Genomic DNA, 103,314 nt, shown 5'->3' on the forward strand with positions numbered 1-103,314 from the left:
AGTTCAAAACTAGCTGTCATATTTTAAGGAGAGAGGAGAAAGATTTTAAAAAAGGACAGGAGAGGCAAGGTTTTTACAGAGAGTGGCTGGTGTGTGGAATGAACTGGCAGAGAAAGTGGGGGATGCAGGTACAGTTACAGCATTTAAAAGACATTGGGGTAAGCGCATGAATAGGAAAGGTTTGGAGGGATATGGACCCAGCGCAGGCAGGTGGGACTAGCTTAGTTTGGCATTATGGTCGGCATGGACTGGTTGGATCGAAGGGTCTGTTTCCGTGCTGTATGACTCTATGACTACAGTAAGGAAAACTCCTGTACTGTTTTTCGAAGCAGTGCCATGGGCTCATTTTCATCTGAGATGTGTTTTGCTTTCAGTAAAGTATCTTCACCTGATGTGGCAGTGCTTATGTGATGAGGACTGGAATAAGGAACTACGGGTAATGTAGCATTGAAAGTTCCAAACAGTTGTTGCAACGCACTGAAATAAGCAAATACTACACTTACAGTTACTTCAATGCCTGGGCAAGCATTAAGCGATTCTGTCACAAAACAAATGTCAGTGTGTCATGCTTCATGTGGTCTGAGTTAAAATGAAGTCAGATCTTTATATCCACAGGTCAGGTGCAATGATACACTGACGATGTGATGAGCTTCGTTCTTAAAAGTGTACTATCATAACATATTACACCAACACACCAACTACACGACATAGCACAACCTTATTGTCTTATGGGACTTGACAGGATAGATGCAGAAAGGTTTCCGCACGTGGGGGAGTCTAGAGCCAGAAGACAATCTCAGAGTAAGGCATATTGAAGGCTGAGATGGGAAGGAACCTCTTCTGAGGGGAATGAACCTGTGAAATTCTTTACCATGGAGGTCTGTCAAGGCTGGATCATTTTGTATATTTCAAGGCTGAGATAGCCAGATGTTTAAGCTGTAAGAGAATTAAGAATGGGGGGAAAGGCATCAAAATGGAGCTTCAGCAAGTTTTGAGAAGATTTGTAGCTCAGGTTGAGGTTCTGGATGCAGGTTTGCTCACTGAGCTGGAAGGTTTGTTTTTAGATGTTTCATCACCATAGTAGTTAACATCATCAGTGAGCCTCTGGTGAAGCACTAGTGGTATGGCCCATTTTTTATTTGTGTTTAGGTTTCCTTGGGTTGGTGATGTCATTTCCTGTGGTGATGTAATTTCATGTTCCTTTTTTCAGGGGTGGTAAATGGGATCCAAGTCAATGTGTTTGTTGATAGAGTTCCAATTGCAATGCCATGCTTCTAGGAATTCTCAAGCATGTCCCTGTTTGGCTTGTCCTAGGATGGATATGTTGTCCCAGGCGAAGCGGTGTCCTTCCTCATTTGTATGTAAAGAGACTAGTGAGACAGGGTCATATCTTTTTGTGGATCGTTGATGTTCATGTATCCTAGTGGCTAATTTTCTGCATGTTTATCCAATGTAGTGTTTGTTACTAGTTTTGCTTGTTGTTGTCATTTACAAACTACCTTGCAAGAACTGTAATCTAGGGTGTACAGTGGTTGGCACTGCTGCCCCTAGCACCAGGAACCTGGGTTCAATTCTAGGCTCATGAGATGGTCTGTGTGGGTTTCCTCCCAGACTCCAGAGATATGCCAGTTAGGTGGATTGGCCATGTTGTTGGGATATTCTTTGGACGTTTGGTATGAGCTGAATGGCCTGCTCCAACACTGTGGGGATTCTATGATACTACTTTAACAGTGTCTCTGGATGATAATCTTTTATAACTTCTATTGTTGCTCACCGTCAGCAATTGCAAATGTTCAGTGACTCCAGTCAGACTGTAACAAATGACCCTAGAGAGCATCAAGAGGGATACCTTGGTCTTTGATAATCTGCTCATCGTGTCAAACGTAATCACCCTAGTACTAATGTTATTTCTCAGTTTAGATGCGTCTTCTTGCACTTTGACAAATAGAAGCTGCAGATGTGACAGTGCAGTCATTATCAGGTTATGCAGATTCATTTCTAACGATTTACATTCTGTTTCAATGGCGAATTCCTTAACAAACATGAAACTGCAAAAGGCCGAATACCAGAGCTAACGTTTCAAGCTCTACTTTGAAACAGTTGGCTTGCACAGGGTTGTCAAACCAAAGCTTATCATTTAGCAAAGGACACATGACTAAGCCTTTCTACATTCTACATTGCAAATACTTTGAGAATCATACCTTTTGTGGAGTCGCTGTATTGCAGGACAAAGCCTGGTTGCAAGAATCGTAGCTGTTTGAGTATAGTCTTGCCACACATGGGGAATTGTCCTTTTCCATGGGAAGGAAAGTAATGAGAATGACAAACGAGTCTAGAGAGGATCACGGCCAGGTTAAGTTAGGGGCAACATTTGGCATATGGGGAATTAACATGGGAAAATAATGTTATGTACTTTGGACAGACGTTATGCACTGTGACAGGAAGAATAGATGAACCAAATATTTTTTAAACTAAGAAAGACTGCACAAAAGCTGTAGCAGAGGAATTTAAGAGTCCTTGTGCACAAACCATGAAAGACTAGCATCCATATTCAGCAAGTGCATTGAAGGAAAGATATATTAACGTTGGAGACAGTCCAGAGATGGGTCATTGGATCAATTCTAAGTATGGAGGGATTTTCTTACAAGGAGAGTCTATATGAATGAGAAAATAAATTATTCAAACACAAGATTCTTTGGAGACTAGTGCGATGATCAGAGGTGCACACACAATCCAGCTGCAGCTTAACCAAAGATTTTACATCCCCAAGGTCTACTTTCATTGAATATTGGGATCAGAGGCCACTCAGCCCAGTAGACCTGTGCTGGCCTTTCTGGAAACCTAGAGCTGAAAATGTGTTGCTGGAAAAATGCAGCAGGTCAGGCAGCATCCAAGGAACAGGAAAATCGACGTTTTGGGCATAAGCCCTTCATCAGGAAGGGCTTATGCCCGAAACGTCGAATTTTCTGTTCCTTGGATGCTGCCTGACCTGCTGCGCTTTTCCAGCGACACATTTTCAGCTCTGATCTCCAGCATCTGCAGACCTCACTTTCTCCTTTCTGGAAACCTATCCAAATTAGTCCTCATTTCCACTCAACATCTAGCTATTCATAATTTCTAGCGATATACACAACTCACTTTGGAAAATAATTGTTGCTTTCACTAAACCTTTAAGTGAATTAGGTGTAATCTTGAAAAATAAACTGCAAAACCAGGGGAACAGGGCCAATGGAGTGGACATAACGGGATAGCTCTATAAAGGGCATGATGGGCAGCATAATCTTCTACCCTACCACATAACTGCCTTCAAGCTGACCAGGGGTTCAGTGCAATATGTAGAGAAATCCATCAAAAATAACAAAGCTGGTTTTCAAACAGTATCAACATCTTTAAGATGAGCTACTAAAAGTTTGCATACACACACGAATAGATTTAAGAACAGCTTCTTCCCTTGTTATTAGACATCTAAGTGGAACACTCAACTTTTAGGTTTAATGTTGATCTTACTCTCTGTGCACCCTCTCTGCTGCCATAACTTTGCATTCCTCATGATGTTTTATTTGTATAGTATGTCAGTACTGAATGCGCAACAAATATTTTCACTCTACCGAGGTACATGTGACAATTATTAAATCAAATCAAACCAGAGTCCCATATGTTTTGGTTGATCAATCGGTTTCATTTTTGTTAGAGAGGGAAAGCTGATGGGTTCTTCAACTACAGAAAGCAACAGGCAATGATCACTGGTGTCTGAAAAATACTGACATGTTTCTGCAGTTACTCCACAACGTTTAATTAAAACAGCCACAACAGGCAAATGATAGAAAAACAGAGAAGAGAATCCTAACTATGCTGGGATCAGTTTAATTGAGAGTTTTAATTGCACATTTCCTTTACTCCAATCAACATCCTACTCCAGTGTGTTAAGGAGCTTACATTAGTGAGGTTTGATTAGTAAGTTGTGTCTGATGACTTGTTTCTGCTCCAACTACTGCTACCAGTTACATAGGGAGGCAGCACCACTTGGTGACCACGATCTTGCTGCAACACCTTTACGGTATATTTTGCTTTTTCTTAAGAGAGCTGTCTGTTTGAATCCAATTAACAGATGGAGGCACCTTGGGTATTTTTTAAAACAAAAAGGTAGAACAATAGAAGCAGCCTGAACAGGCAGAGTCAAACTTGCACAGATCCAAGATTTTTAGTTTTAGTTTCTCAGTAGCAGTTGTTGCTGGGGTTTTGAAGCTGGGTTTGGAAGCTGCAGTACATCTCTCACTGCTATTCTCTCAGTTTTCTCAATGTATTTCCTCCCGGACTGGAGAGCTGCCTGTGGGAAAACCTAGGTTACTGAATTTGCCTTTGCCAAGGTTGTGTTTATGGGGTGTTACAATATTGAAACAGTTACTGTTTAGTAGTTAAATAATCTGTTATACTGTTACGTTTCCAACAGATTTAAAGGTATTCTAATTTCTTTTCTTCTGTTCTGTTCTATCTATTGTCTAAGAATTAAAGTGTATTTTGCTTAACGTCAAGTAGTTTGACCATTCAAATTGCATCTGGAACACAATTTTTGACATTTGCCTTTATAGTAAGAAAAACGCAAGTCCAGGCTACCTTCTTTAGTATATTTTGAGATAGTTAGCTCTGGTACATAACACACCCACTCCTCCAACTACACCCCTGACCATCCCACTGAACTGACCAAACTACCCACTCATTCGTTAAAAAGACAGGACCTTTAAATGATTATTAGCATACTGCAGTCACTGTCATAATGAGTAGGTATGTCATCTCCCTCAATCAATTTTATTGTGGTCTGCTGGGCTTAGCCAGGAAAAGTTAGCATCCTTCTACTATATTGAAGTGCTGCTCAAAACACACTTCGATGAACTGTCCAAATGGCCAATTTGTGTCTCTCACTTAAATATTAGTCTGATAAAGTTCCTTTTAAAACACCTTGGAAGGTCTTTATTTAAAAGGCAAGCTGTGAATGAAAAGGTGCAAACTAATATACCAACATGACATAAGATAGATTCCTTTTCTTCACAGCAAGTTTTTATTTGTACATCCAAACAAAGATCATTTATCACACTATATACAGATATTACATACAGTGTTTATACACATATTACATAGTCTGTACACAGAAAAATATACATAAAAATGTAAACTTTTGTATACAAAAAATACCTTAAACAAATTAAACAAGGACAATAACAAAAGGTGACTAATTTAATTATTAGCTCGCCTTATTTAAAAAACAGAAATACAGTACATTCATTGAGTATAAGAAATTTGAGCCACCTTTCCTGTTTCTCAATGTTGAAGCAGTTTATAGGACTATTGTGTTTTTTTCCACGGGCTCCTTTCTCTTTTTTTGCCATAAAGTCCCTGATACACTCAAACCAACTGCACGGCTGGGGTGAGAACACAATGATGTTTGTGTTGGATGGTGGAGGAGGAGGAGGAGGAGAAATTTAAATCTGGGCAATTCCAGACTAAAGCCAGTTAGAGTCAGGAAGGGAGGTGGGGGGGGGTAAAGACTGAAGAAGGGGCTTGGGCAGGGGATAGGACGAGGCAACCTCTTGGGAATTTCCCAGATAAACGTCTCCTGGACTTCAGGCATTTTTAAAATTACATTTAATGACTCTGACTTTGTGAAAGTTTAGCGATTGTTTTAAGATCTCCCCACCCAAAACTGTGTCTAGGGGCCTCATGAGTGCTTTGAAAGCTCACTGATCTAATAATATGCATAAAAGGAACATCACGCATGAAATGTAGCCTGAAACCACTGATCCCTACTACCAAAAATCATTTACAATATAGTTCCTCCAGAAAAACGTGAGTGAGAGAGTGAGAATGAGAGAGAGAGACAGACAGAGAGAAGAGATATATAGCCCAGCAGCACTTTTAGTACAACTCCCTACCTTCCTCTCCCCAACCACCCTGACTAGGACCTTTCTTAAAAAATAAACTTCAAGTGCTACAGCCTCTGGAAAGAATCAAACATTTTCGTTTCCTGGATCTATGGCAGAAGGGGATCTGACGAAAGGTACAGAGGAGATGCAGGCCACAGTTGGTTTGGGTTGCTTGCAGGAGCGTAACTGTTGTTCTGGTGGTTATACAGAGCAGTTTCCCCAATAGCTTCTGATATCGGAAAGTTCAGAGGCATCTTGGAATGAAAGAACCTTTGTGAAATTTTTAACAAACGGACAAGGATAGATACAAATGACAATTCTGTACATTTTCTTCGACTAGAAAATTAGTCTCCTTGCAAGGAAAGCTGCTTTTTTTTTGGAGATTCATGAAAGAGTTATGGATAGGAGTGAGCTCTTGTCAAGGCACCAAGAGGATCATGCAGCCCACCTCAATACATGTTCTTAAAAACAAAGCACTCTTAATCGGAGGTGGGTAGGGGCCTCATTGTCAAATTGCATTAAAAACTGGAAGCATTTTAGCTGCTATCTTAAATAATGTAATAAAGGCCTTACTGTTGCCTTTGTTGCCTGTCTGGCTTATCTTAAAAACCACATGACCAGCATGAGTCATATTCACAAGCTGTGTCTTCATTCCTCCCCTTGTGTATTGCTCTATATAGTACTGAAACCTTACAGAAACAGGACCTCCAATCCAGGGGGTCAAGTGACATTCCTTCAGTTTAGGAGAGGACCCAAGTGAGCAATTAGTTTGAGGGCAAGGCTCGTTATTACAAACTGAAGAGAATCTTTTGTACACATACACATCGCACTGTGATGCCAAGGTTACACTATCATACTACCTGGGGGACTGGCAGGAATACATTATTCATTAAAATCCCTCTGAACAGAAAACGTTGCAGCGCCAAACGAGATCTCAGACAAACAGAATATTTTAATTGCCTTTGTAATTCTACCAGACATTGGGAGTTAATGGAGGCAAGAGCCAAAGGCCAAAAAATCCAACCCTATCCTCCTGTAATGAAGCTGTTTCTCCTGCTCACGCACACACCTCCCTCTTCTACAGCTCGAGTCTGCTTCTAATCAAGTCTTACAAAAAAAAGTTGTGCACAGACTTTATAAAATAAAGCTTGTGCTTCCGGTCACCAACTCTTATCACAAATTCACTAAGTGTTAGGGCGTTGTATACCTACAGCATGCCCAGATCTCTGACTTATCAATCAACCAGAACAGCAGCACAAGTGCACAGATTACACGTACAGTTACAGCAGGGAAAGGAGCATACCAGGCCTCTTTATTCTTCCAACATTAAGTACCTCTACCCTTTTTTCTTATCCTCACATTGCAGATTAGGATTTCCAAACAAATGAACTGAAGCTGGCATCTGACATGGCAACAATTCATCACATAGCAGAAAAAGTCAAACAACTCCATGTATCCCGCTGCTGAAAAGATGACTGCTTTCTATTCCTGTTTCTGCTTGGTCCTCCTATTCTCTTTGAATGCTAGGCAATTCCACAGAGTTACATGAAGATGGAAAAGATACTTCACATGACAAACTTACTCATCTCCCCAGTTAGGAGGAACCTGGGAACTAGAGGGGTTAAAGGATATCTGGGAGGCTAGATGTTTCTACTGAAGCATGCCCTTCAGACTTACCTTCTATTCACCTCTCCCCTTTTAAAAAGAAAGATTTTATAATTGTTTTATATAAACAAAAATTATGTAACTGCCATTATCTAACTGTCATCATGTCTCAATCTTTGTAAAAATTAATAAAGGATTTCATCAGAAAGTAATAAATATGTAATTAGAGAAACAACTGGCTTCCTTTCGTCAATTAAAAAGAGATATCCAATCAGCAAGGGTGAAAAGGTAGCCTACGTGCAAAACTGATGCCAAAACGGTTGCCTCATTATTGCATACAACTTCAAATGTGCAAGACAAAATAGATTCATAGAATCCCTACAGTGTGCAAGTCTATACTGACCCTTCGCAGAACACCCCTTCCAGCAGTACTCCGTCCCTGTAACCCTCAATTTCCCACGGCTAACCCCTCTAGCCTGCACATCCTTGGAAACTATAGGCAATGTAGCATAGCCCAATCCATCTGACCTGCACATCTTTGGACTGTGCGAGGAAACTATAATACCCGGAGGAAACCCACACAGACACGGGGAAAACATGGCCGTGGAGCTCCTGTACTGTCTAAAATGGAGATTATTAGGTAAAATCCCTCAGCAAGCATATCTGGAGACAGCATTGCTTTAACTGACTAGAAATGATATTATGCACACGTACAATATACAAACTTAGTTAGAGACAAAAAAACTGCAGATGCTGGAATCCAAAGTAGATATGCAGGAGGTTGGGAGAACACAGCAAGCCAGGCAGCATAAGGTGGTGGAGAAGTCGGCATTTTGGGTATAATCCTTCTGCAGACATTGACTTCTCCAGCTCTTGGTGCTGCCTGGTTTGCTGTGTTTTTTCAGCACCACATTTTTCAACTCTGGTACTCCAGCACCTGCAGTCCTCACTTTTTCCCGGTTTTTTCAGCCTCCTGCTTGTTGACTTATGCACAATACACAGCAATCCTCCACTCGCTGCATTTGCTGAAGAAATAATCCAGCTATTACCAGGAGACTTTACTATACTATACTTTCAGCAATGAGTTTGCTTTGTATAGCTGATACACTATTTAAATAAACTGTTTGCCGCCTGTTCTATCTCATCTTCAAATGATTTGCTTTGCCTCTCATTGTGGATGTCCACAGGAAGAAAGGGTATGATTTGCTTTGGATAAAATACTAATTGTGGCCATCACAACAAATAAACAATTGTTTGCAACAGCTGAAGAGGACTAACAATAAAGGATGCGAGCAACTGGAAATGAATTATGTCGCTAAGCTGGGTACAACAGTTTTTATTACATCTCCTCCCACCATAAGCTACATGCTACAGATGTGTTAAAAAGCAGTTACCAGTTTATACTCATCTACACCAGCACAACACATTAAATGTGGAGAAAACAGGGATTTCTCCGGTACCTGTGGTATAGCCGTACATGCATTTCCTTCACTTTACACTCCAGGGCAAAGCTACCTTCTATATTGCTCCTCTGAATGACTCAAAGTCAGGTTTAGATGCTGGGAAAGGCTTACGGTCACCCTGACTGAGCAAACATCTTGAGTTCAATTATAGCATATGGCTGAAATGGTGTCCAAGTAATGATTCCCACAGCTAGCATGGCAAAGGTGGCTTTGTCAGACTTTGCAGAGCAGAGTAAACTACAGGAGGCCCACAAGCTCACTTTCCAAACCAGCCTTCAATGAGGACTCCCTTTATTCTGCTGTTATTTCACTTAGATGTCTAACAGTTGCCCATTAACAGGAGTTCTGTCTTAAAGGGGAGATAATTTTAGAAGCACATTGCAGCATGAACCTGCCAGATTTCAAGGTGATCGGTAACTGCTTAACGTTCTGGCTCCCTTTATTCTAGTCCAGGGTCTCATGTCATTCATTCACAGAATGTACCGCACATGGTTGGAAATAGGTTAACAAAGTTTTCTGATAAGATCCATCCTGGATACTGATTCAACGTGTGATCAAAAGAACAATACTCAAGAGACGAAAGCACTCCGTTAATTAAACCTAGCAGTACTTTCTAACTGAATGATAGATGACAAAAGCTTTTATTTTTTGGTCGAATGACTACTTAGTTTGAGTTTGGTTTGTTTTCCTCTTTAGTTCTCCAACATATGCCCTGGACTGACAATGCACCAAGGAACACAGTTGCACCATTTCACTTTGAAAAGTGGTGTATCCAATCTAACCCAAACCTTTACTTGACCTTCAAACAACCTAAATTAATCACTAATGCCATCAATGATCATACACTATTGTGCACAGCTCTGCAAAAACAAGAACAGGCACGTTTGACAGACAAAGTATTATATGTATCACAGTATTATCTATCCCACCGTTACAGGGTCTTGCTCAAGACTGCCCATGGTAAATGGTCTACCTAATGTTCTGTATTGTTTGAATGTTACCTCTTAGAGTGTAAGTTTCATCACTATAAAGAATGGTTGAATGTTCTAAATTAGAAAAAATTCTAGTAATCCCTATAGAAGAGTCAAAGGAGAGGGGGCATATTGCAGTTTATGCCATCAGCACACAAGACATCATAATAATCCTCTCTCAAGTTCAATCACTCAACGTGTACTCAAGCTTCCCTGATGGCAAAACCTCCTCTAGTTAATTTAATATGTTGACTACAACACACAAAGTATTTGGGAGTATCAAGTTACTCTAGATTTTTAGACAGCACTCAAAAACATTTAACACTAGCCAAGGGGTAATTTAAATAACACGATCAACACTAAAATATCCAAATATTCAAAGCCGCAACCAAGTGAAATAGCAACGGTAAATGCACAGCATAATTGTAAGGTAAATCACAGTCTCCAGATCAAGGCCATGGATTGGTGAGGGTCAAAGGCAATAGTGTTCTTGCCTACCCAAAGAGGGATTACAACAGTGGGGCCGGGGGGTGGGGGGGGGGGGGGGGTTTGTGGTGGTGGTGATGCAGGCAAACTCTCCAGTGTCAGTCAGATATGTAATTCAGGTGCTGTGGATTTTCAAGGGAGGTAGACTTAGCCGTATTTACCTTTATACTTCTGCATTTTTACACAATGCGTTCTACTTAACCTCCTTGCAAATGCTATGTGCCAATTCAATTAATATACAAAGACAGTATATTGTGAAACATGAGTAGGCACATGTTGATGTGGTGCTGTGTTGACAGTTTTGGTGAGTTTGGATACATTTTGTGAGCCGATTACTCAAATCAGGAATGGACACACTGGGCCTATCAAACTGCTGTTGGTCTGGTGTCTGACTCATGCAAATGACAGGAGAAACCAAAAGGACTAAAGAATGCTAATCTATTGAGGAAGTCAATATACAGGTGACAAGAATGGACTGCGCTTAGGATACTGTAGCAGCATCAAACCTTGGTGACAAAGGTTTTAAAATTGCCATCATTTTGTTATTAAATATATCTCAATAAAATCTCTTGTTAAAAGAAAGTAGACACCGTCCATTCCTCTACTTTGGTATAAAATCTGAAGGTAGTCAGATCACGGTTTCAAGCAAAGTGGTGCACTGCCATTGTGCTTATGTTGACAGAGGATAATGTCTGGAGAAGTGTGGGCTTCTCTCAGCCACATGCACAAAGATCACAATTGCACTCTGCAAGTAAACATTTTGCTCATATAGTCTGAGTTCACCCCAAGACAGCTGCAGCTCTATTCAAAGGTCTCAAAGAATGACTTGAGGCTATGCCCTCAGTTTTCAACATGACCAGGCCTGTACAAATAGTTGTGCTGTCGAAGTGTATGAAAATACACACACGGCAGAACATATCCTAACTGTAAAAGTTGGCACCAGCTCCTTGGTACTCATGGTTCATCACTTTAGGTAGCCTGGTAAGCATTCCACTTAAACCAGACAATACCAGTAAATGGTTCCTTCCTGGCCAAGAAATTAGCTAAATCAATGTAATGAAGAGAACTACATAACACAGGAACTGTATACACATACACGCTCTAAAACTCTGAGTGAACCAGAAGCAAGAATAGTTTCTAATATAATGTTTACCTGGATAAAGGCATAATGATGAGCCACTATTTCACTTTCAGACTTTGAATGCAGTTGATTTATTGGAACGGAGGGCCCAGAGAAACAGGGCAAGTGCTGTATATAATTTACAAATTAGGACTTTTCCAGAAACTATCCACATCAATTCCAATTAGCCACATGATCCAAAATGGTTTACAGACTCTCAGCGCAACACAAAAACTAATTGGGATCCTCGTTCACTGCAAGTATTCCATTTCATCAATACTTCTAAATCTGTAAATGGTGCATGTAGAGAAGAAAAACAGGGGCTCACTGCAGTAAGAAACTGCTCTTAACATTCAAGAAACCTGAATCTGAGATCCAAATTTCAATAGAATGAAATAACAAATCAATGAGATGAAGACTTTCCCAGGAAGAGAGGTAGTGAAGTTGCAGTATCTACTTGCTATCGATCGACTGCATGGGCAGCATTCAAAATGCATTTAGACCGCTTCTAGAAATCAGTATGGAGTTAACTTCAGTGCACCTACAGACAAGGGTGAACTGGCACTTGACAAGTTGTGACATTTGACCTATTGAGTTGAAGTCACATTTCACTGACAGAAAGTTGGAATCATAGTCTTCTCTTCCCAAGGGCTCTGCAGAGGTTTCTGATCAAAGATCTCCCACAGAAAACTGAAAATATGCCCACAACTAGCACCACTTCCCTCCATGCAGCAGGAAGTCAAAAAGGGTGATTTAAAACCAGAACTTAAGATCACACTAATTCTGTAGCCCCATGGTGGTTCATCCAAAATATCTAATGTTCAAGGGTAGCCCTAACTTAAGGTACTGCACTGAAATTTCTCACACTGTTATCTAAATTTTTCTTTTCACCATCATCCTGCAACAACCTGTTCAATATACTTCAGTATATACTTCTCCATACATGCCAGTCATCAAAGCAAAACCAATCCAATTAAAGGTACTGGAACATTTTCAAATGTAATCAGCACTGGGATCACTGATATAAACATGACAGGGATATTTAATAAGGAGGAAACTTCTTTGAACTCAGTCACATTTCACTAACTTGGAGGAAACATATCTGTAAAAAAATTATGATGCATCTTTTGGCAAAGCAGGAGCAGTGAGGTCAGTAGGCTGGAGCAAATCAATGCAAAGATGACTGGCTCAGGATGGAGGAGTTTGTAGAGCCAGAACATGTTGCACATGACTTAGTCAGGGATCAAAGAACGAAGTATCAGATGGAAGGAATCTGGCCAAACATCAAGGGATGAAGCAATATACACATCACAGGTTCAAGTGGAAGAATACTTGTACCGAAGATGTTATGGAGAGACAGATATTAATTTTTTTTGGAGGTTGGGGGGGGTTTAGGCTTGGAAGCTCGCAAGTTTTATTTTTCCAACCAGTATAACTGAGGTGGTTTCTTGGAAAATCTAGCCAAGTTTTGTGATAACACAAAAGATAGCCTCTCATCACCAAATGTACAGAGACTAACACAGTACAGTTTCACATTAGGAAGGAGCATCCAGTATTGAAACAAAGTGAACACCATCAACGAGAACAGTAAGAAGTGAAATGCAGCATCTTCCCCTCCCGTATTTCAAACATGATTCTCTCCTTCACACTGTCCCTCTCATAGAAGTCGAAAGGGACTCCCTCCTTCAGCCAGAAGTTATAAAGAGCAACTGGGCTACCTGGTCAGAGCTCCTTACCCATACGCTAAATGCCAGAGATCTACTGCTGCCCTTGCTTCAATGCAAATCCGACAGTGCACTATTTAAATCAACACACAATATTGAAGCACTTCATTATGGTCATCAATCAAGCAAACCATCAATATATTAAGTAGATTGTATATTCCATGATGAAGGAATATCAGACCTACCAAGCTATGGGTATTCATATAAAAATGGGAGAATGGGAATGCATGATACGTGTTCTCTTTCAAAAAGGATGCAGCATGTACAAGACACTGCAACTGGCCTTCCACAAAACATGTCTACAAAACAAGAGCCTGTCCTATACTTGATATGAAGCAAGCTCACTTGGGAGTCCTACGCAATGTTTTTTTGAGATACATCGGAGGGTGGTTCGCCATTGGTGACGGCAGCTGTTGCTCATCACACACTGGGGTCCCAAGAAATTGACAAAGTTTCATAGTATCTGCTGGCCCATCTGACAATTTTTGCCTTATGTTATTGTGAGAAAGCACAGGAGAGCAGAAAAGTTCCAAGGACATAGCGCTTTGGAATTGGACCAAGTGTGTATTGTAGGGACTCAAATTCCCAGCAGTACTGTCATCACAAAAAAGAGTTTGCAGAGATTCTCAGATGTAAATAGATAAATTTTGTGCATTATATACATTATGTAGGTGTCTCTGAGGCAGGATATGAAATTACAACGTTAAAATTGGGGCAACCTCATTGAAGCATATCATTTAAAAACTCTACAAGGTGGCACAAAAGTACACACTGTAGAATACATTTTATACACATTCAGACCTTTTCTGTCATAAATAAAGTTTACTCTCTAAAAATCGAACATATTTGGCATTTTAAGACACAGGGTGCACTGCAGTAAACACCACTGTGGTGCAATATAAAGGCAGTGTGCCTGTTGGTGTTGCAGGTCTTAGTAATATAATAAACCGTTATTGGAAGCCAGGGAGGAGCAGTCTCAGGCTGTATATGAACCAACCATCAAAGTGTCAGCTGTCAAAAGTGCCACACCAGTACACCAGTTTGAGGGGGGGTGGGGGGGTGTGAAACCACTGGGACTCCCCATGTTTAAGGCGGTTTGATGCAGATTAGGATCACAAGATTCCTGCTTCACAAAGGTTCCGAGTGTACCTGTCACAGAGTCAGAAGAAAAATTAGGCCTCCCTTCCCTAACAGCCCTCGAATGGTTCAGAGCATCTCTTAACACCAGAAATAAGGGGAGGCCGTCCTTTTCCCTCCACGCCCAAATGAAAATGAAACAAAAGATTCAGCGACCAACCTGTAAACCAAATGACTGTTTATATCTAAGACAGGTGCTAAGCTTGTGACTTTGCTAAATTGAGTAGCGTCTCATGGAAACTGGTTCAAGCTTGAAGAAGATTGGATTTGAGGGTATTAACAATCAGGTGCTGCTCACTCAACAAACACATCTCTGCTGGTGCTGTGGGCTAGAATAGCAGCCCAGGGATTGAAGGGGAGGGTGAGTATGGGAAGAGAAGGCAGGGAAAGGGTAAGAGAAATAAAGTTGTGATGCTTGGATAGTGGACAGGATAATGTCCAAGCATCACTTTGAACCTAGAAGCCTGTGTAATTGTTACATCTTTAAAAAGTGCCCTGAACTGGCCTCTCAGGCTGAAGTGATTCCCATGTTAGTAGTTCACACATAGAAGACTTTAGAATAAATTTCAGGATTGTATTTTAGCAAATTTTGTAATTATTTCTGCCACCTCGCTCAAGAATCTCTCAGCAACTTTGGGGGATGTATGTGCAGAGATCGTGGGATCTAATCCAGAATGTATGTGTGTGCGTGTGCGTGCACACGCGCGTGTATACATGTATGTGTTTTTTTTTAAATATGAAAAGCCTCAATGAGCCAAACATCTACCTTTGAGTCTGATATTTAACAGTGCGCCATTAATGGTTTTATAGATAAGTAATGTTGTCATAAAATGTACTAATGTATTTACATAAAAAATATACTCAAACTGAATGTATTACGCTCTTTTAGCCCTGAAAAGGAAGGGGGAAGAGTGTCACCAATTCCCCTTTTCAAAAAAGCACACAAGGCCCTGGCATCATTGAAAGGAAGTCACCTGAACTCTTCGCGGCTGCTTGGCAAAGTACCTGGATGAGCAACAACATTGTCTGTAAAGGGTTGGCAGCGTCTACTCGCAATATTTCCCCCCCCACCCAAGGTTTCAAATTCAATTCAGTTGGAAAAGTTGACCGTGACAGAGATGCCAGCGAAGGAGAGGTATTTGTAAATTTTTTTTTGGGGGGGGGGGTGAGTGGGGAAAATGCATGCATATGTGTGCATGCAGAGGGGGTGAGCAGGGAGTGAGGAATTCAGACTGGAAAAAGCCCGCTAAATCCAAGTTGCTGGGTTCACTATGTGACCTGGATCTGTTGGTTGAAAGAAATTTCAGGACAATTGTTATAAAAGACAGATCGTAATGTTTGAAGATGCAAGGTGAATGAGTAGGCTGGGGATCAAGGAAGTTTCAAGTCAATGAGTGAAATGACCTAATAACAGTAAGGAGCAAAAATTAGTAAGGGTAGAGGAAACACTGACATCTCTGCCCAGCCACGTGTTAACTTTCATCTCTCAGCCAGCTTCCTGAACGGATTGCACCCGTTAGGCAGGTAGAAAAAAGAAACTGGACGATAGCCCTAAAACTCTCAAGACACCGCAGAAGAAAGGTGTGGCTGTTGCTCACAAGCCGAAGAACAGGCGCCTCGTCGTAAAGCAATCCCGAGGAGACTCACTGCGGAGCGCTAAACGGAACTGTGACATTGTTCGTGATCGCGGCAGCAGCCGCAGTTACTGAGAAGCCCGTCGGGGGCGCTATTGAGCTGTGGGTCGGCTGAACGTCCTTGGGGATGCCACTGTGGGAGGTGAGCTGCGGGCCGAAGGCGGCGCTGAACTGAGGGAGCTGCTGCTTGGCGGGACTGGAGGCTGGCAAATCAGGGGGCGAGGAAGGTCCCACTGTGGTGACGACGCCACTGCCATCGCCGAAGCTGGCCTGCGTCAGGCCCGGCAGCAGGACGGCGCTACCCGGTGTGGCGCTGGAGAAGGCCGTGTGTGTGGAGGGCGAATGAGGCGTGGACAGAGGAGTGGAGAGGGAGGTGGAGAGCAAGTGGCCCTCAGCCCCAGAGGAAATCAGGCCACTGAAGGTGGCGGGGTCACTCAGGCTGATGGTACCCCACTGGGGCCGGGGGCTGACCAGCTGGGCTGGCAGGACATGGGCAGGGAGCAGCGTCACATCTGGGGGGTACGGGGCAGGGGCGACTGTGGTGGTGGCAGGGACGTTGAGACTATCCCCAGGGTAGGGCAGGGGCCGGGGTGGAGGAGTGGCATTGTCACTGTAGGGTGATGGCACGTGCTCACTGCTGTACGGAGACGAGCGAGAGTGCTCGCTGCCGTAGTGAGGCCGGGGTGAGATCAGATCGTCGGCTTTGCCCAGCAGGTGGCCCCTGGGCGAGCTGTGGCTGGCATCACCCCGGAGGCTGGAGAAGTGTGACTGGTGGCTTCGCTCGGTCAGCCCTCCGCTCTGGTTGACCAAAGTGGCAGAGGAGAGGCCCACATCGGAAGGGGAAGGGTAGGTGCCCTGGGCCTGACTCCCTAGGGAGCCAGCCGGGCTGGACAGTGCAGACGGGTGATGGAGGAGGTTCTCATCCAGCTCCAGGCTGGAGAAGTTCTCCGTGGAGATGCGGCCGTTGAGGAGGTCTCCCAGTTCATTGTTGACCGCTCTGCTGAGGGCTGGCATCCCTGCTGCGGCTGCGGCAGCAAACACGCCCATCCCTCTGCCCGTAAGCTCCTGGTCACCGTCTCCATCTGTGTGCGCCAGGTCACCAATGGAGCTCAGGCATTCCAACGAGGCAGCATATGAGGTCACCGCCTCCAGCGCCCGCTCCAGCTCCTCTGCTTCCTCTGTAGTTGGCAGCAGTTCACCATTCTTACCTAAAGGACGGCAGCAAAAGCAAAAAAAGGCGTCACTTCACTGCACAAATGGCACAGAACAATGGGAAGAGATTTCCTTTGCAAGTTGGACAGGATGTCAGAGGTTACTGGCTGATAGATTCTCCCTTGTAATTCACTGAAATGATTCCCTGTTCCCTCTCCTAAATTAACCACGTAGTCCTGCATATTTCTCACATCCCACCTAAATGTTAAACAGTCAGTCCGTACTCACGATCATGTCATAACCTAGTGTGATAGTAACAGACCTTCACCTTTCATAGCACTTTAGGGTTGAACAGTGACCTATGTGCAGCCATCACATTACCCCAGTGTTATTTCTGCAATACATGTAAACTTGAGACATACAAATTGCTGTTCCTCTATTGCTATCAAATAAATCACCCTGCTCACTCATCTCATGGTCACTACTACACGAGTGCTCTGACTGGAACAACGAAGATTTCTACTTATTGAAATCCTTTTATAGCTTTGCTTTCCCTTTATCAAAGGCTTAGCCCAACCCCCGCCCCCCCCCACCCCACCCACCACCCCCCCGTATTTGTGCACAGCCCTCTAGAACTTCCCGAAACCTCCATCCTCCTCGCCAGTTACCTGTGTGTTGAAGAACCTCCTTAAATTCAGCCCACTTGATCAAGTTTGTGGTCACCCTCTAATTTCTGCTATTTGGTTTGGCAACTGCGTGGAACAAGAGACCTGAGAGATTTTAACTCAATCACATTATTTGGCTCTGAACTGGGAACATTCCCACTCAAAAGGTGAGAGTGTCAGCAACTGAAAATACTTCGGGGCACCAAGGGGTTGAGAAAGGTGCTACTGAGATGCAAGTTTGCCTTTTCTCGACTCATGAAGTTAGAGGGATCTTGTTGTGCACAAACAGGTTGTCAAGTCTGCCGTTTTTGCTTCACCGCTCCAACCCAGACTGAGGAGGAATAATGTCATGGCATCCTGTTAGTATGTCAAAGTTGGTGCTGATTTGGGAATGTATTGGGAGGTGTGGCATCAGGTCCCTGATCCTGATTAAATTCAATCCCCCTCTTTCGAGGCAAGCTCCCTGCCCAAATTTAGTCAAGTAAAAATGATGGGCTTGGAGCACAAGGCAGGATTCAGCCTTTATTTCAAAGGGAATGGAGTAAGAAAATAAGGAAGTCTGGCTAAAACTATGAAAGGCACTAATCAAGTCACACCCAGGGAACAGCAACCAGCTTTAGTCTCCTGAAACGAGGAAAGAAATGCTGACATTGAAGGCAGCTCAAAAAGTATAGGCTGATCTTAGCTATGGAGAGATTTTGACAGAGTTTTGAGTTGGTTGACCTTGTACTCTTTGGAGTTCAGAAGAATGAGACCTTACAGAAACATCAGAGATCTCGGGGGACTTGAACAGGGCAGATGCAGAAAACTTACTTCCGCTTCTGGGAAAGCCTACATGTTGTAGTGAGGGATCACCCACTTAAGGCAGAAATAAGAAGGAATTTCTTCTCTTATTCAGTTGCAAATCTGGAAATCTTTACTGCAGAGGGCTGTTGAGGCTGGGTTATTAAGTTTATTCAAGGCTGAGAAAGACAGATTTTTAATCAGCAAGGGAATCGAAAGGTGGACAAAAAGGCAGGGAAGTAGAATGGAAAATTATCAGATTAGATGTGATCGCAGAGGGCTGAGCAGACTCGATAAGCCGAATGGCCAACTTTCTACTCCTGTGGCTTAGGATGTGGGGCTTGCCATAAAACCATAACTGCATCACTCATTCATACTGTCACAGAGAGCCAAGGAATGGGTTTACCATCACTTTTTTTGTAAGCTTTAAAGGGACCTCCCTTTTACACTGACAAACATGGAACCATCTCATCTGCAACCACCAAGACCAAAACAAGTTCAGCTGAATTGGAACAAGGTAACCCTCATGAGAATGAAAAGAAAACTGTACACAGCAGAGGACATGACTGTTCAGCCTATTACAAAGAGTCACCCACTTAGTCTCACGCACCTGGCTCTTGGTCCCTAGATCTTCCCACAGTAAATGTTAATTCTGAATGTATTCAACCATTCTAAGTCTATTTACCTCTGAGATGAGGTCCAGGCCTAGCCTACATTTACAGCTTGCTTATGCTGTATAAAATGGCCATTTTAAACCATATGCCATACATCTCATATTTCAGAGATGTTCAAAGCTGAAAAGCAATAGAGACGTGGAGGGAAAAACTAAATGAAAAAAATCAGAGCAGTGTAAGAGGGTCCCAATTTGGGAAGTGGGGTCAACAGAGTGGTCACAAAGTGGTTGGTTTAGAAAAGCATAAACCCAGGAAATAATTTTATAAAGAGAGAACTCTGGTGAGGTCACCTTCAAAGAGGTCGAAGTCCTGCAGATCATCAGGCAATCGTTGAAGAACCTCTGCCAACTCCTCCTGATTCAGTTCCAGGTCATTTGGCATATCGGTGATCTCATTGGTGATGTCGTCAGGAATTTCATCAGCACTGAGTTCTGGAGTCGAGGAGTTCCTGCATTTGGAAAGGGAAGGGATTAGGGGTCAGTTTAAATGTAGCGCCTTCTGCCGGCATGACCAAACTGGTGCGACAGATGCTCTAACTCACAAGGAGTTAAAGAGAAAAAAAATTAGATTTGAAAATCTCAGTTTAGACCTAACTGCTTCACACCCTTGAGTGTGTCTAGGAAGTCATGTTGTAGGCTTCAGTGAATCAAGAAAAACAACAACCTATGCTTATGCAGGCCGTTTAATGTAACAAAATATCCTAAAATATGATCACCAAACCAATGAGGAGATATTAGTCAGAGGTATGTTTCAAGGAGGAAAGAGGGGTAGAGGAAGGGAAATCCAGTGCTAAAGCGTGGAGAGAGACAGCTGAAGGCACAGCCACCAATGTTGGAGCAATTAAAGTTGGGGATGAAGAATTCGCTAAGTGCAGATATTGACAAGGATTGTAGTGCTGGAGAAGATTACAGTGATGAGGGTTCTGACCATGGAGAAGAATTTTAAAAACTAGACACAGCTTGAAGAAGAATCAATGCATGCCAGCAAGCACAGGTTTGACAGGTGGATGGCACTTGCTTACTGCAAATTAGTACACAAGGAGCAGAGCTTTGGATAGCCTCAAGTTTATGGAGGGCACCATGTGGGAGACCAGCCAGGATTGCAATGGAAGAGTCAGAGAGAGGTAACAGCCATGGGTAATTATTTCAGCAATCTCACACACATGCACATATCCCTACACTTGGCCCATATTCTTCTAAATCTTTTCTATTCACGTATGTCTCCAAATGTCTCTTAAAAGTTGCAGCTACACCTGCGCCCGCCACTTTCTCTGGCAGTTCAGTCCATCTACACACCACCCTCTGCATGAAAAACGTTCCCTCGGGTCCCTTTTAAATCTTTCTCCTTTCACCTTAAAATATGCTCTTTAGTTTTGAACTCCCCCACCACAGGCAAAAGACCTTTGCTATTCTCCTTTTCTGGGCACCTCATGATTTTATAAACCTGCTCGCCGAGCTGGGAGTTTTTGTTGCAAACGTTTCGTCCCCTTTCTAGGTGACATCTTCAGTGCTTGGGAGCTTCACAGGAGGCTCCCAAGCTCTGAAGATGTCTCCTAGAAAGGGGACGAAACGTTTGCAACAAAAACTCCCAGCTCGGCGAACAGAACCAAAACAACGAGCACCCGAGCTACAAATCTTCTCACAAACTTTGAAATTTTATAAACCGCTACAAGGTCACTCCTCAATCTCCTATGCTCCAGTGAAAAAAGTCCCTATTGATAACGATTCTCTGGCTCTGATAACCAACAAAAGAATGAGACGAGAGCAGTCCCAGCCAACTAGGGGTGACAGTGGAGAGATACAGGAGGGGAATCACTGGGTGGTAAGGGTAGGGGGGGAAAGTGACTTGAATGCCACACCGTCAGTCACTCCAACCCACCATCAGAGCCACGCTTTAAGTCAGCTAGTGCCAAAACTCTGGAATTCTCCTTTTATCTTTCTGCCTCTTGCTCCTACTTCAAGATGCTCAAGGACACCTAGCTCTTTGACCTTTACCACTATCCCAAGTGGTTCAGGGTCAACATGAGTCAGAGTACACTCCTCAAAAGCACATCAGGACGTTTAAGTAACTTGAAAAGACCTTCACGGGAGCATCATTAGAACATCGATATATAACTGAAAAAAACCTCAACTCTATGTCTTCAAAGAACTTATTGCAGCCATAGGGTAATTCTAAACTATTATTCTTCCTAATGGTCCACATGAAAAAAGGCCTTCAACCACAATGCATCTGACCAACTTCTCATACCTTACCCATGTGATCATAATTAGTAAGCTTGGTTGTGAAGATATCCCTTATAAGCAGCCAGTAGATTCCGATTAGGTTTGAACTTCAAAAGCCACTTGAAGTGCCGAGCATGTCAGTCGGCTCTGAAAATGGACCAGTGCCTAGCTTGCATTTATGTTCCGCTACATCTTCAGAATGGCTGACCACCTCCTGGAGCATCAGGGACGCTGCATATTTTTGGCTGTTAGTGCTAGTTTGGTGGGTGCTGCTCTCACCCAAGCCTACACGTTGAGTGTATATGCTCCATCTGACCAACTGAAAGGAAGGCATGTGTTATGTTGGACTGTTCACATGCAGTAAACTCCCACATCAGCAAGATGATAATAATCAGATAAACAATTCGAGTGCTGTTATTTGATGGATAAATACTGGCCAAGACACAAGAGTGAGAACTCATTTTATCTTCCCAAAAGAGAGCTTGAAAACGGAATCAGATGAGGCAGATGGCATCCAACAGTGCTGCACTCCCTCGATGTCTTATTGAATTAGGTGTTAAAGTCTCTGGCATGGGGCATACACTCACAACCTGCTAACTCAGAGTTGAGAGCAGCACCCACCAAATTATCATTAATAGCCAAAAAATATTCACCATCCCCAATGCACCAGGTGGTGGACAGCCATTCTGAAGATGTAGCTGAATTTAAATGCAAGCTAGACTCAGGTCCAGTTTCTCAAATGGCTTTGAGGTTCAGTCCTAAGAGGAATCTATGGACTGCTTGTAAGTGGTACCTTCACAACCAATGAGCTTGCTAAGTATGACCACATGGGTTAAGATAGGAGATAAACTAACACCCATCAAATCATCTCTCCAAGTCCTTGCATTGTCAGTCAGAGTAGGCCAAAAATTAATAAAAGACAGGGAAACAATTTCATATTAGTTTTCTGAATAAAGTGCAGGTGGTGAGACACTATAGAATTCCTCCTTTAACTCAAACTAGGGCTACTTTGTCAACATCAACCAGCTCTGAATCTCTGGTGAGCTTCTTTCTTTCACCTTGAGAATTATCTACCTCAATATGCTGAGATAATTCTTTCATTCCTACTTTCAAATCTGTTTATCTGTAAACAATACACCTCAAAACCTGATGGACAGATTCCGATGATATTTGATGCATGGATAGGGCACACTAAATTAAGTACTGATTAGTTTTTTTTGGTGAAGATGTAAATCGAGATCTTGGAATGTCTTAAAAAAAGAGAAACCACAAACATTGAGAGACGAGGTAAAGTGTAGTCACTGCAGTTGTTTAAGTGTCATCTCTGTTTGGTTTACAATTTTTAGAAAAAGAGATATGTCTCAACTCTTATGGTCCGATTGGTCACAGCTGTCAAAATCAGATCAGTTTTCGAAGCAGATTGTTAGAACTTTAGCAGCTGGTAGCTTCCAAAATTCAAGATCTCAAGATTTTGCTTTCCAGCTCTGAAGTTACAGAGCATCATTTAGACAGAAAAAAACCCCTTAATGTTACTGCTTCCAAAAGGAACATGAGGAAAAATCTACGAACCACCATCTCTTTCTCTCTCTCCCAGACACACTGTGACAAGGCAGCCTACTTTAATATTTGTACTTACCGCACATGGGAGGCTGAGACTGACACTCCCAGACTAGCAGGCATAGAAAGATTGCCTTGGGGCACTGCTGGAGGAATGGGTTTCTGAGGCCGCCGTGGGCCTCTCCGCCGCTTCTTCTTGTGTTTTTTGGTAAGTGCTGGAGGCTTAGTTTTCTTCCTGGGTTTCCGCTGTTGCTGGACTTTCCGATTGTTGTCCCCTCGCAAGAAATTATCCTGAGACAAAACAAAGCTGTGAAGCAAGGTCGGACACAAGAATGGCACAAAGAGCACTGACAAAACACTGAAATGGTCATGATCCACACAAATAAGTCATACCTGGAGTGGTGGAGGAAGAGGTTTACGGAGGAACAGGAGAGCTCAAGACTAAGGCAGAAACTGTTATAACAACAAATTCTGATATGCTTCCATAAAAGGTCATGACAATGATAGGGAACTGCCCGGGTGGAGTTGCATTTGGTCCAGCCCACAGTCACTGGACTATAAAATGAGCAATGCTCGCAGAATGGATGGGCATCATGTCAGGTTTTTCTGCTTTGTACACAAGCGTCTGTGATGAAGATGAGTTAGTAGTACCTCTTTGTAACCCAATGAGGGAAAAAAAAACACATTTGCAAACTGTATGGGTCTGTGTCATCAAAATTAACGTTCCAGATTTTGTTTGGGTGGGGGATGGAGGTGCAGGTTAGAATTTGGGAAGAATGTTGGGCAACAGAACTCACAACTGTTTCAAATACAGAAAGTGGGTCTCCAATCATCTTACACGAGCTTGGCTTCGCATTCATCGAAGTTGGCACTTCACACCAAAATCCTTTATAATTGTGCTGATATAAGCCCTTGTTAAATGCTCCTGTGTCAAGCCAAAACAAATAGTAAAAAGGTCATTTTGATACTGATGGGATCATAGTGTTCAATTTGAAGGGTCTCTCAAAACAATACAGAACCAGACAGGGTGGCACGGTGGCTCAGAGATTAGCACTGCTGCCACACAGCATCAGGATCCCAGGTTCAATTCCAGCCTCGGGTGACTGCATGTGGAGTTTGCACATTCTCCCCGTGTCTGTGTGGGTTTCCTCTGGGTGCTCGGGTTTCCTCCCACAGTCCAAAGATGTGCAGGTTAAGTGAATTGGCCATGCTAAATTGCCCGTAGTGTTAGGTGCATTAATCAGGGGTAAGTGTAGGGGACGGGATTTGGGTGAGTTGCTCTTCAGAGGATTGGTGTGGACCTGTTGGGCCGGACCTGTTGGGCCGAAGGGTTCGTTTCCACACTGTAGGAATTCTAATCAATCTAATGTACTATGAAAACATTAGTGACAGCTAAGGTCTCAATGGTGCCACCAACTGGCAACAATTAGCACCACAAGCAGAAATTAATCATCCAAATCCAAAGCATGCAAACCACATGATAATGAGATCAAGCTTTTAATACACCTACGTGACTAAGATGTGAATTCAGCCTAGACTAATGAGAAGTCTGGCTTCACTAAGATCTATAAAAGCTCTTGACAAACTATGTTTGTACAGATTAACATCACATCCTCAAAATAAAGCATCAGGTCTCATGGCACAGTGATACTAAAGAGAGATCTGCTACTGGATCCTGCATCGAGTTTGTGACAACTCATTGCTGAACAACATCGGTAACTTTCTGCACTTGATATTACCCCAGAACAGCTACAGACGTTTTCAGGCAAATGTCTGCATCATTTTGTTTGTAGAGCAATTCAAAACTATTCCCAACACCCTGCCCATTGCTTGGAGTCCCTGCCTCATTGCTTCTTCCTGCTCTTTCCTTAAAATATTCAAGAATATTTGCCTCCAACTTCTTGTGACAAAACAGCTCAAACTCCAAAAGTTCTGTGGGCAAATTTCTCCTATCAAGCATCTCAGAGTTTCTGCAAAGCTGCTGATGAATGACTTTAAGAGGAAACTTCTCTTTATAGCATTTTTCCAAGACCTCAGAATTACCAGAAGTGTTTCAGAGCAAATTAAATATATGTACAGTATCCCAACTGCTAACTTCAGGATGGAGTCCGTGCCAGATTTTAGATCTTGCCAGTTTTTGGTGTGGACAGTTCCAGCCAGGTTGGATCTGGTGGGATCAAGGGCCACGCTGACCACAATGAAGAATGATAAGTAAAGTAAATGGGCACATGCCATTGCAGCACCAATCAAGCAAGCAGCTAAATTATATTATTCATTTAGAGTCATACAGTTAGAGATGCCCAACATGGAAACAGACCCTAGGGTCCATTTCATCTGCGCCAACCAGATATTCGAAATTAATCTAGTCCTATTTGCCAGCATTTAGCTCATTCATTTACCCATCCAGACGCCTTTTAAATGCTGTAATTGTACCAGCCTCCTCCACCACTTCCTCTGGCAGCTCATTCTCTACATGCACCACCCTCTGTGTGAAAAAGTTGTCCCTTAGATCCCTTTTAAATCTTTCCCCCCTCACTTTAACCCTATGCCCTCTAATTTTGGACTACACCCACCCCAGGGAAAAGACCTAGTCTATTTACCCTACCCATGTTGCTCATGATTTTATAAACCTCAATAAAGATTAGTGATTTTTGGTTACCCCTCAGCCTCGGAAGCTCCAGGGAAAATAGCCCCAGCCAATTTAGCCTGTCTCCATAGCTCAAAACCTCCAACCCTGACAATATCCTTATAAATATTTTGTGAACCCTTTCAAGTTTCACAACTTTAATAATTTAATACGTATAAAATTCAGCCATGGCAACTTTAAAAATTGTAGCTTTTGGATAGCTATATTTGCTATCTGAATCTGTACTTATTATATTAAATAATAGTCACTGTTGTCTGATACAGCTTTTATCTACTTAGTATTGGAGCCTTTTATCACTTTAAAAATCTCCCCTTTGTGTTCTCTGCTGATGTATTTTCCTTGAAAAGTATGGTGCTGGAAAAGCACAGCCAGTCAGGCAGCATCCGAGGGGAAGGACAGTCAACGTATACAACAGGAGGTCATCAGGAATCTACAGTCCTCACTTTCCCCTCCCGGATGCACTCTGCTGCTGTCTCAAATGTGAAGCTTCCTGTGGTAACTCATAATTGCCAACGTGGACCCCCTTCTAAGACAATCACCACCCGAACTTGGAAATATATTGCGATTTTTACACTGTCACTGAGACTAAATCCTGGTTTTCCCTCTCTAATGGAACTAGGGGTGTATATATACCAGATGGACTCCAATAGCTCAAAGAACACAGCTCACTACCAGTTTGTCAAGAGTAACTAGGAATGGGCAATAAATGCTGACCCAGTGACAGCAGTGTCTGTGACTGAATTTAAAAAACAAAATTATTGAGAGCAGGTGTAAGTACTAGAGGTTTTTAGCTGTCTTGCACCAATGCTAATGACCAGAAGTCGACCACCATTTTTCTTTTTTATAATACACACACATATATCATGAGGTTTTCCAGTTATTTACCATTTTCTTTGCATGTTCTTCACAAAGTGGCGTCTGGTGCGTGATATCAAACACTGGTACAGAGCACTGCTGCCCATCTGCGAACTTGGCCGTGCAGCTTGAGAATAGCTGTTGGGAGCGACTCAACAGGATATCTGAATCACTCAAGGTCAAGGAAACAAATCAGCCTCAGGCTGAAATACAGTGAACTTGGCTTCAATATGGCAAAGCAACTCTTTTCATGCAAAGACTACTCAATGTCAGATTCACACGATAAACAAGCTTTCGGAAAGGTCATCTGAACAGAAATCAGTCCTAAATGGTGTCATTTAATTAAATGGCAACACTGTGAAGTGATCACCTTGGGGTTGACAGCCTTTGAACAATTACCAATTACTTTCTGGATTTTCCATGTGGCGACTCCAAAACACACTGCAGAGGAGGCTACACATGATCAAGGTGTTCTCTGGTTAGGAAAGCATAACTTCAAGTAAAGAGCAGGGAAGATGATCCAGAAAGAATATTATGGCCCTATTCCACTGCAACACAAGGTGCAGAGCAGTGGCTACATCACAAACTTACATCATGATAGATCTGAACACTAACTACATGTATGAACCTTAATACTTTTGGCAAGCAAAAGTTTATTTCTCGCAATTTAAAGTGATTAATTTACAGTATTTCTTTTGCGAGATTTAGACCTTCCGAACATTTCCTTGGCTGGAGAAGTGCACCCCAAATCTGTCCGGAATGGCCTTTCTCCAAGGTTCGTCCATTTGTCCTCATGTAGCATGAAAGAAAATCCACCTCTCTTGACTCCCTTGCGTCCATTCAAAGCCTCAATAACCTCAACCAATGGGAAAGAACAAGGCAGATGAAATACAATGAGACAAGGGCTAAGTTATCCACCTTGGTCTTAAAAAAAAACAGAATATTTTCTTATATAGAAAAAGACAGGAAAAAAAAGTGACCTGGACATCCCTGTCCTCAAACCGCAAAGTTAATTTGCAGGTATAGTAAACACCTCAAAAGGCAAAAGGAACAATAACTTTGTGACAAAGGGATTTAAATTTAAGAATTAATCAGTCTAATTTCAACTATATTAACCCTAAAAACCACAAGACATTAGGGATCAGAATGGGAGAATGATTAACCTTAAGATTCTAATAACTAGCTGGGTGTGCTCTGCTTATCCAAGGAAGGAAATACTTGCTGTGAAGACAGAACCAATTTTGCAATGACAGCATTGTTCTATTAGAAGAGATGGAGTAGATGAGCTTACATTCCCCGGAAACGTAGCAAAATGAGAGGCCAAGAAGCTTGGTCAAGCATGAGGCAGGACAGCTTGCGCACTATGGCGAAAACAAAAGGGCGAGAGTATCTTGGCTACTGGGCACCGATTTCAGAATTCAGCACATGCCAAAAGCACACAACTTACGCCAAAATAAAATGGTGATACATACAAACAAACAACTGGCCCAAAGAAATAAAAGACATTAAAACAAAATAACATTAAGTGAAGCAATGTAAAATGAAAACTACCTGCACATGCTCCAAAATGGCATGCAATAATCCAGATGCAGTCTCAACAATGCCTGTACAATTGTAGCAAGACTGCCCTACATTCACTCCCTTGCAAGGGCTACTCTCCATTCACATTGCTAATTACTTGCTATACTCAAACTAGCTTGTTGTGATCCATGTGCAAAGGCACCCCGATCACCTTGTGATGTAGCATTCTACAGGCTTCCTCCATTTAAATAACTTTCTGCTTTCATATTCTTCCTGCTCAAAAATTAACCTTACATTTTCCAAACACTGGCCAAATTTCGGTCCATTCACGAAACAGATCTGCATCCCTTTGCCATCTCTTCATCTCCCCCTTGTGGCTTGCTTCTGTAACTATTTTTGTCTCATAAGCAAACTTGGCAAGAAAATTTTTGGTGCCTTCCTCCAAGTCCTCAATATATCATGCAAGTAGTTGAGGTTCCAGCACTCATCTCCATGGCAATCTATGGTTACACTGCCAAGTTTTAAATTACCCATTTATGTTAACCAAGTTTCCTATTAGTTGCCCAATTCTGATTAAAAACTAAAAGAGCTGCAATTGTTGTAAATAGAAACAAAAACAGAAGTTGCTGGAAAAGTTCAAAAAGTCTGGTAGCATCTGTGAAAATAAATCAGAGTTAACGTTTTGGGTCCACTGACCTTTCCCGAGAACTGATGGTAGCTAGGAAATGCCAGCTGAGATACAGAAGGTAGGGTGGGACAGGGGATAAGGAGTAAATGACTGGTAGGCATACAGCCCAAAGAGAAAGATGAACAGTTGGACAGACAAAGGAGTCAGTAACAATCTGGCTGGGAGAGTGAACAGACGTTAATGGCTAACAAAAGGTAGTCATAATGACAAACTATGTGAAAACAAGGCCTGATGTGTGTAGTCAGGGGCTATGACGTGGGGGAGTTCAGACCCTAAAATTATCGAACTCTAAACAGAGATTGGAAAGCTGCAGGGTCCCCAAGCTGAAGATGAGGTGTTGTTCTTCCAGCTTGCACTGAACTTTGCTGGAGCACTGCAGCAAGCCTGAGACAGATGTTGGTCAGGGAACAGGGTGGTGTGTTAAAGTCGAGTGTGTGTAGTGCTGGAAAAGCACAGCAGGTCAGGCAGCATCTGAGGAGCTGGAGAACTGACATTTCGGGCATAAGCCCTTCATAAGGAGTGCTTGAAATGTCGATTCTCCTGCTCCTCAGATGCTGCCAGACCTGCTGTGATTTTCCAGCACCACACTATCGACTCTAATCTCCAGCACCCATAGTCCTCACTTTCTCCTGGTGTATTGAAATAGCAAGCAACTGGAAGTTGAAGTTCTTTTTTACAGGCAGAGCGTAAATGTTCTGTGAAGCAGTCGCCTAGTGGACGCTTTGTTTCCCCAGTGTAGAGGGGACCACACTGTGAGCAGCAAATGCAGTAGACTAGCTTGTGAGGAGTGCTGCTCTACCTGGAACCTACATTTGGGCCCTTGGATACTGAGCAGAGAGGAGGTAAATGGGCAGGTGTTACACCTTGGGTGGTTGCAGGAGGTGCCATGGGTCTGTGTAAGAGGAAAGGTGGGAGTGAAGGATGTACCAGGGTATCCCGGGGAGAACACTGCTGGCTGAAGTCAGGGAGGGGAACGTGTCTGGTGGTGGCATGTTGCTGGAGGTAGCGGAAATGGCGGCTGTTGATGCTGGTGGGATGGTAGGTAAGGACAAGGGGAACCCTATCGTTGTGGCAGGAGGGAAGAGAAGGGTTGAGGACGGAATTGCAGGAGATGGGTCAGACCTGGCTGAGGGTCCTCAGTTGAGAAAGAAGGTGGACATTTAGGAAGTTCCCTTGATGAAGTTGGCTTCATCGGGACATATGCGAAAGATATGGAAGAACTGGGAGAACGGAATGGAGTCTTTACAGGAAACAGGGTGCGAGGATGTATAGTCCAGGTAACTGTGAAAGTCGGTGCATTTGCAGTGGATATTATTGGCCAGTCGATCCCCAGAAATGGAACCCAGATGTTGAGAAAGGGAAGGGAGGAGTCAGAGATAGACCAGCTGAAAGTGAGGGCGGGCTGGAAACTGGAAGTGAAATCAATTAACTTTTCCAATTCCAGAAGTGGGGGGGGGAAGCAGCACAGATGATATCATTGCTATATCGCAGAAAGAGTTGTGTTTGGGGGCCAGAATAAGATTGGAGCAACTAATGTACCATGTACCACAAGAAGAAACAGGCATAATTGGGGCCAATGCAAGTACCCATGGCCACCCGTCTGACCTGAAGGAAATGAGAGGAGTTAAAAGAAAAGTTGTTGAGGGCGATGACGAGCTTGGCCAAGCGGAGGGTGGTGGTGGTGGGTGGGGATGGTTCAGCCTTTGCTCCAGGAAGGTGTGGAGAGCCCTGAAGGGGGTGGACGTGTAAAATGATTACAAGTCCATGGTAAAGAGGTGGTGGCTAGAGCCTGCGAACCAGAAATTCGAAACTGGCATGAAGCTTCAGAGGAATCATGGGTGAATGTGGGCAGGGATAGTACCACGGGAGAAGAAAACTGAGTTAAGGTAGGAAGAGGTGAGTTCTGTGGGGCAGGAGCAGGCAAAAACAATGGGTCTGCCTGTTTGTGGATCTTTGGAAGGAGGTAGAAGCGAGCTGTACTACTATCAGCTTGGAGGCAGTGCGGGAGGGTTCATGAGATGAAATGAGCTTAGTGACCGTTGTTGATATGATGGCCTGATGTGCTATGGTGGGTCATGAACAGAGGAAGAAGGAAGTCTTTTGAGAGCTGGCGCTCCGCCTCTACATTGTCAAGGTCAGTACACCAGACTACAACACCACCCAACCACCAAGAACTTATGCCTTGTGTGGCAAAGACCTCATCTGTCACCTTGTCCAATGCCTTTTGGAAATCCAAATGTACTATACTTACTGGTTCCCCTTTATCCAATCTGATTGACACATTCTCGAAGAACTCAAAGACATCCGTCAAATACAGGTTCCCTTTCACAAAACCATGTTGACTTTGCACAATTCTGTAGATATTTCATGACTACCCCCTTCATAATCCTTTGCAGAAACTTTATTTTATCAGTTTATCAACGATTCTCAATGGCATTACACCTTCAAATCAAAGACAAAAAAGATCTTGGAGATCAGTCAGCAATCATTACAAGTGGTTCTGCCAAGAAATACTGTTGATACTGATTTGTTCGATAAACTTTGTGTCTAGATATTTGAAAAGCGTCAGAATTAAGGATACGTTGAAAACAGTGCCTGGTGTATGGAAGAGACATGTTGGGGCAATGTTGGCCCTTGATGGTTCCTGTACACAGTGCTGGTTCCACTACTCGGTGATCTGGCTGCTTCGTGCTGAAAAGAACAACAGTGAAATTAGTTAGCCCGAGAACCACCAAGATCTAACTAGCCCTGATGCCAGGTCACACAAAGATTTCCGTGTACTTTAGCACAGCAGATCTTTCCTACTTCAGCTCGCTACATCAGTATCATTGGGGATGGGCACTGGCAGCCATTTCCAACAGGGAGTTGCAATTACTACCAGAGTCCTTTGCAACTCCACAGGCAGTCAGTTACATGGCAGTGGCAGGTGCCAATGCCTACCTCTGTGTTGCTTCATGGATGGTAGGGGTAAACTTGAACATGGGGATGGGGGTCACTCAAGAAGAAAAATCCCTTTGCATCAATGAACATAAATAAACCCCTCGAAAACAAATAATTATTTAAAGCTATTAAGCATTAAGAGCTGTTTAAACTCAAAGGCCACAAGGTACCACAAAGAATTTCTCTCCCAACCCCAACATCAAGAAAACTACCCACGATACTTGAAGTCTCAAAAGCACATATATAAGCAATGAATTATATTTGCAGTGCAGTGATGGTTGCAGTAGGTAAACTCTGCAACCGGTTCACAGACAGCAGGGGCCGACTTCAAAATACAGCCTGTTCTCACACAGCAAGACCCGAAAAGCAAGGTACTAATTCACAATTGCAGTGGTTTTGATCTTGAATTAGGATGCTGGGAGAGGCCCTAGCTCTCCTTCAAAACATGCTAGCAGATCTTTAAGAGCCATCTGAGCAAGCACAAGACTCCCCCCTCCTGCAGTTCGGTTCTCTCTCTTCTGATGCACTCTCCATTTTCACTCTTGCTTCTATGATTGTATTATTCTCTGCACTCTATGCTGATTCTTTGCTGGAATCATCCAATACCAAGTGTGCTTGTGTTTACCCTTTTAAAGGCTTTATCCAATTAACACCACTTTCCTGTGAACTCATGTAGCCTTGTAAATTTTCCCCTTTATTTATCCACCCAGTTTCTTTTCCTTAGTTGGTCTCTAAATCTGAATAAAATCGGTCTCTACCACCTCTTCAGAAAGTGTATTTCAGGTCAGAACTTTGTTTGAAAAATAATCAATTCAGCTTGTCTTTGGTTATTTTGTTAACCTGACCCCTGGTTAACTACCCTTCTATCACTGGAGAGTTTCTTTTCATTCAGTCTGATTAAAATTCATGATTTTGAACACCTCGGGTGTTCTCTGCTCTAAAGAGAGGCTCATCACTTCCATGATTGAAGTACCCATCCCTAACATCATGGTAATTTTTTCCACATTCTCCAGAAGACCTTGACATATTTCCCAAAGTGCGATGTATAGAAGCAGACAATATTGTAGTTGTTTTAAATGTATATCAATTCTTGCTCCTCCTCTCCCCTTCCTGCCTTCCCCCTCTCTCCACCATTCCCACTGTCCTCGACCACCGACTTTGCCCTTTACTTCTCCTCCCTCCACCTGATCAGCGCTTTCTCTCAACTTCCCCAGCAACAACTTTCCATCGACAAAACCTGCCTCAACGGTTGAAATTTGTCTTGCCAGTTCGGAATTGATTGAGCTGCAACCTCTAGCCAGCCTCACCTCTTCCACTGCCATGGCAAAATCTGATTTCCATTCCACATCGCCTTGACATCATGGTTTGAGGAGTGCCTCACACCCAGTTCTCATGTGTACAGCATCACGTGCCTTTGCAAACTGAATGTGGACTCTTCAGATATTAATCAGCAGACTGCAAATCTTCAACGCGAGTGATACTGGTATTATGAAAATGCTAAAAATTCAAATGAGCCCTTTTTACACATCTTTTGTTGCACAGATGCAAAGGGAAGTTCCTATGAATCAAAGCATTTGTCTCTCAAAAATGACTACATAGATATGATGTCTTTACTGGTTTCAACTTGCTCTTCAGTTATCAACTCAAACTATTTCTGCGTCTAACTTTTGCAGCACCTTACCTTTGAAAAATTTGATCTGTTCACTCAACTGCCACTTTTGAGAAAGCATCCCATGATCTAATTTCTTTTTTTATCCTTCTAGCCCACACGGTTACAGAATTATCAAATTTCACGATTTACCATCTCAAGACTTTCCAAACTTTTGACAAGCTTTTATTAGATTCTCCCTAAACACACTCTTTGAAACATGAACTAATATTTTCCCAGACTTTAACGATCAGAACTGCTTTAGGGCTTTACTTTTTAAAATCCATATCCTTTGTTATGGCTCCAACACACTTGTAATACTGAGGTGTTCGTAGCCTCATACAGTACTCAGACAGAGGCCTAATTATCCTGCATTAATGCATCAGTTCCTTGCTGTTATACTAGTGTTCCTATGTGGACTTAGAGAATTTCTGCTTGTGAATGCCACAATACACAAAGCACCTGTGTCAACGAATGCTTCAGTAACTGACAAACAGAAAACAGCACAAGCTGAACCACTCATGTCAGAGCCCCTTGTTGGGATTGAATTAATCAGGTTGGATTAAATGGTTGAGGTACAAATATTTGCATTTTTCAAAGTCTGTCATGCTCCTGGTTCAATATAATCTTGAACCAGACACTTGCTGTTAAGTCGAATTAATTTAGACCCTCAAGAACTGGTCCTTTAGGAATCAATGAACAACAATGCTGCATTACTCTCATACATTCCTGAGATAATATTAAGCCGATGCACTTTCAAATGGTTTAACACTGCAGACTGAGCAAATCTCTCAGCATTACTATGCCAACAACCTTATCTTTAGACTCCTTCCTTGGTATGTTAAGGCTAAAATAAAAGTAGAGACTAAAATAAAAACAAATAATTGGAAGTTTGGTGAGCCCTAGTACTCAGGCAATTGGCTGCACAAAAGATATAAGCATTAAACTCCTCCCAATCTTATCAATTAAAATAATTTGGGTGGGTCAATGGATTCTGTAAAATATTTGCAGTGCCTTGAGGTGACCCAATGATTACTGTTTCTGCTATGTGTAATGTTAAGCGATGTTTTCATGGCCAAGCACCACTCTTGATGGGTCATGAACCCAAAACACTCTACACCCAACCATGTGTACAACCTCCAAGTAAGAGGGCTGAAAACTCTGAGGACTAATCAATTTTGAGAAAGAAACAGTTTTGGTAAAGTACATTTAACATTGTTAACCCATGCAAGCAACCCCTTGCATGTGTGGTGACTCATCGAGTTTCCTCACAAATGCTGCTGAGCATGCTTATACATTCCTCCAATCCGACTTCTCTGGTCCTCTTCCTCCCTACCCACTATTTCCTTTTGCCTTGGTCCAAATATCCCTGGCCTTTAACTCAACTGACCTGAATATCACAGTAGTTCTCCACTCCATAGATCAATTGGCCCCAAAAACAAAGACTGCAGCTGTGAACACAAAGGTAGAGAACAAGCATCATCTTGAGAAGCCTGCTCCATGTTCTCAGCACCTGACTGCCAGAGAACATGCAAATTCTAAGCAGCCTGTAATGTTTGAAATTAAAAAAGTCTCCATTGGGAGACGCGAAAGAAGAAAGTATTAACTTGTTTGAATGTAGAGCACTGAAAACCCTTTGTAGGAAGCATCACGAATGACTTGCTCTGTTGAACAGAGAAGGAGCTTAACTTTAATCATCATTAAACAGGAATGCTTTAAACATAAAATAAGATTTAATCCAGCTTCCTGTGCTTTCAAGCTGAATAGTCTCTTGAGAATGATTAAGTCTCTTCAGCAATTATTGTTTAAAAAGATAAATACTCCAGCCAAAAAAAATTAAATAGATATTAAAGCAAAAAAAAATTGTTTTTTTTAAAGTAAGCCTCCACAGAACACTATCTCCTCTCATGTACACCACCTAGCCCTCACCCCTTAATCTCATTTTCACCCCATTGTCTTCTGAAAGCATTAGAGTGTAAACCCACAAGTGTTGACACCATTCAACAGGCAAGTAACAACTCTCGACGAGATCAGACAATCAACTGGCTGCAAGCCAGCTGACCACGAAAAGCATCACATGGAGGTATGAAGCTGCTCTTTTCCCAAAGTTGATGCTCATTCAGTTGCTCACAGGAGCTACAAGGCAGTAACCAGCAGCCATTTGAACGTGAATGATATGGTAATTGTTGCTGGACTAGTAACCCACACCATTAGCCTAATAATAAAGCGTGTAACAGTTGAAATTATAGCATGATAAATTGGAGAATCTGAATCTGGACCACAAGAATACCTAAATATTGAAACAAATGGTATTAGTCAAGTTGGTAGGAGACAAGCTGCTGAAAAACCCAACGATTTCACCAATATCCTTTGGCCTGATCTGGCCTAAATGCGACTCCTTAACGACGCAGAAGTAATTCATTCATAGCTGACCTCTAAAATGGCCTCAAACATACCAATCCTCTCGCCACCTTCCATGACAGCTAAAGTTGGGTAGAAAAATATCTAGTCAGCAGTGTCCATACCCTGGGAATGAAGGCAAACAACAAATAAAAATCAGAAAAGCTGTCTGATTTACCCCATCCCTCGCTTGTCTGGGACACCAAGTTCAATCAATCAGTCAAATCAATGCAGGACAAAAAAAAAGACTAGCATTTCATCAATGGATAAGCATTCAGGCAGCAGTGCAGTTTTACACTTTCCACACATGCAGTGGGTTTAAACACCTATTGGGAAAACAGGAGCTCCTGAGTTCAAATTCTAGCCCTCTTGTGGCATGGTGGTAGAGTCCTGACCCCCTGGACTGAAAGGCCTGCGTTCAAGTCATCTCTGAACAGGCTGATTAGAAAAACAGATTAAAAATAGACAACAAAGGTGATCTTGTTAGTGGAAAATTTGTTTGAGGGAGGAACGTTGGCCAGGGCAATGAATTAAACATAGAATTTACAAAACTACGTCCTTAACTTTGGGAGCAGTGAAGATATTAGACCTTTTGTTTTTTTAAAGACACAGGACCAATAAGAATGACAAAAGATGGCAGGGACAAGGCCATACCACCATCCCTTTTAACAAAAATGTACCATACAGATTGATATACCAGATTGCGGATGTTGGAATCTCAAAACCCCTCTCACCAAGGGCCCTAAACAGAACAGCAGTCATTTCAAAGAGGATGAAGGTATTAAAATATTATATTTTTAGTGCTCTAATAAGTCTTCATTATGAATGTTTGAAATTCAAGACTGACAATAATCACAAATGCTGTATTTGACGAAATGTCCAAAACCAGCAAACTTCTCCACTCAAAGGTTGTGTTGATCCAAGATTATCGAAGAGGTTGGTTTCCCTTGACCAATCCCTCCATTAAGTGATACCTGGCAATGCCAGCGCACAGCAGCTGACCTGGTCTGCGTGGGGGCTGCCGCTCGGAGTTCCCAAAGCAACTGCCCGGCGGAGTCTGGCTCCTTGCTGGCTGCTTGCAGTAGTGCTTTCCGAAAGGCATGCCGACACCTCTGCTGGCGGGCCGCTGCTCGCTCCACTCGACAGAGCTGCACATATCTGTGCTGCAGATAAGTGCAGAGGCGTGTCATTCTCAAACTCCTTGTACTCGGCCCCTCATCTTCCAAGCTGCACAAAAGAATGGAATCAAAGTTTAACCCTCTTGCCATTAGAGAAATCAGTGTTTGTGTGCGCATTCATAACAAATATGCATGCACTATATACTTTTGAGTTAATGTAAGCGACAATGTAAAGAACTTCAATGCTATAACATTTGGCCTGATGTGATGACTGCAACAAATGACATATCAATTTGTACCAGCAATATAATTAAGCACAACCTTTACTTTATGCTTGCTTTGCTCACATGATCTTCTGCCACTGTCTGTCTCCCCCCTAAAGTTAAAAATCACAACACCAGGTGATAGTCCAACAATTTTAAAGTATAAGTTTTCAGAGCACTGCTCCTTCGTCAGGTCACTAGAGGGGCAGGAACCAGCCTGACTCAAGGTTGGTATACAGACAGACTCTAACTTCACACCTTTAATGCATTCTCTGAGCTGAGATGTCATTTTTTATGAAACCTTAAGTTAACTTGGGAATGTGACTTGAAGAAAGTTTTAGGATAGACATATTAATGAATCAAAACCTGCACCCCAATTTTAAGTGATGAACTTAACAGCAATCTAGGTTTGTTCAATTCATTGCATAAGTTGTATGACATTTTGATTTCACAAGTCTCTTGCTGCATTATAGAAAATGGAGCAACATTACACAGCATAGGGACCAGTGAATTTGGCTATGGAAGGGAAAAGTCTAAGGAAACACATCCAGCTTTATTCACCACTTGAACAGCAATTTTGTGACCAACAATGTGACAGCCAAGGACAAAGCACAGCACACAACTGCAGGAAGGGCAAATCAACAATCTATAGGAGATCCTACAGTCAGCATTTTCAAATTCCTGAAACATACAATAGGTGAGGTGGGGATAAGACAGAATGAAAGGGAACTGGAATGGAAGGGACAAAGGATAAGGAAAGGGCAGGTAATATTGAATGAATGACAACATGAAGAGAGAGAGAAAAAAAATTGTTCAGGAAGAACTGTTAAGAGAATTGAAAAGGGAAAGAATGGGCCCAAAGTATTTTAATAAATAAAGGGAAAGGATATGCTTTTAAGTTTGGGATTCGGGCTGGATTGGATTTTATTTCACAAAATGGCATTCCTTCAATTACTCAAATAGGTTCCATTTGCTGATAGGTAAGAGCAGTGAAATTTCTGAAATTAACTGAATGATTAAAAGCCTAACACTAAAAAATTTTTTAAAAACTGAAGTATACAGGTGACCAGAAAAAAAAATTGTCAACTCAGCAGACTTATGTTCAAATAAAAAAAATGACAGCCATATTTATAGTGTGTTTTGACAACATTCAGCTGCCCCTCTGCATTTCCAGCCTTCTAATTTAGTAGTTTTTGCACTACTGCTACTGTTGTATGACATTTAGCAGCCAATTTGTGAAAGCAAGCTCCCATAAAAAAACGAAGCTAATGACCAGATAGTTGTCAGAGGTGTTGTTGAAGGGGTAAAGAGAACTTCCATGCTCCTCTTCAAATCTTGGCATGGGGGCCTTTTATATTTACGTCAGAGGACAGATGGGTCTGGCATTAAAGTTTCTATCAAATAAATGGTCATGGCAATGCAGCACCCACAGCAGAAGATTGCATGCTTAAGTCTCTCATGGAGGACCTGAGCCCAAAACTTTCCATGAAAGAGGCAACTGTACAATCCAGGAAGCCAGAGTCAACATCCTGAATAGCATATAAAGGAGAACCAAAGGAGAGAGAGCCAGATGTCTGCTTTTGGCTTCACAGCTCGAAAAGAAAGTTATCCAAAAAAATGAAGAAATAGTCTGTACATTCGTAACAGCTTTCATCTCGTCAAATGTCACACTATGTCAAACAAGCTTTGGAAGAAAATAAATGGACACAGGAGGTGAAAATTTACGACAAAATGTGTGGTTTAAGTAGAAGGCTTGGCAAAGTTCGTCAAGGAAAAACAATAGAAAGGCAAAGTGATTTATAGAAGGGAATTTCAGAGATGAGAACTGATGTGACAGGAGGCATGACTGTCTTTGATGGAATGAACAAAACTGGGGCTGCTCAGAGGCCAAAACTGGAGGAATGCATATCTTTCACACAATCTTAAAAGATCAAACAGAAACGGATTTAATACTGCCTTTCAGGACCACCAGATGTCTCAAAAGTTCTTTCCAGTCAATTAAGCGTTTAGCGCAGGACCTGTGGCAGCCAATTTGCATGCAGCAAGCTCCCACAAACAGTAATGTATTAATGGCCAAATAATTTGTTTCTGTGGGACTGATCAAGGGATAAACATATGCCAGATTTTGTATACCCATCTAACAGGGGAAGGAGGATCTCAATATTATTTAACATAACTTAACAAAACATCACCGATTGCAACACTCCTTCAGGAATGTATTGCAATGTCTGCCTTAATTTTGTGCTCATGTCTTACAATGGGACACAAGCCCAAAATTTGCTGACCTGAGAGCTTCAACTCAGCTTTAGATAGCACCTAATTCAGAGGTCAGGATATGCAAGGTCAGGAGGATTTGAAGTTAAGCACCAGAAAGCATTTAAAAATCAAGGTGTTCTCAAATTGGGAGCCATCATATACTGAAGAATGGGTCTTGTTGCATGTTAGTATATGGGCAGCAGTCTTAGATGAGCTAACATTTACGAAAATGAGAGATGGAAGTATACTTCTGAAATAAAAACACATGGTTTGAGAAACTCAGCAGATCTGGTACAATCTATGAAGAGAGAAACAGCTTTTTGATTCTTATAAGCTCTGAAGAAGAGTCCTTCATGCACACATATCTATCATGGTTCCTTGATTTTTGCAGACTTATGACTTTGCTGAATTTTTGCAACCTGCCTTTCTAATTGGCTACTTTGTTGTGCCAAGTTCTTTGAGGATTGTTTTCCTGCAAGTGGCCTGTGGGAAATAAACGCTTAAGATGTAGGAGCAGAAGTAGACCATTCAGCCCATCGAGGCTGGACCACCATTCATTAAGATCATGGCAGCCTTTCCTCCATCAACCTCAATTCTCTTACTGATTAAAAAGTTTATCACAGCCTTAAATGTACTTAATAAGCCAGCCTAAATAGGCCTCTATGGTAAAGAACTCCACAGATTCACTGTCCCCAGAAGAATTCCTCCTCGTCGGTGTTTCAAATATGCAACCACTTATTCCGAGAGTATGCTTTCTGGTTTGAGGTGCTTTCACAAGGGAAACAACCTCTCAGCATCCACCCTGTCAAGTCCTTGAAGAATTTTGTCTATTTCAAGAAGGTTGTGGCTTTTTGATATTCAAGTAGTTACAGGCCCAATATACTCAGCCTCTCATAAGATAGTCCATGGAATGACAGCCAACTGCAGACATGCTAACTATCGATCAAGCTGTATGACGAATGGGAAAGTGCTGCCAAAAAGCTGGAATCCAATAAAGCCACAAAAAAAAGTGGCTGCCATTTGTCACAAATTCTCTAAACCTGAAATGAGTATATGGAGTGAGTACTAACACTACTGTGTCAACCAACAAATTGATGACTGAGCAAGACTCATTGGAAATGGCAAAGAAAACAGAAGTCGCTGGAAAGGCTCAGCAGGTCTGGCAGTCTCTGTGAAGATGCTGTCATACCTGCTGAGCTTTTCCAGCAACTTCTGTTCTCGTTTCCTATTTACAGTATCGGTTCTTCTGGCTTTTATCATCGGAAAAGGAGTCTATTTACTCAGCAAATTAAGTCTATTTAAGTTGTTTCAACAAAATTTAGCAAATAGAACTCCTATCCAAACCTATAACAAAGTCTTCTTATAAATCAAGGATTATTTTCCAGCAAATTGTGAGTGTCAGTGCGTCCCAGACCAATCTCAGTTATCCGAACATCAATTATTTGAACAAGATCTCAAGATCCCGTAAATGCTTCCTTTGTTTGGATAACTGATCTGATCGTAAACAATCAGTTATCTGAACAAAATACTCCCACCTTTCTCATTCGGATAATCCAGGTTGTTCTGTATACACAACTTCAAGCCTCAAGCTATGTGTACTGATTGAGTACTGACAGGGGAATTTACGCATCAGCTTCATTCCGGCAGGGATAAGTAGCGTCACTGTATACAACCACACTTACAGTATCAACAGGAAGCCATATCCTTATTCGCTCTTAAATAAAAACAAAGTGCAGAACACTCAGGTCCAATTGGGTGTTATGGGATTTGAAATGCCAACTCTATTATTGTCTCCACAGATGTTGCCAGACCGACACAGTTGTGCAGCAATTCATTTCTTTCTCAAATGTCCAGCATCCACAGTATTTTGCTTTCATTTACTTGATTCTATATTCTCCTGATTCTGTTCTCAGAGTGTCTGCGTGTAAAAAGGTAATGATGCAGAACATATTCTGGATCTTATGCCAATATCTAATACCATTGTCTCTCATTTTCTTCAACTGGAAAATCTGGACATCTCCAGCTGCTCTGTGTTTTCTCAGTTTGTGCGTAAGAAAATTGGAATGGGGTAGGCCATTCGGCCCTTTGTGCTTTGTCTATTCAATTAGATCACAGCTTACCTGCAATTCAACTGCAACTACAATTTCAGTCTTTATTGCTTAAGTCTCTTTGCTGACAAAAATCTGACATTTTCACTCTTGAAAGCTAATCAGCTTTGCACCCCCAGCCTGTTCACTAAGAAAATTCCTGATTTTTACTTCCCTTTGTGCAACACAATGTCTGGTTCTAATGATAAAATACATAAAAAGCAATGTAGAAGACTAAACTCCTCCATTCTAATTCCATCACAAGAGGATGTCATTTCTATTTATTCCATTGAATCATTTCAATATCCGACAACAGTTCAAACCTGCTGCACCGCCTCCCCAAATTTCCTAAACCCCAATACATTGTGCAATCATTCCTCAGTTTAATTTTCAAGCACCAATTCCATTCTGGTGAATTGAAGACCAATAGATCCTTATTACACAGATAGGCGGCCGTGACTGACAAATCATAGAGAATACTTTTAGGAGGTAACAAGCAAGTAAGACAAAGGAAAGCCAGTAGATAGGATTCATTTGGATTTCCAGAAGGCCTTTCACAAGATGCTGCACAGGACGCTGCTAAATGAGATAAGAGCACAAGGCATTTGGGACAAGGTACAGGCAATGACAGAGGAAGGAGGGAAAAAGAGTGCTCAGAATGGCACTCAGTATTAGCGGAATTTTTATTCCATTAAAACTAACAAAATAGGATCCAAGGGCACAGCCTCAGAGTTAAACCATGGCCCTTTAGAACTGAGATGAGGAAGAATTTCTTCAGCCATAGGGTGGTGAATCTGAATAACTGACTGTTAGAGAAGGCGGTGGAAGCCAAGTCAATGAGTGCATTTACGACAGAGATAGATTGATTAGCTAGGGGATCAATGGTTAGAGGGAGAAGCTAGAAGATTGGGGTTGAGAAATATATCAGCTATGATTGAATAACAGAGCAAACATGAGTTAAATAGCTAATTCTGCTCCTACATCTTACCTTACTGTTTAATGTCTAAACTGAAAACAGCACTCCAAATGGGAGCCAACCAAACCTCTGTACAATTTACATGACTTCCTCTCCTTCATAATTCAACTTCAAACAAAAGCCAACAATTACATCAGCCTCTCGGTTATGTTGGAAAACTCTTCTAAATCTAATGAGTTATAACTTGTGAATTCCAAATATCTTTGCTCCTATGCAATTCCTAAGTTATTCAATTTGTCTTGTAGTGAGTCCAGTGTGGACTATCAAAGTTTAACTTCAGGCATGGGCTTTACCAAGTTCTTTGCTATTTCATATCACAGGAGTTTCATAAACACAGCTGCTAAGATGGAATTCTCTTTTGCTTAGGGATTGCTTGGAGTCTGTGTATATTTTGAACAAAACATTCCTTGAGTATTCAATGCATGCATTACTGATTCTAGCTCAACTGTGGTCAAGTTTGCCACACACACCTTGCAGTATTCTCGTCAACAGTTTCAATGTTGGATGCACAACCAGAGTTACAAAAGCAACCTGGTGTAGAAGATCATGTCACCCAACAAGATGTTTAAAAAGATGGAAGATAACGCTGACGCAACTTGCAAGGTTTGGTTCATGAGTAATGATGGAAAAGCAAAGGCCCTCCAGGCAGTCTCTCACAATCACTTGCATGTGCATTTAAATGAACATGTTCCACATGCCAGCCAAAAACCATATATGATTCCCCATACAAATTAGAAATCCAGATATTATCAGTCAAATGCGGGGAGAGCAATCTTAGGAATTCCTCTCCAGCTCCCCACAGCAATCAAAACTTAGCCAGGACATCTTCCTGGATTTGATTGCTTCCAGAAATTAGTCACTATGGGAAGAAGTGATCTCCACCAGGTTATCACCTGCAAGCTTGCATGTGGTCCTGTAGCCATCCTCGAGGGAAAGGCCACACTCTGGCATCTAATCTAGGTCTAACCTCCCAATTCAAAGCAGTGATCCCTCATCTTCTCTAATCTACTGTTTAGGAACAAGGTGTCAAAAGGAACACAATTCTCCCTTTCAATATCTTATAAACCTTGATCAGAACATACAGTACACTCAAACAATTCAAAGCAAAGTTAGCAGGAAACAGACACTGTTGAGGGGGAAAAGAAATCACCCGAGATGGAGTTGATGGGAGCAAGCCTAGACAGCTCTGTATTCTTCCTGAATCATGAATATAAAAAATCCCATTTGTTTTACAAGGTGCTCCAGTGTAACAGCAATTAATACCACAATATTGGAGGAAGACTTTTCCTTTCCCAAATCACCAATGAATACACTGACAGGTAACAAAACCATGCATTAAAATGTGAAACAGCACAAATTGGAGAAGAAAACTCCAGAATCATGTTTTTTACAGAACAACTTTCCAGTCAGCCATTCAAACTCATTCTTCTCTTCAATTATATAATGGCTGATTTGTATTTGCTTAATCTCCTTAACACCATATCAATTCTCATCTTGCTTAACAAAGAAGGAAGGCATCTCAGTTTTGAAACTTTCTGTTGACACTTGCCCTCAGTGTCTTTTCTAGAAAGTTCTAGATTTTCACTGATACATGTGTGAAGTGCTTCCTGACAAAATCCCTGAATGGCCTTGTTTGAATCTTCAAGTTATGCCACTTTTATTGGATTCCCTCAGAGAAAACCAATTCCCTTTGGCTCAGTAACTCCTTTGATCACAAGAAACACCTGAATTAGATCACCATGTAACCTTAAGAAACGTCGAATTCTCTATTCCTGAGATGCTGCCTGACCTGCTGTGCTTTGACCAGCAACACATTTGCACCATGTAACCTTCTATATTTTACTACAATCATGTTTACTGAACATTTATTTTACAAACACTCCACTCCAGTGCATAAGCATGAGGACCTCGGAGCCCTAGGAACTTGTAAAGACATCCCGGAGTGTTGAAATGAAACTAATTTTTCTCAGTCTGGACAAGCTTCTGTACTTTTTTGTCTAATAAATAAATAACCTGTTGTTTCTACCACTGAATATGCACGAAGAACAAAAATGTACATTTATGTAGTAGCACTGACACCAAGACAAAGATAACAAGTAATTAAGATCAAAGTGGGCTTGCAGACCGGGGATGGGGACACAGAGACCAGGGCGGGGGCGCAACACGGTGGGGGGGGGCGACATAGAGAGACAGGGAGGCACAGAGAGGAGGGGAGAGCGCGCGCGCGGGGGGAGGTGGGGTGGAGAAAAATGGTAATTGAAGCCTCTGAAAGACTTTCAAAAATAAAAAGTTTTAAAATATAAGTCACAAATGTGGAACAACATAGCAGCTATTCCAAGTCAACAAAGCATAAAGAACAGTAGCGAAGACTGTTCATCAGCTATCTGCATTTATGCACGTTAGGTACAATGGCCAAAACATCAGGTTAATGTCCCAGTTTTCTTGCATATATATATAAAATGAATTCAATGATGTATTGTTGCATCCAAAGTCGGCACTAGCCAGGATGCAACACTCCTTGAGTATAATACTGTAGCATCAGCCGAGATTGAGCTCAAACCCGAGAACTGAAACCGCAAATTCCAAACTCAAATAAGTTTCTCCAACTGGATCAAGTTTGTATACAAATAGTCCTTCCCCCCAAATCTTTCAAGCAATATTATAATTGATTTATCTTTCAACCAATTGTTCAGAAATATTGTAGTGGTTCTGTTCGCCGAGCTGGAAGTTTTTGTTGCAAACGTTTCGTCCCCTGGCTAGGAGACATCATCAGTGCTGTGGAGCCTCCTGCGAAGCGCTTCTTTGATGTTTCTTCCGGTATTTATAGTGGTCTGTCCTTGCCGCTTCCGGGTGTCAGTTTCAGCTGTCCGCTGTAGTGGTTGGTATATTGGGTCCAGGTCGATGTGTTTGTTGATGGAGTTTGTGGATGAATGCCATGCCTCTAGGAATTCCCTGGCTGTTCTCTGTCTGGCTTGCCCTATGATAGTAGTGTTTTCCCAGTCGAATTCACGTTGCTTGTTGTCGGAGTGTGTGGCTACTAGGGATAGCTGGTCGTGTCGTTTCGTGGCTAGTTGGTGTTCATGGATGCAGATTGTTAGCTGTCTTCCTGTTTGTCCTATATAGTGTTTTGTGCAGTCCTTGCATGGTATTTTATAAACTACATTAGTTTTGCTCATGTTGGATATTGGCTCCTTTGTTCTAATAAGTTGTTGTCGGAGCGTGGCTGTTGGTTTGTGTGCCGTTATGAGTCCTAAGGGTCGCAGTAGTCTGGCTGTCAGTTCTGAAATGCTCTTGATGTATGGTAGTGTGGCTAGTCCTTTTGGTTGTGGCATGTCCTCGTTCCTTGTATAGGTATTCGCCAAAAACGGATACCCGCGCAACTTTATCAACAAATGCCTAAGGGATAGACCACGGAACGAGGTCATGCCACAACCAAAAGGACTAGCCACACTACCATACATCAGGAGCGTTTCAGAACTGACAGCCAGACTACTGCGACCCTTAGGACTCATAACGGCACACAAACCAACAGCCACGCTCAGACAACAACTTACTAGAACAAAGGAGCCAATACCCAACATGAGCAAAACTAATGTAGTTTATAAAATACCATGCAAGGACTGCACAAAACACTATATAGGACAAACAGGAAGACAGCTAACAATCCGCATACATGAACACCAACTAGCCACGAAACGACACGACCAGCTATCCCTAGTAGCCACACACTCAGACAACAAGCAACGTGAATTCGACTGGGAAAACACTACTATCATAGGGCAAGCCAGACAGAGAACAGCCAGGGAATTCCTAGAGGCATGGCATTCATCCACAAACTCCATCAACAAACACATCGACCTGGACCCAATATACCAACCACTACAGCGGACAGCTGAAACTGACACCCGGAAGCGGCAAGGACAGACCACTATAAATACCGGAAGAAACATCAAAGAAGCGCTTCGCAGGAGGCTCCACAGCACTGATGATGTCTCCTAGCCAGGGGACGAAACGTTTGCAACAAAAACTTCCAGCTCGGCGAACAGAACCACTACAACAAGCACCCGAGCTACAAATCTTCGCACAAACTTTGTTCAGAAATATCCTAGAAGTGAGTTGGAATGGTAAAACTTCAACATACAACGTGGGGCAAGGGCTAATTTTTTAAAAAATGCCCAGTCAATTTGTAATTAATCTTAATCATAGCTTATGTTTATATACACCCAAAAATCATGTATAGACACCCATCTCAGAATATAAGTGTTTTTGTTGCAAAGTTTAACCAGTTGACCTTTCTATTAGACGGAAATATTTTCTGCCCATATCCTTGTTACCTTGCTCCTCTAAAACACGGAATAGATGAACCCTCACAAAACATAGTTAATTTCAGCTTCACTGAGCGGTGCCATTTCAGGACACTATTGGTGGCTGTGGCATGCAACACAGAAAGATTCCTGTAAGCCCAATGAACGTATGCCAGTTCAAAACACCTAACTATTCTAATCCAATTCTCAGCACCTGTCTCATAAGCTTTTGCGCCTTAGCATTTGCAAGTGTGCATCTTAAATGTACAATTGAAGAGTGCTTCGACCATGTTCAACTGAAGCTAGCTGGTCAGACTGTCACAGGAATTATTCAGGAACCACTCAAAAAGCCATCTATACCCTGACCCAAGTACATTAAACACCATGAGGCAGATCATGCCTGACAGGAACAGCTATCCCTCAGACTGGCTTTGAAGGTGATTGAGTGTACTCCTGACATTATGCCACCTTTCTCAAAATATTGCACAACAGGCAACTCCCACAGACATGGGCTTTCTAGTTAAGAATGGCAAAGGAAGGAAAGAAATTTAAATAGAGGACCTTCATGACAGTTTAAAAATAGAATCACTGAAACTCATGCACAATGCATTTAGACAGGGTTTGGGTGGTCTAATGCAAACTGAACTAACAAAAAGACTTTTATACGACTAAAAGGCAGCCTACAATGCTAGTATGAGCTCAGGCATTTGCCAGTCCCCGCTCAACACAGCATGCTCTATCCAAAATGCACTTAACATGCTTCCAAAACTCTGGTGTACATCTGAAAAAGTTGCATGAAGCAGTGACAGGTCCACAGTTTGGGTGCCTGAGCTCAGGCAACTCAATATAAAGATATAATTCTTACTTGCTGATTTGCTCCTGTTGGAATTTTGTCAGTGGTGGGTTAACTTCAAAATCTGAATATGAAGATGTGTCACTATCCATGAATTGAAGTATGTGGGAACATTTTACTGAAAAATCTGTGTGGCCTGTGAAGCTCTGATGTATATGTACATGATGCACAATGACAAAAATGATGTTCCTCATACCAAAGGGTAAACGTCCATTCGCCATCAATTGTGGCAAGTTTCACTAAAACCCTAAGGAACAACACAGCCATTCCCACTTCCCCACATTTTCTTCATAGTTGTGTAGATTTCTTCTGAGTGCTTTTCTAAAACCCATTTCGAAAGCCTCTATTGAATTTGTCTCCACCACTCACTGCATTAAAAAAAGCTTCTTTTGCCAATTAACTGAATTGCCCTCTGCTTCCTAAGTATACTGAAATTGCAAACAATTTCTCTATTAGGTCTGCAGACACCTCTCATTTTTTATCATCTCCATCAAACCTCCTTTCAACTTTGTCTTTTCCAAGCAAGTCCAACCTTCTCCAATTTACCCCGGTAGCTTCTTCAAAGTCAGGCCTGTAAATCATTTCCAGATTCACTTTGAAGGCGTCACGTCATTCCCCAAGGTCAGTGTTCAGAATTGGACACAATAGAACCATCACCTCAGGACATTAAATGGTGTTACCATCACTGCATCTCCTGCTATCAACATCCTCAGGGTTAACGCTGATCAGAAACAACTGGAAAAACCATACAAAAGCACTAGCTACAAATGCCAGAGTTGCCGAAGAGACCAACGCGCCTCCCCAACTGCGCGAAGACTGTCTACCATTTAAAAAGGCACAAGTCAGGAGTGTGATGGAATACTCTTCACTTTGTCTGGATGAGTGCAGATCCAACAACATTGAAAAAAACTTGATGCCCTCCAGGTAAAAACAACTTGTTTGATTGGCACATTAACAAATATCTAGCCCTTCTAGCACTGATGCTCAGTAGCAGCAGTACATACCACATACAACATGAACGGCAGAAATTCACCCAAGCTCCTTAGACGGCAGCTCCCAATGATCCATGACCATTTTCATTTAGGTCAAGGGCAGCAGATATATGGGAACAACATCACTTGCAAGTTGCCCTCCAAGCCAGTCACTATTCTCAAGAAATGGCAATATATTTCTCAGTCAGTGGAGCTGAGTCAAAATACTGGTACTCTCTCCCGCTCAGCAGTTTACCTACAGCACATGGACTGCAGCAGTTTTGAAGGCAGTTCACCACAGACTTCTCAAGGTTAATAAGGGACAAGCAATAAATGTTGGTCAGCCAGTAATACCCACATCCCATGACTGAATTAAAAAATGAAATAGAGGCAAAAATCAGTGATTTATCAAGGTTGCTAATGATTTCCTTGATTTTGTGTTCGATACTTCTATTTATTAAGCCCAGGATCTTATTTGCCTTTCTGTTTTCTCAACCTGCCCTGTTACCTTGCAACAAATCAGTGTACATATATTTCCAGTGTTCACTGTTCTAGCACCTCCTTTGCAATTGGACACTTCACTTTGCACTTCCTCTCAATTTCTAACATCAAAATCTTCTCACTTCTCTGTATTAAATCCCACACGCTTGACTTTATTAGTCTACATGCTTTAGGAGTCTACCACCATCCTCCTCACAGCTCATGACCCATTTGTATGAGGTCATCTGGAAATAATGTGATCATATCCTGAACAATGAAATCAATGTCATTAAAAAGGCTCAAGAAAAGCAACAATCAAAAAACCGACTGCTGGGATACACCTCCCCAAAAGAAGCATCTACTCAAAACTAGTTTGTATTTTCTGTCACGAAGCGAACTTCATGTTCACTGTCCCTTTTATTCTGTGGATTTCAATTTTGTTGTTACCTGCATTATGCAGCACCTAATTGTCTTTTGGATGTTTCTTTTTGCATCAACCTTCCATTAGTTTAAGAAAAAGCCCAATCTTTACAGTTAAGCAGGATTTGCCTTCCATAGATGTGTGTTCACTGTTTACAATTTATCTGCACTTGTCCTATTGACTTGGTTCCACATTATTTCTACAACGCCTCCACTGAGGCGAACCTAACAAGCTTGTAGTCGCTGGTTTTAAATTTTTCCATAGTAGCGTTTGCAGTTTTTCAATTCTTGGCACTAACTGGAAAATTATGGCCAAGAGCACCTTAACTTACATACTTACTTCCCCCAGCACCCTCAGATGTCTCCCATTCAGTCCTGGTGACTGATTATTAAGTACAGCCAGCATTTCTCAAACAACAGCTTATATTTGTATATCACCTTGAATGTCACTGGAGCATTATAAAGTACTCCACAGAGCTAACAAGGAAATGTGAGGCAAATGGCCGAAGGCTTGGTCAAAGACATGGATTCTGAGGAGCATCTTAACTGTGGGAGAAAAGTGAAAAGGCATAGACAAAAAATTCTTGAGTTTGTGGTGAACAACTGAAAGCATGGTTACAAGTTCTAGAACAATGAAGAGTGGAAATGATCACGAAACTTCCTCTTTACCAATTTTTAGCCTTTCCAGCATGTCAACTGCCTCCTCTTTCACTATGTCTGTGCATCTGTCTGCATACTGATGCTACAATGCTTATTTAGCACCTCAATGTTGCTTTCTTCCTCCATGTCAGGATCCCCTTTGGGCCATCTTACTGGCTTCACCAGCACTCTGACTGCTCATTTGGTGTTTACAAGCACACAAGAACTAACTGTACACATGCTGCAGGGAAACAATGTCGCACCTCCTATCATAAGGACATTGGTCCTGAGTTTGCACAGAGTACATGTCTCATTCTGCACAACACTGACAGCGTTCATTCTAATGCACAGTCAAAGTCTCATCAAAATCTAATGATTGCTGGTTGTAGCCCAACTCCAGACATCATCACAATTTCATCTGCCACTCCAAGAGAGTCCCAAGGGAAGTGCTATCTTTTAGTTTTGTTAAACAGCGCCCTTCAGCCCACTCAACTAGACAGAAAAGATCCCAAATCAGTCTGTCAATACATCTCCTGGAGTCCAGACCAGATATTAGCCTTGAATCGACGTCTCTACAATGGTTCAACTGGTCACAGTCTCACTGTTATTTGACAGACCATTACTGTGCACCAATTGATTGTATGGCATCCACTACAATGTCTACATTTCAGAAGTTCTTTGTCCTTAAAGCACATACAAAGTACCTGCATGTATGTAATGTGGACCAAGGCAATTTAATCAAGGGTTAGATAATCAATCATGCTCTTTCATTGATATCTTTACAATAAATTGACCCAAGATGCTCTGTGCAATCCAAGATTCCTTCATTTTGTTCTATATTCAGCTAAGAGACTAGGTTTTGACTTCATGCACAGGGGTAGGAATTCTTCTTGGAGAAGAACTCATTTTTTAAAATGCACGAGACTGTCAAGTACTTGGTTATGATTTGGAGATGCACGTGTCAGATTGTGGACATAGATACCACTATTACCCGTGGGAACACCTCCCACCTTGTACATGGGAGGTACTCATGTGACTCAGCCAATGTTGTCTATCTTATACATTGCAGGCAAGGATGCTCAGAGGCATGGTACATTGGGGAAATCGAGCAAAGGCTACGACAACTGATGAATGGGCACCGCACAACAAACAGACAGGAGGGTTCCCTCCCAGTTGGGGAACACTTCAGTGGTCCAGGACATTCAGCCTCGGACCTTCGGGTGATCATCCTCCAAGGTGGACTTCGGGACAGGCAGCAGAGGAAAGTGGCCGAGCAGAGGGGCTGATAGCTAAGTTCGGTACCCATAGGGAGGGCCTCAACCGGAACCTTGGGTTCATGTCACATTACAGGTGATCACCATTGCACTACACACACACATATTCCTACACACACAGACACCCACACACACCCTTATAGACACCCACTCCCAAGCTCACACATGCACCCCCTCGCAGACTTAAGACACTCTGCACCCACTATACATACACACACACACACACACACACACACGCACACAGAGGCACACATATATTTTGTGTGGTGAATTTGTATTGCATAGTTACATTGCACGTTGCTCAAAAACTGCATACATTCATGTAGAACTCTCAGCTCAAAAACTGCAGGAATTTATGTAAAACACTTATCAGATTAGAATCAATCTAAACATCAGGTCCTAGACAGAGAACACAGGGGGCTAACACCTTCAACATATTGTCGAGCTATCACCATTGTTAACAGCTAACCCGAGAATGCAACTTTAAAAAGAAGGGTTTTGTGATTTACACATGAAAGAAGTGAAGCTATCAGTGTATTCTAACAGATGAAAGGCTTCACAGACAATCAATTTTTCAATGTACAATTTCAGATACATCACACCGCAAATTTTTGCTATAAATTCTGTCTTACGATCGAGCCCTCCACAATCACTTGATGAAGGAGTGTCACTCCGAAAGCTAGTGTGCTTCCAATTGAACCTGTTGGACTATAACCTGGTGTTGTGTGATTTTTAACTAAGTACTTGGTTGATCTTTTAGCTTTTGCTGACCATGTTTATGTAGTCTTGCAACTTCCGCTCAAATTATGGATTCTCCATTATAAGGTTGAGAGTATGGACATGAATTTGAAAATAAGCATATTTGCAAAGCAAAATATTGTGCACAGAACAGTACAGTCCCTTCAGCCCTCAATGTTGTGCCAACCTTTTATCCTACTCTAAGATCAGACTAACCTACATACCCTTCCTTTCACTATCTTCCATGTGCCTACCCAAGAGTCACAAATGCTGGAAATCTAAAGCAGAAATGTTCCAAACACTCAGGAGGGCAAGAACCACCATTCAGAAAGAATCCCCACCATTCAGCTCAGAGTCCACACAGACCTACACTACCCCTGCGTAATCCCACATTTTCCATGGCTAATCCATTTAGCTTGCACATTGCTGGGCACTATGGGCAATTTATCACTGGCCTGTCCACCTAACCTTACAAGGAAAGGCTGAGGGTCTTGAGGCTGTTTTTATTAGCGAGGAGGAGGTTGAGAGGAGACTTAATAGAGACATAGAAGATAATAAGAGGGTTAGATAAGACAAACAGGGAGAGCCTTTTTCCAAGTACAGTGACGGTGAGCACGAGGGGAGGTTGCTTTAAATTGAGGGGTGATAGATATAGGACAGATATCAGAAGTAATTTCTTCACTCAGTAGTAAGGGTATGGAATGCTTTGCCTGCAATTGTAGCAGATTCGCCAAGTTTAAGTACATTTAAGTAGTCATTGGACAAGCATATGGACGTACGTGGATGGGCTTCAGATTGGTATGACAGGTCGCGCAACAACAAGGGCGAAGGGCCTGTACTGTAAATTTTGAAGTTCTATATCTTTAGACTATGGGAGGAAACGAACACACCTGGAGGAAACCCACGCAGACATGGGGAGAACGTGCAAACTCTACACAGTTGCTCTGGAATCAAAAGCAGGTCCCTGGTGCTCTAAGGAAGCGGTGCTAAACACCGAGCTGCCCTGCATTTGAATGGCAGTTCCAATTCTAAGTGAAGAAACTTTAAGTGAATCTCGGATTCCCACAGGAATCAATGTTAAGTTCATTGGTACATGTTCCATCGGGTAAAAAGACAAGGTACAATTTCAAATACTGTAACAAATATTTGCAATGCTGTGCATTCTGAATTAGACTGACTCACAAAATAAAGTGCATGAACAAAATAAAACACAAATACAACATATACTCTCAAAATGTTGTACCACCTGAAATGACCTAAGCATTTAGACATGAGCTGAAAAATGTGTTGCTGGAAAAGCGCAGCAGGTCAGGCAGCATCCAAGGAACAGGAGATTCGACGTTTCAGGCTAAGCCCTTCTTCAACATTCCTGAAGAAGGGCTTATGCCCGAAACGTTGAATCTCCTGTTCCTTGGATGCTGCCTGACCTGTTGCGCTTTTCCAGCAATACATTTTCAGCTCTGATCTCCAGCATCTGCAGACCTCACTTTCTCCTTAAGCATTTAGACACACAGGTCTGTTGACTTCTGCATCTTTCGTTGTCTTATGGTTTGCTATCAAAATGAATCATTTCCTACTCGGTGCATTAAATTTCATTTTCTACTTGTCTGTCTAATCTACCCATGCCCTTTAGAAGTTCAACATCATCCTCCTTAGACAGTTCACAACTTGTTGGGTTTTGGATCATTTGCGAATTTTGAAATTTTGCCAAGGATGAGATCATATATAAACATGGATACTCCAGAAAGAGCTGGGATCATAATACAAACCTCTGGTGAACTCCATAATAAACTTTCCGACAATCCAAAAGCATCCATTCAGTGAGCACCTTTCCAGCTCAGCCAATACTGGTTCCATATTGCTACTGTGTCTTGGATTCCATGATTTCCAACTTTGGTCTGTTGTGTGGCACTTGATTAAATTCTTTTGTGGAAATCCACGTACACCAATTAACAGCATTATCCTTATCGGCCTTCTGTGTCACCTCATGAAGGTCTCAAGAAAGCTAACTAATCAATCTTTTTCTTTAATAAATCAAATTGGCTTTCCTCAATGACCCGGCAAGTAACCATGTATTTTGTCCCATATAATGGTTTTCAGAAACCTCCCCACCAAATGTTAATCATATCAGTTTGCAGAGGTCTACATCCTCAACAACAAAGACTCATAACATTATCAACTTTCCTCATCATCCACCCATTTGGTCTCGTAGATCTACAAGGAACATTTCTCATGTTTTCAGTAGTTCTCTGTCCTTTTGGTCATAGGGAGACCAGATTTATGCATATGAAGTCTTGTCAAGGAGATCGAAAGGTTATTCCTTATTCAAAAGGTGTGCGCAGCCAATCAAAGTCATAAGGGTTAGTTCAGTAGAAAAATGACAAATAGGCCTAAAAAGTCAAGTTATCAATTCCCAAACCAGGAGTCCCTCATGTTGCTGAATGATTACCCAGATGGTACTCACTCGGGACGAACAGCTGACCACTTGTCCCGCAACGTCCACGCAAACTGGCAAGGAGGCATACGTTCATCTTCCTCTTCCTCCTCCTCGCTGTCCTCAGACCAGTCTAGCCCTGTAGACAAGAAGAATGTCATCTCATTGAACCCAAGGCAGGACGCAAAGCATTATACTGGAGACCCATGGAAAGGTTTTCCAAGTAATACTAAAAGGGACATGTGGGATAAACACCCAGTGTCGTGCAGGGAAAACCCTGAATTATTTAATAAAGAATCAGAAGACAAAGTGTGAAGTTTAAGGAGTTTCTACACATGACCAGAAATCAAAACTCTTCCTTCTCCACTTACTAGAGCCTCAGGCTCATTTAACAGCACAAACGGATCCCAATAGCAACTGCCCTCCTTGAATGACCAAGTCTGTCTGACCAAACATTCATTTCAAGAAACACTAGTGACATAAACAATTGCTTTCACTGGCGCACAGTCTTGTCAGGATGTTGCCCCTTCAACACACAGAGCCCTCAAGTTACACCAACTTCAATAGACACACTGAGCCCTGCAGAGTCAGTCTTTTTTACTGCACTGACCCAGCGTCTGACCATCCTCACTAACACACTGACCGAGTGCACGTGTCTCCTTTCACACAGATCGCGGCTAGTTTAATAGATTCAAGAGATAATCTTCCATTATCACTGATCCTTGGATTTTGTAACCCTTTGATGCATACGTGAACCCACGTTGCTGTGGTCTTAGATTACTAGATTAGATTACTTACAGCATGGAAACAGGCCCTTCGGCCCAACAAGTCCACAATGACCCTCCGAATAGCAACCCACCCAGACCCATTCCCCTACATTTACCCCTTCACCTAACACTAGGGGCAATTTAGCTTGGCCAATTCACCTGACCTGCACATTTTTGGGCTGTTGGAGGAAACCGGAGCAGCCGGAGGAAACCCATGGGGAGAATGTGCAAACTCCACATAGAGTCGCCTAAGGCAGGAATTGAACCCGAGTCTCTGGCGCTGTGAGCCAGCAGTGATAACCACTGTGCCACCATGCCTTTTATAGTTTTCGCAAAACCTCCTTACTTTTATACTCCATTTCCTTTGAAATAAAGGCCAACTCTTCATTTGTCTTTCCCTTTACTGAGTGAACGAATACACTAGCTTAATATGATTCATGTAATCCCATCCCCAAATCTCAGTTCTGCAATTTTCCCCCAGATAATATTCAACTCTTCTATTCATGCTGCCAAAGTATACAACCTCATTATCCCACACACTCCAACTGTCAAGTTTCTGTCCACATAAGCTGTTTATATCCCAATGCAAACTTCATGTCATTCTGGCTACTTGTCCTCCCACCTATTTATACACTGAGAAACATTAACTTCAAAGACTTGAATACAGTGTAAATAATTGTGGCCTGAGGATTGATGCCTGTGGCACTCCATTAGTTACAACTTGTCATATGGAAAATGCCCCCCTTATGCCAACTTGTTTATAGTAATTAGACAACACCCTATCCACGCAAATGTACAACCCCAGCACTATGGGTTCTTAACATATTAAACAGCCTTGTGTACTTTAAAAAGTTGCCATCTCCTTTAACACATTGACCTCGACAGTCTGTCTCCTCTAACAGTGGTCTCAAGAGTTAGGACAGACAAACATGGTCAAGATTAGTTTGCCTACAGTATGGAAACAGGCCCCTCGGCCCAACAAGTCCACACTGACCCTCCAAACAGTAACCCATCTAGGCACATTGTCCTACATTTACCCTGCCTAATTAACACTATGGGCAATTGAGCATCGCCAATTCACCTGACTTGCACATCTTTGGATTGTGGGAGGAAACCCACACAGACACAGGGAGAATGTGTAAAACTCTACACAGACACTCGCTCAAGGCGGGAATCAAAGCCAGGCCCTTGGCACCAAGAGACTGCAGTGTTAACCCTTGAGCCACTGTGACACCCAACTGGTACTGTTATTCCATTTTGCCACTCAAGACTTCCCCACTTTTCAAGATATATCCCAATAACCCTCAATTCTCTTACACAGCAAGAGTCCATCTATTAATGACCCTATCTCCACCACCTTCTGAGGCAGTGTGTTTCAAGAACACACTTTGGATAAGAAAATTTCCCAATGTGTGTCTTGAAACAATGACCCCCAATTTTAAAACTATGCCCTCTAGTTCCAGGCTGCCCCACAAGAGGAACCATTCTTTCAACATCCACCTTAAGAGCAACCAAGATCTTCTGCACTTCAATCAAGACAGCCCAGTCTTTTAAACCCTTGTGGGGAAGAGCCCAATAGCTCCCACTTGCCGTTAGTCAGATGATTGGTCAGGATATAAACAATGGAAGAGAATGAGGAAAACCTTAAATCAGAAGAGCAGAGACTTCAGTATGGGAGGAAGAAGCTAGCTTGGAATGTAAAAATGCATTGCAAGAGTTTCTATAGCTATGCTAAAAAAAGGGAGAGAGTAAGTGAAGTGAGTTTATTCCTTTTAGAGGGTGAGTTAATAGCAGATCATAGTCTGAAATGAGAATTTTTTTTACTTTTGTCTTCACTTTATAGACAATACAAAAAACATTCCACTAGTAGTTATAAAATGTGGAGGAGAGAGAAACAGTTGGACAAAATTACAATCATCTGGGAAGTGTCACACAAACTGAGGCAACGCCTGGCTAACAGCACATTAATATGCAGGCACAGCACCTATTCAAAGAAACGATTTGAGAAGTTATACTTTGAGAGAATTGAATGTGAAAGGAAGATGTTATGTTTCCAGTTATATAGAGCATTTGTGGGACCAGATTTTTAAAGAGTGTTTGCAGTTTTGATCTCCCTATTTAAGCAGGGATATAAATGCATTAGAGGCAGTTCAGAGAAGGTTTCCTAGCTTGCTAGCCCCATACCACCACAGGGTCCTCAGCAGACTTGCTCATTCACCACCGTCTCCTGAACAGACAATCTCTATGTTCTCCATTAGTCGTTAGTGCTGACATGGATCATGATCACTGGATCCACACCTTTCATTACAAATTGCCTTCCAGCACTGAGCAAATGACAGAACTGGGCAGATAACACAACTGTCTAAACTCTCACTGTTTGCTGCAGAGAACAATGTCAACCCCCCTGGTTATAATAACAATTACTAGTACTATATTCCTTGTTGCATCCCACTAGAACAGTTTCCTGTACCATAGTGGCATTGCCAAGTTTGCACATCAATCCTGCAGTCCCCATCCCCTCAAAACAGGCGAAGCTCAAAATTGTTGGTCAGTTACAGAGGCTGACACTCTCACATTCTTGCCCTACAGTTCCAACATCAGCTTGACTCACAGAAAAACCCTCCTGTTCCTTGCACTGACTAAATCAGAAGACAGGTGTCACTGCCTCCTAGTATAAAGTATCCAGATATTTCCCCCTGATAGAGGTCACTGTCTGCCGTTCTGCCTCCAGCTCAAACTCTAAGCTGAAGGTAGTACAATTTCAAAGTCTTACCTCAGGTATCACAAAAGGTATCCAATAGCTCCCACTTGCCATTGCTTTGACATCACCTGAACTGCCATTTTAAATAAATTTGAGCAGTTGCATTATATTATTTCACTTAGTTATGTTGCCTTTGCACATTTTACTGAAATTATCATGAATTTGTATACAACAATAACATTTAAGAACAGAAAAGATTTTAAACACTTACCGGAGACTCACCAAATAGCTCGCTCCTCTGTTAATAATACAGCAAAAACTGAGCTCAATTAGCTCCAGTGAAGCGAACTGTCTCCGATTGCAAGCCACTACAGGGTGCTGACCTGGCCTGTTTCTTTGTCACTAGCTCCTCTAACAAAACAATGCCGAGAGTTGCTGTGGCCTTTTAACGGAGGGACTAACTTTTCTTTTACTGCACTGTCCCCTATGTCTCTCCGTTCATGACTGATCCAGAGAATCTCTCTATCATTTAACATACTCACACCTGGCATCACCCTCTTCCCTTTAACACACACCCAGCCCCCAGGCCAGGCACTGCTCTCTCCTCTGACATACCCCCATCCCGGGCTCTGCCCTCACCCTGCCCCAACCAACAGACCCCATCCTGGGCTCCACCCTCAATCCACAAACCCCAACCCTGGGCCAGACATCTACCCACACCCCACTCCTCAAACCGGCGCAACAACCCACAGACCCCCATCCTGGACAACCCCGCCCACCTCTCCCAAACATACACAGCCCCATTCCAGGCGCCGCTTCCTCCCCCAACCTGCACACCACCCTCTCCCCTAACACATTGCCTCATGGACCAGTTGAACTGAAGAGTCTGTTTCCATGCTGTACATCTCTAATGACTGATGATGTTAGTGTATTCGTAGAACCAGTCTCCTTGAAAACTTGCCATGAGCCACTTGAGATTTTCTACTGCACACACAGGCATTGATCATACAGATCGATGTTTCACATGGAGAGCCTCGGTAGCCCTACGTTAGTACACTCCAAAGGAATTAACGCAGTAACTCTTTTACACAAGGACCTTTCCAAAAGTCTCCATTTAATTCAGACAGTTGTTCATGTGATCCTAATGATATTAAGTCAAATAGCTACTCAAAAGTTACACTATTAGATACAGAGCCCACACTTGCCCCTCACATCTGGAACTGCACCTCCCCCAGGCCCCAACACACACACACACACACACACACACACCCCTCCTATCCCACCCACAATACCAGGTCCTGATGCTACCATCCCTCTCCTCCACCTCTGAACCTGACCCAAATCCCTCCCCATCATTTCAACCCAATTATTCATCCTAGCTCACTGACATTGGCCCCTTGAATTACCGTCTCCTGAAACACTCACATTTGTCGTCTTTAACACATAGTACGTCATGGACAGTCTCCTTTAACGCTCACACACTGATCCTGCAAATTAAGGTTTTAGTTATCGTGACGACACAAGTATGATCCTGCGTGATTTTAATCTATACTGGTGACAAAATTATTCCTTCCTTTAACACACACACACACACAGACCAGAGTCACTATTTGTTTTTCTAAGAACACACTGACCCCTCGAGTCACTTTCTGCTGTTTTATTACTAGAATTGCACTTTTATTACAAACACACCCAGAAATACCTATCTGACTTGGAGACCTCAGCATGTTTAACATGCTATAAATTCTAACCCTGACTGGAATAGTGTATGGCTTATGTTTGATATGGGCACCTCTCTCATACTGTGTAGTTATTGACACTTAAGAATTGCAGTTGCCACCTCGTGACTACATTGTTCACAAAGTTTCTGTGCTGGTTACTGGTATATCCAGAAAACTTGCTACAAAACTATAGCATGAAGCCAAGTAGGCATCCAACATTCAAACACACACTAAGATCACTTAGACAGTAAAGTTACAAAAATAAACAGATGAATGTAGCGCCTTTGGTGATCTCACGATGCCTTAAGCTCTTTACAATCAATGAAATAGTTCTCAACGGTTATCACTGATGCAGAAACATAGCAGCTAATTTGCGCACAGCAAAATCCTAAAAACAGCAAATGGACATGTTTTTTGGAAGCGATTTTGATTTGGGGACAATTATCAGCCAGGATATCAGGTAGATCGCCATTTCTTTGCTTCAACTCTCGCCTTGAGATTTTTTTTTGCTTTCAACTGAGAGGTCTCGATTTATCATCACATCTGCAAGGTTAGTATGGTCAAGGATTTCTTGCTCAAGTCAGTCACTGTTGACAAGTGTTTTACATCCCACTGCTCATCCCAACATAGAGATCTCAATATTTGCTAGCGTTGGAGATAATATTTTCTTTTCAAATGATATTGCCTTCCAACTCAAAGTCGTCTTGATTTTAGTTGTTAATTACTTTCAGTGGTATCGCAATATCAGACAGCATTTGGCCCATTGTGCTATTCCAGCTCTTCTTTTTGGAAAAGTTATCCATAGAGCCCTACTCCCAATTACTTTTCCCAACTCCTTTGCAATTCTCTTCCTTTCTTTAATTGCATATTCAGTTTCCGTTTGGAAAATGCTATCGGATTTGCTTCCACTCTTCCACCTTTCAAGCCATGAATTATTTATGATTATTCGAGGTAGGAAATCTGAACAAAGAACCCATGGCGTAAACCACAACCCGAACCAGTTCTGCATTTAGCATTTGTTATGAAGTGAATTCACACCAAATTGGCTTCATTAACAGCAAATGGGCAATGAGGGGAAAAGACGAGTTCAATGTGATTAGGCACAGCAAATAACAAAAGATTAGTTTCTTTGCCACCCTCACACCCCCTTCCCCCACAACATGGATCGCCTTGTTCATGGTCATCAAGGCAAAGCTTCCCTATAAAGGAGCTCAGATTTAACATGCTTTTAGCTTTTCTGAAAAAAAAGCAGCAACACTGATTACTGCCATTGTCATCACAAGTACGTAAGTGAGGAATGCAATACGCTGAAACGTCTGCCACTTATTACTTCTGCAAACAACGTCAGCTCTTTCAACACTTTCTCCAACTGCATCAGGACGGAAAGGTTCCATAGCACCCCACACCACCTGAGGAAGTCCCAAATCATTTCACAGTCAATTCATACTTTCTTCTGCAACATCGTAGATGTAATGACTACTTCACACTATCATGTCTCATGGGCAGTGATAGGCAAATCCTGAGTATTTTTGTCAGAAAAAACATGATAATATTTTTCATACATGCTTCTCAAGCACGATCTACCATTACATCATGATGCCTGTCCATGTACAAACATTTACAGCACAGAAGAATGGCACTCAGCCCTTTGCATCTGGACCATCTTCTGCTTTGCACGTCGATATCAAAGTGCTTCCTCAAACTATGCAATGTTTTCTGTTCCAACCACACCCTGTGGAAAAGCATACACTACAACCCAATAGCTGTGCAAAAATAGGATTCCACCACAACGCTGCATCACAAAACAAATGCAAGTCGTGTCAGAACAAAACACATGGTGGAGTAACAATCATACATAAAGTGCCACCCCGCAGCCATAACACTCTTAGACCATGCGGACTTGTTCTGGTCATTATTAACAGAATGAACAGGAAACACTATTCGTGTTATGCACCAACAATTCTGAAACAGCTTCAATACAAACTGTGGACAAATAGAAAGTGGGTTGTGGTGGAAAATGTCTATCTAGTTATCAGAAAAGAAATTATGACAAGTTAAAATGGGTGAGAAGATAAAAAAAGTGAAGAAAATAAAAATTAATGGAGAAGCACACTGAGTTGCTTCAACTTATCACCCATGTCTTGGCCATTCCAATGCTCTCACTGCCAGTCATACGACCATTCTCCATAAATCTAAGCAGACTCAAAACTCTTCTTTGGCTGTCCTAACAGATACCAGCACCTGTTCACTAGCCACCTCAGCTTACAGATCTCCATTGGTTCCTCAATCAATGATGCCTCAACTTGAAAATTTTATCCTAGTTTAAACTTCCCTCCATGGTTTCATCCTTCCCCTCCTCTGAAATCACACCAAACCTTCTTGAAGTAACCAATGCTCATCTAATTCTGCCTTCCTGCACATCTCCAAAAGTCATTGCTCCATCATTGGCAGCTGTACTCTGGCCTCAACATTTCTTCCATCCCTCAATTTTTCTCTTAAGTTAATAGCCAGGTTTCCAGCTCCAAATCATACATTGGGGTAGTTGTTGGACATGAACAAAATCAAAAATTTGAGATGCACGACAGCCCTGTCTCCCCAGCATCCCATCTCCAACAGGTCAACTGTCACCTCATCCACCTGCTTAATGCATGAATGATAGCCATTTGCAAAAAGACAGCACTTGAAGGACCAGATTACATTCAAAACTTGACATCTTCAGTGAGGGATAAATAATGAGAAACAGAGACAAGAGCACATGGAGGAGCAAACCAGTTTGAAAAGAAACATTTGAATTTACATAGAATATACACTGCAAAATCAGCCCAACAGCTTTCTGCCAAGGTTAATGCTTCTTCCCGGCCTTGTATCTTTCTTCAGCTCATCTATGTACATAACCCTTCTCTTCCTTTTGAGTTGCGCTATGGCAGAATTTGAATATTGTTGAGCAAGAGGCGTGCAGCCAAAGCCTTACAAAGCTTTGGCAAAATGACTGTTTTCAGCAATATTTGTGTTTCGTTCTCCCTCGTGTACAAGGCCAGCTTCCTCTTAAACACATCCACTCTGTTCATCTAAACCACTGCATAATACAGCAAGTTTCACATAAACCACCATGACTAAACATGTTTCCCATGAACGCCTTATTTGATTTATCATTATAGAATCCCGACAGTGTCAAAGCAGACCATATAGCTGATTGGGTGCATATGGACCTCTGAACAGCATTCTCACCTGTATTCATTTGCCCCACCCCATCCCCATAACCCTGCATTTCCCATGGCCAATCCACCTCACTAGTACATGTTTAGACTATGGGGAAACCAGAAGAAACCCATGCAGACTTCACACAGACAGTTGCCTGAGGTGGTACAGAACTTGAGTCCCTGGCCCTGTAAGGCAGCAATGATGATCAGTAAGCCATCGTGTCACCTAGGTGACCATCGTTTTAATGGCGCTTAGCCCAGATTCTGTGCCATCTCCCCAAAACCACTGGGAACCTTATCTGTACACATTACTATTAAACACTTTCAAAACTTAAAAGGCTCTACAAGATCACATCTCAATGCTAACCTGTCTGTTTAACCTCTCCTGGAAGTTAAAACCTCAGTTCTTACATGACTCGTCAGCTAATTGGTACTCCACACTTTTTGTCACAAGGATACAAGAACTGTGCATAATGCTTGCTTAACGAAGTGCCACTCATTTTTCACAGAATTAACCTGGTTACCAAAGGGGTTACTTGACTGACATGTTAAAGGATTGCATTTTCAGCAAAAGTAGATCATTAAACACCTCACGCTCCTACCTAGATGTGGGAAGAGATCCCGGTGCAACAGCTGCTTTTCAGCACAGAGCTTTGCTAGTCTCTGTAACCTGCTCCTACAGGCTGACCGCTGCCTGCAGACTGGTGTGGATTTTGAAGCCTTGAGGACAACCACATCAGGCCGGGGAGAGTCTGTTGCCGTGGTGACAGGCGGCGGTAATGTCGCAGTTGGCTGTGCTGGGGGTGGCGTCTTCTGTGGCGGTGAGGCAGACCGGTGGGCCTTTCCATTTGGCGAGTGCGAGGCTGGTGTTGTCGTAACGATGCTGTGGGTTGATGCTTGCGGCAAGCTGGGAGTTGGGAGTGGAGGCGGAGGGGGTTTGCATAGCAGGCCCTGTGGCAGTCCAGCGGGTTGGGGGGGACTTGAGAGAGGGGGTGTGCCAGGGTACAGTAGCCGTGATGGTGCAGTATGTGGGATAAAGTGCTCTGATTGCAGTCTGAAAGTCTCAGGCTCTCGCAGCAGTCGTTGCTGCTGCCTGTTCTGAGCCAGTTTGGTCTGAAGCTTCCGTTTGACGGTCCCTTTCCGCAGCACGTAGTCGTCATCGTCGGGGAAAGCGAATGGATCATCGAGCTCATGCTCCAGGTACTGAAGCGTCAGTCGGGGCCGTTGTGGGGATCGTGTGGGCCCATCCAGACCATTTGCTGCCTTCAAGGCCAGCGAGGGCACTGCCAGGCTGACTGCCATGGTTGCATCAGGGTGGAATCTGGGACGCACCTCCTCTAACTGCTCATTCTTTTTCTTCCTCTCCTTTTTGGGCACCAAACCAAGGACTTGCAAGTGGCTGTTGCAGTATCTGTCAGAGAAGGATGAAACAATCGTAAAACATCAAGGACAACATATTTTCCAGTTAGCTCATTTCCACCCCCCTCCCCGTAAGCACTGAGGCCAGACCACACTATCACGAAGTATGCAGCAATACCTTGTCCTCATTTGACATTTCAGCAGCAGTAGGGAGGTGAGAAAATTTCCTGTTGTATCAACTCAAGCCATAGAAAATATTCAAGAGTACAATTACAATTCTCTCCTCCTGACTTTAGGTCATTGCTGGAGAGTTTTAATGAATTGGATACGGTTCCAAATTTAACAACAGAAATTAGCCATTTGGTCCAGCTATTCCATATGAGTACTTGTGGTCCACTTAACTTGCTGCCAATCTTGCTTTATCTAACTCCATCAATGTGGTTTTCTATTCCTTTCTTCCTCACGTGCTCCTAGTTTCCTGTTAAGTCCATCTACGCTGGTCACCTCAACTACTTCATATGTGTGGGTCTACATTCTCACCACTCCCTAAGTAAAGATATCACTGCTGGATAGATGAATACCTATCTTAGATTTACGGCCCCTAGCTTTGGATTTGCCCATAAATGGAAAAAATCCTCAGTCTTAATAATCTTGAGCTTGTGTCATGTCACAGCTCAGCTTCTGTTTTTCCTCAGAAAGAGGGAGATCTTGCCTGGACATCATTTGTATTTAGTGAAAACTTGTATTATTTTGGCACAAGGTTGCCTCATTAACATGTTAGTTTTGTTGCTACAAATGAAGGGGCAAAAAACAATTTGGCAATACATTAACTAGACATTGGAAAAAGAGCTAGAGTTCGAATGGGGGACAATGCTGAAGTGTGCCACTATTTGTAAAAGGCCCCCATTTAGAAAAATTTGCAAAAATATGCACGAGAATGAGGTTTTGCTGAATATGGGGGAAACCTGGGTGGGGGAAAAGCTGGTGTAAAAGAAAAATCCTTTTAATAAGTGTTATATATTATAGAAGTAAAATGGACAATAAAAAACTTTGGAAAAGTAGCTCCAGAACACAACGGAAAGACTTCTCTATATGCTTGGTAATTTTTGGGAGGGAATTAAGGAGAAGGGTGCAATTACATAGCGGTGGATGAAAATGAAAATAGCACTGACACTCTTGAGCTGTAGAACAGAGGGGTACAGTGGAAGTGTGCAGTTACAACACAAGAAACATTTTCAACAAAGCACCAAAGTGTCTAAACAATTTGCGTGATAGGATAGCCGAAAAGGAGAAAGTAAAATGTGCATAACTGCGCTGCAAGCTGAATGATTTTAAAATGATATGCATATACTGCTAAGAGGCAGAGGGTCAGCCATGCTAGCAAGCAGTAGACGACAGGTGAAGAGTAGACACACGTTAAGTTTTGCTATCTCTCAGCAATGAGTTATTCACAGAGAACAGACATGCTGCCCAATATGTCAGATCAGTCCATGATCTCTACTTCAGGATAACTGATGTAAAGTCCACTGTTAGGACAGACAAGCAATTATTTTCCTCAGAAACTGGCTTTTTATTTCTCAGTAATATTAAGATTTCACTTACTGCTGCTACTAGCTATAGCTTATGTAACCAAACGATTAAAGAAATGCTTCGAAGATTGAAGTTCTTTTCAGTTTTACAGGAGGCAGTTACCTCAATTTGAAATGGAATTCCAAATTCAGAGGGCAATGCTAGCTTTACAACAGATGCAAGCCTTAGAAGCTTGGGGAGGGGGTGGTCCCTCAATAACTATTTATGAAGTGCCCATGCAATCTCCTCCTTCCATAATAGGAAATTCCCCATCACTGCTGCCACTGCATGTTTGCATGCAATATTTCAGTTCTCATTCCACAGGTTGAGGTAGTGCAAGATGGGGCTTGCAGTAGGGTCGTGAGAACTAACTTGTGAGTCGAGTCGACTTGACTAATCCACCAGCCAGGGTGTAGACTGTCAGCCTCTCTCATTTGACCAGTGAAAGGATGAACTGGCATACGTCTCCACCAATAGGAAAAAAGATATGGCCATGGTGCTTTTGTTTAAATGCAAGAACATATGAAACAAAAGTCGTTGGCCATTCAGCCTCTCAAGCAGTCGATTCAATCAAGGTCATTCTGACTGTGGTATTTCTTGTGTGTCTTGCTGGCGTCCCATAACCCTCTGCTTCTTTTATGATCAAGGCGGTGTTTAACTGAAGCATAAATACATTCAGTAATTCAACCTCCACCACTTGAGGGGAGTGAAATTCCAAGATTAAGGACCACCTGCGTTAAATAAGAGAGTCATTATTTTGAAACTGCGCCACCAGTTCAAGACTCCCCCACAAACAATGTCAGCAGCTATCATACCAAACACCCTCACCTCCCAACATCATACTCTCCCAATAGATCAGCCCTCCTTTTCTGAGTTTCAATGAGCATAGACCCAATGCACTCAACTTACAAGTTCATATAAAGAATGTTGAAATTTGCCATGGGAATCCCAGGATCAGTATTAGTGTTCAACTTGTTGGATTGTGTAAAGGTGACCCATAGAGACATGGCACTGGTTGTGTACAGACAGACAGAGAGAGAGACAGAGACAGAGATCAAAATCCATGGGGAGGGAAAACTATTTCCTTCAGCTTTCCAGTAAACACTGGAGAAGTGTTTGCCATATAATTGTCACAATCACCAAAAAAACTTTCCACATTGATAACCTAGACCAGTGGTTGGTGCTAACACTTGTCTGCCCACATACCTTCCTATGAACATAGGAAGGGTAGACCCCTGAGCCCTTTAAGTCTGCTGCACAATTCAAGATCAGAACTGATGTACTAGTCAACAACTGCACTTCCTGTCATAAAGCTGTAAATCATGGAAACAGACCCTTCATCCAACTCATCCATGCCAACAAGATACTGTTTCCCTATAATCTTCAATTCTCTTCAGATTAAAATTCTATGTCAGCCTTGAACATATTTAATGACCCATACTCAACAGCTCTGTGGTAAAGCATTCCAGAGATATTCACAACCCCTAAAGAAATTCCCTCACGATGATCTTAAATATGTGACCCCTTATTCTGAAATTATGTTCTCTGTCCCTCGGCTGTGAATGATTCTGCACAGTCTTGCTGTCTGACGAAGGGAATATCAAAGACTCTTAACCTTAGTGATAAACGTTTACCTCCTCTATCTTAAGTGGGCAATCCCTTATTGTTAAACTCTGACCATGACTCTGATCTTGGTTATGCTGTTAGACAGAGATGCGACATCTAAGAACAGACACATCGGTCATTGCAAACCATATGCTCATCCACCAGCTGTACCAGGAGAGACAGGAGGAACTTGCTTTAGCACACCCTGAAGTTCAGTTCAAGAACGTTGCCTCAAGACATCCTAAAGCATTAATGGAACAGTATTTTAGCACTAACAGTGATCTCAAGAAAAGGAGGAAAGTATGGTCAACTGGTAGCTCAGCAATACTCGAGTTGACCAAAAACAAAACAAAAAAAAAATTAAAAATTCAACACTATATCCAAGCTTTAGGTCTTGCAATCGTCAGGACACAAACAAGAATATCAAATTCCAAAAAACGAATGAAAATTTATACTCAAGAAGCAGCAAAATACTGCAGATGCTGAAAATCTGTAGTCCTGAAGATGAATCATTTCAAACTTGAAATGTTAACTCTCCATAGGTGCTGCCAGACCCGTTGTGTTTCTGTGTGTTTGTTTTTGACAGCTTGCACAGCCTAAGAGGCCACTGACTGGTTGGCAATTGGACTCTAGTTAGCGAAGGCAATGACATGGGTGATGCACATAAAATGATCGTCACCACTCGCCAGTTTTGAAGGTTCAATGTGTGGACATGCTCTGTTAAAACGTTCAGGAACCAGCCTGTGAATGTAGGCTCTCTCTCTCTCTGACACTGTGCCTTTTTCAACTTTGAAAAAAAACTCAAAACGGCAGTCATTCCCTGTTACATTCGCCAAGGCAATACCTTGACAAGTCCATCTGCTAGACAGTACAAACTGATATTCCCTTGGAGATTTGTTATCTTGCAATGCTGTCCTGTTGAATGCAAGACAAAAAGCTTCAACAGCATATCTTCTTTTCAAACCTTGCTCAAGAGGAAAACAAACACTTTCATCTTTAGTCATCATACATCACTCACAACTCAGGGTAGAAACACTGTAAAAATGATGCCACAGCCTGCGGTTAGGCACAATTCCATATCAAAGGGACAAAAAAGGGGATTGGTAATAATTTGATTACAAACAGATGACACTATCAATGAAATAATTACACACATTAGCAGGAAATAACAAGTAGTCAGATTCTCCCTCACTGGAACCTTTTTTAATCTGCATTGACGTTATGCAGTCTGAGCAACTGAAGATAATTTTAACTCAACTCACTAGATGGGGAACCCACAATGAGATGAATGTCATCTTTATACCTTGCCCAATATTACATTTTACTGGCTGGAACAAGGAGTATAACTAAGTCGATGATTTTATTTTACTTGTTCAAAGGACATGGGCTTCACTATTAAAGCCAGCATTTCTTGCCCATACTCAACTGCCACACAAGTGGTGACGCTGATAAATCATCACCGTAAACTGTTGCACTACTGTGGGAAAGCAATGTTATACTCAATCTCATCAGTTTTAAACATACCAGTGTGTTTAAAGCTATGGCTTCCCATTGTTTACCCAATTCAAAAGGTTGACTTGCCTTCGGTCTTCAGATTTTGGGATGGGATTCGTGCACCGCTGGCTGTTGTACTTGGCTACAAATTCACATTGCTTGAAAGGAGCAGTCTTGTCCTCCAGAACGTGGCGAATGCAGAAGGCGTAGCCGTTGAGTCGGCGCTGTTTGCAGAGCTTGGGACTGTAGGAGCACAATGGCTTGTTATCGACCTCTGAGAAGTGTATGTGTTTGCCTTCATACATCACGTGATTCTTCTCCTTGTGAACATCAGCTATAGACAAAAGGGCAAAGTGTCAGATGCAAGCTGCGATTAGGAGAACTGCAGTTGGGGCAATAACACTGCATGAATCGGAGGGGGAAAGATGATGCACACCCACCAATTTGTTCTTCCCAAGATGCATCTCTATTAACATCTAGAGCCCTTTACCAGCTCACCCAATTTGATCATCTTGGAAATAGTCGGAACACTAGCACTTTATGAATTCACCCACCAGGGGGACTACAATATGCTTCATCCTGGCCTCACCTGACATCTGAACAGATGCAGCTCCTAGTAGATCTCACAGGATAGTGACCACCAACATGAAACCCCAGGCATTTCTACACCCTGTTACTCATGTACAGCCATCCTCAGCTTGTAACAGAGTTGTTGAAGTGAGCATGTTTGGGACACAAGCATAAAATCTAGGCAGATTCTTTCACAAGAGTGCTGCATTGTTGGAGATAATACCTATCCACTCCATTGATGACTGCACTGGCGCCATCTCGTGCTCCCGCGAGGAGGTTGAGCAATTCATCTACTTCACCAACATATTCCACCCTGACCTTAACTTTACCTGGACCATCTGACACCTCCCTCCCCTTCCTGGACCTCTCCATCTCCATTAATGACGACCGACTTGACACTGACTTTTTTTTAAAACAAACCCACAATCCCACAGCTACCCGGATTACACCTCTTTCCCCCCCTATCTCTTGCAAAAACGCCATCCCGTATTCCCAATTCCGTCGCCTCCACCGTATCTGCTCCCAGGAGGACCAGTTCCACCACAGAACACGCCAGATGGCCTCCTTTTTTATAGACCACAATTTCCCTTCCCACGTGGTTCAAGATGCCCTCCAACACATCTCGTCCACATCCCGCACCTCTGCCCTCAGACCCCACCCCTCCAACCGTAACAAGGACAGAACACCCCTGATGCTCACCTTCCACCCTACCAACCTTCACATAAACCAAATCATCTGCCGACATTTCCGCCACCTTCAAAAAGACCCCATCACCAGGGATATATTTCCCTCCCCAGCCCTTTCCGCCTTCTGCAAAGACCGTTTCCTCCGTGACTACCTGGTCAGGTCCACGCCCCCCTACAACCCTCCCTCCCATCCTGGCACCTTCCCCTGCCACCACAGGACCTGTAAAACCTGCACCCACACCTCCTCCCTCACCTCTATCCAAGGCCCTAAAGGAGCCTTCCACATCCAAAGTTTTACCTGCACATCCACTAATATCATTTATTGTATCTGTTGATCCCGATGCGGTCTCCTCTACATTGGGGAGACTGGATGCTGCCTAGCAGAGCACTTCAGGGAACATCTCCGGAACAACTACGCCAATCAACACACCGCCCCATGGCCCAACATTTCAACTCCCCTTCCCACTCTGCCGAGGACATGGAGGTCCTGGGCCTCCTTCACTACCAGATGCCTGGAGGAAGAACGCCTCATCTTCCGCCTCGGAACACTTCAACCCCAGGGCATCAATATGGACTTCAACAATTTCCTCATTTCCCCTTCCCCCACCTCACCCTAGTTCCACACTTCCAGCTCAGCACTGTCCCCTTGACTTGTCCTACCTGCCTATCTCCTTTTCCACCTATCCACTCCACCCTCTCCTCCCCCTGACCTATCACCTTCATCCCCTCCCCCACTCACCTATTGTACTCTATGCTACTTTCTCCCCACCCCCAACTTCCTGTAGCTTATCTCTCCAAGCTTCAGGCTCTCTGCCTTTATTCCTGATGAAGGGTTTTTGCCCGAAACGTCGATTTCGCTGCTCCTTGGATGCTGTCTGAACTGCTGTGCTCTTCCTGAATGTTGTTTGTTCTGTTAAACCAAGAATCCACTTGCTCTCTGACAGAGATCCAAATCATATCAGGGCACTATTTCAGCATACACTTGTCTCAACTGTCACAATCACTTGGTAATTTGTCAGTTGTAGGATCTCGCTGCACACAAACCAAGTTCCTTATGTTACAAAGTAACTACGCTTCAAAAATACTTCATTGGCTGTGAAGTGTTTGGTGCTGACCTGGTGACATGAAAGGTGCTTCAGAATATTAAGCACACTCCTACTCAACACAGGTAAAGGCTATCCTGACTCAGTTTAGAGCACAAAATATTCTGAATTACAGCGGGAGACACAGTTATCCCGAAGACTGGTCAACAGGTCTCAGTTTAATGCAGTGTTGACATTAGTTTCATGACTTGAAACTCTATGTTTTAAGAATCTAAGATATTAAAAAAAAAGTGATTCATTTGTTGAAGTGGGAAGGAATGACCAAGAAGGCTTCATTTCTGTTTGCAGTTTTAGGAGGCCCCCCTTTAGTCTCGAAGCACTATACATTTGTCAGCTCGTCCTGAACCCCCAATCACATTTAACACAGTTTGATATAAATTAAAGCCTGTTCTACTTTACTGAAGTGAAATGGGCATCAGGCCCTTTCTTGTAAAAGCATTTTGCACTGAGCCTGTGTACACACATACTGCTGCCTACCTCAGGTACTTTCATCAGTACGACTCAGATAAACCCCTTAAGCATTGTCTTTTGGGGGTTGGGGGGGGGGGGGGGCTTCATCAGGTATTTCTTCATTCATCTCTATCAATATTTATATATGAGTCATGTTGCACAAAGTAATTCACTGCAATCAGCCCTTATAGATACTTTAGTGAGTAAGACACAACGTAGAGTCATAGAGATGTACAGCATGGAAACAGACCCTTCAGTCCAACCTGTTCATGTCGACCAGATATCCCAACCCAATCTAGTCTACCTATCAGCATCCGACCCTTATCCCTCCAAACCGTTCCTATTCATATAACCATCCAAATGGCTCTTAAATGTTGCAATTGTACCAGCCTCCTCCACATCCTCTGGCAGCTCATTCCATACACATACCACCCTCTGAGTGAAAAAGTTGCCCCATATATATATTAGGTCTCTTATATATTTCCCCTCTCACCCTAAACCTATGCTCTCCAGTTCTGGACTCCCCGACCCCAGGGAAAAGATTTTGCCCATCTATCCTATCCATACCCCTCAATTTTGTAAACCTCTGTAATGTCACCCCTCAGCCTCCGACGCTCCAGGGAAAACAGCCCCAGTCTGTTCAGCCTCTCCCTATAGCTCAAATCCTCCAACCCTGGCAACAACGTTGTAACATAAATGGACAGTTTATATGGGTACAAGAGGATAGTGCATTATACAATTATAATGGTATAGCAGTTCAACTTTCACAAAAATATGAAGCTTTGACCAAGTTATCACCTTCAATGTGTTATTTTAATACATGGACCACTCGTAGAAAGCACCTTTGACTCAAAACAGTTACTAATGGTTGATAGACTGGATAATAGTGTACTTAATTCTGTATTAAATTGGGATCATCCACTTTGCAATGTGCCGGAGTTCAAATATCTACCTCTGCTCCTATCCCCTTTACCCTCCAACTACAAATATCAAAAGCACCATCCAGCCAAGACGTTGGAAGGGGAGAAAGGAAAGGAATAAGTTTCTCCCCAGATTTCTGTACTGTAACTTGGAAACAGGAGGAGTTAATTTTTATCTGGGTTTAAACCTATTTGACAGTTCTGCTAACTGTATGCCCAACGCCAGAAGAGCTCAAACTCTTATACTGCTCAACCTGTGCCACAACACCTGGCAAAACTTATTTGCTATGATATGTTACAAAATATTACGTATACAATGTGCTATCCACAACAATACTTTGTGTGTGAAAAGTATTTATATTCATGAAATCCCACTGCATACAAATATAGACACTTAAAATAAAAATCATTTATAGATCATGTACTTCTCGTTATGTGCAAAAAAGCCAGCACATTCTGGGCAGAAGATCATAGCACACATGTCGCATAGGTGTATTTCGTCATCACTGACAACACTACATAACACAGCTCAATGATTTGGTAATTAAGTCTCTGGAGCCACTTGGTTTTGGGCACATATTATGCCATTGGCATCGCTTTCTGCATGTTTCTGAGCAGTAAGTTCTCTCTCCCTAGTTTTGCAAGTTCACCACCAGCCTGATCAACCCTCTTAAATTGCAGGCACTCTCACAGCAGCAGGTGACAATGGTTCATGTATAAATCACACTTTTGAATGTGAAAGGTCCAATGGCAAAACCAGAAGAGAAGCAAGGGATCTCTTACAATTGTCTAGTCAATATTTATCCCTCAGTATCAACAAAACACCAATTGTGGGGCTTGTGTGCAAATTGGATGATGTATTACCTAAGTTATAACAATAATAGCATTCCAAAGGTTGTTCATTGACTGTTAAACACTGGGAGATGTCTTGTTATTGTGCTATGGGCTATATAGATACAAGCTATTCTTTCCAAATATTTCCATTCTGTTAAAAAAACCTCTTGTGATATCCTTTTAGGACATCATTGCAAGTTGTTTGCACATTAACTACCATCACTGAATTCCTTAACCATCAAAGCTACTTTTCCAAGTTTAAGTATAGCACAACATGTTCACGCTTTGAATTGGACCTCACTCACTAAAAGCCTTATGGAGAGCTAAGTTACCTGGGGCATGAGGAGGCCAAAATCTTCCAGCAGTACCATTCCACAGATTTTCATTACTCTTTTCAAAAGGCACTAGGTAAACAGCTCCAAGCAAAAATTTGAACTTTAAAAAGTTTGCTTTTACAGTAAAGTCTGTTTACAGTAATCTTGCTCATAGCACAGCAATTCCATTTAGGAAAAACAAAAATGATAATTTAGCTATTGCAAAGAATACGTCAACCATTACACTGGAATCGCTCCATCATAACAGCCACTCAATGTGTGCACAACTTCATGAGCAGTCGATTAAGAAAGATTCAAAAAGATTTATATACTGTTGCTGAGACTTAGTAGTACTTCATGATAATAAGCTGATGATTTCATCTCAGATATAGAGATCTATTCAAAGATGTGGTATCAATTGAGGTTAAATTGCAGTAGTTACCCACTCTGGTAAAAGTTAAATACGACAGATGCTGGAAATCTGAAACAAACACTAATGCTGGAGAAACTTGCCAGATTTGGTACGCCGTGAAGAGAAAAACATTTAATGCTAGGCATCCAGGACCAATCTTCTGAAGAAGCCACTTTGATTGCAGTATTCAATAATTTAATGTACTTACCTCTCTGGGCTCAATATTCAATAATTTAACACACATTAGGTATTGGTATGCTGTGAATTTACCCAGTATAAGTGCAATTCAACCAGTTTCCTTCACCTGTGGTTATCCAAAGCAAGTAATGACAGCCACAATACAAGAATGAAAAAGCTAGCATTCATATAGCACCTCATTCTCACTGCATCTCAATTCTTTTCATGATATGGAAATATTTTAGAAGTGCAATCCCTGTTACAAAGACAATGTAGAACATAAGTCCAAGCTCCCACAAACAGAAATATAATGACCAGTTCTCATGTGCTTTAGTAACACTGGCTGAGAAATAACTATTAGCTGGAACAATGCAGGTTAAACTGCCCTCCTCCGCTTCATAAAGTGCCATGTGATCTTTTACATATACTCGAGTAGTGACTCAAAGCCTCAGTTTATCTTTTCATCTGAAAGACAGCACTAATCAGTGCAATATTCACTTGGCATGAAGCATTACCAGTCGAGTTGCAGCTAACTTCCAAATAAGATCAAAAGGAAAATACTTTGATAAAACAGATGTACTAGCAAAGAATAACCATCTACTGGGGTGGAGAGAAATTCACATTTACTTTGATTTATATATAACTCACAAAAGATCCCCTTCTGGCTTTGTATTTCTTCCACATTACTTTCTGCACTGGATGCCAACCCAATCCTTGACCTCGTGATATACTGTTTCTCACAAGCATCAATGGATAGTGATCAGCAGCAGGAATCTTGATCTTGGTCTACTACAACCAATTAATAAGGGAGCCCATCGAGTTTACGTACCAGTATAAACAGTCAATCCTGCAATTCGTCTGCCCATTTAATGAAACGTTGCCTGTTTAATCCCAGTGGGGCAGTAAGTGAAAGATATAACTGAAGCTGATCATTACACACAGTTCTGACAATTCATTAAGTTACAGGTTGCAAACAAACATCTGCTCAACTAACAAATGTAGTTTGACTCAGTATGTATTCATAATTATCTTTAATCATGTTATGACCCATCTCCAGTGAAGTGTGACTAGTTTATACATTTCTAAATGCACAGGTAAGGAAGCTCTATGTCTTCTTTGCAAGGGCACTTCAGGAGGGGCAATAGTTGTTGACCTTGCCAAGGAGGTCCACATTCCATGGTGTAATGAAGTGTCCTACTCTACGCAGTAACAAAGTGGCCTCCATCAAATTTCTAAACTGTATTCTTGGCAACCTAGACTGTGAAGCGCTTCTTCCGGACTCTCTGCAGCCAACAGGATGGATCACACCAATCCCCCTCCAACGGGAGCATTTCATTGTCAACTGCCCTCAGTAGCTCAACATAGCACAAATTGCCAACTTTCAATGCCATAACATCATCTCCTGAACCCATGTGAAGCTCACAATATCATTTCATGACAGTGAAGCCTCAAATTCTCAAAGCTGATCTCTCAACCAGCATGTGTAAACTTCAGCTCACTTCAAACTCTTGGCAGCAGGCTGTTCTGTTCACTATTATTCCTGTGTTTCACCCCACCTTCGTTCGCACCCTCACATTTTAGCTAAGTTGTGCCATTAAAATAAAATACAAACAGATAAAAGTAGGATTTAGGCACGATATTAATCACATCATTGCAAAAATTGACTATGTCTGCTACAGAGTGCACTGTCACAAAAGATACACACAGGATTGCTGTGGCGTCCAACTTCCTGTCCAGCGAAGTGGTCCCCACAAGATTGAAGTTTGCAGTTTCAATAAGTTAGTCCTTGGTGTTGTCACTGTTTACTTAAGAACAAAATCAGATTGAGAAATGTGTGACAATGATGCAAATAAACTTCTAACAGTACTATGTTGCACAAAGCCCCTGATGGCAGCACTAAGCCATTCTGCTGCAAACTTTCTGTGTCAGCTATGGTTCTGTGATAACCTCAACTCTCAACCAGATGGCAGTTGGTTTGAATCTCATCAGTGATTACAGTTCAAAATCTCAGCTTCTGTTTAAATTCAGGGTGCCAGTGGCAAGGTTAGCATTTATTGCCTCTCTTAATGGCTCTTAACTAAATGGCTTACAGGAATTCCAGTGGGCAATTCAGCTTAGTTGCATGTATCACCATTATATTTTGCTCAAATTTTAGTGAAACAAATCTTGACTAGGTGGAATCTCGGTACTGAGGAAAATATGGAAGATAACACTAGCAAAGGTTACATGAAAACACAGGGTCCAAAAATATTAATGGCGGCAGCAGTACGTGGTTCCAATAATTGTTGTAAGACACAGTTCCTGGTTAGACAGTGGCATTCCGACATGCGCACAGGCAAATGGGAAAATCAAAATTTGAGCTCTAAAATTCACTAATGGATATCCCTAGTCTTTTCTCCTGCCCTTAGACGTCCCTCAGAAGTTACCGAAAACAAAAAATGCTGGAAATCACAATGGGTCAGGGAGCATTCATGGAGAGAGAGTAAGCTAATGCTCCAGTCTAGATAGCTTTTCGTGTGAAGTGTGGAGGGGGCAGCTTTTATGCAATATTAGATTGTGAGAAACATCTGAATAACTCAAAAGTTACCAATTGTCAGCAGAGTCAGAGAGATGTACAGCACTGAAACAGACTCTTTGGTCCAACTCATCCATGCCGATCAGATATCCCAACCCAATCTAGTCACACTTAGCCCACAATCCCCCAAACCCTTCCTGTTCATATATCATCCAAATGCCTCTTAAATGTTGCAATTGTACCAGCCTCCATCACTTTCTCTGGCAGCTCATTCCAGACATGTACCACCTTCTGTGAAAAAGTTGTCCCTTAGATCTCTTTTATATCTTTCACCTTTCACCCTAAACCTATGCCCTCTCTTGGTATACTCCCCAACCACAGGGAAAAGACCTTATCTATTACCTCTATCCACGCCCCTCATGATTTTATCATCTCTATAAGGTCACCCCCTCAGCCTCCGACACTCCAGGGAAAACAGCCTCTCCCTGTAGCTCAAATCCTCCAACCCTGGCAACATCCTTGTAAATCTTTTCTGAACCCTTTCAAGTTACACAACATCTTTCCGATAGGAAGGAGACCAGAATTGCATGCAATATTCCAACAGTGCCCTAACCAAAGTCCTGCACTGAATACTCTGACCAATAAAAGAAAGCATACCAAACGCTTTCTTCACTATCCTATCTACCTGCGACTCCACTTCCAAGGAGCTATGAACCTGCACTGCAAGGTCTCTTTGTTCAGCAACACTCCCCTAGGACCTTACCATTAAGTGTATAAGTCCTGCTAAGAGTTGCTTTCCCAAAATGCAACACCTCACATTAATCTAAATTAAACTCCATCTGCCATTCCTCAGCCCATTGGCTCACCTGGTCAAGATCTCATTGTAATCTGAGATAACCTTCTTCGCTGTCCATTACACCTCCAATTCTGGTGTCATCTGCAAACTTACTAACTATACCTCCTTTGCTCACATCCAAATCATTTAAATAAATATCGAAAAGCAGTGGACCCAGCACTGATCCTGGTGGCACTTCACTGGTCACAGGCATCCAGTTTGAAAAACAACCCTCCACCAGCACCATATGTCTTCTACCTTTGAGCCAGTTCTGTATCCAAATGGCTCGTTCTTCCTGCATTCCATGAGATCTAACCTTGCTAATGAGCTCCCATGGGGAACCTTGTCAAACGCTTTACGGAAATCCATATAGATCATGTCCACCACTCTGCCCTTATCAATTCTCTTTGTTACTTCTTCAAAAAACTCAATCAAGTTTGCGAGATACGACTTCCCACACACAAAACCATGTTGACTATCCCTAATCAGTCCATGTACATCCTGCCCATCAGGATTCGTTCCAACAACTTGCCCTCCACCGACATCAGGCTCACTGATCTGTACTTTCCTGGCTTGTCCTTACCATCCTTCTTAAATAGTGGCACCTCGTTAGTCAACCTAGAGTCTTCTGGCACCTCACCTGTGACTATCGATGATACAAATAACTCATCTCAGCAAGAGGACCAACAATCACTTCCCTCGTTTCCCACAAAGTTATAGGGTACACCTGATCGGGTCCTGGGGATTTATCCACCTTTGTGTCTCAAGACATCCAGCAATTCCTCCTCTCAAATATGGACATTTTTCAAGATGTTGCCATCTATTTCCCTCCAGTCTATATCTTCCATGTCCTTTTCCACAGGAAACACAATATCTCCCCATCTCCTGCGGCTCCACACAAAGGCCGCCTTGCTGATCTTTGAGGGCCCCTATTCCCTCCCTAGTTCCTTTTTGTCCTTAATGTATTTGTTACAACCCTTTAGATTCTTAACTCTATTTGTCAAAGCTATCTCATGTCCCCTTTTTGCCCTCCTGATACCCTTGGAAAACAAATCATAGCAGGATTTATACACTTCATGGTAAGGTCCTAGGGAGTGTTGCTGAACAAAGAGACCTTGGAGTGCAGGTTCATAGCTCCCTGAAAGTGGAGTCACAGGTAGGTAGGATAGTGAAAGCAGCATTTGGTATGATTTCTTTTATTGGTCAGAGTATTGAGTACAGGAGTTGGCAGGTCATGTTGTGGCTGTACAGGACATTGGTTTAGCCACTGTTGGAATATTGCATGCAATTCTGGTCTCCTTCCTATCGGAAAGATGTTGTGAAACTTGAAAGGGTTCAGAAAAAAATTTACAAAGATGTTGCCAGGGTTGGAGGATTTGAGCTATAGGGAGAGACTGAACAGACTGGTGCTGTTTTCCCTGGAGCCTCAAAGACTGAGGGGTGACCTTACAGAGGTTTACAAAATTATGAGGGGCATGGATAGGGTAAATAGGCAAAGTCTTTTCCCTGGGGTGGGGGAGTCCAGAACTAGAGGGCATAGGTTTAGGGTGAGGGGGGAAAGATATAAAAGAGACCTACGGGGCAACGTTTTCACACAGAGGGTGGTACGTGTTTTGATTAGATTAGATTAGATTACTTACAGTGTGGAAACAGGCCCTTCGGCCCAACAAGTCCACACCGACCCGCCACCCACCCATATCCCCACATCTACCCCTTACCTAACACTACGGGCAATTTAGCATGGCCAATTCGCCTGATCCGCACATCTTTGTGTGCACCCGGAGGAAACCCACACAGACACGGGGAGAACGTGCAAACTCCACACAGTCTGTCGCCTGAGTTGGGGATTAAACCCGGGTCTCAGGCGCTGTGAGGCAGCAGTGCTAACCACTGTGCCACCATGCTGCCCACAAAGGAATGAGCTGCCAGAGGATGTGGTGGAGGCTGGTACAATTGCAACATTTCAGAGGTATTTGGATGGGTATATGAATAGGAAGGGTTTGGAGGAATATGGGCTGGGTGCTGGCAGGTGGGACTAGATTGGGTTAGGATATCTGGTTGGCATGGACGGGTTGGACCGAAGGGTCTGTTTCCATGCTTTACATCTCTATGACTCGGACACTAAGTATGCTCCTATTGCCTTGATACTCTCAGGATTCACTCAACTTTATCCTATTTATGCCTGATATATGTTTCCTTCTCTTTCTTAACCTTACCCTCAATTTCTTTAGTCATCCAGCATTCTCTCTACCTACAGTCTTTCCTTTTACCCTAACAAAGGTATACTGTCTCTGCACTTGTGTTATCTCATTTCTGAAGCTTCCCATTTTCCAGCCGTCCCTTTACCTGCGAATATCTGCCCCCAATCAGCTTTTGAACGTTCTTATCTCATACTGTCAAAATTAGCCTTTCTCCAATTTAGGGCTTCAACTTTTAGACCTGGTCCATCTTTTTCAAATCACTATTTTAAAGCTAATAGAATTACAGTCGCTGGCCCCAAAATGCTCCCCCACTGACACCACAGCCATCTGCCCTGCCTTATTTCCCAAAAGTAGATCAAGTTTTGCACCCTCTCTGGTAGGTACATCCACATACTGAATCAGAAAATGTTTTTGTACATACTTAAATTCCTCTCCATCTAAACCCTTACCACTACGGCAGTCCCAGACTATGTAGGGATAGTTAAAACCTCCTCCCATAACTTTATTATTCTTACAGGTAACAGATCTCCTTATAAGTTTGTTTCTCCATTTCCCTCTGACTATGAGGGGGTCTACAATACAATCCCAATGAGGTGATCATTCCTTTCACATTTCCCAGTTCCACCCAAATAACTTCCTTGGATGTATTTCTGGGAATATCCTCCCTCAATACAGCTGCAATGCTATCCCTTATCAAAAACACCACTTCCCCCTCCTGTCTTGCCTCCCTTTCTGTCCTTCCTATAGCATTTATATCCTGGAACATTAAGCTGCCAGTCCTGCCCATCCCTGAGCCATGTTTCTGAAATTACTATGACATCTCAGTCCCATGTTCCAAACCACGCCCTGAGTTCATCTGCTTTCCTTGTTAGGCCCCTTGATTGAAATAAATGCAGTTTAATTTAATCGGTTCTACCTGGTTCTCTGCTTTGTTCCTGCCTGTTTGGCTTGCTTCTTTGTCAACTGTACCAGTCTCAGATTAATCTTTTCCTGACTATCTCTGAGTTCCCCTCCACCACCCCCACAAATTTACAAGTTTAAATCCTCCCGCACAGCTCTAGCAAATCTGCCTGCTAGTATATTAGTTCCCTTCCAATTCGTCCTTCTTGCACAGGTCACTTCTACCCAGAAGGGATTCCAACGATGTAAAAAAAAAGTGAATCCTTCTCCCATACACCAGCTCTTTAGCCATGCATTCATCTGCTCTATCTCCTATTCCTCCTAGCCTCATGAGCTCATAGCACCGGGAGTAATCCGGATATTATTCTTCTTGAGGACCTCCTTTTTAAATTCCTGCCTAACCCTCTGTATTCTCCCTTCAAAATCTCAACCTTTTCCCTTCCTATGTCGTTGGTTCCCATGTGTACAATGACCTCCTGCTGGGCCCTCTCCTGTTGAGAACATTCTGCAACTCTCAGACATCCTTGATCCTGGCACCAGAGAGGCAACACACCATTCTGATTTTTCACTCCTGGGCACAGAAATGTCTGTCTGTGCCTTGACAAGACAGCCCCCTAATAAAATCCACCTCTTGGAATCCAACATACCTCTCACTGCATCAGAGCCAGTCTCAATACCAGAAACCCAGCTGTTTGTGGTACATTCCCCTGAGAATCCATCACCTCCTACATTTTCCAGAACAGCACACTTTTGAAATGGGGATAATCACAGAAGACTCCTGCACTACATGCCTACCTCTCTTACCTTTCCTCAAGTTAAGCTATCTATGTGACTATCTGCGACTTTCGTCAGCCATCACACCCCCTTGCTCTTGTAAATTCCTCTGTTGCTCCAACCATTCCTTTCGATCTGATGGGATTTGCAAGCGACAGCATTCATTGCAGATATAATCCTCAGTAACACAAATTCTCCCTGAATTCCCACATTCGACAACAAGAGCACATTCTACTCAAGGCCATTTTTTCTTCTTCCAATCTGCAGACCCAGAAATAGCACCGTCTTATTCCTCTACAAAACACTGCTCCAGGCAGTGGATCAAGCTTTTGTTCTTCTGCTATCAAGTTACCTGATAATACTCCAGTAGAGCTACCTGGGATATTTTACAAAACGAAAGGTGCAGCATAAACACAAGTTATTCTTCTTGAATGAAGATCCACCACAGTTTTGCACCTATGATGCATTAGATGGAACTAGAAATACATCCAAGTAACGTATATTCAGCCTCAAGCAATGCTGGAAGGAAAACAAAAAGGTTGTTACCTGGATAACATTAAGTGCAACTCCTTGAATGGGATGATGGAGGGCAGTGGTTTCTGAAAGCACAGCACAACCCTTCACCATGAAACCAAAACACTTGTAGCACTCAAAATTTCATGCTAACTGCCCATGCACCGTTAGATGCTGGAAGCAAGAGCTGCCTGTGACCTAGAAGGATATAAAAACTGCAGAAGTTAAGGAAGCTTAGAAAAGCCAGATCAAACATTCTTGACTCTGCCATCATCCAGCAGCTGTATATCAAAAAAAATTCTGATCAGTGGAAAGGAAGATCAGCAATTATGTCGTAGTGGGCTTTACAAACTCACTATGACCCAGACCTATTCAGAGCCAGTAAAATACTTTTTAAGCATGGTGATTGTTTTCATGTAGGAAGAGTAGCAGCCAAGTTACATAAAGCAAAGCCCTACAAATAGCCTAGTGACAATGGCCAGTTGACCTGTTTTAGTCACATTGGTTACAGGATAAATATTGGCCAGGAAACCAACAAAGACTTCTTTGCCCTTTTTCCTAAGTCATGCAGTGAAACCTTTTTTTTCACTCTAAGGGGGCAGACAGGGTATTGGTTTAACATTGCTCAGATCTGATAATACATCACTTCCTCAGTGCTGCACCTGAGTATCTCTGAGATTTTGTGCTCAAAGACTCCAGAGTGAGACTTGAGCCCAATACCTTGGGAAGAAATATTTCCACTCACCACATGCTTGATGCTATAAAATCAGTACCAGAGATAAACATCAGTTTTTCCCACCACGCACTCCAAAAATCCCTGGGAATCAAAGAAAATAATGAGAAAGACTGGCTTCTCTTTAGGTTAAGAATCATCAACAGCTTCTATGTGAATCATAAACTTTGATAATCCCCCAGAAAACCCCTGGAATTTAATAAACATACACATGCATTTGGAAGGGTTAAGTGTTGCAGGGACATTATCAGCAGTAAAGTGAAGTGACTAACACTGGCAGTCTAAATCTTAGCTGAAAATGTGTTGCTGGAAAAGTGCAGCAGGCCAAGCAGCATCCAAGGAGCAGGAGAATCGACGTTTCGGGCACGAGCCCTTCTTCGAGCTCATGCCCGAAACGTTGATTCTCCTGCACCTTGGATGCTGCCTGACCTGCTGCACTTTTCCCACAACACATTTTCAGCTCTGATCTCCAGCATCTGCAGTCCTCACTTTCTCCCAGTCTAAATCTTACTATAGGACCAACAACCCAAAAAAGGTGAGCTCAAATTCCACTTCAGAAGTTCAAGGATTGTAATTTTGCTTGAAACATCTAAAAATAAAAAAATTGACCTCAAGAAACCTAACTCCAAATGTTGGATTGGGGTAGTATACAAGTGATCCTTTAGTGAAGGAGACCTAGCCCTGGTGTTCTTAACCTGCTGGACCTCTATATATTTCCAGCTCCACAATAATGTGACTGACTCTGAACTGCCCTCAAGCATGTTAACTTCTCGCAGCATAACTTGTGATGAGCAATAATTATAGTCCTTGCCCACGTGTTATCAGAGAATACATTTGTAAAACCATACCTCAGAGATTTTGTCCAGTTTTACATGATACATTGACTGCACAGGTTCATAATTTACCAGCACTTGCTTTGCAGATGTACCATTGACATTAAATTTCTGATTTGGTGCACACAAGGCTAATCTTATCAACAGGACCAGCTCCAAAGGAAGCAGCTTATAGAAATAATTGACCTCAAAATAATTTAGAAGATCTCAGTGCTGGAGCCACTTGCCAATACATCGGCATCACTGTTAGTAACAGCACAGGCCCTTTCAGCCCACACCATTTTACCCAGAACACAACCTCTAAAGGGTGTTCCAGTTGAAATAATGACAACTTCTGACATGCCGTATCTTCTTTGACAACAACTCACAAACCATGGCCTCAATAAGGGAAAAAGTCAAGTCAGTGTCCTAGAGGACCTTTCTGTTCACTCAAATGACTGGTGGTGGTTTAACCTGAGCATCACCAGGTCTCAGGTTGAGGAGGAGAGTACTTCAAGGTAACCGTAGCCAGCGTGAGAATTGAACCAATACTGCTGGTAACACTTTGTATCAAACCTGCCAACTTGCTTAATTACGACTTCTATCATTTGGGAGAACCAAGCTCACAGGTACACCGTCACCATACACTCATGCTTAAACTTTCCAACTGAGTTCACTGCATATCAATTGTCAAAGAGAATACGGACCAATTTTCCCTAGGGACAGTGAGGTCCATGGTAGTGGGCTTATTCAAGCTCAGGCAGCTAATCTGATCATCATAGATAATGATTAAATAATCACCATGCAGTGGGGAAACTGGGCTTCGAAATACACACACCTCATTAGACAATGGCAGACAAATAAAGGCCACTAAAAATCCCTAAGTGTGCATCAATCTCTCCAATTGTAAGCAAAGTGTTAAATAAGGATAAGTTGTAACTGTGGGATTGGTTCCAAGAAATAAACAAAGAGTCACTCTCGCAACAAAATTTTCAATTTCACCCACATTTTAGTGAACTGAGCGAGGGAAAGAGTAGGAGAAGACTAGGTTAAAATGAACCAAGTTCCATTGTTAAAAAGTAAACTCTGATGTTGATTCAATGGAGTAAAAACAAGAGAAGATAAATACAAAGATCAGAACTGAAGCAAATCAGTAACATTGCTGTTACAGGCAACTTCTGAGGGGCAGTTTACGTTGTCTTTGGGAGAAATAAACTGTTTCTCAAAGTTTATTCAGTCAGCATCAACATAAATGAATGCTGTCTCTAACATGACTATTTTCATGATGTAACATGGAAGGTTGATGAAGTTTGTCTATTTTCTGAAAGCTCTCGAGAAAGTCCCACATGACAGGCTGGACACAACATTAAAAGTTCATGGATCCAATTGAAAGAGGCAAGTTGAAACAAAATTGGCTCAGTGGGACAAGGCAAACAGTAATGGGTGACAAGTATCTTTATGAAAGGAAGGCTCTTTACAGTGAAGTTCCACAGAGCTCAGCACTAGATCTGGTCCTTTTTTAATATATACCAATGAGATAGATCTAAAGATAGGGGGCAAGAATATCAAGTTCATAGTTGATATTAAAATTTTCTGCATGGATGACAGTGAGGAAGGAAGTTATGAACTGTCAGACATCATGAATGGGCTGATTAATTCAATCTGTAGAATGTTAAGTCGTGCATTTGAGAAGGACAAACAAGACAAGGAAACAGTAATCAATAGGATTCAGAAATGTGTCATGAACAGAGGGACTTTGGAGTGTAGACCTAGATATATTTGAAGTTAGCAAGTAAAAAAGGTTGTTCAAGCCACTTTCCTTTATTGCCCAAGGCTTGGAATGCAAGAGCACGGAGATTATATCAGAAATGTACAAGATACTAGTTAAAACAGAGTCTGGTCACCATGTCACACCAGAAAAAGTGTACAGAGCAGATTAAAAAGATATTGGGGGCCCCAATTTTTTTTGAAGACTCACCATATTAATTAAGAAACGATCAGTAAACATTAACATGCTCAGCCTTTCGGGGCATTGAAACAATAACAAAAAACAAAAATGCAGGGGAGGGGGGGGACTAAATCACAGTAACTGGAATTTGTTTGACTAATTGTAGCTTCAGCAAAGATTTGGATCAGCTGGACTTTGTTCCTTGAGAATAGAGGCAGCTGACAGAAAATATAACTGTTGGGGTGCAGTTAACCAAGGGTCGAGACAGAGTAGATAGGAAAGACCCACTTTCACTCACCGAGAGGTCAATAACCAAGAGACAGTGCCAAGTTGAGGGAAAAATTGTTTCACCTAAAGGCAGGTGGGATTTGGAACTCACTGTTTGAGGCAACAAAACCCTCATCACTAAGAAATATTATTTGGATATGGTTACGGCACAACTAGAAGAGCATGAGCAAACAGCTGAGATGGAGATTTGGCCATAAGAGAGCTATCCAGTTGAAACAGTGAGCTGAATGAACTCTTTCTGCAATGGAGAAATATGTTGATCATCATCTGCTCCTTCAGATTGCCTCTAATTGTATCTTCAATTCCCATCACACCTTCACCACTCTTGGAAGTCCCATGTGGAATGTAGGTTTTTGATTTTAAAAATATTTACTTTAAATCTTTTATTCTAATCCATGCTCTGTTGCTCTGGAGTTTTGCAAGGCAGGTTTTTTTTTTAAAAACTTTGATTCATGACATGAAGATGCCATCATCCAAGCATTTGCTGACCATGCCTCATTGATCTTCAACTTTAGGTGACTCACTGAGGACAATTAGAAGTCAACCACATTACTCTATATGTCTGGAGTCACATGTAGTGAAGATAAAGGGAAGCAGATTTATTTGCCTAAAATACCAGGCCAGATGGATTTTTAGAATAATTAATAATGGTGCCATGGTCACAGTTACTGATACTAGCTTTAAGTGCCAGAGTAATTCATTTAAATCCAGTTGACCTCTAGGTTACTAGTCAAGTAGCATTACCAATACAATATCAAGACCAACACTATCTTCAGTATTCATGTTGACGCACATACCTGTTAGCAAAGCTATTTGCTGATTCCATCCCACCTTTTCTAAGGCATGCACATCAGTTTTTTTGAAATAGGGTGACGAAATTGCGACCGCTATTCCATAATGAGGTCATTGTATTTCATTAGTAAATCTGGCAGATTGCTTCCAACACTCTGGCTAAATGTTAACAATTATTGTTTAAAAAGTGCTGGAAATCAGAAGTACAGAAATTGCTGGATAAACTCATCGGTCTGACAACATCTGTAGAGAGAATGCAGAGTTAATGCTTCAGATCCGGTAAACCTTCTTCACAACAGTTCTGAAGAAGGGTCAAAGGATCCAAAATATTAATACTGATTTTGCTCCACAGATACTGCCAGATTTTGAGTTTTTCCAACAATTCCCATTTTTGTTTATGTTAAGGTTCTTATTTCTTTTTAACTTATGCCTCTACATGGTTTTAACAAGGATATTTGGAAAACTGCTCTATTTATAAAATGTGTCACTGCCCTTTACTGTTGGTGAATGGACAATTCTGTAAGCCATAGTACAGTTTAGCAGGTGCCACACAGTTATGAGTTGCCATTCAGAGAACATACTGTGTTTTTCCAGCACCACTCTAACCTAGAGAACAAATCCAGCCATGCAACACGAGCAAGTGTGTTCTCCTTTTTTGTATTTTCAGTTTTTTTCAGAATTACATGATTCCAGCTGGTAAATCAGAACCATCCTATTCATTAAATTCCAGAACCACATCACAGAGGCTTTGGGGAATGGAAAAGCTACCTTCTTGTTTGGTTTGTGTAGTTTTCCTGTACTTGATCACAGAGTTTCGAATTCTGGATGATGGGACTCCAACTGGAATCTGTGTTTAACAATATCATACTCACTCAGTGCCTGTTTCAGTACTGTCACTTTGGGGGCAATGGGTCAACTTTGAATTACATTGCACAAGCTGCAGTGATCAAGAGGAAAAACACTAGTATTGGAGGGAGCTTTTCTCCTTTACGTTGAACGTGATATCTTGAACAAGGGAGGGCAAAACCTGAGATCTTTACATCGTTCAGGTTTGGTTTTGTTTAATTGATTTTATTAACTGAGCCAAAGTGGCTGCGCCCTTAGGCTCGAAGCCCTATAATTGCCCTCCAAGGTCTGTACAGCAATACGTTTGGTCGTGCTTCATCGACAGCGCTGTCAAACCTTATTTTTAAATCTTCTTGCAAAACACTTTGAGCACTTTTATTACATTGAGGTGCTATATAAAATCCACTCATTGGAAAGCAGCACTGTGAAGCACTTGTACAGGCCACACTTCAACTACATTTTGTCAAGATGTATCCACGATACAGATTATATTCTGACTACTCTCGGGCAAAGATAGTGGTTCAGGGAATTGGCCCACAATCACTACCTCCAATCAAGTAGACTTGTTTTAAATTCAGAGATGTGAAACATTGCCATACTTCCAATCCCTACTTCCCATGTACTGCATGGAGTCTTTTAAGTCACTTCACACAGCTATTGAGTCAGATGTACAGCACCGTAACAGACCTTTCAGTCCAACTCATCCATGCCAATCAGATATCTTAAAATAACGTTGTCCCATTTGCCATCATTTGGCCCATCCAGATGCCTTTTAAATGTTGGAATTGTACCAGCCTCCACCACTTCCTCTGGCAGCTCATTTCATACATGCACCACCCTGTGTGAAAAAATGGCTCTTTATGTCCCTTTTAAATATTTCCCTTCCCACCCTAAACTTACGCCCTCCAGCTCTGGACATCCCACCCCAGGGGAAAAGACCTGGTCTATTTACTCTATCCACACCCCTCACACCCTCTGATGCTCCAGGGAAAACAGCCCCAGCCTATTCAGCTTCTCCATATAACTCAAACCCTGCAACCCTGGCAGCAACCTTGTAAATCCTTTCTGAGCCCAGAACTGACTTGGAATTGGAGTCACACGTAGACCAGAAAAGTAAACTGGGCAGATTACAGTTTGTGAACCAGCTTAGTACACAGATCACGAGTAGAGGAGTCCCGGAAGACAATATTGAAAGTTTTCTGGCCCTTTCTGTCGGTTTTAAATCTTCAGGAATAGGAATTAAACTGGACTAGTAACTGTGGGAAATGCAAATCAGACAGTGGCTGTTTTTCAAAACTGAACCACTACCTTTGATCTAGAGTTACCAGAACATAATCTGCATCATGGACACATCTTGACAAAACTTCGTGAGCTGTGGCCTGTGCAAGTGCTTCTTTACATCGAGAGGATTTTATACAGTACTTCAACATAATAAAAATGCACAAAGTGCTTAAAAATAAAACTTGATAATGCTTTCGAGGAAGCAGAACCAGAAGTATCTCTGAAGAGGTATGTTTTTAAGGAGAGTCATGAAGCAGGAGTGATAGAAAGGCTAAACAGGGCTTGGAGGGGAATTCTCAAGTTTAGTGCCTAAGTGTAGCTGAAGGCACAGCTACCCATGACCCATTAACAAAATCAATTAAACAAAACCAAAATTGAATATGTAAAAATCTCAGGAGGTTGTAGCAATGAAGGATTCAACATTCCAGACACCTCTCAGAAACTGTACCTCAGACTGAACCACTTAAGTAGATTCCAAGCCAGCAGTAAGGAATCTACAATCTTTCTCATTGGAGAAGAGAAGGTTTAGGGGAGATCTGATAGAAGTGTATAAGATGATTAGGGGTTTAGATAGGGTAGATACTAAGAACCTTTTACCGCTAATGGAGTCAGGTGTTACTAGGGGACATAGCTTTAAATTAAGGGGTGGTAGGTATAGGACAGATGTTAGGGGTAGATTCTTCACACAGCGGGTTGTGAGTTCATGGAATGCCCTGCCCGTATCAGTGGTGAACTCTCCTTCTTTATGGTCATTTAAGCGGGCATTGGATAGGCATTTGGAAGTTATTGGGCTAGTATAGGTTAGGTAGGATTCGGTCGGCGCAACATCGAGGGCCGAAGGGCCTGTACTGCGCTGTATCGTTCTATGTTCTATGTTCTATGTAGAAAGGAAGGTAGAGACACGTGGAAGTTTTGGGACATAACACGCCATCAGGTCAGGGAAAGCCCAGGTGATCAGCATTGCTCCCAGGCCAACCAGAGCGCGGTATGAGAATCGCAACAAAATTGGCATTGGTTCTTTGAGGCCTTCAGACCACACAACACTGCAGCAGATACCTTGAACTGTACATTAGCACAAGTTTTCTGGAATACCCCATCCTCAAATAGGTACAAAGAGCTAGTTAACCCCCCTCCAAGGTGTAACTCAAGCTTGCCGGTGTTAAACATTGCGACATTTGCTGCACCTTAGTGGATGGGTTTTGGCTCCAGAGGAGAGGCAGTAGCCAAGCCCTGTCTCAGAAGGAAGGTTTTAGTTGTACATTGAACACTGCTTGCAAAGGCAAAAATTCTCAGTTTATGAAAGACTCAAGAAATGAAACCAAAATCCCTAGTTGATGCATGCACCTGATCACCATTTGCAAACAATGCACCACAGTGAATCTTCCGATTTCCTTATAGACAGTCACCAAGCCAACATTCAGGAAAATTTACCTCCAAACTAACCTGTCTGGTGATAGGTCAATTTTCTGTCATACCTCATGTTCAAATAGCTGAGCCAATTTGAGTCATGATGCTAGCAGCACTGGTGATGATAGACCCAGCTAATTCAGTGAATATTGTCCCCTCAAATTTGCTCCAGAAATTCCTGCAAATCCACTTAATAGGTCTGATGGTCCTATTCCAGTCAAGAGTCCTACAGGATGCCTACATTTTAAGTGTTTTGATCATGCTTCAGCCGTGAACAACAGGCAGCTGTTGCACTTGCACAGCACCTTCACAGCTTCACAGTATTTTAAAATGCTTTACAGCAAACAAAATGTAGTAGTCATGGTCATGCTGCAGATTAACATGCTAGTCAATCTACATACAGCAAGACCCCACTGAAGGTAATGAAATAAAGTCCTGATATCTCTCTTTATTCAGGCTGGTTGCAGGATAAATGTTGGCCAGGTGTCTGAAAGACAGAACATCCAAAGTGCTGCTGTCAATCAATAAAACTTGAAACGTCAGCCTGGAATGTGCTCAAATCTCTGGAATGGGTCTCAAGCTTTTTAATTAAGGGTGTAAGAGTGTGACATCTGAGCTGCTGCTGAAAACGAGAAACCATGTGCTTGGTTTTATAAACCAGTCTTGCTCCATTCCTTCACCACCTTCACCTCCTGTTCACCCCACTCCCATTACCCCATCACGCAACACCCTCCTTTTAGGAACACAGAGCCACACTGCCTTCCACTTACCTTTACACGCCACTGTCATGCATGGACCCAAGCACTACACGTCACACTGCAGTTTACTCAGATATTAACAAGACTTCCTAAACCTACTCTTTCATAGTGAGTGTGTCAACTTGCAGCATGGGGGTACAGTATGTTGGGTGGCTCACAAAATTGAAAAGAGCGCAAAGGCACGAAGAAACAAAAAATGCATACAACATGGGAAGAATCCGGCAAGTTCAACTCACAAAATTTACATTCATTCTTGGATAGGAAAAAGCACAGAATGTTGTAGAGTTGAAACAATGAGCTCAAAGTCTCTGGCTTGAGATGGAAGGAAACAGAATTCCTAATACCCACCCCTAACCCTGCATGCACATGAAGGTATGGGCTTGATCACAATCAGGTTGAGCTGTGATACTGTTCACAGGTGAATAGCTGTCATTTCCTATTAAGATTCTTATATTAAATAACCATTAAAAAGTCCCAGAGCAAGAATGATAACAAATATAACACAGCCCAACAACAGTCAGAGCTATCAGTAATAGTTCAGCCAGAAGCACTCTTACTCAAGTCAAAATATTGGAGTGAAGCTTGGAAACACACATGACCCTCAAGTCAAGGTCAACACTCCGAGTGCCAGTACTGAGTTGAGTACTGTCTTTCAGAGGAGGTTCAACCCAGGTCACACTTGTCCTCAGTTCTACCTAAAACATTGTACGCTACCACTTTGCAGAGCAGGAGAGTTCTCCACTATGACCTGGACAAAAATTATCCCTCAAAAGCATGACTGAAAGAGTTAATATGATCACAATCACATTGCTGTTTGCAGGAGCTTGCAAGTGCATTATTTGGCTCTTAGATTTCCAATACCACAATACAGTAATACCACCTTAAGCAACTTTGGGCATCCTGACCTTGTGAAAGCAAGACTTCTATTTATGTAGCTTTTAAAAAAAATCACTTGTGGGACTTGGGCTCTATTAAGAAATACAGGAAACACAGCGGGTTATGGGTGGCTCTGTAGGACTCACTTGATGCAAAGTTTGAAAATTTCATTTAGAGACACACTTGGGTCAATGAAAACATTTCTTCCTATAAAACAATATCATTCTCAGATAGCGGAGAAGCAAGGTCACTGAAGATGAGTTACAACTATTGCTCCTCGCATTCATTTTGTGCATTGATCATAAAATACCACCAAGCAATTCATACAGATGTTACCGATTAAATCTTGACAGTGAACTACAGAAGGAGATATTAGGACGGGTGGCCAAAGTTTGGTCAGAGAATTAGATTTTAAGGATCACCTTAAAGGAGGATAGTGAGATGTTTAAGAAAAGAATTGTTGGAACTTTGGCAGCCAAAGGTGCTTCTAGCCAGAATTGGAAGAATAGTCTGGTACAGGAAGAGTTGAAGGACATTATAAAGATACAGACGGGCAATGTTAGAGGGATTTGAAAACAGCAAGTATAAAATGAAGTTGTGCAAACTGCGACCATATGTAGTTCAGCAAACAGATGTGACATGCAAACTGGACAGAGTTACAATATGGGGAACAGAGCTTTTGATGAGCTAAAGTTTATGTCAGGCGGGACATGAGGGGCTGGTGGGGAGACAGTTAGCAAAATAAAGGATAGAGGTAAAATGGAATAGGTAAAGAAACAACGTAATATCATTCCATCTAAAATGACCCCTGCACCAACATTTAGGAACTGCTGTTGGTACCATCTCACACAAATTAGAATCACAGTCAGAAACCACTGGCAGAGATTCAAAACTTTCTTCTGACCTTCCTCCCTCATAGCACTTCTACATCAATTTGTGACTACTACTGACTGTCCAATATTAATAACATTTTTAAAAAACACCTTCCACATTAAACAAAGCAAGACAGAATGCAACGGTGTACCCTCAACAGAATACAGTTAACAAATGACAGGATCAACTTCTTGCGCTGGCCTGGTTTCTCCTGCCGCTCTCTTCTGTTCTTGGAAGGGACTTTTTCTAGGGCCATGTATACAAACAGAGGCACAATCTTCAAATTAAAACTGCAGTGTTCAGAGGCAGTGTCAGGACTCACTTCTTCCCACAAAAAAAAAGCAGAAATTGAGAACACTTCCTTGAGTGCTTTTCATACTAAGGACCAAATGAAAATCTTATGAATCGGTTTTGAAATTATGAGGAATGAGTGTAACAAGTTACAGGACTAAGGCAGGTAAACGGAGTTCAACCATGATCTAATCAAATGGTGGGATCAGTTCAAGGGGCTGAACAGCCAACTCCAGTTCCTCAGCTTACACTGGGGAATAGTTATATAAAACAGCAGACCACCATAACTTGGCCCCAGTTGCCAATCCTCAGGTGCAAAGCAGGTCACAGGCTTTTTTGGCCATAGTGAGGGGCTACTGCCAGCAGGCTCATACTCGACATCCACACACATTGTAAGTTCCAATCAACAATTAGCAGACAGCAATCCAAGGATAGATCCAGTGCAAGCACAGATTGTGTTGTCAGACTGGGTTCAAGGGATAATCTCAGACAACAATGAACTAGACTTCCCAATAACATACTTTAAACTCAGAAGCTGAGATGTAAACATGCTGTTTTGAAGAAGCACCAATTTGTTTCCAATCATGAACATTTGCTGCATGCCAAAACAGAAATATCAGAACCAGTATGGGAAACACAACATAACTTCATATAGTTGCACTCGTAACGTCACCCTGCAACCAAACTATATGGATCTCAAGGTGCCATGTTCAATTCCCATCTTCGCAAGATCAGCTTGGTCAGTTGAAGATACAGCAGGGGGATGGCAATGTTACTGACAAATTGTAAAATTAATTTATGATGCAATGGAACTCATTTGGTCAAACACAGAATCTTTAAGCACAGTGAGCCACATGGCCTATCAGATGTGAGCTGGCATTTTGAACAATCAATGCACGCCACTAAACAGAGGACAGCACAGACTTCATAGCCCACTCTACATGGATAACTTCCCCACTGAAATTACTGCCTCGAGTGGGTTTATCAAATCCACTTTTTTTTTTAAAAATAAAACACAAACACAGTCAAGCTTATGCACAATATTCTTAAACTATAACGTATTACAAATGAACTTGCTTGTCAATTTTCTACTCTATTCATAGCAGGCAAGCACATCATCACATCCTTCACACAAAACCAGGGACATGCTTCCCCAAATACTTATCCACCCCACCAACCACACACACACACACACACACACACACACCCTGGCTAATGGTAGGAACTCTATCTGGGAAATCCTAAAAGGACATTTCCAAACCCAATCTCTCACTCCTTACAACGATGTGGTGATAAACCTACATTTGCAAATGGGCCACTCAATGCTTTATTTAACCTCAGAACCTGTGCAAAGAACAGCATCAGGCCAGCATATTGTTGAGACTGGCGCATAACTATGACTTGAGAAATCATACAGCCATTAAAGCTTGCTTTGAAGTTACGTGATGTCCTATCTTTGTACAGGATTTGCAGTAACAATAGCCACGTCGAACTAAAGGGTGAAGTGTTGGCATCACTGATTTAAACAGACAGGTTTAATTCCTGGATGATCCCCACATTGGATCATCACAGTGCTGGTTTTGGTAAGAAGATATATTGTTGCTACTTCAAACTCATTTTTAGAAGTGATTTTTCTGAAAACAAACTTCGGACAAGGTACAAATATTTTACTTTGTAAAACGTTACCAAATTGACCAACTGGGAGAGTTAGCATACAATACTTCAGAGTTTGCACAAATACTTAAATTAGATTACTTACAGCGCGGCAACAGGCCCTTCGGCCCAACAAGTCCACACTGACCTTCCTAAGGGGAACCCACCCAGACCCATTCTCCTAAATTTACCCCTTCACCTAACAATACGGGCAATTTAGCATGGCCAATTCACCTAACCTGAACATTTTTAGACTGTGGGAGGAAACTGGAGCAGACACAGGGAGAATGTGCAAACTCCACATAGACAGGTGCCTGAGGCGGGAATTGAACTTAGGTCTCTAGCGCAAGTGAGGCAGCAGTGCTAACCACTGTGCAACCATGCCACTCACTTGACACTGATCTACGCACAAAGACATTTGACAGGTGATCACAGGTTAAATCAAAGTTGTAGATTTGAAGAGTTACTTAAGGGATGACAAAAAGTGAGACAGTGGCAAGTTTAGGGAGGAAACTCCAGAGTTTATGGGTAAGATAGCAGAAGACTTGCCAATAAGAGCAATGACAGCAGTGATATGCAGGCAGGCAGGCAGATTAGGAGGAACGTGGTTTTACAGGAGACTATAGGGACAGTGAAGGGCAAAGCAATGAGGGATTTGAAATCAAGGATGAAAATTTTAAAAATCAAGACACTGATGGACCAGGAACATACACTGGTCAATGAATGCAGAAGCAATGAATGAATAAAGCATTGGCACTAAGGACATTGCCATAATCTCTCAGCATTCACTGGAATGATGTACCAAATTAAATAAGGAATAAGACATCATAGATCAGTGATCTTAATTCAGAGTCTGTAAACAACAACTTCTGTGTTACATGGTGTCGTACATGCCAAAAATATTACACCTGGCTCCTGCATCAATTTGCATTCAAGCTACAAGCTAGATTTGCCTCCTATAAAATTCAATTACAAACATCAACTAAAGCATTTTTTTTAAACAGCTTGCACTATTGTCACAACAATGCCTGAAGTTTTCTGTACAACACAAGCTCTAAAATAAGACCCGCGCATAATCCACACACTAACTGGACAGACTGGATCATTTAACACTACCATCCCATTGTTTCTGTTGATTAACCAGAGCAGTATTAAATCAAGTCATGGTGAAAGATTTTTTTTTACAATTCACAACATATTGAGCAGATGGGCATAGGGCATGAATGAAACATTCATTTGCCAATGAAGAGGTCCACATAATTGAGTATTCAATATTCATTTTGCCATTTAACAACTTAGACATTTCAGCACAGGCACATGTCTAGAACAAACTTACCCATTAAGAAGTATTCTGCACCATTCATTCGAAATTGAAGTACAAGGTGGTTGGATGTTGAGACTCTTTCTTGTACAATTATAATGGGATTGAAGTTGCTAATTGCAATGGATGCCTACCAGCCTGTAACTAAAATCTGCTCACATCTAAAGTAATGACAGAATTTTCTCTCAGATTTGCATACCTCTATAATAGGAATAATATCAACAAGCAGGTACAACTGCAAAGTGCATTTGTCTGAATGTCTCAACAAAATAGATAATTTTAAAGGGAATCGCTCGAAAAGATCCATGAGTGAACATTAACACTATATATACAAACAAACCACACAGGCAGATGCTTCCCCTGTTGTGTACAACTCAGGAACAAAGAGTTTTAGGAAAAGGCATCATCCAGCAAAGTTGTAGATGAGAGAAATATTTTCACATGAGGCTGTGATTTCAGAATTCTCTTTGCCAGAGGGTTATGAACATTTATACAGTGCGGAAGTGCATTTGCTCTTCAAGTTAAGCTGCATTCTTAGTGAACAGAAAGTTCTTAAGAGAAAGTGAGGATTGCAGATGGAAATCAGAGTCAAAAAGCACAGTGCTGGAAACGCAAAGCTGGTCAGGCAGTATCTGAGGAGCAGGAGAGTCCACATTTCGAACATAAGCTTTCTCAGGAATGTCTTACTAATGGACAGAGAAAGCTCATAGGGCAGTGTGCATTTAACCGAAGCAAGCATCTTGGCACATAAACATTGGGATGAGGAAGATCATGAACTTGAATGCATACAAGGTTAAGACATTCAGCATGGTCAAAGTCTGGACATGTAAGTGTGGAGAGGTACCTGTAAAATGAATACCTGGAGGTGTACAAGCATAAGGGATAACGCAAGTCTGTATGCATATAAATATAAGGAAGAACTCTGCATAACTAAGGTGTGTTGTGCGTGTAAATAAGAGATCTCCCAAGATGTGTGCATAGTTTTGCAGAGAAGTGTACATATCTTGGATGTGTGACTGATGCACGCTCTCTCTTCTGCAAAACTAAGACCCGGAGTCTGCGAGAGAGAGAGAGAGAGAGAGACACACACACATAGACAGACAGACAAGAGACAGGGAGAATTTAACCTCTGTTCCACTGGACTGTAAAGGGTGGGAGGACACCTCAAGTTCTGCACAAGAGCCCAGCCCCGTGTGTCTGCAAGACTGCCCGCGGGCACCGACCAACCCGGCAGCGCTGCTTCGCTGCGGCCTGCAGACAAAAGAAGCCGGGACCTCCTGCCTGCCTGCCTGCTCGCCCTCCCGCCCGAGGCCCGGCTCCCTCAGGGCTTGATCAAAGCCACCCGTGACGCGAGGCCTAGGCCGGGCAGGCCCGTGTGGGGCCCGCCTCTCTCGGGGTTGTGCCGGGGGGGGGGGGGGGGGGTTGTTCGGTGACCGCTCGGCACACAAAGGGGGAGAGCCCAGCGAGGCCCTCACGGCCCAGGATCTACAGACAGTCCCCCCCACCTGAAAAATAAATAAGTGCAGGAATAATAACTGTCTTTTTACATTAAAAAAGGCATCAAAAACAGCGGCGGAGGCCTAACCACCCGCTCAGGCCTAACACTCCTGAACACCCACCCCTCCCTTTAACGCTCGGTCGCAACGCCGGCTGCTGTCTAGAAATTCAACTAAATTTATTTATTTTTTTTTGGGTTTTAAAAAAGGGAGACGAAACTATCAAACGCGCCGAGGGACCGAAGGGAGGGGAGGAAATAAAACCCGACAGATTGAAAACTCCCTACCCACCTCTCGGATCCCCGGTCTAAATTTGCAAACCGCCGCCCGGCTCGGGGCGCCTGGTCCCGGGCGCCGCTCGCAAAGCGAGTCCGCGGATGTTCGAGGCCCGGGCGGGTGGAGGCGCTGTAGCGGCCGTTTACCGTTGGCTGGCTGGCTCGCTGTGCTGGCCGGGCTGGCTCCGGGCTGCTAGAGGCGGGGGGAAGGGGGGGGAGGGGGAGGGGCGCGGCGGGGACTGTTGTGTGTGGGGGAGGGGGGGTGTGTGTGTGTGTGTGTGTTGTGGGGGGGGAAGGGGGAGGGACAGGGCCCAGCCGCTCCCGACTGCGCACGCGTCTCCTCTCCCACTCGCCCCGCCCAAAGTTACCCGACAAACCAACCGCCGCTTGCGAGCACGGGCGGGAGGGCTCCTTGACTTGCCTCGCGGGTCGGCCGGGGGGGGGGTGGGGGTGGGGTTGCGTTTTGTTTTTCAGTTCTGCCCGACCGCCTCTCTTTCCGCTCCCATGATTGAGAGAGAGAGAGAGAGGTGGAGGATGAGGAAAGAAGAGGGAACAAAGAGCGAGCTGCGGGCAAGATGGGTTTCGCTGACGCCGCCGCCGAAAGTGGTGGGAGGAGTCGTCCAGGTCGGGCCTCACCTCCCAGCAGCAGCTGCCGCCTGGAAGTGACCGATGGCGAGATCATGGCAACTTTTTGTCGTTGGGGTGGGATGTGGGAATCCTGTGTGACAGTCTGACAGCCGAGACCGCGGTTGAAAGCAGCCCTGAGCACGTTGGACCCACTCTTCAGTTTGCCCTGTTTGCAGTTTACAGTTTTAATGTTTACACCTCCATTGGCGCGTGCTCGGCGGCAACATTAATCGGTCAGAGCGTTGCATTTGTCAGCAAGCCATCAAAATAATTCACCCCGTTGATAACTTTGTGCTATTTCAACGCGGAAAATATATATTTTTTTTAAAAAGTGTTGAGTCTGCAGCTGGTTCCTGTCTCTGATTGCACTGGAATAGTGTGTCTTAAAAAGTCTAGTTAAAATTGTCTACTTTATGTCATTTGTCCTGTGTGCATATATATATACACATGCATTGTGCATTCATAAACATATGAATGATAGCATGTGTGTGACGATTGTGTATTGACAGGCGCCTGGAGTGCAAAAGACAAAGAAGTCCTGTTAAACTTGTATGCAATAAGACACGATTTTGACCTTGGCTGGTGAATTGCCCCCCCCCCCCCCCCACTGACCTCCCCCCTCTTCTGGGCACTGCACTTTAGGAAGAATGTGGAAGTCATTGGAGAGAGCGCGGAAAAGATTCACAGGAATTATTCCACGGATGGAAAGCCTGGCACGTTATCCTAGGATAAAAAGTGAGGTCTGCAGGTGCTGGGGATCAGAGCTGAAAATGTGTTGCTGGTTAAAGCACAGCAGGTCAGGCAGCATCCAAGGAACAGGAAATTCGACGTTTCGGGCATAAGCCCTTCATCAGGACTGTTATCCTAGGAGGCGAGAAGACTTGAGATGAGATCGGATAGAGGTGTTAAAAAAAATCATGGTGGGGTAGATAGGGAGAAATTGTTCCCACTCGTGAAAGGATTGACAACAAGACAGGACAGAAGTTTGAAATAACTAGAAAAAGGAGCAAACTAAGGGTAGGTAATAAATGCTGGTGACAACCCATGTTGTCGTGAATGAATTTTAAAATACGTGAAAAAGAGCACGTAAGCAAATTTTCAGGCTCCAGAATGCATTGCCTGAGATCATGGCAGAGGTAGGTTCAATTTCTTTTTGTTTATTCACAGGCTGAGGATGTCACTGGTTGCCCAGCATTTATTGCGCAGAGAGCAGTTAAGAGTTGACCACATTACTGTGGGTCTGGAGTCACATGTAGGCCAGGCCAGGTAAAGATTAGAGAGAAAAAAATGCAGATGCTGGAATCCAAGGTACACAAGCAGGAAGCTAGAAGAACACAGCAAGTCAGCCAACATCAGGAGGTTATCCATTTGTCCGCCTCCTGATGCGAGGAGAAAGGGAGCACTGCATGCTCGAGGCCAGAGTTGAGAGTAGGGTGCTGGAAAAGCACAGATCAGGCAGCATTCGAGTAGCAGGAGAATTGATGTTTCAGGCAAGAGCCTGAAATGTGAAATGCTCATTTAGAGGACTGGCACAGACATTTAATAGACTGAGTAGTCTCCTGCACCATAATAATTATGTAAAGTGAATATAAAATCGAAATGCCCAATTTGAACTTTGTGGGCGGCACAGTGGTTAGCACTGCTGCCTCACAGCGCCAGAGACCCGGGTTCAAGTCCCGACTCAGGCGACTGACTGTGTGGAGTTTGCACATTCTCCCTGTGTCTGCATGGGTTTCCTCCGGGTGCTCCGGTTTCCTCCCACAGCCCAAAGATGTGCAGGTCAGGTGAATTGGCCATGCTAAATTGCCCGTAGTGTTAGGCAAAGGGGTAAATGTAGGGGTATGGGTGGGTTGCGCTTCGGCGGGACTGAGAAGCACCAGGGTTTTAATAAAAATCCATGAATAAGACTATTCAGTGCTATTGGATATTTAGTATTAACATCAACCATATATTGAAAAAAAACTATATTCTCAATATTCATCATCATGGAACAAAAGCAACAATTCAATATGATGTCTCACCATTGTGGAAGTCTCAAATTTCCTTATTGCTGCTATTTTAAGAACTGTCATTTTCTTTAAGTAGTAAATGACCATCAGTGACACCTGAGGTGTTGTAAATTCTTGAAAACTTTTCAATTGTTCCACTTGTATTCCACTAGTCATCACAAATTTCTCACACATTTGTACAACTGCAGAATAGTGGCCCACTTCTTTTGCCCTTGTTGTATAAATCCTGGTCTGCAGGCTCCATTAGTATGGTTCTTTCCTCATGCATTAATGCTTCAAATGGCTTATTGATTGAAACAAATAAAGTGATGTGTAAGACTTCTGGACTTTCAATCACATCTTCAATTGTCCAATCATGCCTTTTGTGACTTCATTTGGACCCTAAGACCATATGAATAGGAACAGGAGGAGGCCATTCATTAGGATCGTGGCTGATCTCATATTCCTCTCATCCACTTTCCTGTGATTTTTCCATAACTGTTGATTCCCCGCCTGATCAAGAGTCTATCCATCTCAGTCTTAAATATACACAAGGAATCGGCCCCTCACCCCTATGGCAAGGAGTTCCACAGACTCAACCCGCTGAGAGAAGAAATTCCTACTCATCTCAATCTTAGATTAGTGCTCCTTTATTGTAAGATTCTGCCTTCTTGTCTTAGATTCTCCCATAAAGGGAAACATTCAGCATTTACCCAGTCAAGCCCTTAGGAATCCGATATGTTTCAATCATCTCTCACCTTTAGTGAACCTTGTCTGAGCTGCCTACTATGAAATGATATCTTTCGTTAAATAAAGGGACTAAAACTGCTCACAATACTCCATAAGTGGTCTCATCAGCACCTTGTATAATTGCAGTAAAACTTCCCTACTCTTACAGTCCAAGTCCCTAAGATAAGGGCCATATTTTCTTATCCTTCCTGATTACCTGCTGCACCTGTGTGCTAACTTTCTGTGTTTTGTATACAGGCACCCCAAGTCCCTTTGTATTGCAGCTTTTACTAGTTTCTCTTCATTAAATAATCTCGGAAGGGAGAACAAAAGAATCTTAATAACTTTACATTTTCTATTTGCCAACTTTTTGCCCACTTATTTAACCTGTCAATATCTCTGTAAAATATTTGTAACTCTCTCACAAACTTCGTTTCTGCCTATTTTTGTGTTGTTTGCAATTTTGACAACAGTACATTCACTTCCTTCAAGTCATTAATTTATGTTCTAAACAGTTGTCTCAGCACTGATTACATTGGAACTCAATTGGTTATCAGTCCCCTTCTTGAAAAAGAACCCCTTATCTCCATTCACTGTTTCCTGTTCATTTGCCAGTTCTCTATCCATGTTAACGTACTACCTCCTGTGGGCTCCTATGACTTAACCTTTTGTGAGGCAAATGTATCTGGGAGTGAATACTTACAACAAGGATCTTTGTTTTAAGAAGATGAATTAGACACTTAGATGGTTTCTAGCCACACCCTTTGTTGTGTCAATTCTTCATTCAGCCAAATCATGAGGGGCACAGTTAAGCGGAAAGACATGGGTCTTTTCCCTAGGCTGGGGGAATTCAAAACTTGGGGGCATAATTTTAAGGATCAGTGGTGCTGGAAGAGCACAGCAGTTCAGGCAGCATCCAACGAGCAGCAAAATCGACGTTTCGGGCAAAAGCCCTTCATCAGGAATAAGGGTTTTTGCCCGAAATGTCGATTTTGCTGCTCGTTGGATGCTGCATGAACTGCTGTGCTCTTCCAGCACCACTGATCCAAAATCTGATTTCCAGCATCTGCAGTCATTGTTTTTACTTCGGCATAATTTTAAGATGAGAGGGTTTAGAAAAATTTTAAAAGGACACGAGGTCCAACCTTTTTGCACAAAGAGTTGTTTGTGTGGGGAATGAACTGCCAGAGAAAGTAGACACGATTACAACGTTTAAAAGACATTTGGTTAAGTTCATAAATAGGAAGGGTTTGCAGGGATATGGGCCAAGGACAGGGAGGTGGAAACATGGTTGGCGTGGACTGGTTTGACCGAAGAGTCTGTTTAGATGCTGTATGATCCAATGACTCTATGAACAAGAACTCACGTGAAATTTTAACTTTTTGTCTTGTTTTTCCTCTATCAGGAATGGTGGTACTTTTTTTAAACTAGGACAATGGCATGTCGGAACAGCACTCTTCTTGTGGCCACGTGTTTTTTAATCAGTATTGTTTCAGAGTCATTGATTTCCACAGTCTTCTTTGAATGAACCTTGAAAGTTACAGGAAGTTTGTCCATGTTGCCTTTCTGTCCAAGTTCAAAGCAGTTTTTCCGGTAATAATCACATATTTATGGGCGGCACGGTGGCACAGTGGTTAGCACTGCTGCCTCACAGCGCCTGTAGATCCGGGTTCATTTCCCGACTCAGGCGACTGACTGTGTGGAGTTTGCACGTTCTCCCCGTGTCTGCGTGGGTTTCCTCCGGGTGCTCCGGTTTCCTCCCACAGTCACAAAGATGTGCGGGTCAGGTGAATTGGCCAAGCTAAATTGCCCATAGTGTTAGGTAAGGGGTAAATGTAGGGGTATGGGTGGGTTGCGCTTCGGCGGGTCGGTGTGGACTTGTTGGGCCGAAGGGCCTGTTTCCACACTGTAAGTCTAATCTAATATCTGTAAAATTCAAATTACTTTCTATTTGGCTGTTATTCAAGTTCACGTTTGGTTCATTCCTTTGCATAAATCTCTTATCAGAACAATGCGATGCTGCCCTGCCAAAATCAATCATTTTTCCATTAATTCATTATTCAATATTTTTACATCT

At 42.5% G+C, this 103,314-nt stretch overlaps 1 protein-coding gene across 1 annotated transcript; it reads right to left on the minus strand.

Moving 5' to 3' along the window:
• Positions 1 to 15,633: 15,633 nt before the first annotated feature.
• LOC132817589 (INO80 complex subunit D-like) lies at positions 15,634 to 96,207 on the minus strand. Its single transcript, XM_060828095.1, has 10 exons — positions 96,138 to 96,207; positions 69,127 to 69,373; positions 63,615 to 64,423; positions 54,654 to 54,762; positions 36,813 to 37,037; positions 31,404 to 31,513; positions 26,644 to 26,777; positions 23,191 to 23,402; positions 19,623 to 19,780; positions 15,634 to 17,266 (listed from the first exon to the last, which is right to left on the minus strand). Exons 1-10 carry the CDS (start codon positions 96,163 to 96,165, stop codon positions 16,068 to 16,070), a joined length of 3,231 nt encoding a protein of 1,076 aa, XP_060684078.1. The 5' UTR covers positions 96,166 to 96,207; the 3' UTR covers positions 15,634 to 16,067.
• Positions 96,208 to 103,314: the final 7,107 nt, after the last annotated feature.

This window comes from Hemiscyllium ocellatum, chromosome 7 (genome assembly GCF_020745735.1).
Source record: "Hemiscyllium ocellatum isolate sHemOce1 chromosome 7, sHemOce1.pat.X.cur, whole genome shotgun sequence".
NCBI classification, from domain to species: domain Eukaryota; kingdom Metazoa; phylum Chordata; class Chondrichthyes; order Orectolobiformes; family Hemiscylliidae; genus Hemiscyllium; species Hemiscyllium ocellatum.

What these genes read in the sequence shown, in the direction of transcription:
- LOC132817589 (XM_060828095.1), bottom strand. Translation starts at nt 96,165, where the DNA reads ATGAATGGTGCAGAATACTTCTTAATGG. An exon ending in CCAAAATCTGAAGACCGAAG is followed by an intron (nt 64,424 to 69,126) that starts GCAAGTCAACCT and finishes CTTCTCTGACAG; the next exon opens with ATACTGCAACAGCCACTTGC. An exon ending in AAGAACATGCAAAGAAAATG is followed by an intron (nt 23,403 to 26,643) that starts GTAAATAACTGG and finishes GTTTTGTCTCAG; the next exon opens with GATAATTTCTTGCGAGGGGA.